A 144,179-nucleotide genomic window follows, 5' to 3' on the forward strand; every position below is an offset into this window, starting at 1 on the left:
GTCTTTAAAGTCAAAAACTCACTGATGACTGTATCTTTAATAAATGAAATGACCAAAACTAGTGAAGTCAGATGTAACTCAATCAACTCCTAAACTCAATATTGCCAACATGTTTTTCTACTTAAAAAGCAAACAAAAAGGAAAGCCTCGTAATTTAGCAATTACTATGTTTCTGGGTTTTTGCTCTCAAATGCCACAGAAAGATATGTGATGAAAGGAAGCAAAGCGCCTAGTCTCAGCAGTCTTCTTAAAAACCTTAAGTTTGCCTTCACAATATAAATATAGATATTTAGATCCCCATCCAATGGATTTCTTCACTTATGTGAGCAGGAATGTTCTCAAAATCTTAGTCTTTACTCTTGCTTCATACTACAGCTGTTTGATTGAACTACCACTACCAGTAAAATCCCTCAGTATTGGCTAGATTAAATCACTAGATAAGAATTCATTACAATCTCTTCCAAGAAACCAAGATAATCTTAACACAGATTTTAGTGGCTAATATGTTACAGTACTTATGGATACTTTGTTTTCTATGGCAAGTATGTTGAAAATTCATCACTAATAAGTGAATTTCATAACACACACAGAAATAAATAAATCTATTACAATTTAAGAACATCCATAAATTGTCCTCACTATTCCCAATGATTTTTTTTTTTTTTTTTTTTTTTTTTTTGCGGTACGCGGGCCTCTCACTGTTGTGGCCTCTCCCGTTTGCTGAGCACAGGCTCCGGACGCGCAGGCTCAGCGGCCACGGCTCACGGGCCCAGCCGCTCCGTGGCATGTGGGATCTTCCCGGACCGGGGCACGAACCCGCGTCCCCTGCACCGGCAGGCGGACTCTCAACCACTGCGCCACCAGGGAAGCCCTTCCCAATGATTTAAATATAAAATGTAATTATACAAAATCAAAATTCCTTGCCCAGTTTAACCCTGTATACCAAACAGTATAAGTGCTGAAAATGAGAAAAATTTTAATAAATCTCACATTAAGAACCTTGGATACCACTTTGCATTAGTGATGGCAGAAAAAGGTAAGGAGAAAATATTTCCAGAGATTTTTAAAGGAAGAATGAATGTAAGAGAAAATTCCTTTGGACTCTATACTTTTTTAAGAATTCTGTACCTTTTAATACTTCAACATGATGCCAAGAAAAGAATTTACTGAATAAAAGTAGCCAGGAAGGGAATCAAACATTTGTAAGATAAATTTATTATTTTTCTGACCAAAGTGCAATTTTTAAATCTTCTTAAACAACTACGAAAAAAAGTATTCAAGAAAATAAAATACAAATGGGAAATTTAACCATTAGATTTCTTCTGCTTTGTACTAACCCTATGCTTAGTCTAGAAAACAAAAAAAGCTTTGAAGTTTTACTAAAACACTAACCAAATCATTTTACCATAAATCTACTAAGTACATGCATTTCAAGGTTCCACTACTAGGAATTTTGTTAAGATCAGTTTAATCATTAATAACATTATATAATAGAGCAAAAGGAACACATGTCATTAGATGTGATCCTTGCCCCTTACCCTCAGATTTATGTCAGAATAAAACTGACAATTCCACCAGGCTCTGAAACCCCAGTGCCCCCATCCCAACCCCTGGAAGCAAAGACTATGCCCTGCAAACAACTCTGTACAAACTGTAGTAAAACAAAGCTTAAGTTTTCTTACTTTTCTATAGGAAATGGTCAGCTATTTGATAAATACTAAAATACTTCTAGGAATTCATTTCATGACTTTGTTTACCAAACACACTGTCCAAGAACTCACTACACAAAAAGTTCCTTAGAATTTGGTCCATAGATTCACTTAACAGGTTGGAAATTTAAATCCTGCAAGAGAAAGAAGACGTGGGGACTCCCTAATCCAAACATGTTGTAATTACTTAAGGGATATACGCACATACTAAAAAGTTTTGCTCACAGGAGGCACAAACTATAAAAGGGATATTCTTTTTGAATAAAAACAAAGAACTAGCTAACACCCTTCTTTGTTTTGTGAGCACCATAGCTAAGATGAAGTTAGACTCGAATTCACTGTCTACTCCTGTGACCAAAAAAAAAAAGATGAAGATAAAAAATTTAATTTGTCTTACTACATACTTTCCAGCCATTAATTGAGATGTAATTATGAAAGATTAAAATTGCCTTAAAAAGGGGTTGTGATAGCAGCTATCAAAGCAATATTCAAGCCTGATTTCAAGGATGCTTTCAGGTTTAGAGTTAGCCTTCTTTGTCAAAAATCTTCACAACTTCATCAAAAACCTGTAAAGGAAAAGGATAATAATAATAATTTAAAAGGCAAATATTGTTAAAACACCATATGGCTAAGTTCCTGTTAAAAGTCAATTTTACATGAATTTTCAAAATGGATTATTAAAAAAAACACATTATAATTTCTTAGTTTCATCTATTTTACTTTAGACAGTAGTACAATACCGTAAATAATTATGAACGTGTTGCTTCAATATAAAACTATGAACATGTTGCTTCAATTTTACTAGTGCTTTTAGGACAAAACAAACTTCTTGATAGGCTACCAATATTATAAAAAGTAAAAGTAAACTGAAGTGGCTTGTCTTCCTAGTTCTGATTCTAAAACACTAAGTCTTCTGTATTACCTCACCTCTACAGGAAGGGACCGTGGATAAAAAACCAAAAATGACTACATGATAAAAAAAGGTCCAGGGGAAGATGATTCAGGGAATCAGGGAAAGATTAGGTGAATTTAAGAGACACTAGTAGCGGCTGGGCACTGAGAGTCCACAAACCACAGTACAGAGACCCAAGATTCATGAAGGAAGAGGCAACCCAAGCATTGGGTCGTGGAAACCCTGTACCTCTGGAGCTACATGCTCTGTGATGGAAGAGATGAAAGAAACCGGGGGCTCTTCAGCTAGATGATTTGCTATTCATGTTACAGATTTTTAAAAAATGATCATGGTCCAAATCACAGTTCTGAAAATGCCAATTTTCCAGTGCTTGAGAAAAGAGGTTTGGAATTAATACACCACCCACTTTTTACAAAGAACAAGTCTGACATTGTAAAACCCATTTTAGACTCTATTCAAAAAGAAGTACACCTGAAACTAACACAATATTGTAAATTGATAAAATATACATACTTTAATTTAAAAAAAGAAGAAAAAGCCTAGCTTTTCATTCAGTCTCCAGTGTTTTGAAAAGCAAACTAATCTGTCATGGTATTTCTTTTTCTCCTGCATATTGCTCCCCTCCCTGCCCCAAATCACATTGTTACTTTACTATTAGGCAGCCTAGGGATACTCACTTCATCAACAGATTTAGAAGCATCTATTTTCTTGACTTTCCCCATTTCTTCATATAAGTCAATAATTGGCTTTGTTGACTGAAGATAGGTTTGAATTCTGCAACAGAAGCAAATATTGCGAAGTTCTAAGCATACTTCTCTCCCCTGTTTAGGACAGATCGGGGGACAATACAGAATAAAACCCAGTTGGCTCCCTCCCTTATCAGCTTTTTAGACAAGCCATTCCACATATTTAAGCATGACATTTTCTTTTTCTGGTCCAAAATGGGGCACGTGTTTAATCTGTTACTCAAGTTCCAAACTGAGACGTGGTGGCAATGTGTAAAAACTGCAAAGTACCTCTTTTCCAAGCTCTCTCTGTTGTCATCACTTCTACCACTACTCTTTCCCCTCTCAAGACATCGTTCAATACAGATCTAAAAAGAGAAATATATAATAAGTTATTTTTAAAAAGATATGAATTTGCCAGTCTTTTAAACCTGAAAAGAGAAGAAAGTTCGAAGAGATTACCAACAAAACCCTGCATTAAACCCAATGTGTTTAATTCATTAATCAACATGCAAAGTTGAAACATGTGGTTCAATTTATATAAACTAGGTTAAATAAGTACAGAGCATAATAAGAATTCATTCATGACTCAGTTTTTCCTGTGTATTTTTTTTCAAACCGCAATAAAGAGATGATCTCTATGTGTATGGTTCCATCTATTATTAACTTATTAGGTATGAATTACATGCGTCAAACTTTGTTCCATTTTTGCTTACTTTTTGATAATTCCATAAATATCCAAATATTTAAGAGTTAACATATTTGCATTTGAATAAAGCATCCCTTGTTAATCGTGAATAAACATTCCTTAGTTATAAAGCTGTGGTAACATTCTAAAATTAACTCTGAAGAATAAGTGAAAACATATTTTTGGGGGTTGGAAAAAGAGAGTTACATTTTAAAACAACTCAAAGGCTGCAGCAAGTCTCTCCACCACAGGCACATTTGCAATTCAACCTAAGAATAGTCAACTTCCTTCAAGGCAGTACTGCTGATTCTTATTCTTTCAGGCCGTTGGCATTAATTTAATAAAGTTTATATTACAGCTGTCATACAGAGTCAGGCCTTTTAATTAAATGATTCCGGGAAAAAAAAAAAAGATACCGAGAAATTCATTTAGTTATTCAAAAGTATGTCTGGGTATGTTATTAGAAGTACCAGAAAGAAAAAGACTGCTTTCCTGCTTTTTTTCATTTCACTCTTAGAAGACAAATCAGGCTATCATACATGTTTCTTTAAAGTAGAAAGTTTTCCCAACTTCCCAGAAATGTGTGTTTCTTTTCCAGTAAACGACATCCTAAGGCAAGATACTCTCTGATAATAGTGCCTACTCAAGAAGTAACAATGCAGCTTCATTACCTAACATGGTATGAGTCAATTCTTAACGCAAAACACAAATTCTTGTTATTTTGAAAATAAAGCAAGTTTTAGGCCCACAATATTGCTGATGCCAAATAGCTTAAGACAGTGCTGTTCTGTGCATCCAACTTACCAATTCAAAAAATACTGCTGTCAACATAAAATGTAAATATAAGTGAAACAAATCACTTTCTTTTTCTCTAATAGTTGACCATCAGCTGTTTAAAGCCCATATAGGCAGATAAAGATTTTCATTACCTCATTGTTACAGTCAAAAAACAAAACGAAAGATACATCAGCCTTCCCATCCATGGTCTTGTTCCAACCTTGAAGGTTGTCTTGATTTCTTGGAAACCCATCAATCAAGAATTTATTCTTCTGAGCATTGGCCGCCATCGTCTGATCCATTTCCTAATGAAAAAGGGAAGATTTAAGTTCAACACTACATTAATGCAATTTCTTAAGCAGAGTGGTAGCTATATGGGTGTGTTTTATTATTATTCTTTAAATCATAAGCATGGAGGGTGCATAGGAAAAAAAAGACTTAAAGGAAATAACATGTTTGCCTCAAACTGGTAGAGTTATGGTTATGTATCCCCCATTTTATACACACACACAATTTTTTTCTGTAGTTTTAAAATTTTCTACAGTTAAGCATATATTATTTTCACGAAGTTATAAACAGCAAAAAGAGAAAAATAAGCATTAACCAGTATCTTTGCTCCAGTCAATAGACTCCCTTATCTTGCCTTCCCTTTCCTCGTCCCAGGTCATTTTGCTATGGTAGGAAGTATGCTGCTTCTATAGGTACTCAGATTCTCTGCAATAATTCAAGTCCAACTGCAAAAAGCTTTGGATATATAAAGAGATTGCTAGCATTAATTATTAGTGTAGGAGTCAATACTCTTTTTTTTTTTTAAACTGAAGCTAATTTAAACCTAAATGCCACTGGCCACACCAAAACACAGGTAGCAAAGGAAACAATACATTCAGAAAGACAGCAAGAATTGCACATTTCACCATCCTCTTCCAAAGTCTGAATTTAGGTAGAATGTGGAAATATGTGACTGGGAGATGCAGATCTCGAATCTCCAAATCCTTACCGCTATCAATCACCATGAGGTAAGCACAGATGCATGCCTTCAACAAACTCCAGAGGAGCCTCTACTCTAAAGCAAACCGACATCCAGTTCCCTCAGTGCTCAAACTTTCCTGGTTCCTCAAGAAGAACAATGGTTGTCAGGACCCCTAATTCCTTTATCTGAGGGTTGGCTTTAACCCAGCATCTAGCTTCTCCAATATCCACAAAATTTCAGAATGCTTTTGGACTCCTGCTATAGCATTTCTATCACAATTATGGTAGTAGAAGATATCTGAAGGGGTACATCAATATTCTACTCACTCCACATACACTCATTCAAGGCCTACCATCAGGGAACATGAAGAGCAAGGTCACGGCCCCTGGCGGGCTCACGGTCCAGTGCGTAACAAATATGTGTAAGTAAACGTGCTAAGTTCTATACTGAGGTATGCAAGGATGCTGTGATAAAACGAAGAAGCAAGCACAAACTACCTGGGAAACTGCCAGGAAGAGCTTTACCAAAGAGGTGGCAGAGGAGCTGAATTCTGAATAATGAAATGGCAGGCAGACAGGGATCAAGGTACTCCAGATGGTGTCAGCTGGATGTTAAAGGCTCAGAAATGAAGAAGCATAACAGCTTTGATGAATCTGAAATAAGCTGGTAGAGGTGAACCTTAGGATGCGTGTAGAGAGTGGAAGGAGAAATGACTAGAAAGTAGGTAGGGCCAAAATTAATGAAGAACTTGTTATACCACACTAAGGATTTGGTTTTTATTCTGCAAGCAATACAGGATCACTGAGAAATTTTAAGTAGTAGAAGAACATGCTCCCATCACCTTTAGAAAAAAAAATCACTGACTGTACCATGAAGGATGGATTAGAAGGGGACAAAGATGGATTAAAGGCAAAAGACTAATGATAAGGCTCTAGTGATGGTCCAAATAAGAAAAAAAGAGGATCTTGGGACTTCCCTGGTGGTGCAGTGGTTAAGGATCCACCTGCCAATGCAGGGGACACGGGTTCGATCCCCAGTCCAGGAAGATCTCACATACCGCGGAGCAACTAAGCCCATGCACCGCAACTACTGAGCCTGCGAGCCACAACTACTGAAGCCTGCATGCCTAGAGCCCGTGCTCCACAACAAGGGCACGGGCTTGCAATGGGAAGCCCACACACCACAACGAAGAGCAGCCCCTGCTCACCGCAACTAGAGAAAGCCCGCACACAGCAACGAGGAGTCAACGCAGCCAAAATATAAATAAGTAAAAAATGAAAAATATATTTCAGTGATTGATCTTCCAACATAATGTCTGCATTCTTCCCAATATTATTTTTTTAAAAAAAGACAAAAAGAGGGTCTGAACTAAGATGATAGTACTAATAGAGGAGAAAAAAACTATCAATAAATAGAAGAGGATAAAGAGAAAGGTAATTGAAAAGATCTTCTCACTGAGTGGATTTGGGAAATTGAGGAAGAGGTGGAAAATATAGGATAGCTCCCAGATTTCTGGCTTGGGCAGCTCGGTAGATGGTAGAACCATTAACCAGGATAGGAAATAAAGGGTGATCACATTTTAGATGATACAGTCAGACTCGGACATGTTGATTTTGAGATACTTGTGAGACATTCAGATGGATGCCTAATAGTTAGTTAGAAATATAGGTCTGGGGAATTCCCTGGCAGTCCAGTGGTTAGGACTCTGTGCTTTCACTGCTGGTGGTGCAGGTTCGATCCTTGGTCAGGGAACCAAGATCCTCCAAGAGGCGGAGTGCAGCCAAAAAAAGAAAGAAGAAATATAGGTCTGGAGTTCAGAAAAAGAGATTTGTGCTAGAGTTATAGATAGATTCTGGGATCATTAGCACAGTGTAAACCTTGGACATGGCTAACATCCAGCAAGAAATGTATAAAATAAGAGGAGGACCAAGGATGAAACCCCGAGAAGCATCATGGTTTAAGAAACTTGCAGAAGAAGAGTTATCAAAGGAGATTTAAGAAACAGCAGTCACTGAAGGAGGAAGAGAATCAAGAGAAATGGTGTTACAGAGAACAAAGGAGGAACGAGTTTCAAAAAGACAGGAAGTTAAAGGCTACAAGAAAAAGGACTGAAAATATCCCCTAGATTTGACAGAGATCACTGGTAACATCAGCAAGAATAGTTTCAATGAAGATGGAAATAGAGTCTTAGTGCAAGGAGCTGAAGAGTAGAAAATGAAAAAGTAAAAAATGTAGACTATTCTTTCACAATTAAGCATAAAAGTGGAGAAAGGGCATTAAATCCAGAGAACAAGGAGAGAGGATTTAGTTACTCTGAATGGAAGCATTCCAATCTCTGAAACAAGAGTTAAGAATGTGTGTGAATGAGCCACTCTTCAAGTTTCTCTGGTTCCAATCAGAAGCTCATGTATCTCTTTTCCATTGGGCTTCAACTATTTCTTGCTGTGCCCACTCTTCCATTTCTCCTTCACGTTTCTTGTATGTGAAAATATCTATTAATGACTATAATCTTGAGAATCTATAGTGGAGAGTTATCATGTAAATGCAAGGTATCTGTTTTTAGATGGGACCTATTTTAGTTTGATAGCTGTTAGTCTCAGCATTTCACATTGAAGATGGTGATGCATGCACCAGAAAAGGAAACATCAAGACTGAGAGAATGGCAACAATGGGAGGGTCATGGGAGGGAGAGAGGGAGGGAAAGAAAGAGGGAGGGAGTGACAAAGTCTGGAAGAAAACGGAAATGGGAAAGGAGGAAAAAGAAATAGAAATGGAAGGAGGATGGATTGTCTGCACGCTGGGAAGGGTCAAGTGTACACATATGAATGTTCAGTTGTATGATCCTAGACCAAGGTAGAGAATGTTTCCTACTGTCCAATTTCTTCCCAGGTGAAAGTGGAATTTCCAGTTCTGCCATTCTCAAACACCATGACCACCCTCCACAATCAAGAAATTCAATACTCTGATTTTTTTCATTACTCAAAGGGAAGGCAGATTTCATTTCTCAGTTCCTTGGTGGTTTTAACTGGTTGGCATTCACACTCCTTACCCTCCTCAACAAACTGATGGTTATCTCAACTGGCACAATCTTTCCATCTTTAATGTACTTTTCAATGAGTTCACCATACTGTGAATCTGGGTTCTTCCTTTCATCACGAAGAAGCTCTCCTGCAGAAAGGTGTGTGTAGCCATATTTCTGAAAGAACAAACACATAGGAAAAAGATCAAAATACATTCAACCCAGGGTTAGGACTACTGTTTGTTTCCCTTCATGGTAACTTTTATATTCTAATTTTTCTATAATAAACAAGCTCTGCTTATATAATAAATAAATAATAAAGAAAAATTGAAGAGAGATTTCATACAATCCAGTTTGCTTAAAAAATATCCTTAATCTATGTAGCGTATGGTAGCTATAATGTTCACAAATCATGCAATCAACCCGGAACTTATTTAACCATTCAAGGCATTAACAGCTCATCATATTCCTTCACAAACACAAAGTTTAAATGTTATTAATAATGTTCAAAGAAATGTCTAACAAAAATCTACATAATTCAAGGCAAAACCCCCCAAAATCTTACCACAGTTGGCTGTACCCACCTTCTATAAGATCCTCCCTTCCTTAAACTCAACACATCTAAATTGAACTCATCAGCACTTACACAAACCCCATTCTTCTGTTTTGTTCCCTTTCTCAGTAAACAGTACAAGTCCTACCCCTCCATGAAATTAGCTTTCCTGACCACTCTGGAGAGTGGACACATAATCAAATAGTGTCTTAGAATATCACTGTCTCTCCATCTAAACCAGCATCTTCTTTACAACTCTCAAAAGTCCATTTCCCACCTCTCTAGTTGTGACTAGAGAGGTCTCATCTGTAAAATGGGAATATAGATACCTATTTTATAATTCAGTGGTGATGATTAAATGAGATAATGTATTTATATAAAATGCCTACCAAAGAGCCTGACAGGCAGCAGGAGATAAAAGCCATCAATTACCTCCTTGCCATCATGAAGATACTTATCTTAAATAACCTGGAAGCATTTTTATATTATATATACACACCATTTTTGTATTATTACATACATGCGTGTGTGTGCATGTGTGCATATATATGTATTCACTTTAAAGGTTTTGGGGTTTTTTAAAAAATAAATTTATTTATTTATTTTTGGCTGTGTTGAGTCTTCATGGCTGTGCGTGGGCTTTCTCTAGTTGTGACGAGTGGGGGCTACTCTTTGTTGCAGTGTGTGGGCTTCTCACTGCAGTGGCTTCTCTCTGCTGCAGAGCACGGGCCCCAGAGTGCACAGGCTTAAGTAGTTGTGGCACGCAGGCTCAGTAGTTGTGGCTCATGGGCTCTAGAGCACAGGCTCAGCAGTTGCGGTGCATGGGCTTAGTTGCTCCGCAGCATGTGGGATCTTCCCGGATCAGGGCTCGAACTCGTGTCCCCTGCGTTGGCAGGCGGATTCTTGACCACTGTGCCACCAGGGAAGTCCGGCTTTAAAGGTTTTGACAGAGAGACCAATCAAAGGACTTAAGTGAGATAAAAGATATGAATACACTGTGAAAGGTCAGGAGTATAGTAGTATTACAATTGTGATAGTCATTATTAAGGATTTACAAATGATGTATTAGGTCAGGGTATAGGATAATAGTTGAACTAAGTCACATAAGATGCTATAGTGTTATTCTGTCATTTCCCCGTGGTTGGAATGAGAAAACAATACAGATCTAAGAGACAATTATGAATACTGAAAAGCTTCTTCCTCCACATGAACTAGCATGTTCCCTTTTATTAAATCAAAAGAACTATAAAATCTATTTTCATAATAATAATTTCCATAATAATAAAATAGATTATTTTTACTCTCAAATATCAGAATACTGAGATCTATATTCAATGTTCAATTACAGCAATCATCTAGTCCCAAATTTTTAAGATTCCCTAAATGGGTTTTTATCTCATTCATAGTAAGTGTACCATAAATATTTGATAACTTAAATTTTATCTTTAATTTCAATGTTAAAATTTGAGGCAGCCCACACTCCCACCCCTCCTTCCAGAATAGAATGTTTCAATTGCACATTTTACAAAACTTAACTCTCTCAATTACTGAGGCTACAGTGAGTTTTCTCTCTCTCTCTTTTTTTTTTTTTTAAGATTGCAGAAGCCATTCTTTACTCCTTTTCTATCTCTAAAAATTGCTGGCTAAACTTGTTCTTGTTTATTACTAAAGTGAGCCAACAATAAGGTAGTCAGCAAAGAAAAACAAACTAAATAGTTTATTTGCTGACTAAAATTGGATATAAAGTTTGAGGAGAATAAACAAAAACCATAATATCACTCATGTCTCTCTTAGGCATACAATAGCTCCTTGCATGAAAAGAAATGATCAAAAGTGTATTTAGTTGTTGTAACAGGCTTTTAAAAACACTCCCATCATTTACAGAAAATGGAAATAAATACAAAAGTACTTAATTATTTAAATTGTTATTTTAAAATTATTTTCACACCACACCATTTTTAAATGCCTACTTTTATCACCAAGTATAAATTTTTGAAAGACGGGTATGGATATGGAAAAGACTTTATAAAAAACGAGATGTGACCTACTTTCCCATTTACTATGTACAATTTTCAGAAAGCATTTTGCAACGGCTGTCCACAAAATTTTACAGCAGCTTCATTTTCCACTGCTTACTCTGGCTCCTGCTTGGAAGTCTATGCTTGCTGGATGCTCTCATCTGGTCTAGAGATTATAGCATATGGTAATATTGAATAAATGCAGAGACAAACAGTGCTAAACAATGGCAAACGCTCAGGGAAACACCAACAATACAGATTGCTCTGTACAGACTGCCTTGGCTGTATGAACAACATATACATTTAGAAACCCAGCTAGTAATTTAGAAATTAGTACACACACTGTTTGTTTCCTGACGTTGAAGAGCTCAAATCTGCAAGCTTACATTACATTACAATGGGTTTTGGCATATCACTTTTTTAAAAGAGAGACTAGTTGTAAATTGTAGAAGTGTACAAATGATATGTTTTTTAAAAATTACACAGAAAACAACCTTATCTGCAAATCCAAGGAGATAAGGAATTTAAATAAATATAATCATGTCAAATCTATATATGTCTCTATTTCTCATCCACATTCCATTTTTTGAAATCCTCTATTTACCAGTTACTTTTTTATACTATATTTTTCTTAAGGATTTTGCTGAAGCTTTCCACTTACCACAGAGTTTCTACAACAAAAAAGCAACTATCACTTACACACTAGTTATTATGGTATTTAATTATAGCTAGACTTTAAAGAGCATGTTTTCAAAGCATTCTGCTGTCATTAAATAGTCACTGATGCCAATTTTGAGGAAAGCAAGAATGGATATTTCCCAGGCTTAACCCAAACTTTTTCACATTCTCTGAAATTTCCTAGCAATTAAAATCTAGTGGGTCACTAATTACAGTCTTAAGACCAACATTTAAACCACAGCAAATTATAAACACTATAAACTATAATAGCTACAATTACAAGCCACTATTCAGCTAAAAATAGTAGTTTTCTAGTGACAAATGTATAAATTCAATTCATTTAGAGTAAACGTCTAAATTTTTTTACTTTCATTTTCTCCTTTAAGAAGCTGAAAAACAACTCAATAACTTCTGTGAATTAGACACTAAGATTTGGAGGGAGGAGAAATGCACCATACTCTCAACAAGTACAGAACAGCACTCTGTTACTACAACTAAGCAAATGTTGACAATTTTACGGTATCAAATCTCAAATCATCTTGATAACTTCTCTCCCTTCTTAGCAATTCTCTTTCTTCCTTTCTAAATTTAGGTAATGTCGTTCTATGTGAATAAAAACAACAACAAAAAGAATCAAAACAATAGCAAAAAAAAGAGTTCAAGGTACAAATGATGCGTAAATGGCAAGTCCTTGGGGGCAGAGGAGAACCACATGCCAGGCACCTCCTCCTGTGAGTAGGGCAATTAGAAAGTGCCATTGGACTGCTACTGAGCCTTGAGCTACATAGAGGGAACACAGCAGAGATAGCAGAAACAAATATATTTTTAAAGCAACTGAATTAAAACTATTGGTCCTTTAAATAGCTGACACATCTATGAAGCATCTAAGACTAAGTTACTTTGCATTCCCTGTAAGATGAGTGAACCTTAAAAATCTAGTTCTGATTATGTACTGTGAACAAGGCACCTTCAGCATAACACCTGGAAATGCTATCCGGAGCCATCCAGACTCACCAGTTTGGCACTGTTGCAAACAATGTCTTTAGAGCTTACAGCATCCCAGCAACACTTCATGTAAGGCTATCATTTATTTCAAAAGGCATTTCCAACAGAACTTTTTCTGATTACTTTGAGATGTCTGATAAGCACTTTCCAGTAACATTACCTGCCAGTCTTGGAGAACTTACTTTTGACTCTAAGAACTGCTGTACAGTGCCCAGATGCTTAAAATTGGTGAACTGTTTAGGGTTCCTTCCAGTTTTACCCACAGAGGGTTAGAAAAAGGATTTTTCTTATAATCACCATTTTACAGAGGTTAGAAAGAAAGAAAGAAAGAAAGGGAGGAAGGGAAGGAGGGAGGAATGAGAGTGGATAGAGAGAGAGAAAGGGAAGGGGTAGGGAAAAGAGGAAGGAAGGAGGAAAGGAGGCATAGGAAGGAAAGAAGACAGTGGGAGAAAGGTTAAATAGAATATCTGACTTAAATTGCTAGCTGATTTCCAATCTCATTTTTAGTCCGCCCTCATTGTATTTCCAAATGTGTACATCACGTTTGACCATGCCTATTTAATCACAATTCTACATATTAACTATAAACTATGAAAGTTATAAACCAAGCTAAATCTTTTCCTAGGCAAAATCTTTAGCAGACAGACTCCAAATTAACATGAAGCATATTTCTTTCTCTAATTAAAGAGTGATAGTTTAAAAGCTTATATCCTGCAAAGGAGAAAAGAGAAGGGATATAATCCATTCAACTGCAGACAATTACAGCACTATTTTATTTTCCTCAATGTTTTGCTCTTCACGTAAGAAAACCTTAATTCAGGCAATACATGGAACTTATTTTAAATCCATAAATATTTATTAAGTCTCTATAAAGTGCCAGGCAATGTGCTAATTTGGGGAAATAAATAGGTTATATTCACAAAGGATGAAATAATGACTTACATATTTACAGTGACTTGAGCCCTACTATTAATTAATAAAGTCAATTTTTCATATTTGCATTAACTTTTCCTAAGGAATTCAGTCTTTACCAGCACTGTCTGCTTGGGGAAGAGGTGATTCTTCAGAGGCAATGACAAGAAGGTAGAACAATAAATAAAACTTAAAGAAAGGGTGATTTAGAAGCCATGAAATAGACTGTTTTCTCATTTGTGTAAGGCCTCAATATCCCTCTGACATTTTGCAGAAGACTTCTCAGAATATTGAGGATTTTGGCATCTGTTCTACATACCAAATGGACCCTATAGCAACTGTGAATTGGAATTTTCACACTCCAATTTCATTCCAGTTGGTCATTTCCAGTATTTTTACTTCTTTTAATTCATCTCAGCCATTCTGAATCAATGCACATTCCCTATAACAGAAAGGGATGGAAAATAGTCAAAGATGAAGATGAGGCCCAGAAGCCTCCAGGGATTCCAGGAGCTCAATAATTTGAAAATTTCCAACATTAATGGATAGGTACAGAGGTCTTGTTAATCTTAAGAAACACTCATCTCATCTTGTTAATTAAATAATCAGTTCTTTTTTTTTTTTTTTTTTTTTTTTGCGGTATGCGGGCCTCTCTCACTGTTGTGGCCTCTCCCACTGTGGAGCACAGGCTCTGGACGCGCAGGCTCAGCGGCCATGGCTCACGGGCCCAGGCGCTCCGTGGCATGTGGGATCTTCCCGGACCGGGGCACGAACCCATGTCCCCTGCATTGGCAGGCGGACTCTCAACCACTGCGCCACCAGGGAAGCCCTAAATAATCAATTCTTATAGTCACTGCAGAGCCTACAAGCAACACACTCATATCACTACAACACAAACGCTGTTGCAGGTGGTCTAAGAGCCTAGAATTCACAGTTAATTCAATTCCTGTGAGAACACTCAGAGGATATACATCAAACCACTCAAATGCATCTCTAGCCTCTATTCACTTTATGAAAGAGAGGTTTCTTAAACACTAAGCAGTACAGTACCAACTGTACTTATTTTTTTTAAAAAAGGTAAGTAACATTAAAATGAGAATATCATTTACCCAGGGAATACCAAAAGTAAGAAAGTCACCCTAAGAAATATAACTACTTGGGAATACAATTTGTAAAGAGCCTCACTACAAAATAACCACAACATTTTAACAGCTTGGGTTCTCTTTAAGAACTAGAATTTATTTGGATTTACCAATCAACACTTGAGAAAAATGTGCAAAGGATACCAAACACTGAATTCAGTAATATATGCAAACATAAAATTTGAGCACTTGCAACATTATTAAACAAATGGAGAAATGCATTTAGAGAAACACAGAGGCTTCAGCAAGGATCAGAAGAACATAAGAACCGTGCATGAAGTCACATACTCAGAACACTGAACTAATAATGTGAGATAAGGGTTTTTGTTTGTTTTTTTTTTGCGGTACACGGGCCTCTCACTGTTGTGGCCTCTCCCGTTGCGGAGCACAGGCTCCGGATGCGCAAGCTCAGCAGCCATGGCTCATGGGCCCAGCCGCTACGCGGCATGTGGGATTTTCCCAGACCAGGGCACAAACCCGTGTCCCCTGCATCGGCAGGCGGACTCTCAACCACTGCGCCACCAGGGAAGCCCGAGATAAGGTTTTATAACTAAACTCTGTCACAATCCAGTGTGACTCTAGGAAATTTATTTAACCTTTTTTAGACTTCAGTTTCTTCATCTGTAAAACAGAAATCATATCTATACTACATTACACTATCAGCCACAGCCAAATATCATTATTAGCTGTTAAAACTAGGAGTGTGAAGAACATACTCCTAAAAACACGGTCTACGCTGCTAGATTCAAGACCTACTATGAGAGCACTCAGACGGGTCAGGGAGGAGTTAGACTAACTCATATAGGCTATTCCTGGAGCAAAGTCCAAGATAATCAGTGGCTAAACTACTAATTACATAGCAATAAAGGAGTGAAGTCAAAGAATAACTATAGAACAAGGAAAATATGATACATGAAAATGCAATTCACTATGAAAATACCCTCAAACACACAGGCTCCAAAAACTGGCATCACAGATGTATTTGAGTACATTAAAAATCTTATGAGAACAAGAATGCTTACTATCTTCTTATAAACAAACAGATCAACAGCCTTCCAACCAATTAGCAATGGCTAATTAGAAAATATACATTTTAAAAGATCCTATTCGAGTCAATTGTACCTCAATTTAAAAAATCCTATACAAAACAGTACTAAAAACTTAAATTTAGGGATAAATCTAAAACTAGTATATAAGAATTATAAGAAGAAACTAGAAACACTTAAAATCAGTATCATAAAAAGAAGGCATTCTATGTTCCTGGATAGAAACATTCGATACTGTAAATATTTAAATTTTCCACAAATTAATCTATAAATTGATGGCATCCGCAATCAAACTTCACCTGGGATTATTTATTTTTTAATGAAACTTGATGAGTTGATTCTCAAGTTTATCAGGAAGGGTAAATGTGAGAGAATGACCAAATTCAAAAATAATATTAACAACTACAAATGGGAACGTGTCCTACCAGGTGGCATAAAATATCATAAAGCTACAGTAATTAAAACAGCATGATACTGGTATAAAAATAGACAAACGGAAAAATGAAATTCAACAGAGTCCATAAACAGACCCAAGTATAAATGGGAATTCAATAAGTGACAGAGTCATCATCTAAAAATCAATGGGGAAAAGATGAACTATTTAATAAATGATACTATGCAACTGGCTACCCATCTGAAAAAAAATTAGACTCTTGCATCATATCATATGCAAAACTAAATTCCAGGTAAATTAGAGTTCTAAAACAATACAATATAAGCAAAAAACAAAACAACCCTAGGATAGTACCAGGGGAAGATAATCTTGAGATAGAGAAAGACACTCCAAAACAAGAACCAAAACAGCTAAGATTTATGTTTGACCATGTGAACAATAAAAACTTATCACAGATATAACCAAATGACAAGCAATAGCTTGGGAGAAAATATTTTCACCATACAAAGGTGATAGGGTAATATACGTTGTATACAAAGAGATCCTACTAACAAAGAAAATAGCTCAATACAAAAATGGGCAAAGAAAAAACAATTCAGAGAAAACAACAGATGCTCCACCTTACTGGTAATCATGAAAATGCAAATTAAAGCAATGTGATTTCATTTTTCACCCATCAGATTGGTTAAAATAAAGACATATCTGGCTATGGCAAGGGTGGGGGTGGGGAAGAACCAGCATCCTGACAGTTCGTGGGAGTGTAAATTGGTTCAGCCTTTTTAGAGGGCAATTTGGCAGAGTCTAACAAAATTTAAGTTTGCATACCCTTTGGCTCAGTAATTCCATTTCTAGGAGCTGTGCTACTGAAATAGTTGCACATGTGCACAAAGACATATGTAATGAATGTTTATGTCAGCATCATCTGTAAACAGAAAATCTAAATGTCCACAAATATATGAATAGTTAAATAGATTATTGTATATATTATGAATGGAGTTGAGCTATCTGCATGTTCTGATATGGAAAGCTATCCAAGATACACTGTTAAGCAAAAAAATAACAATAGACAACGTTTGTGTGCGTGCATTTTTATCTGTGTATAAATACATCATAAGAGGACCAGAAAGCCACACACAAAAACGTTGGTAGGTGATTACATAAGGAGAGTAGGCTGGGACTTCCCTGGCGGCGCAGTGGTTACGAATCCGCCTGCCAATGCAGGGGACACGGGTTCCATCCCTGGTCCGGGAAGATCCCACATGCAGCAGAGCAACTAAGCCCGTGCGCCACTACAGAGCTTGTGCTGTAGAGCTCGCGATCTACAACTACTGAGCCTGTGTGCCACAACTCCTGAAACCCATGCGCCTAGAGCCCATGCTCCACAACAAGAGAAGCCACTGCAATGAGAAGCCTGCGCACCGCAACGAAGAGTAGCCCCTGCTCACCGCAACTAGAGAAAGCCCGTGCGCAGCAATGAAGACCCAAAGCAACCAAAAAAAAAAAAGAGTAGGCTAAGGTTAAGGAGAACTTTCACCTTACGTACTTCTGAATTGTTTCAATCTCAATGTACATGTATATAAACTTACTAAAATTTTAATTTAAAAAAAGCATATATTCTATCCACACATCTCTAAATGGCAAATATCACAAAGACTGGTTTTTTTTTTATTTTAATTTAATTTATTTATTTTTTATATAGCATCACAAAGTAAGATTGTTGATTTAAGTGTTTTATTAATATCAAATCCTAAGAGAACAGCAAAATGAACTGCCTCACATTAGGAATAAAAATCCCTACATAAAAAACATTGTCTAAGGGCTTCCCTGATGGCGCAGTGGTTAAGAAGCTGCCTGCCAATGCAGGGGACACGGGTTCGAGCCCTGGTCCAGGAAGATCCCACATGCCGCGGAGCCCGTGTGCCACAATTACGGAGCCTGCGCTCTAGAGCCCGTGAGCCACAACTACTGAGCCTGCGATCCACAACTACTGAAGCCTGCGTGCCTAGAACCCGTGCTCTGCAACAAGAGAAGCCACCGCAATGAGAAACCTGCACACCACAACAAAGAGTAGCCCCCACTCACTGCAACTAGAGGAAGCCTGCGCACAGCAACGAAGACCCAACACAGCCATAAATAAATAAATAAATAAATAAAAGAATATATTCCATCAATAATGTGTGTAATGGAATGCTGTAAAAAAAAACATTATCTAAGTTCAAGAAAAAAGAAAAACAGTACCTGTACAATCACAAACTTATTTAAAATTTAAAACTAAATCACTGTAGAGAATAGCAGCAAAAATCAAGTCAAATGTTTAGATAAAAATTTCTCTGGAAAGTGATCCATTCCTTAAACAAAGGAGAAACAAAAGTATAATATAGCAACACTGAAACACACTGCATGGGCATGAAGTCAAGAGTTATAGAAAGAGACAGAAAGCAGTCCAGTTTTATAGCCTAAAAACAGATGGAAATTTAGAGACATACTCAGTTGAGAGGATCCAAAAGGCGCAGCAGCAAAAGTTTAAAAGGAAACATATTTCAGTGAAGCCTTACTCTAGACACTAGAGTTCAAAATTATAAGCAAGATGTTCTGGAAATGACACCTCCATGACAGACAATGTACCCACACTACTTCTAGTCTCCAGAATGACCCCTTGGAGCACTTTCAGAACTTTATTGTGCCAACCACTCTCAACTGACTTTTTTTTAAAAAGAGAAAATTAATCTAGCTTAGACAACAAAGAATCATCTTCATTTTTAGTCCATCAACCTGTGCTAATAGGACAAAGTGTGAGGAAAATCAATATTTGGCTTTAAAAAATAGTATATGTTTCCAAACTTTTTTGGTGTAAAATTTACCTTCATGATTACATTTTTCTCAATCTAAAATTAAAGTCAGTCTAAGAATATACATTTTTGATGGTATAGCCGCCATATCCTAGCCCAGCCTGGGATTCAATGTTGACCATAGACAACTGTACCCATTTATATAATGTAGAACAGGATATAAGGGATTACTGGTTCTTGATTAGAATCTAACTTCTTCACACAAAGGAAATGTCCTAAAAAGTGGTAAGCTTATGGGAAATATTTATGGAAAGCTTTCTTTCCTGCCACGACTACACAACAGGAAGAATGCTGAAAACCATTTTGCAAAATGGACAACCTCTCCCACCTCTCTAGCCTGACTTAACTTGGACCCAATTATGCCCTGGAATCAGTCAAGGAAGTATCAAGAATCTGTTGCTCCCACTCTTCCTTTCCATCTACCACTATCTCCTCTCTCGTCCACCCTCAACTCTCAGTCCCAGGCACAATACACTTACCAGTTATACCTCTTTTACAGTTCTGGCCTCACTTTATCAATCTTTTAATCTCTGCACCACAGGCAATAGAAAGCATACTGTATGTTCTAAAGTGCAAGATATGAGACCTCATCAAAATTTAAAACCTCTGTGCTTCCAAGGACACTACCAAGAAAATGAAAAGACAAGCCACAAGATGGGAGAAAATATTTACAAATCATGTTTCTGGATAAGGGACTTGTACCAAAAATATATTTTTAAAACTTTACAACTTAGCAATAAAAAGATAAATAACCCAATTTTAAAAATTGCAAAAGACAATTTTTTAAATGCAATATTCTGGGGGGAAAAAAAAAGGACAAAGGATTCAAACAGACATTTCTCCAAAGAAGATATTCAGATGGCCAGTATGGGAAAGTTCCTCATTAGTCATCAGGGAAATGCAAATCAAAACCATAATGAGATGCCAGTGCACCCTTCAGGATGGTTATTTAAAAAAAAAAAGGACACGTGAGACAAGAAAGATGCTCACAGCATTAGTCATTAAGGAAACGCAAATCAAAACCACAATGCGATACCACTGCACACCTAGTAGGGTGGTTATAATCAAACAAACAAACATAAAATGATAAGTGTTGGTGAGGATAAAGAAACCACATATCACAGGCAGAAATGTAAAATGGTACAGCTGCTGTGGAAAACAGTTTGGCAGCTCCTCAACAAGTCAGAATTATTATATGATCCAGCAATCTCACTCCCAGCTCTATACCCAAAAGACTCAAACAGATCCTTGTATGCCAGTGTTCATTGCAGCATTACTCACAATAGCGGAAAGGTGGAAGCAGCCCTTATCCAACAACAGGTGAATGGATAAACAAAATGTAATAAATACATACAATGAAACATTATTCAGCCATAAAAAGGAATGAAGTTTTGATACATGCTAACATGGATGAACCCTGAAAACATTATGCTAAGTGAAATAAGCCATTAAAAAAAAAGGACAAATGTATGATTCCACTTACATGAAGTACCTAAAATAGGCAATTCAGAGGCAAAAAGTAGATTAGAGGTTACTAAGAGCTGGGGGAAGGGAAGAATGGGAAATTATTGCCTAATAGAGTTTTTGTTTGGGGTGATGAAAACGTTTTAGAAATCGTGGTGATGGTCGCACAACACTGTAAATGCAATTAATGCCACTGAACTGTACACTTAAAGTGGTTAAAATGGTAAATTTCATGATATATTTTACCAAAATTAAAAAAATTAATAACGTAATATACCAAAAACACTGAATTCTATGCTTTTTAAATTTTATTTCTTTTTAATAATTTTATTTATTAATTTTTGGCTGTGTTGGGTCTTCATTGTTGAGTGCGGGCTTCCTGTAGTGTGGCAAGTGGGGGCTACTCTTCATTGCAGTGCGTGGGCTTCTCACGCACTGGTGGCTTCTCCTGTTGCGGAGCATGGGCTCTAGGCACGTGGGCTTCAGTAGTTGTGGCACACGGGTCTCAGTAGTTGTGGCTCACGGGCTCTAGAGCTCGGGCTCAGTAGCTGTGGTGCACAGGCTTAGTTGCTCTGCAGCATGTAGGATCTTCCGAGATCAGGGCTCGAGCCCGTGTCCCCTGCATTGGCAGGCAGATTCCTAACCACTGTGCCACCAGCGAAGTCCTGAATTCTACACTTTAAATGGATGAGTTGTATGGTATATAAATTATATCTCCAAGTATTTTTAAAAAAACACAGAATACAACTTCTGAAAAGTCAGAAACAAAATTTCCAAAACAAGGAATCAATTAATTAAATATGTAATCTACAGAGTACAATATCATATAGATTATGTAGTAAAAGTACATTAATTAACATGGTGATATGTTTGTGATATTATAAGTAAAAATCAGGTTTCCAGAGTATGAGCCTACTAAAAAAAAAAAAAAATCTCTGGAAAAATATGTCCCAAAATATTGATTAATGGTGGTTTTCTCTGGATGGTAAGATTACTGGTAATTTTTACACCCTTCTTTTTACTCATCTGTATTTTCTAATTTTTCTATAATGTATGTGTACTACTTATATAATTAAAAAGTAACCAAAAGTGGGACCTCCCTGGTGGTGCAGTGGTTAAGACTCTGCACTCCCAATGCAGGGGCCCAGGTTTAATCCCTGGTCAGGGAACTGGATCCTACATGCATGTCGCAACCAAGAGTTCACATGCCACAACTAAGGAGCCCATGCAGGGGGCCCAGGTTCAATCCCTGGTCAGGGAACTGGATCCTACATGCATGTCGCAACCAAGAGTTCACACGCCACAACTAAGGAGCCCATGAGCTGCACTAAGACCCAGTGCAACCAAATAAATTAAATAAATATTTTTTTTTAAAAGTAACCAAAAGTAAAAGTATGCATATTTTTAATAACAGGACAGTTAAGGTGCATATTCAGGCTTAACTTATGAAACTTATCCAGTCATTAGGTCATTAGCTCCATCTGGCAACTAGTAACCTATTTTGAACATAAAGAGCATGTATACTATAAACTTTTCCTTAAATCCACTTGCCCTTTCTAGGGTTTTAAAATCTAAGTTAACTCCAAACATTTTCTCTAAGTAGAAAGACCTTTCATGTTTGATAGACTCTAAAATACCATCCTGGGTTTTTAAAAATCTGTAAACTGATTAGTGTGGGTAATCATTTCCTTATGCTGTAGTAAACAATGGGAATACAATGCTCCCCAAAACTACTTTAATCTAAATTACTCTTTGATCTCTTCACTGTAGATCTTTTCTAAAATAATGCTAGCCTTTACAAATTTACTGAGTGCCATGTACTGTGCTGAACACTGTAGAAGCATTATGCTGTTTCATCTTTATAACAATCTAGTGAAATTGTCATTATTATCATCAGTTTACAAATGAAGATAACAGAATCAGAAAAGTTAAGCAACATAGCCACAGGTGTTAGACTGAGATGTGAACCAACAACTGACTTCAAAGTCTACATTGTTTCTACTACTATGCTATATTGTAAGAAAGTTGGCTCCAATGTCCTATTTCTTAAATATTTTTAATTAAAAAAAATTCACACACAATTGTTCTACTTCAAAAAACTACTCCTTTTCCTGCCTTTACACTTTCTTTGTTATCACTCTGAAGTTCTATGTAAACATGAAATACAGTGGGAATTTATTAAATACAATTCCTTGGTGCTCCCATTCATACAGCATAGAATGGCAAAGAAGATACACATATTCATAATGATTGGATTAACATGCCTCTTGAATGTGACTACACAGGATTACAACACTATCTAACAATGAAGTCTCAGTATACAGAACTGTTGTAGGGCTGGCAAGACCACCTATTTCCATACCTCTCATTTTATGAAAGGGGAAACTGAGATAAGCTGACTTGCTAGTTAGCAGACAGGAAACTGGCACTCAGGTCTCCTGACTCTCAGTGACGATTATTCCACAGTGGGCCTCTGAGGTAATTCCTAGGTGACAGACATGGAAATACAGAGTCTTGCCATCAAGCTACTATGGCCTTCGCATGACAGAATCTGCTGGTGGAAATTGAAAAGGAGACTCCAAGTTCATGGACTTTATCATTTTGTTGTATCCTAGCATGGAGAGAGGATCAGGAACTTTATCCACACACAGAGCCAGGCATATCTGACCCACCATTCAGCCAGATTCTGACCATCCTTCGTTTGCTTCGTTCTTGCCTTTCTCCACTTGTGACACCATTTCCATTTCCACTTGCCTCACCCAACAATCATTAAATAAGTAGCAAATAAAAATTTCCAGTTTAAAAACCTAAATTAACCATCAAGTCAATTCCCAATTACATAATATCAATAAAACATCTTCTGGACTGTCTCTTTACTCCCAGTAGACACCAAGAGAACAGAAATTCATGTTATTATCTACCTAATTATACTTAAAGTCTTATACGTTAAACACATAGAACTTTTCAGTGGCAAACATCAATGACTAATGTATCATGGAAATTCCAAACACAAAGTGAGCAAAGAAGCAGTCTTTTGTAGAGCCCCAAACTAAGCATATTCAATTGATTGTTGGTATAGAATATACCCTAATGATAAATGGAACCAACTTACCGGTCTTCTGGAGATAACTGATGGAAACCAAGCATGGAACATGTGGTTTTTTGGGGATCCAGTTCCTCAAAGTGAAAGTTTCTAAGAATGGTACGTAATAACTGGGGCTTCTTCCTTTACCAAAGTGCTGTTTGGTTAGCTTTGTTCACCAGCAGCAGGAAACTGTCAGCTAACAGTATGTTCAGTCACACCTGTTCTCTATTAAGTTCTAAATGCTCTTATCACATGTTCAGTCTATAAAAATGTCCTTAATTTAACTGAAATGTTAGAATAAATACATTCTCATATGCCAACTGGGCTAAAAGTACTAGCTTTAAGGTTAGCAAGAGTCAGTGTGATCAAGCTAACATGACACAAAGAGTAAGATGGTTATCCCGTCTCCACCTTTTCTCTCTTATCTAGTCTGAAAGTCCCACTACTAGAGTGGTTTCTCTGAAATGCTCTCAATTTCAATTCAGAAGAACAACCATGAAAATACTGTACTCCTATGTGACTTTCGGAGGTTTCACGTGACTACAGTCCTCTCCTATTAGCATCTTAACTAGGTGTTTAATCGATTACCATCACTAAAACTTTAATCCAAAGGATGTAAATCAAGTAGATTTCAATGGGAGTAAGGATAAGGGGAAGAACTGACATTGAAGAGGTGTTCTGAGCTAGGGCAGACCTAGGTAGAGGTGTCTAATTTTGATGGGGGTGGAAAATATACATTCATTCAGAGAAACTCCTCCCAGGACTTCCCTGGTGGTGCAGTGGTTAAGAATTCCCCTGCCAATGCAGGGGACACGGGTTCGAGCCCTGGTCCAGTAAGATCCCACATGCCACGGAGCAACTAAGCCCGTGCGCCACAACTACTGAGCCTGCACTCTAGAGCCTGCGAGCCACAACTACTGAGCCTGTGTGCCACAACTACTGAAGCCTGTGAGCCTAGAGCCCGTGCTCCGCAACAAGAGAAACCACCGAAATGAGAAGCCCACATAACACAATGAAGAGCAGCTCCTGCTTGCCGCAACTGGAGAAAGCCTTCATGCCGAAGACCCAACAGAGCCATAAATAAATAAATAAATAAAACTTACTAAAAAAAAGAGAGGAACCCCTCCCAGCACAGCACACTCATGTAGTTGGATACATATACATAATCTCTAATATTTGTATATTTATTAATATATAATTTTATTATTATTATTTTTTAATGTATGACTGAGCTGGCCAAAAATTAAAGGAGTAACTCAAATTCAGATAAATCAAGAAAGCACAAATCCAGAAGAGCGAGAGAGTGCTGGAGCTATGGCTGCCCTGGGGACTTTCCCCATCCCCAAATCACAGATGGCTAGAGCCCAGGATTTAATCAGCCACAGAGAGGGGAAAGGAGACAAAGACTGAGACCTAAATAGGATTGGAGGTCAGATCAATGAGCTCCACATAAAGTCAGGACCTCTCAAGGATGATACCCTAGGTGCTTGAACTAGGAAAAAAGAACCTACCATGTAAAGAGTACAGCAAAATTTCCTAACCACAAGCCCATACTGATTAAAGAACCTTCTGAAGGATATACTTCAAGAAAGAAAATGATCTCAGAAGGAAGATCTGAGGTGCAAAAATAAATGGTTAGTAAAGAAAATGGTATGTATGTAAGTTATTCTAAACAAACATTTGTTATAAAACATTAACAGGTCATTTGCGGGGATTAAAAAAAAAGTCAATATAGAATTAAAATCCTAAAAAAAAGAATAGGACAGAAAATAGAGTTGTGTCCTAAGGTATTTGTATTGTTTGGGGGAGAGTAAAAATATTAATATTAGACTTAAGTTAAATAATATGTGTGCTTAAAATTTCTAGGGTAACCACTAAAAACAGATTGTACAGCTTCCAAAGTACAAAGGAATAAATCAGGAAGGAAAAAATTCTTAAGCAAGTCAAAAGGGCAGGCAAAACTAACACAGAAAAAGTACGATGATGATGATGATAATAAAAATAATAGTTAACATTTATATAGGAATTATCACATGCCAGGCACTGCTCTAAGTACTTTACATACATTAGCTCATTTAGTCCTCACAACACCCCTCTGAGTTAGATACTATATATTATTGTTCCCATTTTACAGATGAGGAAATTGAGGCATAGAGAAACTAAACCTTTGCTAAGATCTCACACATAGTAGGTGTTACGGTAAGATTCAAACCCAGACAGTCTAACTCCGGAGTCTGAACTCTACATACTGCCTAGTAGACAATACACTGGTATGACACTTTGACATTTGTTCATATCCTTGCAAATCAATTTTTCTTCAGTCTATTGACTAAGAATGACCGCCGAAGTGTAGCTACTGACGCTGCTCAAGATATTTCTTTCATTGACTATTTATAGATAAGCACAGAATAGGCAAGGAGAGAGATGCTAACATATATGAAGTGGCAAACACAAAGTAGGCACTGTGCCAGACATTTTATTACATGGATTCTCTTGGCTAGTCCTCATAATCACCCTGTAAAGTAGATTAATATCCCAAATTTTCAGGGGAGAAAACCAAAGAGCCAAAAATTTAAATAACTCACTAAATGGCAGAAATCCAGGTATGACTGGCTTCAAAATCTACTTACCAAATGTTTATTCAGCATCAATTTATGCCAGACATTGTACTAGACACTGAAGATATAAGAGTAAATTTAGAAATCTAAGGTTCTCATCCTTATGGAGCTTATGGTGTAATGAGGGAGACAATCCAATAACCATGAAATTAAACGTGAACTACAAACATAAATGTTATAAAGGACAACAGAATTAAAAACTGAAAGGACAAAAGAATAACAAACTGACAGATGTTTTGAACTGCTTTGAGATCACATAATAGAGAAATCTGACCTAGTCTAAAAATGTGAGGGCCAGTTTCACTGAGGAAATCATTTTTAGCTCATGGTTCCCAAACTGAATGCCAAAGTACCCTGGAGCACTGCAGCGAATTCACAAGAGTGCCCTGGGTTTACATTTTTAAGGGAAACAGAGCAACACTGTTAGATATCATGTGAACTATCAGCTATTAGATACCATGTGAACTATCAGCTCAGGGTAGTTCACAATTTCAACTTTAGATCATGCACATTCTTTTCGAAGACACATCTTTGTGATGCTGACTTTTTGGTGGGCAGTTGCTGTGATAAAAATAAGTACCACGTGAAAATTAATGTGGAAAATAAAATGAGTATGGAAGCGTCTAACCTGATTCCAAGGTATGAGAAACTGGGCAGTGCCAACAGGCATTTACATCCAATTAGAAGTGATTGTGGTTACATAAGAATGAAATAAAGTTGCTACTTCTTCTCTTAATGTATATGTACTGTTTCTTCAAACAGCTACTAAGTTGTTAGAAAATACTTATTAAGTATTGTTTGGATCCAGTTACTCAATAAATACAACTGTTAGATACTTATTTTGGACTAAGGTGTTTGTGAAAATAAATACTGACACACTAAGGGGACCATGAACTGAGAATGTTTGGGAATCTCTGAATTAAGCTAAGATCTTAAGGATAAGTAGGCACCTCAAACACCATGCAGTAGAATGAACAGGAGCAAAAGACAGGGTCCCCATCCTTGAAGACATTACAATCTAGTTAGGGAGGCAAATCTAAAAGATAAACAGTTTTGTTTTGTTTTGGCCACGTTGCACAGCTTGAGGGATCTCAGTTCCCTGACCAGGGATTGAACCCAGGCCATGGCAGTGAAAGCCCAGAATCCTAACCACTAGGCCACCAGGGAACTCCTGATAAACAATTTTAAAACAATTTAATGTTAAACTTTAATATTTGCAAAAATCTTTCATATCTTTTCTCATGAAATTCTATTAAGTATGTGTCTTATCTCTACTCTAAATTGAGAACCTCTAGAAGGCAGTATCCCCCAACACAGAGCAAATAGTTTGCACTTAGGAAGTGTTTTCTGGGTCAATCTCACTTGCGTCCATTTACTCTCCTTAGCCTTTTCTCAGAATTGAAACCTCCAACTACCCTATGCAAGGGTAACTCTGCTTTAAGTGTTCTCCACTCCCCCACATCTCCTGGCTGCTTCTTTCCTACTGTCCTTCTAAATTCAGCTCATACATATCACTGCCCCCGAGGAAGCCTTCCCTGACCCACTGAGCTGTAACTTAAATGTCCCTTATCTAAATGGTCTGTGTGTATATTTCTGTCATAGGACTTATCACTCTGTCCTGTCACAGTCACTGTTTAACTTCTATATCTCACAGCTCACTGTAAACTTTTGACAGTAGGGTCTGTGTCTTATTCACCTTAGCAACTATCACAGTGCCTAGCTCTCAAAGAATGTTTTCTGAATAAATGACAAGTAAAGGGAAATTTTTTTTTAAGTCTAATTATGCCGTTCACCTTAATGGACTTCTTGGAAAAAATGAGTAATTTACTCAGAAAAACTTTGAAGAGGAGATTAACAGATTTGAAAAAATTAAAATGATTGATAATCATCCAGTGCTAATAAAAAAAAAGCATACAACTGATGATAGAAATGTAAGTATAATGTTTTTGAAAAGTAATCAAACAATTATCAATTAAAATTAAAAATGCACTTATCTTCTGACTTAGCAATCCCACTTTTAGGAATTTTGCTTGCAAAAATAAAAGCATCCATATGCAATATTATATTTACAAGGAAATTTACTGAAGCACTGTTTGCAATAGCAGAATAATTTCCTGAAATCTACCCTGAGTGTCCATCAATGGGGGGAATGGTACAACTATGCTATGGTAACATCCATATTATGGACTATTCTGCAGCTACTAATAAAAATAAGTTAAGTCTATGTGTAGAGGCCTGAGAGGGCCATGATACATTCAGTAAAAAAAAACAGAATAGTCCCATTTGGAGGTTAAAAAGGTAACTATATGCACTTTTATTTGTAAAAATATTGAGAAAGAGTTAATACCAGACAGTAAATACTGGTGACCTCAGGGTTAGAGGTCACCAACAAATATGTATTACTACTGTAACTTAAAATGGAAAGAAAAAAATGAAGTTTTCAAAAGTAAGAACAGTAAATAATCTGAACATATTCTCCCCTCCTCCAAATTCTTAACAACAACAACAACAAAAATCCCACATTACCATTACCTTAATGAAAGGGTGGTGCTTCAGGAGAGTCGAGGATTCTGTGGACTCTCTTTTACAGATAATTTAAACTTTCCTTTAAAAAAAACAAAAAAGCCCAAAAAACCTATCTCTTACTCCAGCCCATCCCACCAAAAGGAGAAAGGCCTGTTCTGAAGCAAGCTTAATGTCCAGTGGATCTTCCTATCTCGTTTCTTTAATGAGTGGTAGTCTGCTTTAGGGATTTGTAACCAGGAGCTTAAAAGTTTTAGAATGCTCATCAGATTTTTACAACTATACCATTTATTCACTGAGAGTAAACTGAAGTGTTACATGAGAAATCAGAGTAAGACAGAGGTTTCATTCAAATGCTTCTGGTCCTGAAATTGGGAGTACTAACTGCTCCTTGGGCGCCCCCTGGAGACCGAATTTTAAATTTTTTTACATCTTTAGGACAAACTGGTGTGCTATATATTCATTCAAAGAATACTTATTAAGCACCTATATGTCAGGCACAATGTTCAACACTAGAGACAAAAAGATAAATAAAATCAAATTTCTGTTTTCTACATACTTAAAGTCAGTATCACCCAAAACTTTCTAAGCATAGCAGGTAGGGTACAATGTCTAAGTTATCCATACAGGTCCTGGAGGAAGTTAAAACACAAGATGATAAAAATGCTTCTGGGGTGCTACCGAAAGCAATTTGGCATGGATATAAACTTTAGCATAATTGTTCATTTAAGGAGAATGTTCACCATCTTTAAAAGAGAGTAGGTTTAAATATCCCAGCTAACACATGCAAAACTGTGGTTGTTATTTTCAGACAAGTTTAGGTTATGGCACTATAATTTTTCTTGGGCCAAAACAATACAAATAAAGCTTAATTAAAAAAATTCAAAAATGACACAGTATCTTCCATCATGATTTTTTAGTCACAAGTTATTCCACAATAATAACTCCACTCTGAGCACTTGACTCCTGATTGCACTGCTTTAGAAAATGGCTAATTTTCAAAAACAAATTTGAGTGTGAGAAGACAGACTTAAAAATTAGTTAGAAAATAAAACAAAACTGAAAAAGATCAGTTCAACTAAATGGGCAAAATTCAATCTCAAAGCCTCCCTCAAACCTTTCCTTTCCAGTTCACAACACTTTCAGAAGATGCTGCATCAGATTTGCCTTTTCTTCCTCAAGGTCTGGGAGAGCAAGTAGTACAGGTAGAATTCACAGCAGGAAAAAAAAAAAAAAACAAGCAACAGCTTCCCTGTGGTGACACCCTCAACCATAACTGCAATGTCCCAGGATATTAGAGGGCCAGATATTCTCAGGTTCTGTAGCAAGGGTCCAAAGATGTACTTCTGGTGGCCTGAGTTGGAAATTAATGTAATCTTCCCAAAGAAACAATTCTGTTTCAGCCACATTTCAGGTACCCTGTTAGCTAAATTAGTAATGGCATGATAGTTGGGGAATTTAACCTTGATTTATATAACTTTTCCCCTACAGAAAAAAATTAGCTCCAAAAATTACAATCGTTTGGGATTCAGCTTACATTTGCCCGTATAATAAAACACTGAGTAAAAATGCAAGAGACTCACAAAAGAAACAAAACAAAAAATCCTCTGACTTAACTGACCATAGACATTCCATTGTTTAATCCACTAGAAGACAGCAACTGCTGAATTATAAGCTATTTGGAATTGTAAGAAAACAGTTGAATTTAAGCTCATATAAGTGTTGAAATCTTAAAGAATAAGATAATACATTATAGAACATATCTCATCATGGAAACCTTATAATTCTTAATTAACAGGTTTAAAATATTACCCACCATTATCAAACAGAGTAAAGAATAAATACTAATTACAGAATGTGGAGATTATTTTTAACCCATTGGAGTAATATGGGTATTATCAGTTTGGGTGTGAACACTTAAAAGTCACATTATGATTCAAAAACAAAATATTTAAATACATTCCAATACATCAGTCATAAACCAATTTTTTTTTTTTTTTTGCAGTACACGGGCCTCTCACTGTTGCAGCCTCTCCCATTGCGGAGCACAGGCTCCGGACGCGCAGGCCCAGCAGCCACGGCTCACGGGCCCAGCCGCTCTGCGGCATGTGGGATCCTCCCGGACTGGGGCACGAACCCGTGTCCCCTGCATCGGCAGGCAGACCCCCAACCACTGCACCACCAGGGAAGCCCCATAAACCAATTTTTAAAAAGTAAAACTACAGTGCACTTCAAAGTAAAAACAACCAACCTCATAAATTAAGAACAGGAACTCTAAAACAGAGGAAAAAATTATTTGCATCCATGCATGCCAGATATTTTACCTCATTTCATATTCATAAATACCATACCAGACAGGTGTTATTTCTTCCTTCTCACAGAGGAACCCAAGGTAAAACAACAACTTCTCTGGGACTAAAGAGATAGTAAATGGAACAGTTAGGGTTTGAACCCATATCTGTTTGACTCTAGTAAAGTCTTTTCCCCCTCAGAATGGGAGAAAATATTAGTGACCAACAACAGATTCATCTCCAAAATATACAAACAGCTCCTGCAGCTCAATATTAAAAAAACAAACAACCCAATCAAAAAATGGGCGGATGATCTAAATAGACATTTCTCCGAAGAAGACATACAGATGGCTAAAAAGCATCATTACATCATTGCTAATTATTAGAAAAAATGCAAAATAAAACTACAGTGAGGTATCACCTCACACACATCAGAATGGCCATCATCAAAAAATCCACAAACAGGGCTTCCCTAGTGGCGCAGTGGTTGAGAGTCCGCCTGCCACGGGTTCGTGCCCCGGTCCGGGAAGATCCCACATGCCGCGGAGCAGCTGGGCCCGTGAGCCATGGCCGCTGAGCCTGCGCGTCCAGAGCCTGTGCTCTGCAACGGGAGAGGCCACAACAGTGAGAGGCCCGCGTACCACAAAAAAAAAATCCACAAACGATAAAGGCTGGAGAAGGTATGGAGAAAAGGGAACCCTCCCACACTGTTGGTGGGAATGTAAATTGGTATAGCAACTATGGAGAACAGTATGAAGGTTCCTTAAAAAACTAAAAACAGAGCTACCATGTGAGCTAGCAATCCCACTCCCGGGCATGTATCTAGAGATAACCATGATTCAAAAAGATACATGCACCCCAATGTTCACTGCAGTGCTATTTACAATAGCCAGGACATGGGAGCAACCTAAATGTCCTTGACAGAAGAATGGATAAAGAAGATGTGGTTTATATATACAACGGAATATTACTCAGCCATAACAAAGAACGAAATAATGCCATTTGTGGCAACATGGATGGACCCAGAGATTGTCATCATGAGTAAAGAAAGTCAGACAGAGAAAGACAAGTATCATATATCTCTTACATGTGGAATCTATAAAATGGTACAAATGGACTTATCTGTAAAACAGAAACAGAGTCACAGATGTAGAAAACAAGCTTATGGTTACGGGGTGGGGGGGGGGGGAAGGGAGGGGGAGGGATAAATTGGGATATTGGGATTGACATTTACACACTACTGTGTATAGAACAGATAACTAATAGGGACCTACTGTATAGTACAAGGAACTTTACTCAATACTCTGTGATGGCCTATATGGGAAAAGAATCTAAAATAGAGTGGATATATGTACATGTATAACTTATTCACTTTGCTGTACACCTGAAACTGATACAACATTGGAAATCAACTATACTTCAATAAAAATAAAAAACAAAAATAAAGTCTTTTCTCCTTCCCCTACTATGCTATTTACATGTAAGAGGTTTCATATATACAACAAAAACCTGAAACCATCCAATTGTCATGTCTTTTAAAAGTGAAAAGAACGAACAAAAATAAGGAGAAAAATATTTATGTATCTTTTGGTTGAATTAGCTCCACTTATAGTCTTACAAATGATCAACAATTATAAATACAGCTGTAAAACACATAATGAAGATTTTACCATCCAACTTTTTCTGGATGCTCTTTAGAGAATAAAATATAGGACAGGAGTGGGTGAGGAGTAAAATCCCAAAGCTAATAAAAGCCATATCCTGGAAAAGAGGAGGAAACTATTTTAGAAGTTCTGGGTCAAAACTTTTGCTGGTCACCGAGTTTCACAAGGATTCTTTGGTGTTTTACAGCACTACTGGTCTGCTCTTCTGTTTCTAGATATCTTCTGTTTTCCTTCTCTCCCAAACATTCCCCAGATTCTCCAATAAGCCTTTCACCCACACTGCAGCTAACCACGTATCTGTTCGAAAATTGTTAACGGAATTGAAGCATTAACCTTACCACGCTTTGGGGGAAAAAAAAAGTAACACCATTTTAGACTTGGGAGGCATTTCATACTGAGTTTAAATCTGTGTGCACAGCCTCTACTGTTCTAGTGGGGGCAACCGAGACTCGGAGAGAGGAAGTGACTTGGCCATCAACTCAGGGTAAGTTGGCAGCCGGGCCAGAGGTTGAAGTTTGATCTCATACTCCACGGCTTTTTCCAACCACACCAACCCGGGCTGAGCCTCAGGGCTGGTACTGACTTGGACGGGTTCAGAACACCTAAGGTAACGCCCTGTCGCCCGGGTCTCCTTTCTAGGATAAAGACTAATTAGTAGACGGTTCAGAGTTTAGAGGGCCTGCAGGAATGGGCGTGGTGGAAAAACCGGTCTCCCCTTCAGGCAGCGGTGAGCTCACCCAGCCTCTAACCCAAATCGACGCTGCTGCCGCCTCCGGCCGCCCCACAACCAGCGACACACTGACCTCTGCGCGCTGGGGGCCCCGGAAGCGGACCCTCCCGGGATACCCCTCCCAGCCCACTCTCGAGACAAACTTGGTCCCCAAAATGTAAGGAAAGAGGGGCGCAGGAACAAAGCAATCCCAAACGGTCCCCCTCCTTTCTGGGTCCCCCCGAGGCGGGCGGACGTGGACTACCAGTTCCGACATGCCGCGCGCCGGCGGACCGCCGAACCACCGCCACGCCGACGGTGCGCCGGTCGTCGGGAACCGTAGTCCGCGGCTCCGGGGCGGTGGGGGGTGGGTGGGGTGGGGCGCGTGGGGGAGGCGCGGACAGACGCGCGCTGCGGGACTGGCCGGCCCGGCGTCCGGTCAAGCACAGGGAGCCGCCGGCTGCCCGGGCCTCACCTCGACGATGCGGGCGCACTGGGTCCCCTTGCCGGCGCCGGGACCGCCGAGGACGAACACGACCTGCGGCCTCATGAGGCGGTGCGGGCAGAGGAAAAGCGGCCGGCCGGTCAGCAGCGGGAAGCTAAGGCCTAAGACGTACAGCAGCCGGCAGCCGCAGCGGCGAAGCATGCACCGTGGCCGGTAGGACGCTGATGCAGCTGACAGCGGCCGGGCAGGCGTTGGAGCGGGAGCGGGGCACGGAAAAGGGGGCGGGCCGAGCCGGCGCCAGCCGCGGTCCAGCCGCCGTGGCTGCCGAGGCGTCCGCGCCGCGGCCGGAAGGGGCGGGCTTCCGCTGCTCTCTCGTTAGCCGCGCCCCTACGTCCCCCACGCGAGGCCGCGCTCGCGTCCTCCCCGCCCCTCTGCTGGCTCATTGATTCTTTCGGTCCGCGGGTCTTTTATCCTGAGCCTCCTGGTGTCGGGCCTGTGCTGGCGTAAGGGATGTGACCCACGGGAGAGCAAAGCCCATTGTCGCTGCTCGCAAGTTTAAATTCCAGGGGCCAGGCAGCCGACCTGAACAAGTCAACACACGAATAAATAAATGCAAATAGCAATATCGGCTTTGAAGGAACCAAAAGGAGGAATAACAAGAGATGAATGTAATTTGGGTAAGGTAGTCAGACCTCTGAAGAGGTGACATAGAAGCCAAGGCATAAGGATAGCAAAGAGCAAAACTAGGCAAAGACTGGGATAGAGTGTCCCACAAAAAGAGAAAAGGCGAGTGCAAAAAGCCTAAAACTTTCAACTGTTAGAGCAATTGAAAGGCCAGTGAGATCAGAGTTGTGTGAAACGAAGGAGGGAATGAAAGGTGGGAGAGTTTGGCCGACGGCAGATCAGTCAGGCCCTTTGGTTAAGGAAAGCAGTTTGGATTATATTCTAATTGCAACGGGAAGCCCTTTTAACTATAACTCCATTTCCCTGCCCCTTGCATTAGGGAAAAACCTTGAGAACAAAAGGAGTCCAAGGAATGAGTCTTAGTGAACAGACCTTTAAAAGTTGGAGAGAGAAGGAGGAACCTGAGAAGGCAGAGCCAGAAAGGTTAAGAGGAAAACCAGGAGAATGTGGTGTTCCAGCAAAGAGAGTGTTTGGGGTGGGATTGTGGTGGTGTAGTAGTGAACACTTAAAAACAAATGAGTACAGATAAATTGGATTTGGCAGCAGGGAAACTTATGAACTCTACAGTTCTGCCCAAAGCAAATCATACACTGTATCTAATTTGAATCCCGATTGAAAAAGGAGTGGATAGGAGATGAGTAAATGAAAACAATACTGAGAATAAGGGTCAAGGCAAAGTTCATTTAGGATGGGAGATAGGGGCCATGCTGTCTAATATGGTAGCCCCCATTTAAAAATGCAAAAAACATTGTTAGTTTGTAAGTCTATACCAAAACAGGTGCCCACAGGCTATAGTTGCTGCCCCCTGGCCTAGCAGAATGCCTGGTGTTAGAAGTCCAATCCAAGCTTAGAGGAACGCTCCAAATCCTCCACCTACCAGGGAGGAGGACCTAGGACATGTCAGCTGAAAGTAAGAATGACTGGTCATGTTATAAAGAGGTAGTAGGAGTACAAAAAAAAGGCCATATTGAAGCAAATATGCCTCTTTTCCATTGTGCATGTTCTCTTAAGTGACTTTTCTGTATCTTATGGCATAATTGCCAGATTTGAAAGATGTTAAGGGGATGGGGGTCTGTGGAAAAGGACCTAGGAAGCTATTCTTTGGCTTTTAGTGAAAGCCTTGTGCCCTTTACACATGCGTTAGGAGAGAAACAAAAAGATAGTATTTCTGGCTCCCATGATAGAATCCACCAGTACTAATGATTCCACATATGAGTCTGGGTTCAAAACTTCATTGTATACTTAGAGCAATATGTAGTGACTTTTCTCTCTTTGACTCCCTGGAGAACTTGACTACAGTAGGCTAAGTTCTTAGTATCCTCCACCTTGCCCATCTCCTGCCAACCATGCTAGGCAACTGAGGAAAATACTAAAGAAGAAAGATATAAAAAAAAGTGAAACCTAGATATCCACATCCACCAAGGGTTTTCCAGGAAGTTATTTCCAGGAAGAACAAGACTAGGCCAAAAGGACAGTTTATTATTTGTTGGCTCTTTGGGCCTATTCTGGTTATCTGTTCTTACACAGCAAACCTTAGTGGATTACAACAACAAGAAATGCTTGGCGTGGGAACACCACCCCCCGCCCAAACGTCACACACATTTGGTGACCAGAAGTGTTCGGTTTGAGTAGTGCTGTCGGTAGAGAGAGGAGACACATGGGCGTGTCTTTCCAAGACACTTGTTTACCACACCAGGCAGTCCCATGGAGCCAAGCCAAGGAGGCTAGGATCCGTAAACGACACGGTGCTACTCTGATGCTCGAACATTTAACCCCTCTGCTTGTCTAGAGTGAAAGGTCTAACTCTTAGCGCCTTGGTCCTCATTTGTCCCCAAAGAATTCATTTTGCCTTAGGCTTATATCAGTGCTTCTACTCCTTGGAGGTGGCAGAGAAGCAATGAGTTCCACCTAGATGCAAACAATCAGACCCTCAATAAGAAAATGTCTCAATAAGAATATATTGAGTAAATGGCTGTCACCTGTAAATGGTAGAGGGCCATTTCCTACCTAAATCCATAGATTGAATCCATAGATTACATAAATTTGATTGATATCTATTGAATATCCACTATGTGCCAAGGATTTCACTTATATTCCTTAGTTTTTGGATGATATTCAAACTTTTAAATAATCAGTACAATCAGAATATTTATAGAGATTTCTGGGGCGGGGATTTGCTGTGCCAGGCATCAGTCCTCTAATTGTGGGGTCTTAAGGAGGTCCTAGGTGTCCCAGGAGAGGGGAAGAGGGCATTCAAAGTTCTCAGGAGAGAAGCTATATCTAACTCACATGGAAATAATTCACTTTTAACCACCAACACAATCTCACCAGTTGTCTGTTGGCTAAACATCAAGCCTTGCCTTATAAAATGCTCGTAATGCTATGAAGTTAGTACTGTCATTTTGCAGATTGAAAAAGAGAACCAGGAAGTGGAAGTACTTTGTTCAAGGCCACAGAGGCAGTAGATAGCAAAGTCAAACTCAAACGTAGCGTGTATAGCTTCAAAATATGCGTTCTTTCTATACATTACTGACGCTTTATGAGATAAAAAGTTCCATACTCACAAAATCCCTTCAAAGTAAGTTCTGTTACAGATGAGAAGACTGATCTCAGAAAGATGTATAACAAGAGCTATCCTCAAAACCCACTCCTACCCATATGAGTTTATTTATCAAGTACGTTAGGTCTTCGGGGCATATATTCAGTGTATGCATACTGTTCCCAGAGTATAGCTATGTTCCTAGTGAACTCTTGAGGGTCTTGAGAAGTAGGGCCTTGTCACCATTTATGTCCTGTTTATCATAATTGTCCTTTAGATATCTGTTCCCATACTTGCATTTTCCCACTCTTGACCACACCTGTTTGCTGGTATGTGCTGTTCATTTTTCAGGATTCAGCTCAGATTTTACTTCTTCCGGGAAGCTCTCTCTAAATTCCCAAGACTGGGTTAGGTGCCCCTCTTTTGTTTCTACACCCACTACCACCACCACCACACTTACTCCGTTCCTTGTTTACTTCTGGCCTAACACTGTGGCGTATTGTGTATCTCCCTACTAGATTTAGAGCTCCTTGAAGGAAGAGACTATGTCTGATTACTCTTTGTACAACATAACAATGTCTTACTGTTACAACGTGATTTGCTCTCTTAAGGGAACTCCAAGGTTCTTGGAAGATTCAGAATATATAACTTGGTTGCTGCCACTCAAGGTCTATCTACAATGGTCTTTGGCAACTACTTCCCTGTAATTCCAGAAATACCTTTCTTGAGTGTACCTAGGAACTGGTTTCTAGGATCAGTCTGGGTGATGGAGCAAAGATAGGGCAGGTGGGTGGCACAGGTGGGTGGGTGGCAGGCCATATGCTTTGCATTCAGGACTTCACAGCCATCTGTTATATTGTGATCTATTTCCTGGAAGGATGCTTAGCCCATTACACAGCCTGATGTTTAATGGAGGTTCTAAAATGAAGATTCACGTTATTCAGATTTGCACGGTTATTGCTGTAATGCTTTATCAAAGGAGCTTTTATCAAAGATTCTGAGAGCATTGGTTAAAAGAAACATGGTCTTTTAAAAGCTGATGTGCCAAATCTGGCAACAGACAATATGCCTACCCTCCTGGGAGTGACTGTCGGCTAAGCTCAGTCCATACTGCAGAATGGCAGCCTGACCAGTGAAGGGAGATTGTCTTTGGCAGGTCTTACAGTGTTTTTGCCTGTTAACTTTGCAAGCCTAGGTAGTTTGGTTATGCCTACAGTGTCTTTGTCTGCAAAATCAGTATGATGGTAAAAAAAATCAGTGTGGCCAATACTTACAGAGAATTTACCGATGTGTGTTATTTGCTCATGCTAGTCTTTATTCCAAACAATCCAAGCTCTAAAAAATAAGTAAAATAAGTCACATGACTTGACACATAAATTATTATTATTACCTCTCCCAAGAGGTTTGAGTCTCAAGGAATTGTGCATAAATTAACAGATTAACAGTCCCCCTTAAAAATATGATGTTGCTTAAAAGCAACGCTGTAGTTGTTTTGAAAAAGCAGCAGTCCAGCTTAGCTCAGAAGTGTAAATACAGAAAGGGAAAGTTGGGTGTTTGGAGAAATTTAGTAAATAAGGGCAGAACCGGTAACTGATTCCAACTTCCCTGTTCCTGGTGAAAACAATAGCTCTTTAATTCCCACGACTAGCCTATTAGCAGGCACATCAGGGTTTATAACACTGAACATTTACCAGGTCTTATCATAAAGAGCATGTCACGTGGTCAGGGACTGAAAGGGAATAAGGAAAAATGAAAACAATTGATATGTTAGAATGTAGAATTTTGGATTAATTTTTCTCTTTACATTTTTTTCTTTGTAGCATTGTTTATGCGACAAATTCATACATTTTTTTAAAAGTATGACATACTGAGAGGCCCGTGTACCGCAAAAAAAAACCAAAGTATGACATACTGGAAATGGTTCTCTGTGAAACAAATTAAAGTGCTTAGAAATTTGAAAAATAATACCGGTAGCTTTTCTCTGTAGGGGCCAATAGCCATAGCAATTCCATGGTGTCCTGAAATAACATAAATATATATAAGCAAGGATCAAAGAATAGCACAGTATATATTCAGTCTATTTAAACTGGCCTGTAATCTAACAATAATTCATATTTGCTTTGGATAATTACCTCTTATTACCCCCCCATAAAATTGTGCCTTCCTTGTTCTTTGCTTGTCATGTCCTTCCAATTCCCCATGCCATCTAGCACAAAGCTTAATGTGTAGTAGATCCTTGGTAGAAAATCTGTAGATTTTATTTCACTAAGCTTATTCTCTAATTTAACAAATCAATTCCCTTAATCTCTATGTACGTACAGCAATGTGTTGCTCATTTATTAACACTGGCAGTTGTCAGTATACCTGGACTAATAATATATGGGCAGCCTTTTAATTAACTTTCACACTTATTATGAATTAACTCTTTTATGATAATATACAATATACAAATGAGGAAAATCAATCTTAGAGAGTTTAAATGGCAGAATTGGGGCCAGATGCCCAAAGCCAGTGCTTGTTACATCATACCATATTTCAAAAAAAAATTTTCAATACCTAAGGAATAAGCCCTTTGGACTCCTCCACGTTGTCCTAAATATGAGGCTGAGTCATTCCAATCCAAAAATGAAGTCAGTAATTACTTTTCATTCAATTCAAAAAATATCTACTCTATCCATAGCATTTAATGTATATCCTGCTTAGAAGTCCAGTGGTAATAAAATGTTTAATTGAAGTCTTTTTGAGTTATTATTAAGCAAAAAAGAAGGCATTTATCTTATTTTATTGCTGTTGTTCAAAAAATTATCATATACTTCAACTCTCCTTTTGCCCCCTCCTTTCTTTTTTTTTAAACAGAGTTTATTTTTAAGAACAGTTTTACACTAACAGGAAAATTGAGAATATAGTAGAGTCTCCTCATACCACCCCCCCACCGCCACCCAGTTTCCCCTATTATTAACATCTTATATTTAGTATGGTACATTGTTACAATTAACTGTCCAATATTGGTCACTATTATTAAGATCCATAGTTTATTTACATTTTCTTAGTTTTTAACCCAGTCTTATTTTTCTGTTCCATGATAGCCCATTACATTTAGTTATCTCTTTAGGCTCCTCTTAGCTAGTTTCTCAGACTCTCCTTGTTTTGATAACCTTTACAGTTTTGAGAAGTACAGTTCAGATACTTAATAGGTTTCCCCACTGTTGGAATTTGTCTGATGTTTTTCTCAGGATAAGTCTGGATTTATAGATTATTGGAAGGAAGACCACAGAGGTAAAGTGCCATTTTCATCACAGCATATCAAGTATACATACTATTGGCCTTGATCACCTGGCTGAAATACTGATGGTCAGGTTTCTCCACTGTAACTCTTTTCCCCACTCCTTTACATACTGTACACCTTGGAAAGCTGTCAATATGCCCAGCCTACACCTAAGGAGTAGAGAGTTGTGTGTTATGCTTGCCCCTTCCTTTTTGTCTAATTCATATCGTCTTACATTTCTCTTTCAGATATTTTAAAGTAGTTCTTTTTTTTTTTAATTAATTAATTAATTAATTTATTTATTTTTGGCTGTGTTGGGTCTTCGTTTCTGTGCCAGGGCTTTCTCTAGTTGTGGCAAGCGGAGGCCACTCTTCATCGCGGTGCACGGGCCTCTCACTATCGTGGCCTCTCTTGTTGCGGAGCACAGGCTCCAGACGTGCAGGCTCAGTAGTTGTGGCTCACGGGCCTAGTTGCTCCGTGGCATGTGGGATCTTCCCAGACCAGGGCTCGAACCCGTGTCCCCTGCATTGGCAGGCGGACTCTCAACCACTGCGCCACCAGGGAAGCCCTAAAGTAGTTCTTAAAAGAAAACATAAATCATGAGGGGCCCACACAAAGTTTTTTTCTTTTACATCTTAAATTCACTCTGTAATCAAATTCTGTTGAGTTTACCTTCAAAATATACACAGAATCCAGCAACCTCTCACCACCTCCATTGCGGTTCAAGCCATCAATCTCTCCCTTACATTATTGCAGCAACCTTCTAACTGGTCTCCTTGCTTCTGCCTTTGCTCCCTACAGTTTATTCTCTATGTGGCAACCATAGTAATGCTTTTAAAACCTAAAATCAGATCTTGTCATTCTCCTATTTAAAATCTTCCATTGGCTTCCAGTCTAACTGAAGAGTGCAGGTAAGTCCTTATAATGCCTTATTTGATCTACCAACACCTCCTCCCTCTTCAGCTGCTGATATTCTTCTAACCCACTTTGCTCAGCACATACTGGCCTCCTGCTCTTCCTTGAAGATGCCAGGAAACTCTCACCCCAGGGCCTTTGCACTTAATGTAAAGCATGGCAGCCATCTAAGTGTGCCACCTGTATCTCTCTCTAGAAAGAATTTGACAATTAGCTGCGCAGAGTACACTTAGCTGACAGCCTCTTGTTATGGTCTTCTGGATCTGCCTTAATTTTGTGCTTGCTCTTTTTGGGAAGCTCCAGGCAATGACTGAGCACAGCAAGGGTTCTAGTCATTTCTGCCTAATGTGGGACTCCTCCAATGGGCAATATTTGCTCCAGAGTTCCCCACTGGGTCAGCCAACTTTGTCAGACGTGCATCACTGGCTAAGGCTCTTCCTGTTCTCACACCAGAGCTGAAGAACTCACCAGCATTTCTCTTAAAATGTGTGCCCTAGATTCTAGGAATTTTTCCAGGAAAGCAGAGAATGACACTCTATGGAGCATGTATTTCTTGGCTCATTTGATACATTTTTCAGGATGGTGTTTTCACTCTGTCAAAAGGGTGGATGCATATTCAGAACAAGACAGCCTACAAATGCAGCGCAGACTTCAAGACACTCCCACATTGCTCAAGAAACTAACAAAAGTCTAGAGAAACGTAAGTGACATTTGACATTTCGAATCTGGACTCTGCAATAACTAGCTGTGTGATCACTTGTTGAATAGGGATAGTAATACCTACGTTGACTGTTGGGACAGTCAAATACGATAATGGAGAAGGCTCAGTTACCAACGATACTTGTGGAGATAACTATAAATCATCACACTAATACTAATACCATATGCTATATATATAATACCAATACTATATATAATACCAATATCATACATCATACATAATACCAGTTTTCGTTGTGGAGATAAGTATAAATGGCTTATAAATTTGTCACGTTCTTTTCTGCTCAAACAGGAAGGAACTAAAATTTTTTTATGTTATTAAGAGGAAAGGACGATTCTTAGGAAAGAAACTGGAAGAAATCTAACTTCCCCTCTCTTTTTGTCCAATCAAGGGATTTGGTACGCTTCTAGTCGCCGAGCGAGGACCAGGGCAACGAGCACTTCCGGTTTCCTCTGCCATCCTCTCATCCGCCAGGCTGGGCTTTTCACTGCGCGTGCGCAAAGTCCGCCCCACCCCGGAACTTAACGGTTGACGAAATTGAAGTGTTTAAATCCTCCGGAATCTAATCCTGGATGGCGGGTGGCGCCCTCCTTTCTCCACGGAAGCTTGGGATTGGTCGGTATGGGACCAGTGCGGGGCGCTGATTGGCTGGAGCGCCAGGGTGTCGCGGCGACCGTGCGTGACACCTTCGGCACCGCCCTTGCTCCCTGACGGGTTGGGCTTCTGACCAGTCAACAGGCGCGGCGCGGACTTCGGTTTCGCGAGTTTCTGTTTGCCGCCCTGGTTCCCGCGACCTCAACGTCCCAGAGGCGGGGCGGAGTCGGCGGAGGCGCTCCTTGGGGCCGACCTCTGTTCCGGCCCAACAAACAAACCTCGACTCGGCGGAGGTTGAGGTGAGTGGGGATATGTGCTTCGGTTCCCCTGAGGAGCGGCAGCAGGACGGGAGGAAGGAGGGTGGGCAACACTCAGGGCCCAGTGGTGGGTTCAGGCCTCCAGGAGCCTGGACTAATGAAGTGAAGGGAAGCTAGTAGGAGAAACAAATTAAGCGGACCATGAATTCCTTGGGAATCGTTTGTACGTAGGTGTGTGAACGTGGTTTGGAATCGATAACGTGCCGTTTAAAGTTTTTACTGTGAAAATTTCTTGACTAAAGCCCTGTGTGCTCGGACAGCTACATAGTAGGGAATCAGTTAACGTTTGAAGTTCGTGGTCTACTGGAAGTAATGTATAAACAACAAAGCGTGAAAATGCTGTGTATGTGAACACAGGCGGTAGTAACACCACCATGGTGCCTAGGAAATGGTTTCACAGAGGAGTTGACATTCGGATTGGATTGTGAAGGATGCTGGGGGTTTACCAGAGCTTTCCAAGTAAAGGGGACAGCCTGCATGCAGAGATACTCGGGAACTGCAAGTAGTTCACTTTGATTGTGTTGTTGGAGGAGTGAATAGGGGTTAAGTTTGGAATAATAGGATGGGGCCAGATTTTGAAGGTCCTTTATTCTGTACATAAAGAAGAGCCATCAACTCTTCAAGCAGAATAACTTGATCAGATTTATATAGAAATAACCCTTCTAGCAGCACTGTGGGGACATTTCAGTAAATCTGGTGAGAGCTGATGAAGTCAGGAACTCAGGTAGCAGAGATGGAAAGACAGAATTTACATCGGGGAAGAGGGAGGAAGGAAGAGGTAAGGATGACTTGATGCTTTCTGTTATCCAGGGAGAATATGTTTTGCTAGGTATATGTGTTATGTTTCACTAGCTTTAATTGCTTGTGTGTTACTGTCAGAATAAACTGTCTCGTGTGTTTTTTTTATAATGAGAAGTAGGTCAACATTATCTTTTTACCCTAATGCATAAAGGAAGAGCAGACAAATATGGAGTTTTAAGACTCTTGTTTAATGAAGAAAAACGGCACTTTATTACTTCCTAGAGTTACGACTATCAATCTGAATATTGTTATCCATGACAACCAAGTAGCATAGAAGGACTTTAGAGTTTAAAACATGCATTGCCTGGAAGCTGTGTGACGTCCAGATGCCTCTAAGAGGGACTTTTTATCAACCTTACAAGGGCACTTTCAATAGGATTTTGTTCTTGTAAATATTTCCAACTTCTGACTTTAACTAAAAAATTCTTCTAAATGACTTCTGCACCAGCATGAATAACTCTCTCCTTCCTTATCTTGCTTTAAACAATTCATTTTTGCTAGAATTGAAGTAGAATGTACAGGGCCTAAAGATTAACTCTAAGATTTAATAAAAAGACATAGCAAATAATGAACTGTAAAGAAAGGACTTTGAGGTTTGTATTTTGCTTAGATAATATCTAGATTTAGATATCCAGTGGGCAATTAGAAATATGGGCTTGAAACTCAAAAGAGAGGCAGAAGCCAAAAGTTTGGTATATACAGATAGGTGTGGAAACAATTGAGAGTGGATGAGATTACCCAGAGAAGGTATGTGGAGCCAAAGAAACACCACTGACTTGGCACTGATACAAGTTAGTTTGTGGATATGCAGCATTTGCCTCCCATCTCCACAAGATTGAAGATTCATTGACTTTATTATAGACCTAATAAACATCTGGCCCAAATTGTTCCTATTTGCTTCTTTGTGGTTTTCTGAATATTATGAGGCTTTTGGTCAAAATCTCATGCCCAAACTACGACTGCCCTACCCAGCTCACTAAATTCATACAAGGATCTTGGGGCAGAATCTGTACTTTCTTTAATGAATAGATATATTGGTGGGTTTTGCTGCCTAGAATAAATACTAACATTAATTATACTGAATACTGTAAAGTATGAAAATGATCAGAATCCACAGGCACTTTATCTTATTAATTATGGTTGAAGACACTTCACTTAAGTAACCTAACTTTGTCTGTTATTTTCTTAATATGTGGTTAAATCGTGTTTCCTTTTGTTTTTCGTTTTTGTCACTCATTAGTAATATTCTTTTTACTTCTTTAGGATCCTGAGCATGTGAAATTGAGTAAATCATTCACCAACTATCATGGAGCCTACGTATCCTCTCACAGGGACCCAGATGAATACCAGGTATAGAAATATTTTTACAAAATGTTTTCTTTCACAGCTGCTCATATAACTTGGGTTGGAATAGAAGGGAAAAAATAATCTTTAGAACCAGGAAAATCTGGGTCCATATCCCAGCTCTACCTCTTATTAGGTGGATGACCGTGTTCAAGTTATTTAACTTCTCTAAGCCTCAGTTTCCTCATCTGTAAATTGGGGACAGTAATCTCTAACAGAAGATAATTGTGAAGGGTTAAATAAGATTACTAAACTAAAGGATCTGGGACATAGTAGGCATTCAGTAAATATTAGTCTTATTTCCTCCTTCCCTTATTTTAGTTTCACAGAGGGTCTTTTTATTCATGAAATAGTACCTGAACTTTTGAGGCTAAAGATCACATACATATTTATTTACATCCTAGACAAATGGGCAAGTGGTTGAGTTCCTTCTTCTAAACCCTAATTCCTTGATGGGAAAAATTTCACATTGGATGTATCAAGTTTCCTACATGTCCCTAAGCCTTTGCCCACTCAAGTGGTATAGGAAGGAGGAGCTTGCCAGCTGTCTCCTGATTTTCTCAGTTTGTCATTACTGTGAGGACCAGGCAAATTGGCTTGTGTTATTTAGCTCTTTGGATCATTTATTGTTCTTTTCTCCCCCAGAGAAGAACAATTAATGCTGACGTGTGAATTTTTTTCTTCTAAACTAGAATTGCATCCATGAGTTACCTTTATTTTCTGTATTATTTTTCTTTGTGCCAGATGTTCTTGATGAAGACAATGGGAAGCATGACCCAAAGAGGCTATCATATTCCTTTTACTTAATTTTGGCCCTTCTGTTCTGTCCTGTTGCTACCTCTTATTCTTTGAAAATTTGTCAACCTCTGTTCTTCTCTTTAATTTTATTATTGGGTCAAATCCATTCCTTACATTCTAGAGAAGTTAATATACTCGTGTGATTTAAACTGATTATTCCTGGTATATTCAACTCTAGTTTTTTAATTCATTTATTGAACTCTGGTTTTCAGTAATCTGTGGGCTTTAGGGCAGCAGTTTTGAATTATTTTTGGTTACAGACCCCTTTGAATATCTGATAGCCATGAATCTCATTCCCTATAAGGAAAAATACTTTTATACATACATGCAACATTTTGCACCCAATTTCAGGGCATTTGTGTCTCTCTTGCCTCTGAAGTCTACCTGTATACCTTAGATTAAGAAAAAAGACTAATAATGGCATTTATTGAAATCTTGCTCTTGTGCTAAGCACTTTGCATACATTATTTTTATTTAATCCTCACAACAAACCCATGAGGAGTAGGTACTATTATTATCCCCCTCTTTTTTTTTTTAAATGAGGAAACTAGCATAGAGAGATGAACTAACCCAAAGTTATATAGTTGGTAAATGGTATAGCCAATATTTAAACCTGAAGTGATTTCTATTCTGTACTGCAAGGAAGTAAACCTGAAGTAGTGTAGGTTGGGCTTTAAAGGTACAATGGACTACTTAGAGCAGAAAGAAATAGCTAACATTGAGCACTTAAAATAAGCCAGGAATTTTTCTAAGCATTTTACATTAATTGACTCATATTCAGTATAACTCTACCAGGAGATACTGATGTTATTCTTTTTAACAGCTGAGGAAACTGAGGCACGGAGACATTAAATAACTTGATCAAGGTCACACAGCCAGCAAATTTTGAAGCCAGGTTTCAGACCTAAGCAGCTGATTTCCAGGCTTTGCTTTTAACCCTTATATCATACTGCCTCTCACCAATTGGTAAATAATAAATATATTAGATATAGAGGTATAGATAACTTGACAGTTGGTCACTTACTACCTTTGTGACCTTGAACAAATTTCTTAATTTCAGACTGCCCTCATTTCAAAAAAGAGAGATTAAAAATCCTTATAGATATTATGAGCTCAAATCAGACAAAGATTTGAAAGCAAATAGCTAAGAATGTGGTGGATAAAGCACTACATCATTCAGTTTCTACTAGTATAAGCTTTGAAATCAGCCACACTTAGATTCAAATTCCAGCTCTGCTACTTAATTGCTGTATCAAGTTATAAAAGCTACAGTTTGTTATCTATAAAGTGGACAATAAAGTGTTTCTGGAACAGTTTTAGTGAGAAATATTGTATATGTAAAGTGGCCAGTAGGATGCCTGGTACATAGTAGGTGATCAGTAAATGGGCTAATATATGTATATTTTTTACTGCAATTGACTTCTTTTTTTTAAAAAAAATTTTTTATTTATTTATTTGGCTGTGCTGGGTCTTAGTTGCGGCACGCGGGATCCTCCGCTGCAGTGCATGGACTTCTCTCTAGTTGTGGCCCGAGTGCTCATTAGTTGAGGGCACGGGAGCTTAGTTGCCCCGAGGCATGGGGGATCTTAGTTCCCCAACCCAGAGATCGAACCTGCATCCCCTGCATCAGAAGGTGGATTCTTAACCGCTGGACCATTAGGAAAGGCCCTGGGGCTAATATTTTAGTTGAGAAGTTTTATCAGATGAAACATGAAAGTAAGATCTAGAACAAGATATTCTTAGTGCATGATATGATAAATATTTTTTCAGTTCAACTATTTCATAATCTACTACCATGCAAATGCACTTTTGTAGGTAGCTCACTGTCAGAGATTTCTTGCTTTAATTACATGTGATTAAGAACTCTGTGATGATGATATCCTATATGATTTAACATTGAAATCTTGCTTTACATTGCTTGCGTGATTTTTGTGGAGATTTATTAATGATGTCCTTTTGATGCTTCACTAATTAAATTTATGTGTGGGACTTCCCTGTCCATCCAGTGATTGAGACTCCACGCTTACACTGCAGGGGGCACAGGTTCGATCCCTGGTGCCTGATGCCACGTGGCACTGCCAAAAAAAACCCCAAAAAACACAGAACAATAACATAAAAAACTCATGTGATAGGGCCCAAGATACCAAATTTGAAAACCCTGAAAAGTTTTTGTGCTTTTCATGATTTTTTAAGTGTTATCTAGAAATCAGTTCAGAAGGATGGATATTAATTTTAAATTTAAATGTAAATACATGGTTTATATTCATTTTTCAGTTATTTAAAGAAGATTATATAGAATTGATATTCCCAGTTCTTTTTAAAAAGACTCACGTGTATATAAATATATATATGGATAGGATAAAAAGGACAGGAAGTCATACCTAAATTTTGAGTGCTTATTCTCTTGATAGCAGAGTTACAAGTGATTTTTCTTTCCTTTTTACTTTTTAAAAATATTTTTCAGTTCTAAAAGTAATCTGAAAACCCTATCATTTACAGTTAAACTGTTTCTTGTAAAATTTCTACTGTTTTTCATTGTGGTTTGATTTAAAAAAAAATTTTTTTTAAGGTTTTCTTCAAGCAGGATGATGCCTTTCTATTTTCCTCCATCAAAATGTGCACTTTGGAACCCAATGCCAATTGGAGATTATATCTACTTACGTCTCAATTACCACAGGTATAAAACGTTTCTCTTTCCAAATCAAACCAGGTTAAACAGGAGTCAAAAGAATATGTAAGGCAATGATTACAGTGACCCAATTTTTTTTTTAAACTTTTCTATTCAGGAGCTCCCCTCATACAAAGTATTCTTTCTGCTGCTTCTTAAATCTGTTCCTTGTGCTTTTAAGAAGTAATCTTAATTTCACAGTTAAAATATTCTGCAAATCTAAAGTTCTAAGTATTATAGGAAATCAAAAGAGACAAAATATAATAAAAACTGAGTTTTTCGTCATGTTTCCACATGGTATCTTTGAAGAACACTGAGAAGATTGATTTTGAGTTGAATAGACCATATTAGAAGGAACATAAAATATTTTGGTTATGGCCAGGATTGTGAAAGAAAGACATAGAAGCTTAGTCTTCAAGTAATAGAAAATAGAGATCCACTGAGATTTTATATTTAAGAAAGTTACTTGCTAAAAGCAGAGTTCTAAGAAGGATGGATCATAGTGGGGAGACCCTAGAGTCAGCCTAATGCAAGATGGTTTTCTGTAATCCAAGGAACGTAGATTTATTCTGTAGTGGTTTAAGGTGGTGTAACTGGAGTCAGACTTCCTGGAGGGTCAAATCCTGATTTTACCCTTTCTTATTTAAGTGACCTCAGTAAAGTAGCCAAGGATCAGTTTCCTTATTTATAAAATGGGGATATGACACTTGTTTCATAGTACTTTTGTAAGGATTAAATGAGACAGGCTGTAAAGCAGCAGTTGGCACAGTACCTGGACATAGGAGGTAGTCAATAAATGCTAGCTCTTATAAGGGTTTAGAGCAGTGTAGCAGTGTTGAGACCAAGAGGAAAGAATGAAACAAGGTGTTTTGAAGAAATGTGTAGCATTTGATGATCAACTGAATAGAGGAACTAAAGGAAAATTACAAGTCAAAAAGTATTTAAGGGCCTCCCTCATGGTGCAGTGGTTAAGAATCCGCCTACCAATGCAGGGGACACAGGTTCAAGCCCTGGTACAGGAAGATCCCACATGCCACGGAGCAACTATGCCCATGCGCCACAACTACTGAGCCTGCGCTCTAGAGCCTGCGAGCCACAACTACTGAGACTTCTTGCCACAACTACTGAGCCTGCATGCCTAGAGGCCGTGCTCCACAACAAGAGAAGCCACCGCAACGAGAAGCCCGTGCTCCTCAACGAAGAGTAGCCCCTACTCACCACAGCTAGAGGCAAGCCCGCATGCAGCAACGAGGACCCAATACAGCCAAAAATAAATTTAAAAAAAAAAAAAAGTATTTAAGTTCTCAGAGAAGGGTGGTATCATTGACAAAAACAGAGAGTGTCTTGTGGAAGTTTAAATATTTGTCAGACTTGTTCATTTTCTACATGTCTGTTAACCTATATTTTCTATTGCCATCTTTCTCTACTTCATTTTGAGTAATTTCTTTTGCTCTTCAGCTCTTCTAATTTTCTCTTTAGCTGTGCTTAGTTGCCATCTAATCTGTTCATTTAGGTTTTTTTTTTTTTCCTGGGGTAGTTTAGAACATATACCTTAATTTGATTTTTAAAAAATATTTGGTTGGGTTTATTTTTATTTTTGGGTGTGTTGGGTCTTCGTTTCTGTGTGAGGGCTTTATCTCCTTGCGGCGAGCGGGGGCCACTCTTCATCGCGGTGCGTGGGCCTCTCACTGTCACGGCATCTCTTGTTGTGGAGCACAGGCTCCAGACGCGCAGGCTCAGTAGTTGTGGCTCACGGGCCCAGCTGCTCCGTGGCATGTGGGATCTTCCCAGACCAGGGCTTGAACCTGTGTCCCCTGCATTGGCAGGCAGATTCTCAACCACTGCGCCATCAGGGAAGCCCTCATTTAGGTTTTTAAATGTGGGAGTATGCTATATATGTGAAAGATTATTTATAATATATACACACAGTTTATAGAATAATAAATTTGTCTTGTCTTTTTTCATAGTATCTTGTTCCTTACTCATATTCTAGAGTCCTTTTTATATTTCTTTAAACATGTGAATTGTATTTATATTCTGTATTCAGTAATGCTAGTATCTGAAGTCCGTAGATCATATGTAAACAAATGGATGTGACTATTTCAATCAAACTTTGTTTACAAAAACAGGAGGGCTCATAGGTTCTTGATCCTAAAATTCATAAAATTAAGAATTTTATGAATGCCTGGAGAACAACTATAACTTCAGTGTCTGCTTATTGCAATTCTGCTTTCCAGGTAGCCCTCCTTACCTGCTGCCTTTGACCCTAGGATTTCCCAACAGTGATCTTTCTGTACATTTTAAAAGATGTGTATTATATCTTAGGCAACATTTCATGGCAGGAAGGTTTTTTAGGCTGTCAGATCCACCACATTCGTAAAAGACATTTGTTATTTTTCAGAAATCCAAAGCTTGTGGTAACTGAAAAGACCATCCGACTTGCTTGTCGTCATGCTAAGCAGAATAAAGAAAACTTGCCATGCTTTTTACTTGGTTCTCTCACAGTAGATGAAGGTAATATACTTTGAAAAATTATTTTTATGAGTATAATAGATTTTATGTTTACTGTTTCAGTCAATTACTGTAATGTACTTTGGCTAATTTTCTTTACTGTATACCAACGTTATGAAGATGAGTAAAAGTTGACACTACTCATCATAGACTTTACAGTTTGGTCAGGTGGATAAATATATATGTAAGTCATTTTTTTTTAATGAAAGTTTAATGTACTCTTAGTATGAACAAAATACTTTCCTGTAATCTAGGCTTGCTTGGTTAATTTCACATTTCATAATTGGCGTGCCATATAATAACTGCTATTTTTGTTCTTCAGATGAAGAAAGTGTGACATTGACAATAGATCGTTTTGATCCTGGTCGAGAGGTACCTGAATGCTTAGAAAGAACCCCTACTGCTTCTCTTCCTGGGGACTTTGTGATCCCATGCACAATTCATACTCAAGGACTTTGTTCAAGAGAAATAATAGTGCACAATGCAGATGACTTCAATTCAGCTTTTAAGGTGAGATTTGTTGATATGTGATTATTTCTTATCCAACACAAGAATCAAACTATGTGTACTGTGTTATATTTTAATAAACCCATATTTAATAGGTATTCATTTAATTTCTGACTAAATGATGTTGACCTAAAATGCAATTAGATATGGTTTCTGAGGACAGAAATCCTAGGTAGGTAATATGGGTAGCATTCCAGAAGAGGAAGCAACATGACCAAGATAGCAAAGTGCAACATGTACTCAGGGTAACATTGAGGGTGGAGAGTTTTGCTGGATTTGTGGGCAGTCAGACTTGAGTATTAGTTTGTTTAGATCATAGAGAGCCTTGTCTGCCAGGCTACGGAATTTGAACTTTATCTAATGGGCCATGTTTTTCATTGAAAATTTCTGAAAAGAGGAAATACTGTTAAATCAGGGATGGTTAATGTGATAGGGAGGGCTGACTGAAGTCAGAATAGGTAGGCCATTGCAGTAGTCAGGTGTGTATTAGAGGGGGGTGTATTAGCCTATAGCAGAGTGGTGGCAGTGAGACCAGAAAGGGCACAGTCTGCATGAGCAACTACAGAGGAAGAACTAACTTGACAATTTGGAGTAATAGAAAAGAATCGGAGAGGAATGGACCTTAGATTCTCTGAGACTGAGTCAAAGTTAATTTATGTCCATTTTTACCCACGTAATAAATATTTATTGAAAGCGACATTCTCCAGTAAGAGTTTAAAATGCTGCTGGGACATATAGGTTGGAAATATATGATGGAGCTTGGTATATAAATCTTTTTTGCTTTAACATAATTATTCATATAACCTTTTGGTCACATGGAAGAAATAAGAGAATTGAAATGTTGCAAATCAGAAATTGTTTAATTTTATTAATATAAGATATATGAAACAAAACCTTCAGAGATAAGGACAAATTTCAAAGCTTTAAAATAATTGTATAATATTGATTCCTCAGGCTCTGCAGCATCATGTGTGTAGCAAAGATTCCTTGGATTGTGGTAAACTGCTTTCCCTAAGAGCTCATATCACTTCCAGGGAGAGTTTGGACACTGTGGATTTTGACTTGGATTGGGCAGCAGTAACTCTAGCAAATACCTTTAAATGCACACCTGTGAAGCCCATCCCCATTATTCCAACAGCTCTGGCAAGAAACTTGGGCAGTAATCTGAATATTTCTCAAGTTCAAGGTACCTATAAATATGGGTAAGTAAAAGACCTATTCATCCAAAATTTTAAATATTTGTCACATTAGTATATTTTCATGTTATTCACATAATGTGAAATAATTGTTTGGTCAGTTTACATGCCTGAGATCTGTGGCAGCTAGATAAACAACCAAGGAAGGTGAAAAAATTGTTAATTTTTGCTGAATATAGTTTTCTGATAATGAGCCTAATGGAGGCTGGAGAATTATTTATAATATGCAGAGGTTTTAAAATAATTAATTTATTTATTTATTGGCTGTGTTGGGTCTTCATTGCTGTGCACGGGCTTTCTCTAGTTGCGGTGAGCGGGGGCTACTCTTCGTTGCGGTACGCGGGCTTCTCATTGTCGTGGCTTCTCGTTGCGGAGCACGGGCTCCAGGCACACAGCCTTCAGTATTTGTGGCACGTGGGCTCAGTAGTTGTGGCTTGCAGGCTCTAGAGCTCAGGCTCAGTAGTGTGGTGCACGGGCTTAGTTGCTCCGCGGCATGTGGGATCTTCCTGGGCCAAAGCTCGAACCCGTGTCCCTTGCATTGGCGGGCAGATTCTCAACCACTGCACCACCAGGGAAGTCCTATAATATGCAGTTTTAATTGTGAATAATGAGCACTGCAGATAAAGGAGATTATTAAATTATAATGTATGATACTCTTGCTTACCAAATTGTCAACCACTTGAGGGTGGAGTTTCCTCACATAGCTGAAGCAGCATCCTCTCTAGCTTCCTATTAACACTCTTAGTTTCTTAGGAAATGTAAGCCAAATTGCTTGCTTTCTGATCCTCAGCAGGGCTGCTTCCCTGAATCCTCATCCACTTTCTTTATCCATTGTCTACTGAGCTACATCAGACAATGTAAGCACCAACTGCTTTAAAGTCTAAGCAGTTCACTTCTGGCTTCCTTTCCCACTGACTCCACCCTAGTTCCTGTTAGGTCTCTAGAGCTCGAAATGTTTGGCAAAGTAAACTCAACTTCAAGTCTTGTCTACCAAATATGCCTCTTCAAAAGAGGATAAGAAAAAGGATTTTCTTTTCAGAGTGTCCCTGGAACAGCAAGAAAGTTCCCACATGCTGATCAGAGCACCTTTCTGGTTGGGGTGGCACAAAAGAAAAAGCGTTGCTATATTCCAAAATCATGGAATGGTCAAAGGTGATAGTGATTAAAAAGTGTTTGAATTAAATTGAACATTTAATTCTCTTGGAGTAATAAAATACTTCTCAATTGGTACATAGAAATTTGTGTTAAAATTAACCAAAAAATTAATTTATTTTCCTTAGTACCTGAGTCCATCTAGTGAAGCATGAATTTACCTTTCTTTGAATTATTCCTTTGTGACCCCTTGGCATGCCAGTAGTAACCCAGGATGTTCAGTATTCTACCTAATCACCTATTCCTCTTGCCCCTTTCTACCTAGAATTATTTAATTTATGACGTTTGCCTTTTTCTTTGACCACATTCACTTGTTTACCCTAATATTTATTAGGATCCATTGTGGAATAGTATTGTTTTATACACTGGCATTAAATATATAAAAAAACCGTACTTACTGTCCACTAAGTATATTATCATGTAAACACAATGTGGATAAACGTAATAGGGTTTTATATATAGTGCAGGGAAAGCAGGAAGGTGTGTCCAAATTGCCTGGGAAAATCATGGAAAGCCTAAGCTGGTTTATCAGGTTGTCAAGGCAGAAGAGCTCTCAAAGCAGGTGTAAGGGTCATTGTTGATACATAAATCTCGTGCCAACTCAGGCTTAATCATATTGTCACATGGCTTGATAAATTCATCATCTTTGTGTTTTAGGGTTATTATAGCAATAAAATGTATCCTCAGTGATACTATTAAGACTTTATATCACAAATGGCATTGTTTTTACTTTTGTGTTTTAAAGCCATAACAGTAAACTCTTGACAGTTGTACTGTACTTATCAAATTCTTAAAACTTATTGTCAGTAATAAGTATATTATATTAACAAAGTATAAATGTAGTATAATGTCCTTTTAGGGAAAAGTGAGCTTTGGGGTTCTATCATGATGGTTGCAAAATTCTTTGATAGCGGTTGGAGGAATATAGTACATGGAAGATTGAATATCCCTCACCTAATTCAACCTCCTTCAGTGAGAAGTCACATCTGTTGCAATCTTGTCAAGTCACCTGCATGCTTGAATACTTCCAGCAACAGGAAATTCATTTCTCCCAGGGAAACCTATTTGGTTCTGCACTTGTTAGCCTTGATTTTAATACTTTTGATTTAAAAAAGTTGATACTTTTTAGAGCAAACTTTTTCAAAAGGTATGTAATCTTCAGTGACCATTTTAATACATAGAAATTTTAAGATATTAAATCTCTTCCATGTCATCCTCATAATTAGTAGAATATTTTTCTACACTTTGAACTGTTTTCTTTGTGTGCATGTGTATGTAAAAGAAATTATTCATTTGAATCCTCTCCTCTGCCTAAAATATACTTCTTCAGCACTCAGATTATCTCTTTTAGGTAAAAGTGCATATTTCCAATTGTTTTTACATGAATGTCTTCTGTTTAGATATCTTACCATGGATGAGACACGCAAATTGTTACTTTTGCTGGAAACTGATCCCAAGATTTATTCTCTCCCATTAGTGGGAATGTAAGTATTGCATTACTTACGAAAACCTTTTCAGCCATGTATGTATTCAAATGTATATTATAAGCATGTGAATCATTTGTACTATGAATATGTATTAATACTTGGATCACCTTATAAAACCATAAATGCTAATGATGCTTAAGCTTTCTTATTTTAACAGCTGAATCAGTTAAAATAAGATTTTTGTCCAATCTTAGGAAGAATTCCAGTATATAAAACAAAACTGAATTCTTCTGGTTGAAGTTGAAGCCTTAGAGCCCTGTTTCTTTAACCTTATTCACTACCCCTGTCCTTAAGGCATCTTGAAGAACTCAGGACTCAGGATAACACTGTTTAAAATTCACTGCCAGGCAATTTTGCAGAAATTCTCTTTAGTGTTTATGGAGATCTCTTTTCGAGTTGGTGGTTAATGACATTTAGATAGATTATTCAGTCAGAAATTTATACTAATTCAGTATTTAATGAGTGCTTACCCTATAAATAGTATTATGTTTCATACTGTGTTGGGATTTAAAGCTCCTCAAGGAATTAATAATTAAAGGTGAGGCGATAAAATATTCAAATATTCCCACATAGAAAGATAAATAATAAGAAAGTGTATGATTTACTATGAAATAAACAATTTAGACAGTGAGCACTATTACTGTTTGCAAGAGAGATGATAGGGGACATTTTCTTAGAGAAGGCAAACTTGAGCTGGACCTTTAAGTGTATAGATAATAGAAGAGAGGACTGACTGGGAAGGGAACCCATATGTGGGAATGGTATATGCAGACAAAAAATGAGAGTACAGAAATGTTCTGTGGACCACGAAATCTCCTTACAGTCTTTTTGCTCTGGTCCTGGTAGTGGCTGTGTGTTATTGCTGCTAAGTGAATATCTATTAAGAGTTTTCTGAGACTTCCCTGGCGGTCCAGTGAGTAAGACCCCGTGCTCCCAATGCAGGGGACGGGGTTCAATCCCTGGTCGGGAAGCTAGATTCTGCATGCATGCCACAACTAAGAGTTTGCATGCTGCAACTAAGAGCCAGTGCAGCCAAAATAAATAAATAAATACTTAAGAAAATAATAAAAAAAAAAATTTTTTTTAAAGCGTTTTCCGTTTTTCAGCCTACCTGTATAATTATAGACTTAAATCCTCTCAATAACTCTATGGTTTTAGGCTGCTAACTTCTTTCTCCCCTAATTCAGCCTATTCTTTCTAGTGCAGGCTAATTGATTCTAATTGATTTCTGCTTTCACCTCTATTGTTAACCATTTTCTTTCCCACAGTTTTACCATCATTTCAGTGGAAGAGGACAGAAAGTAGTGCTCTGTCTCTGAATCTGTCTATGGTTATATGTATATCTATAGTCTCCCTCTTAATTATCAGCATGGTTTAATGTTCATAGATTTCTTATTTATGAGCCCTTTTATCTGTTCCTGATGAATGCCAAGAATTTCTGCCACATTACCTTGAGAAGAGCATAATCTAAAGGATGTTAAGTACTAATTTGTAAAATGACTATAGTTTTTAATTTCTATTTTTTGTTTTAGCTGGCTGTCTGGAATTATACATATCTATAGTCCTCAGGTGTGGGCTTGCTGCTTGCGATATATGTTCAGTTCTTCTATTCAAGAAAGGTAAGTGATATTTTTTTCTGTAGGGTTTTATTTTGATCTTCACCTCCATTCATGTTTTACTGGTGTTATTTAAAGTTCATGCAATGCCTTAACCTTTTATAATACTTAGAAACCAGAAGAACAGGCACACTAAGGAAGTCAAACATTATATTAAATGGGAATAAAACCAGACAAAAAAGGGTGACATTGTGCTATACTTGGAAATGTGAAGGAATTCACTTGCCTAATGACAGTACTGTAACACAAAAGACATACTTTTTATGAGTGGAAAAAAACCCCTAGGGATCATCTACTCTAGCATCCTATTTTATAAAAAAGATTAATTTTCATGGAAGTGACTGAAAATGAGTTTGAATTTGTTTCAAGTGTTTTATTGTTACCCTGTGCTGCTGATAGTACCTTAAGAAACACTTGGGATGAAGTTTAATGTTCTTGGAACTAAAGCACAAGCATTGGAACTAATAGGGAAACTTTATTTCTAACCTCAACTCCTCATTTAATTTTGTTATTTTGTACATGTTGCCATTATTTGCCTCTTACTTTCTTCATCTATTAAATGAAAATTCCAGAATCTGTTTCTGTCTGCTTTGGTGGCTATAATACACTTTTTAAAAAAAACTTTAATGAAAAGGCAGTATAAGTACATGGCACTAAATCAGATATATATAAAGATACATAATAAAAATGTCTCTTCCACCGCATTTCCCCAGATCCTATCCCCAGAGACAATCACTGTTAAAGGAGTATCTTGTGCTTCCTTCTTGAAATACCAATGCATAGACAAATAACACCCTTCCCTGGTCTGTAAAAGTTAAATCACAAATGGGATCAAACCGTTCTACCTTTTCTCTGTTGCTTTTTTCTTTATATCATTATACCTTGGAAATCATTACTAAATCTTGGCACATACAGATTTAATACACATATTTTACAACTGAATAGTAAATAATATATACTATATTTTAAAAACTACTCCTTTTGCTTGCGGACAACTTTGTGTATACATCTTTGTGTGTATATACTAGTATATTTGTGGAATAAATTCCTAAAAGTGGTTTTTCTGGGTCAAATAGTATATCACTTTAAATTTTGTAGATATTGCCAATTTGTGCTTCAAAGACTATCAGTTTATAATCTTTCCAACAGTGTTTGAGAGTGCCTGTTTTCTCCATCCCCTCACTAACACTGTGGAACAAGTATTTGTTGAGCACCTACTATGTACCAAGCACTATTCATGATATTGGCAATAAACAGTAAACAAAATAAAGACCCTGCAGAGATAGGCAGTAAACAGAAAAAATAAGTAAAATAAATAGTATTTTACAAGGTGATGAGTGCTGTGGAGAAATAAGCAGGGGAGGTGGATGTTGTGTCTCTGGTAGTGGCAGGTAGGGTTGCAGTTTTAAATAGGGCAGTCAGGCAGACAAAGACTTGAGATGGGGGAGTAAGCCATGTGGCTGTCTGGGGCAGTATCACAGGGTGATGGGTACAAAGCTGTGGGTGAAAGATCACCTTGCATCTTCAAGGAACAGCAAGGATGTAGCATGGCTGGAGAGGAGTGAGGGAAGGGAAAAACAACAAGACCTCAGAGAAGTAACTGGAAGGCCATTATTAGACTTTTTTTTTTTTTTTTTAAATTTTTGGCTGCGTTGGGTCTTTATTGGGGCGTGGGCTTCCTCTAGTTGCGGGGAGCCGGGGCTACTCTTCATTGTGGTGCGCAGCTTCTCATTGCAGTGGCTTCTCTTATTGCAGAGCACGGGCTCTAGGTGCGCAGGCTTCAGTAGTTGTGGCGTGTGAGCTCAGTAGTTGTGGCTCGCAGGCTGTAGAGTGCAGGCTTAGTAATTGTGGCGCACAGGCTTAGTTGCTCCATGGCATGTGGGATCTCCCTGGACCAGGAATCGAACCCTTGCCCCCTGCACTGGCAGGCGAATCCTTAACCCCTGCGCCACCAGGGATGCCCCCATTATTAGACTTTTGATCTTTGCAAATCTGACGTTTTATAATCTCATCTTCTGGGAACCTCCTAATCATGTCTCTTGCCATTATTCTGTTGGGTTGTGTATCTTTTTCACATTGCTTTGTAAGAGCTCTCTTTTTCTTTTTCACTCTCTGTATATATACATTTATATAATATGTAAAGTATATATTTCTTAAAATATATGTTATATGCTGCAAAGATTTTATATATGTGTATATAAATATGTTATAAAAATGTGCGTGTGTACATACATATATGTATTGGTATTGGTATAGATATGTGGCAAAAATTTATTTCCCCCAGATTGTCATTTCATTTCACTTTGGTTAATATTTTTTCCCAGACTTTTTTTTTCTTTTAATTATATGTTCAATACATTCTAAGCCAATATCCCATTGTGTTTGTGTGAATACATGTGTATTAATTAATTTATTTATTTTTGCTGTGTTGGGTCTTCATTTCTGTGCGAGTGCTTTCTCTAGTTGTGGCAAGCGGCAGCCACTCTTCATCGTGGTGCGCGGGCCTCTCACTATTGCGGCCTCTCCCATTGCGGAGCACAGGCTCCAGACGTGCAGGCTCAGTAGTTGTGGCTCACGGGCCCAGTCGCTCCGCGGCATGTGGGACCTTCCCAGACCAGGGCTCGAACCCGTGTTCCCTGCATTAGCAGGCAGACTCTCAACTGCTGCGCCACCAGGGAAGCCCCCAGACTTTTTTTAAAGTCCGATTTATCCATCTTTTTTTTTCTATTTTGCTTAGAAAGGATTTTTATTGAAAGGAAAATCTCTTGTTTTTTCTCCAGAAGCTACAGTTCTACTTTTTACATTTTATTTTAATTATATAATATAGTTAGTTTATTTGCAATAAAAGAGAAATTAAATATTCATTTTAACGTATTAGTAATATTAAGTTTTATTATCAGTGACGGGTCTTGCTTTAATTATTTATTGATAGTAAATGCTTGGTGAAGTTAGTTTTGAAGCTCTCTCTGTCAAAATGAAGCGTTAGGGAATTTCTTTGATACCTGGACTCTTTAATTACTGCCGGCCTTTAACCAGGGAGGTATCAGCACTGCTTGGCATAGCTTAGGTTAGTACTTTACAGCATTCTGATCAGTGGTCTTGTCTGACCCTAGAGAGAGGAATTGAGCAGAATAGGCATTCTGCCTCCTAAACCCTCACTGCTTTGTTTTGTTAATAGTGTAATATATCCCCAAATTATCTTTCATTCAACATTTTACAAAGTAGAGACAACTACTAAAAGGTTTTTTTTTTTTTTTGGGTTCACGGGCCTCTCACTGTTGTGGCCTCTCCCGTTGCGGAGCACAGGCTCCGGACGCGCAGGCTCAGCGGCCATGGCTCACGGGCCTAGCCGCTCCGCGGCATGTGGGATCTTTCCAGACCGGGGCACGAACCCGTGTCCCCTGCATCGGCAGGCGGACTCTCAACCACTGCGCCACCAGGGAAGCCCTAAAAGCATTTTTAAATAGTGGGTTTTGGTGTGTATTTTAAGGACTCTTGATTACTTTACAGATATTTGTTGAGTCATGTAGTGAATAATAAAATGAATGTTCATTTTATCAGTGTTTATAGTAGTGAACTATTGTGAATAATTTAAATATCCACTTTTAGAAGTCTGGGTGAATCAATAATAGCACATCTATAAATTGTAATACTGGATAGTCACTAAAAAAGAATAGGGAGGTCTAAGGTATAATATAGAACAGTGACATGGAAAGAAATCCAAGATTGTCAAATAATAAATAGAAAATGCAATTAAGGAAACAATCCCATTTACCATTGCAACAAAAAGAATAAAATACCTAAGAATAAACCTACCTAAAGAGGTAAAAAACCTGTACTCAGAAAACTGTAAGATGCTGATGAAAGAAATCAAAGTTGAAACAGATGGAGAGATGTATACCATGTTCTTGGACTGGAAGAATCAATATTGTGAAGATGGCTATACTACCCACAGCAATCTACAGATTCAGTACAATCCCTATCAAATTACCAATGGCATTTTTCACAGAATTAGAACAAAAAATTGTACAGTTGGTATGGAAACAAAAGACCCCAAATAGCCAAGGCAATCTTGAGAAAGAAAAACAGCTGGAGAAATCAGGCTCCCTGACTTCAGACTATACATCAAAGCTACAGTAATCAAGACAGAATGGTACTGGCACAAAAACAGAAATATAGATCAATGGAACAGGATAGAAAGCCCAGAGATAAACCCATGCACCTGTGGTCACCTAATCTGTGGCAAAGAAGGCAAGAATATATAATGGAGAAAAGACAGTCTTTTCAGTAAGTTGTGCTGGGAAAACTGGACAGCTACATGTAAAGGAATGAAATTAGAACACTTCCTAACACCATATACAAAAACAAACTCAAAATGGATTAAAGACCTAAGTGTAAGGACGGACACTATTAAACTGTTAGAGGAAAAAACATAAGCAGAACACTCCTTGACATAAATCACAGCAAGATCTTTTTTGACCTACCTGCTAGAGTGATAAAAATAAAAACAAAAATAAATGGGACCTAATGAAACTTTAAAGCTTTTGCACAGCAAAGGAAACCATAAACAATACGAAAAGACAACCCTCAGAATGGGAGAAAATATTTGCAAATGAAGCAACTGACAAGGGATTAATCTCCAAAATATACAAACAGCTCATGCAGCTCAATAACAAAAAAACCCCAAACAATCAGAAAATGGGCAGAAGACCTAAATAGACATCTCTCCAAAGAAGACATACAGATGGCCAAGAGGCACATGAAAAGATGCTCAACATCACTAATTATTAGAGAAATGCAAATCACAACTACCATGAGGTATCACCTCACACCAGTCAGAATGGCCATCATCAAAAAATCTACAACAATAAATGCTGGAGACGGTGTGGAGAAAAGCGAACCCTCCTACACTATTGGTGGGAATGTAAATTGGTAGAGCCACTATGGAGAACAGTATGGAGGTTCCTTAAAAAACTAAAAATAGAACTACCATATGACCCAGCAATCCCATTCCTGGGCATATACCTGAAGAAAGTCATAATTCAAAAAGATACATACACCCCAGTGTTCATTGCAGCAGTATTTACAATAGCCAGGACGTGGAAGCAACCTAAATATCCATCGACAGATGAATGGATAAAGAAGATGTGGTACATATATACAATGGACTATTACTCAGCCATAAAAAGGAACGAAATAGTGCCATTTGCAGAGACGTGGATGGACCTGGAAACTGTCATACAGAGTGAAGTAAGTCAGAAAGAGAAAAACAAATATTGTATAATATCGCTTATATGTGGAATCTAGAAAAATGGTACAGATGAACTTTTTTGCAAAGCAGAAATAGAGACACAGTTGTAGAGAACAAACTTAAAGATACCGAGGGGGGAAGGAGAGGATGGGATGAATTGGGAGATTGGAATCAACATGTATACACTACTATGTATAAAATAGATAACTAATGAGAACCTACTGTAGAGCACAGGGAATTCTACTCAGTGCTTTGTGGTGACCTAAATGGGTAGGAAATCTAAAAAAGGGATATATGTATACGTATAACTGATTCACTCTGCTGTACAGCAGAAACTAACACAACATTGTAAAGCAACTATACTCCAATAAAAAATAATTTAAAAAAAAACTATATCACAGACCTATTGAATATGTGGTTTAGAAATACACTAGTAATCATGTTGTGTGCTTTTAATTAAATGTTATTTCTCTTTTCCCTCAAAAAAAAAAGGAACAAATGCAAATAGTGTGTATAGTATCTTGTTTTTGTTAAATTGTATAAAATGTTTGCGTATGCCTAGGGGAAAATTCTGGAAGTAAATACTGTAAACTGGAGAGTGGAATGGGATGTTTTCATTTTCTATTTTATACATTCCTGTTTTTGTTTAAAGTATTTACAAGGAATATGTATTCTGTAATAAATGTATTTTAAAAATTAAAAATTAGTAACATTAAAAAGTAAGCATAGGGAATTCCCTGGTGGTCCAGTGGTTAGGCTCCACGCTTCCATTAAAGGGAGCATGGGTTCGATCCCTGGTCAGGGAAAAGTAAGCATAAATTTGCCCCTCAGTTTTCTTCCAAAAATTGGACTGTTTAGTTAGTCTATTAACTAGATTGAGGGACTCACATAGAATTCTTTGAGTGTATTCTTGTTATTCTCAGTAAATTTTAATTAAATGGCATTTTTTTATCCAGGGTTTTTTCAGAATCTGGAAATTTCATTATAGTTCTCTATTCTGTGACACATAAGGATCCTGAGTTTTATGAATGCCTCCCTTGTGATGGCAGGTTACCTGACCTTCGATTCCAGCTACTAACTAGTAAGGAAACATTACATCTTTTCAAAGTAAGTGATTTGATTTCCTAGCACACTTATGACTATTCAGGGTTGTACTCAAATTATTAGGCTTTATTTATAATCAGTCTTACTAAATATTAACTTTATTCATTTATGGTTAATTTTGTTTTGTAAATTTTAGGCCATATCTCCAGAACCAAATTCTAATGCAGGATCAAACGTTATCTACAGAGTAACTTTCCCATGTTTTCCTAAAACCTTTGAAGACTATATCAAGAATTTAATGTATATGTTGTATCATTTTATGATACTGAGAGTTAATTTGTGATCTTAGTGTTTTCTTTGTCCTGATTGTTAATTTTTAAATGTATGGGTATAACAAATGGTTTCTCATACTTAAAAGTCAGTGTCTATAATATATAACCCTAGGAATCAGAATAGATTAATATGACTGGCAAAAATATTCGTTTGGGTTTTTCTGTAAGATCTTATGGAAAAACCTGAAAGAACTTTTTGGCCAACCCAATACATTTAGGTGATGGTCGCAGAAAAAGTAGATCTTTGAAACCGTAAATGTCATTATGTAAAAATATTCTAAGGCCAAAAATGAACAATAATTCTGCTTGTTTTTTTTACAAAAATATTGACTATCCCGGGCTTCCCTGTTGGCTCATTGGTTAAGAATCTACTTGCCAATGCAGGGGACATGGGTTCAAGCCCTGGTCCCAGAAGATCGCACATGCTGTGGAGCAACTAAGCCCGTGTGCCACAACTACTGAGCCTGTGCTCTAGACACCGTGAGCCACAACTACTGAGCCCACGTGACGCGGCTACTGAAGCCCACGTGCCTAGAGCCCATGCTCCACAACAAGAGAAGCCACCGCAATGAGAAGCCCGTGCACTGCAACAAAGAGTAGCCCCCACTCGCTGCAACTAGCGAAAGACCACGCACAGCAACGAAGACCCAACGCAGCCAAAAATAAATAAAATTTAAAAAAAATTTTACTAGCCCTAAATAACCATGTGTTACCACTCAGATCTTATTTTGTGCCTTTAATTTCATTTATAGGTTGTATTGATTCATGAATCAAGTTTTTGTATTTTAATTATAAACATAATCATCTTAAATGAGGTCTGTTTCCATTTTAGAGACATATCTCACATATATATCACTCATTTTATTCTTCAGATTGTATGCTCAGTTTAAAGTTACTATTTTAACTGAATCCCTGGTTATTGAGTAAGTTACATAGTAAAGATAATTAGGTTTTTACTTTCATTTATGTAGTAGGGAGACGGATAGTTTTTTTAAAAGGTTGCATAAAAATAGAACCATATGATTCAGCAATTCCACTTCTGGGTATTTATCCAAAGGAAACAAGAACACTAATTCAAAAAGATATGTGTACCACCATGTTAATTGCAGCATTATTTACAATAGCCAAGATATTAAAGCAACCTAAGTGTCCATGGATGGGTGAATGGATAAAGAAAATGTAATTTATCTTATATTATATTACATTATATCATATTATATTAATATAATGAGAAAATATTCAGCTGTAAAAAAAGGAAGGAAATCCTGCCATTTGTGACAACATAGATGGACCTCCAGGGCATTGTGCTAAGTGAAATAAATAAAACAGAGAAAGGCAAATACCATATGTCACTTATATGTGCAGTATTTAAACAACAACAAAAAAAATTTCATTGAACTCACAGACACAGAGAACAGATTGGTGGTTTGCAAGAGGTTGGGGGGGGGGGTTTGAGGGTGGCCAAAATGGCCAAAGGTGGTCAAAAGGTACAAACTTCCAGTTATAAAGTAAATAAGTAATGGGGATATAATATACAGCATGGTGAGTATAGTTAATAATGCTATATTGTATTTTGAAAGTTCTTTTTTTTTTAAATTTATTTATTTTATTTACTTTTTGGATGCGTTGGGTATTCGTTGCTGTGCGTAGGCTCTCTAGTTGTGGCGAGCAGGGGCCACCCCTCGTTGCGGTGTGCAGGCCTCTCATTGTGGTGGCCTCTGCCGTTGCAGAGCTCAGGCTCCCAGTGCACGGGCTCCAGCAGTTGTGGCACAGGGGCCAAGAAGCTGTGGCTCGTGGGCTTCAGAGCACAGGCTCAGTAGCTGTGGCGCATGAGCCCAGTTGCTCTGCGGCATGTGGGATACCCCCGGGACCACGGGTCGAACCCGTGTCCCCTGCATTGGCAGATGGATTCCCAACTACTGTGCCACCAGGGAAGTCCTTGAAAGTTCTTATAAGAAAATATTTATCATTCTGCATGGTGATGGATGGTTAACTAGATTTATTGTAGTGTGTGTTTCACAGTATATTCAAATATTGAATCATTATGTTGTTCACCTGAAAGTATTATGTCATATGTCAATTATATCTCAGTTGAAAGAATTATTTTTTTTAAAAGATTATAGTTTCAGAAATCAGAAGTCGCCTTCCCCCCAGTGTTTCAGAGCTACTTGTCATCTAAATAGAATTCTCTGGTGTTTATGTAAGTCACATCTCAAAGTATGACGTACTTTATTTCAGAATGTTGAACCTTCTGACAAAAACCCAGTCTATTTTGAACTGAGTGCTGAAGGCCAGAATGCAGAAAGAGAGTTTTTTAACAAAGTTTCCAAGAATCTTTCAATTAAGAGGTAAAAGATATTTTATTGTCATGTGTACTTTTTAAATTAATTTTATTAGTTTTTTGGTGAGTAATTAAAGTAACTCCCTAAATATTTCTGAGGAAACTATTTGTAAATCTTTTACCATAGGTATCCTTGCTTTAAATGCATTCCTTCATACTCAGAAGTTGGATGATCATTTTAATGAAGTGACAACTCTAATATGGTTCTCATTTGAGTTGATTTATTACATAGGGGAACAAAAGTATTTGTCGAGACATTATCTTGTTTAAGAAGAAGCATCCTGTTTTTGTTTAGTTTGCCTTCTCTTCTTCCCTTCCTTGTAGTATTAAACCTAGGCCTATCAGATAAACTACTATAAAAAATAACTCCTCTACCTAAAAAAGAAAACTTTTAAAGCAAATGCACTTGGAGAATATTAAATAATGGTTGTGAATTTTTGGGTCCATATATACCTTTTATGGTAAAGTAGATATTTCCTTTGTATTAGGGTTCTCCAGAGAAACAGAAGCGACAGGATATATATACATAGAGAGATTTGTGTTAAGGAATTGATTTGTGCAGTTGGGGAGGCTTGTCGGGGCCAAAATCTGCAGTGTAGGCTGGCAGCCTGAGAAAAGTTGCAGTTAGAGTCCAAAGGTGGTCAGCTGGCAGAATTCCCTCCTCTTGGGGAGGTCAGTCTTTGTTCTATTAAGGCATTCAGCTGATTGGATGAGACCCACCCACATTATGGAGGATTATATGCTTTACTCAGTCTACCGATTTAAATGTTAATCTCATCTTAAAAACACCTTCACAGAAACATCTAGAATAATGTATGACCAAAAATCTGGCTACTGTGGCCTAGCCAAGTTGACACATAAAATTAACCCTTCATATCCCTATTCTAGCTTTCTCATTTATTTTACTATGTGCCTGATAATGTGCTAAGAGCTGGGGTTATAGCGGTATTAAAAACAGATGCAGACACGATCCCTTTCCTCATGGAATTTATAGTTCAGTAATAGAGTGTTGAATTCTCTGTATTATTTGAGAGGTTCATTAATTTAAGTTAATATTTGCCAAGTATTTAATAACCTCATTTAAAAGTTACTTTGGAATGCTGGTTTATTCTTTGATTCTGTAGCTCAGAAACTTGTTATTTTTAACTTGCACTTACAACTGATTTGTCCTTTTCTCAACTTTTTGATTATAACCTTAACCTATCTTTGGGCCTCTTTAATACTATCTGTTTAGTATCTTGTATGAGAAACAAGCAGGTATAAGGTTCATTATAGATTATTGCAATTATTGCGAAAATAGCTTCACCTTTTTTTTTTTTTTGGCCGTGCCGCCTGGCACGCAAGATCTTAATTCCCCGAACAGCGATCAGACCCGTGCCCCCTGCATTGGGAGCACTGAGTCTTAACCACTGGACCACCAGGGAAGTTCCTAGCTTGACCTTTTTTTTTTTTTTTGCGATACACAGGCCTCTCACTGTTGTGGCCTCTCCCGTTGCGGAGCACAGGCTCCGGACGCGCAGGCTCAGTGGCCATGGCTCACGGGCCCAGCCGCTCCGCGGCATGTGGGATCCTCCCGGACCAGGGCACGAACCCGTGTCCCCCGCATTGGCAGGCGGACTCTCAACCACTGCGCCAGCAGGGAAGCCCCTTGAACTTTTTTAAATAGCATTCATTCATCTGTCCTTAACACTTGATTCTGTAGGTGGAAGTTAACTATGATACAGTTTTAAAATAAGTGCCAGATATGCCAACTATTTATAGAGGCTACATAACATAATAGTTGTGAGTTCAGGTTATGGTATAAGACATATATGTGTTCAAGTCTTGGTTGTAAACATCACTATCCCATCTGTAAAATGGGAATTATGACTATATCCATATTGGTTTCCTATTGCTGTTCTAACAAAGTACCACAAACTTAAGTGACTTCAAACAATACAAAGTTATTATCTTCTAGTTCTGGGGGTCAGGAGTCCAAAATGGATCTTTGGGGCTAAAATCAAAGTGATGGTAGGGCTGCATTCCTTTTGGAAGCTTTAGTGGTGAATCCATATTCCCTTTTCCAGCTTCTAGAGGCCACCTGCATTCCTTGTCTTACTCCATCTTCAAAGCTAGCAGCATAGCATCTTCAAATCTCTCTCTGACTTCTTCTATCCTCCTCATATCTCCATCTCTGCCTGACCATCTTGCCTCCATCTTATAAGGACCATTGTGATTACATTGAGCCTCCACATCTCAAGATACTTAATCATATCTGCAAACTCCCTTTTTCCTTTTACACTAACATATTCACAGGTTCTGGGGATTAGAAAGATGTCTGAGGTATACGCTATCTTTGGGCATTTTAAGTTGTTCTTTTTTTTTTTTTTTTAAGAAGATGTTGAGGAGTTTATTTATTTATTTATTTTTGCTGTGTTGGGTCTTCGTTTCTCTGCGAGGGCTTTCTCTAGTTGCGGCAAGTGGGGGCCACTCTTCATCGCGGTGCGTGGGCCTCTCACTATCGCAGCCTCTCTTGTTGCGGAGCACAGGCTCCAGACTCAGTAGTTGTGGCTCACGGGCCTAGTTGCTCTGCGGCATGTGGAATCCTCCCAGACCAGGGCTCGAACCCGTGTCCCCTGCATTAGCAGGCAGATTCTCAACCACTGCGCCACCAGGGAAGCCCTTAAGTTATTCTTGAAGCGGGTTAGATCAGCAGAAAACTATATTCTTACAGACTTGCAGGACCACCTTCATTGTCTTAAGGTTTAAGGTTTTATTCAAGATTTTATTGAGTGTTTATGGAAGAAAAAGCCAAATTAAGGGGGCACTTGGAATTTCTTTAACATTGTTGAAAAACCGTGTCTATTTTCTTTTTTTATTTATTAATTAATTTATTAATTTACTTATTTATGTTTGGCTGCATTGAGTCTTCATTGCTGCGCATGGGCTTTCTCTAGTTGCAGCGAGCGGGGGTTGCTCTTCATTGCGGTGGCTTCTGTTGTGGCCAAGCACAGGCTCTAGGTCCACAGGCTTCAGTAGTTGTAGCACATGGACTCAGTAGTTGTGGCTCTTGGGCTCTAGAGCGCAGGCTTAGTAGTTGTGGTGCACAGGCGTAGTTGCTCCGCGGCATGTGGGATCTTCTGGGACCAGGGCTCGAACCTGTGTCCCCTGCATTGGCAGGTGGATTCTTAACCACTGCACCACCAGGGAAGTCCGGCCGTGTCTATTTTCAACTCTGACCAAAGCTTTGATAAGGATCAGTTATTTTTACTCTTTTTTTTTTTTTTTTTTTTTTGCGGTACACGGGCCTCTCACTGTTGTGACCACTCCCTTTGCGGAGCACAGCCTCCGGACACGCAGGTTCAGCGGCCATGGCTCCCGGACCCAGCCGCTCCACGGCATGTGGGATCTTCCCGGACCGGGGCACGAACCCGTGTCCCCTGCATCAGCAGGCGGACTCTCAACCACTGCGTCACCAGAGAAGCCCCAAGGATCACTTATTTTTAGATTTTAATTTTAATAAAATATTTATCTTACCTAGATAACTGGTATTAAAATTATACAACATTAAGTTTTTTCTTTTTGTCTTGGGTGCTAAAAAAGCTCAGAAATGAATATTTTTTGTTTTTTGTGTTTTTTTGGCTGTGCCACACAGCATGTGGGATCTTAGTTCCCTGACCAGGGATTGAACCTGCACCCCTTATAGTGAAAGCACAGTCTTAACCACTGGATGGCCAGGGAAGTCCCTCAGAAATGGATTTTATTGCTCAGCGTTGGGAAATTTTATATGTGTGTATCTATGTGTATATTTGTATATGTTTATCATAAGTAAGTATGTAGCAAATATTAATTCCTTGCCACAAACTCAGGTGTACCAAAAATGTAACTTTTTTTGTTTTTATTCTTTTCTCTTTTTTGGTGCAGCATGTGGGATCTTAGTTCCCCAACCAGGGATCGAGCCCGATTCCCCAGCATTGGAAGTGCAGAGTCTTAACCAGTCGACCACCAGAGAAGTCCCCTACTTTTTTTCTTTTTAAAAGTAATTGAGGGAATTCCCTGGTGGTCCAGTGGTTAGGACAGCGTGCTTTCACTGCTGGGGCCTGGGTTTGATCCCTGGTTGGAGAACTAAGATCCCACAAGCCGCGCGGTGCCACAGCCAAAAAAAAAAGTAATTGAAATTAATTTCTATTTTGAGCCCCTATTCATTTTGCTTAGTTATAGAAGCCAAATTTCAGTTAATTCAAGGTCTGTTTATTCTGTTTCTTCTGAGATTATATGTAATTTAGAGGGGACTAATGCTCTGCCACTACTGGTGATGTGGGGTGACATGATTATCATCCATCCACACCACTCAGCCATCTGCTGAGGTGTTTTCTTTCTTTCTTTCTTTCTTTTTCTTTCTTTCTTTCTTTCTTTGGTTGCACCAGGTCTTAGTTGCAGCAGGCAGACTCCTTAGTTCTGGCTTGCGGGCTCTATAGTTGCCGCTTGCTGGCTCCTTAGTTGAGGCATATATGTGGGATCTAGTTCCCTGACCAGGGATCGAACCCAGGCCCCCTGCATTGGGAGTGTGGAGTCTTACCACTGCGCCACCAGGGAAGTCCCTGAGGTGTTTTCATTTGCATCTGGTTTTTGGCAGTTGGTTTGTGCAGGATCCTGCTGCGACCTCCTTACCCTATTCAGGTCACTGGCTCTCTGGGTCATGCCCATGCTGCACTGAGGCATATGGAATATCATTCTGTATTCTCCATGTCCTTCTTGGGTGTGGGAGGAGAGCTTTGTGAGATTGTTTCATTGCAGCACCTTGGCACAGAAAGAACTCTGTGTTTGCCTCTACAGACTATCAGGGTTTGGGACTAAGGTCTATTCTGCTGTCAAATCTTCCATATCTACTTGGGGGTTTCTGTTGTTCTCCTGCTAAGGAGACAGGACCCTTTCTTAGGAGTTCCATTGATGTCTAAGCTCTCTTAGCGTCCTTCTGGCTTTTCTTTTGTCTTCCTTACCTCATCTACTGAGATTTTATTTAGTTTAGGATGGAAAAAAACTGGATGTGTATAGTCTTTCAAATTTTAGTCTTAAACTCTAATTTCAGCTTTTGAAACTCAGTACCAGCACTTAAAATTTTTCTATGTTCTACTGGGACATGGCACCTGTGACACAATAACTTCAACTGACTAAATGGAAGGAGGTATTTCAATTAATGTCTCAGAGTTTTTTACCATCACAGATATAAGTACATAGAAAATGTAATTCCTTACTTGATTTTTCTTTCTAACACAGTGTTTAATGCAGTATGTTTAATACAGTGAGTATACATTTCTCTTATCAGATAATAAATTTTTGATGGCAAGCTCTGTATCTTATTAATTTCTATACTCCCCTAAGTGATTAATCAGAAAATGCTCAGTAACTATTGCTTTATTATGACATTAAGATTATCTGGGTTATGGATGCAACTAGAGATAATCATACTAAGTGAAGTAAGTCAGAAAGAGAAAGACAAATACCGTATGATGCCACTTATATGTGGAATCTAAAATATGACGCAAATGAACCTATCTGTGAAACAGAAACAAAATCAGGGACGTAGAGAACAGACTTCTTGTTGCCAAGGGGGAGGGGGGCGGGAGAAGTTTGGGTTAGGAGTTTGGGATTATCAGTGCAAACTGGTATATATAGAATGGATAAACAACAAGATCCTACTGTGTATAGCACAGGGAAATACATTCAGTATCCTGTGATAAACTATAATGGAAAAGAATATGGAAAAGAATGTATGTGTGCCCGCACGTGCGTGTGTGTGTGTGTGTGTGTGTGTGTATATAGATAGATAGATAGATAGATAACTGAGTCACTTTGATGTACAGCAGTAATTAACAACATTGTAATTCAACTATACTTCAATTAAAAATAAATTAAAAAAAAAGAATAACTGGGTTAAACTTGCCATGATCAGGAGAAGAGGGTAGATTATTAAGCATGAGTCTGACTGGCTCAGCTTTCCTGATCATCTGGCACTGGCCTGAAAAAATAAAATAATTTTTGGTTGTCAGATACTAAATTAAATGATCCAGATACTATTGTGGCTTATTAAAGGACTTTATTGAGCTTCAGAAAGAAAGAACAAATGAAAACTAAATTACTGAAGATTTATATTTTCTCCCCTCTGTTCTTTAGGTCTTCTCAAAAGTTACCTCCAGGGAAAATGCCAATAAGTGATCATGACTCTGGTGTTGAAGATGAAGATGTTTCTCCAAGACCAATTCCTAGTCCTCATCCAGTGAGTCAGAAGGTATCACTGATCTTAGAACTCACCTTTGTGATTAGAAACCTAAAAGTCTCTTCATGTTAAAGCACTCAATAATATTACCTAAAACTTCCTTAAGTTCATTCTAAGATATCTATAGCTATCTATATGTATATGGCTTTGACTATATATAAAGAGGTATATATATATTCCTCACAGGTACATATAATTATTATATGTAATAATATATATGAATATGTACACATATTGTAATAAGTATATATAATTATTATTCCCAGAGAAAACTGAGGAACAGATTGGTTAAGTTACCTGCCTAGGATTATATAACTATTAAGTAGTAAAGCTGGAATTCAGGAAGTTTGGGATTTGGTAAACCTAGTGATTTAGGAGGTTTAGTTTCAGAATCTGGTGCTTTTAACCCATATAGACACAACATTCTGTACATTAACCAGAGCTCAACATCGTTTCTTATTACCATATTCTGAGAAAACATTCTATTTCCTTTTGGAGATTGCTAATAACCTGCCATAATTTTTTTATTGAGGCCAACTAGTGGGTTATTTTAGAATTGTTGTGTCTTAATTACTTATTAGAAGAAAAAGGAATGAGAAAGGCTTTTTAAAATTAATATTAAATTATAACCAAATTCGCCACAGCTAGTATTTTGTTTATTCTTTTTGGCTCTCTTCCAACTCTTTTAGTTGCTATCAGTAAAAAGAATAGCAGTGAATAATTTCACTTAGTAGAATATTCTGAATACTTATTGGAAGACCCTTATTTAAGATGCAGAAACATTATTCTTTACTAGATGTGTTGAAGCATCAGGTCTGATAATTTTTTTTTCAGAGAGGGTAAAAAGAGGTCTGTTATAACATAGTTTCCCATATTGTGTTCTGTGATCTAAGCAACATTAATCAGTGTTCCAGTGAAAGGAGTTTCATTGTTAAATAAGTTTGTGAGGGCAAGGACCTTATTTATTTTGTTCACAGTTGCATTTCTAGTACTAGCACATAGATGCCCAGAAAATATTTGTTAACTGTCTAAATAAAGAATAAACACTTTTTAATAAATAACTGGATGTAATTTGGAAAATACTAATCAAAGGAAAATGAAGCATATATCATTATCCTAAAAGGTACTTTTTCCTCTTTAATTTCTTTCCCACTTACAGGTTTCTAAGATCCAGCCATCAGTTCCTGAACTTTCACTTGTATTGGATGGCAACTTCATAGAATCAAACCCTGTGCCTAACCCATTGGAAATGGTGAATAATGAAAATCCTCCTTTGTTGATTAACCATTCTGAACACTTTGAGCCATTGCAACCGCAGCTTTATGATGAGAAACACAGCCCAGAAGTTGAAGCTGGAGAGCCTTCCGTGAGAGGGCTACCAAATCAATTAAACCAGGACACTGCTCCTTTGAGACACTGCAAAGTAAGACGGCCATCTACCTGTAAGAAAGGGAACAACCCCCATATCAGGAGCAGTGTTACACCATCTTCTTTTAATGGACCGTCTCCTGAGGCATCTGAAAAGCTTCAAACAGTTTCTGCTGGAAATGTACACAAAGAAGAGTATCCTGTAAGATCCTCCACATTTAATTCCAGGCAGTCTTCCTTTGCCCCACAGTCCCACCCACACAATTTTGTTTTTTCACCCCATAATTCAGGAAGACCAATGGAATTTCAGATACCTACTCCCCCACCACCATCTTACTATTCCACAAATGTTTGCAATTGTTTTCAGCATCATGGCTGTATTCAATATAGTCCAATAAATTCTTGGCAAGGAATGAATACAGTAGGATCCACTCAAGACCTCCAGTCTGAAGCCCTTCAAAAACATTCATTATTTCATCCAAGTGGATGTCCAGCTCAGTATAATGCATTCTGTTCCTCAAGTAGTCCTGTAGCCTTGAGACCTCAGGGAAACATGGGGGGTTGTTCTTCCCACAGCAATGTAGAACCATCGCCTGTGGCAAGACTACCTCCACACGTGGACTCATGTAACCCATGGCCTTGTGCAGTATGCGTGCACACCCCCAAGACTGGGTCAGATAATGGAATGATGGGACTATCTCCGGATGCGTATAGGTTCGTCACAGAGCAAGACAGACAGCTGCGACTACTTCAGGCACAGGTTTGCTAGCTTTCTTCTGTTAAATTCTTGGTATTAATAGGGTTTTGAAAAAATAACTGGCAACTCTTCAGTAATTATAGTTTATGGAGTAGAATTGTAGAATGTCAGAACTAGAAGAGACCTTGGAAACTGAATTCTAGTCCCTGTTTTACAGGTAAGTAAAATGAGGATTAGAGAGAAAAAATAATTTACCCAATGACACATTGCTAGTTAGGAGTAGAACTAGGCCTAGAAAGCAAGTCCTCTCTTCTCTGTCTTGTGCATATCCTAACCTACAACATAATTGTATTTTTCTTTCACTTTTTGCCTCTAATGAGAAGTCTGTATAATTTACTAAACTCTATATACAACTAAATATAAAGCCTGCACAGTAGGTTCTGATACTCTGTAGTTTGTCACCTCTATAGTGTGTAAACTAACCTTTAGCCAGTGTACCCTTACAGAGTACATGTAGTGCCGCCTCTGTGTATCTATACTAGGCTTGTTCTACTCATTTTATTCTGAAATGCTTCCTTTCTTCAGGCCTTTATGACAAAGTTCTTAGTCTTTTCATTATATCCTTGCACAGTTTAGTCTTTATTGTATTGTGTCTTTTTCTTTCTTTGCTAACTGACACCCTTCTTCCACATACCTACCGCAAACCCCCCACTCCTTCCTTTCCCCGTGGTACCAATGGAAACAACCTGAAGTAGATACTTTCATAGTTTTTTCCATGACCCTATAACTATACTAATATATGTAAAATGGACATATATACATGTGTGATTTTTTTTTTAAAAGTCTTTTATAAAATTGGGGTCATAGTGTTCGCATTTTGCAAAAACAAGATAATGACATTTTTCAAATTCTGCTTTAAAATGCTTTAGATAAGACACCCAAGAAAAATTCAGCTTTGCTGTTTTTTTGAACCCAGGTATATCCTCTGAAATTGTAAAATGTAACAAAAGATTATAAACATTTGGCAGAATTTTTAATGTGGCTAAATATTTCACATTGAAAAGAAATTTTTCTTTCTTTCTGGTCTTTTTTTTTTTGCGGTATGCGGGCCTCTCACTGTTGTGGCCTCTCCCGTTGCGGAGCACAGGCTCTCGACGCGCAGGCTCAGCGGCCATGGCTCACGGGCCCAGCCGCTCCGCGGCATGTGGGATCTTCCCGGACCGGGGCACGAACCCACGTCCCCTGCATCGGCAGGCGGACTCTCAACCACTGCGCCACCAGGGAAGCCCTTGATCTTGTTTTTTGAAAAAAGATAATAGCGGCTAAAAAGGTCTTCTAAGCTATTTAGAAATCTTAGTACTTGGGATTTATATACTTAAAATGTAAATTATAGACTACTGGCTCTGGTGTAGATTATGAGTCATACTTGGAGAACACAAAAGATGATGTAGAAAATGCTTCTATGATAAATTCACATAGTATTTTGCTAACATATTTTTTAAAACTTTTTTAAGGTAACATCTTATTTAACTTTTTTTTTAAACTTTTTTTTTTTAAGATGTTTTTGATGTGGACAATTTTTAAAGTCTTTATTGAATTTCTTACAGTATTGCTTCTGTTTTATGTTTTGGTTTTTTGGCCACGAGGCATGTGGAATCTTAGCTCCCCGACCAGGGATCAAACCTGCACCCCCTACATTGGAAGGCAAAGTCTTCTTAACCACTGGACTGCCAGGGAAGTCCCTATTTAAATTTTTTGAGAGTATCATAACATTTTCTATATACGTTTCTATAGAACTGTCTTATTCTGCATAGGGTTCCCTTGTTATGTACAAGAAATCGTCTAATTGGTCTCTTATCAATTATTTCAGCAGTTTGAAGTTTCTGCTTTTGTAAACAGTGCAGCAGTGAACACCCTTATACTTGTATCTTCTGTATATATGCATGTACCACTGTGGCATAGATCTCTAGAAGTAAAATTTTGAAGTCAAAGGGAACACACATTTAAATGTTCAAAGGTACCCAAACTTGCTCCTCTTCTAATATTCAAAGTCTTATTTTGGTGTAGTGGTTAAAGAGAGTGGACTCCTTGGGTTCTAATCCAATTTTGGTGTGACGTAAGTTATACAATCTTGGGCAAGTTACTTTATGTGTCTGACTTAAGTTTTCTCATCCACAAAAGAGGAATATACATAAGTGTATGGAGTTCTAAGGGCTGAATGAGTTACTAGGTAGGGGCCAAGAATAGTGCCTGGCATATAGTGCTCAGTAAATGTTAACTATTATTATTATTTTCATTATCGTTACTATCTCAGTTAATGACATCACTTCTCATCGTGCTGCTCAGGCCAAAATCCTATGCATAAAAACCAAGGCTTTTACTTTTCTAGCTGTATCTTGAACTTAACTATTCTTTACCATCTTTCCTGCTACCACCCTAATTCAAACCATCATTTTCTCTTCTCCGTACATGCTGCTTCCAGTACTGTTCCCTCATGTTTTCCTGCAGTTGGAAACATGAGAGCCATCTTTTTAAAAGCCCAAGTCAGATCATAGGGATCCTGCTTAAAACACAATGGTTTTCCATTGCAATTAAAATAAAATCAAAATTTCTTACCTTGACCCTCAAAATCCTTTGGGTTCATCTTCTGTCTCCCTCTCCTCGCTCATCTCTTGCCACTGTCTTCCATGTTGACTACACTTCAGCTGCAGTGGTATGCTTTTTGTTCTTCAAAAACACAAACATCTTTCCACTTTATGTGCTTAAGCTTCTAGTCCCCTTTGCCTGAAACATTCTTCTAATTCTACTAATGGCTAGCTCTTTCTCATCATTCAGTCAGGCCTTAATTACATGTTTTAGTTTTTTGTCTCTAGGGAGCTCTAGGCAGGGAGCTTCATCACTGTATTCTTTAGCACCTTGAATAATACTTCACTTAAAACAGTTGTTCAGGGCTTCCCTGGTGGCGCAGTGGTTGAGAGTCCACCTGCCGATGCAGGGGACACGGGTTCATGCCCCGGTCCGGGAAGATCCCACATGCCGCGGAGCGGCTAGGCCCGTGAGCAATGGCCGCTGAGCCTGCATAACCAGAGCCTGTGCTCCGCAATGGGAGAGGCCACAACAGTGAGAGGCCCGCGTACTGCAAAAAAAAAAAAAAAAAAAAACAATTGTTTAATACATATTTTGTAACTTGAATGAGTGAAAAAGGCCACCAGAAAGGCTATACCAATTTAATACTTGAAAATTTTTCCCATGTCTCTAATACTGGACATATCTACTCTTAAATTGTTATCAGTCTTTATTAATAGAAATGTTTGATTTGCATTGTATTATTATGAGTGATCATTTTATTGTTTATTGGCCATTTGTATTTTCTTTCTATAAAGTCTCTGCTATTTACCCATTTTTCTATTAAGTTCTTTTCTAATCAATTTATAAGAGCTTATTGTATATTAAGGAAATTGGTTCTTTATCATCTGTATGTGGTATTTCTTACAGTTTGTCTTAAGTGTTTTGTGTTTTAATCATTTGTACAGAATATTCCAGCTTAGACATAATTAGATTTATCAGTCATTTTCTTTTTGGGTTTTGTATTATGTTTAGAAGAGCCTCTTCCCTTTAAGATCATAAAAAATTTAGTCTTCATTACCACCACGCCCCCAGGATTATATTTGTTGCTTTATTTTGGTATATGAGATAAAAGATTTTTTTATTTTTAATCCTTAGATGACTGACTCCATATATTTACTGAATAATATATCTTTTTGTTAGTGATTTAGAAATGCATTTTTTATTGTATAATTAAAGTATCATGTGTTTGTATCTGTTTCTGTACTGTGTTCCCCATTGATCTGCCTGTCTATTCCAGCACTATTACCATTCAGTTTAATCTCTATAGCTTTATAATAAATCTCTTATCGAGTACTTCCTAGGCAGTCTTTCTAAACCTCACTTTTCTCAGCTGTAAATTGAGGGCAGTGATTGGTATTATATGTAGATTTGATGGTTAAATGAATTTATATGTATATGTATATATATTCACACACACACACACCTGTCAGTCTAGATAAAGTGCTTACTGTAGGATGAGGCTATAGTAAACACTCAACAAATTACAGTTATTTTGTTTATCTCTTAGTCCTCACAACAACCTTAGTTTTAGGTAATGTTGAAGCTCATAGTAGCTAAATAGCTTTTCCAAACGGTAGCAGAGTAGGATTTAAACTTATATCCTCATGACACTAAAGCCCATGCTCCAAACCACTATACGTACATATGCCACTTTGTATTATTAATGCAGGTCGTATTTCTATTGATCTCAACAATTATTGATAATACTTATTTTCCTATATTAATAAAGTTAATCTACTAAAGTTAATGAGTTGAACACAACAGTATAACTTACAGGGAAATAGAAAATTACAGTGTTTAAAAAGGGAGGCTTTTCCACTCCTAGGTGTATATCCAGGGGAAATGAAAAAATATGTTCACACAAAAACTTGTATACACATGTTCATAGCAACATTATTTATAATAGCCAAGGATGAAATAATCCAAAGTCTATCAACTGATGAATAGATGAACACAGTGTGACATTATCTATACAATGGAATATTTCAGTCATCAAAAGGAATGAAGTACTGATAGGTACTACAGCACAGATGAACTTAGAAAACGTTATGCTAAGTGAAAGAAGCAAGATGTAAGGCCACATATTGTTTGGTTTCATTTATATCAAATGTCCAGAATAGGCAAATCTACAGAGACAGAAAGTAGATTAGTTGCTGCCAAAGGCTAGGTTCTGGGGCCATGGAGAGTGACAGCTAATGGGTACAGAGATTTTTCGGGGGTTGATGAAAATATTGTAGAGTTAGATGGTGGTGATGGATGCAGACTTTGTGAATATCCTAAAAACCATGGAATTGTATACTTCAAAGGGATAAGTTTTATTGTATGTGAATCACATCTCAATTTTAAAAGGAGGAGGGGAAGCTTTTGGTGTTTGAACTTCAGCTTTGCTACTTGTTAGTTGTGTGATCTGGGCAAGTAACTATTTTTAGTGCCTCAAGTTTTTTTCTGTGTAAAGTGTGCTTAATAGTAGTACATTCTTCATGGAGTCATTGTAAAAATCATACATAAGAGCTCTTATTGTAGTGTCTTGTAAACAGGAAGCACTCAGTGTTAGAGACTGTTATTAATATTTCCAGTTTCAGCATGACCAAATGCGGGCAATTCTGGTTAGCTTTTATAAGATGAATTTTGTGTAAAAAATTGTTCAAATTTGGTATATGGAGTTAGAGTATGCCTCCTATCTTACTTTTGGTTTGTAAGTGAAATAGGAATAAAATGTTTGAAGTGTTAACATTAAGGCTTTTCTATGTGAGTGTCAATTTATGAATGCTAATCTAAACACCTGTATGTTTTTATTTTTAAATTTATAGATAGCCCACTTAAGTTCTTAATAACTAATGACAATGATTTTCGACATTGATTAAGTTTTATGGTATGATGTAGTTGAAATGTGAGAAAATATAGTTAAAAGTCAGTTATTTATAACGGGGGCACTTTGTAATTCATTTTTAAACTCTTATGCCAGTTTGGTTGATTACTTCACTGTCAGTGTAAAGTATGTTTTTAATTGATACAGATTCAGCGTTTGTTGGAAGCACAGTCTCTGCAGCCCTGTTCCCCTAAGACAACCACTGTTGAAGACACAGTGCAAGCTGCCAGACAAATGGAGTTGGTTTCCATGGAAGCACAATCTCCCCCTGCTTTGCACATGAGAAAAAGTGTAAGCATTGCTGTAAGCACAGGTAATTTCATTTTTTAAATTTGTACATGGTACACATAATGTCAAAACCAAGGTGATGAGAGTATAACTTAAGTCTTTGTGTAATTTTACTCTTTCTGAAAACTATACCTGAAAACAGATTGGAAACCATATAACATAATATATTGTTTGTTTTTGCTGCTTTCTCAAGATGAACCCCCAGTTCTAATGAGAGAAGTCATCTGTGGTTTGAGGGATCAGGGAAGGTTTCATCTATGCAGTGTTATTGATTCTGGGCTTTGAAGAGAATGTAGAATCTTGGTGGAATTGAGAGATGGCAGAACAGATGGTAGAGAAAATAGGGCTCAGTGGGGAAACACAGGGTTCTGAGTTGTCTGGTACTCTACACATTACTGTGTCATGGAGAGGCTTTACTGCATATTTCACAAAGCCATGTCTACTTCATTTGGTAAGCAAAATAGAAGGCCTTTTTTTTAAAAAATTTATTTTTGGCTGTGTTGGGTCTTTGTTGCAGCACGCGGGCTTTCTCTAGCTTCGGCGAGTGGGGGCTACTCTTCATTGCGGTGTGCAGGCTTCTCGTTGCGGTGGTTTCTCTTGTTGTGGAGCACGGGCTCTAGGCGCGCGAGCTTCAGTAGTTGTGGCACGCAGGATCAGTAGTTGTGGCGCACAGGCTTAGTTGCTCCGCAGCATGTGGGATCTTCCCGGACCAAGGCTTAAACCCGTGTCCCCTACATTGGCAGGTGGATTCTTAACCACTGCGCCACCAGGGAAGTCCTGACATTTGATTTTTAAATACTCGCCTGATATTATGTATGTCTGATACATCTCTAATATAGCATCATAAATATTGTATTTAAGAATCAAAATCAGAGAGCCTAGGGATTTGCATTTTATATATTTTCTCCTGTTTTTCAGAACAGCAGTTTTCAAAACACATATACACCCCAAATCATATTTAGAACCTTGATAGGTAAAACACATCATTTGAGAGCCACACCTCTTGAAGAGGTAGGGCCCAGAATGTCCTCTTTCCCTTTGTACCCCAGTTTTCTCTCTTTTCACCTTTCACTTACCTCTTCATGGCATTTCTGAGAAAATATAATCTGAAAACAGTTCTGGGTAATTGTGTTAAACTAATATAGCTAGTGTTACTTAACAAAGGTTTGTCAGAGAATTATTTTTATAAGTGAATGTTTGTTTCAGTATCTGTTAAATCATCTAACGTCTAGGTGCCAGCTTGTTTTGGAATGCGGCAGGTGATGATCAAGAGCCTGAATCTCAGCTGAGACAAGATGATACCAAGATTTCCAGTGAGGACATGAATTTTTCTGTCGATATTAATAATGAAGTCACAAGTACTCCTGGTAGTGCATCTTCATTAAAAGCTGTTGATATTCCCAGTTTTGAAGAGAGCAACATTGCTGTGGAAGAATTTAATCAGCAACTTTCTATATCCAAGTAAGATCTCTTTGATTCAGTATTCATCTTACCTCTTTTTTTCTTTTTAAATTCTAATATTCTTCTGGTACTCTAACTCAGAAACTGTTTGTTTTCTAAAAGTATTTTCATTGGTGTCTTTCCTAATGTGATTCCTATGTAACAGACAATTCTTTTCTCTTTTTTTTGAATTTTCTTTTTTGGCCGCATTGCGTGGCATGCGGGATCTTAGTTCCCTGACCAGGGATTGAACCTGTGCCCCCTTCAGTGGAATCGAGGAGTCCTAACCACTGGACCATCAGGGAATTCCCTGTAACAGATAATTCTGAGCCTTCTAGAACCATTCCCAGATGTCGCTCACTGGATGTGTAAAACAGTCTGGCTGAATCAGAACATTTGAAGAAAATTTCAAAAATATGTATGCTCAGGCCTCACTGTAGAGATTCTGATAACACTAGATCCCAGTTGGAGCTGGGGTCCTGAATTTTGTAAATTTTTAAAGATTTACCATATTGCAATTATATATGTATAGCTAAGTCTTTATTTCTGAGAGATACAACCTGTTACCTGAGATATACTTCAGAATAAGCTGGTGGGGATGAAATGGCTAGGGGTATAGTTGAAGTAAGGTAGACTGAGTAGGTAATTTTAAAAAGTGATGGTACATAATGATTTGTTAAACTATTCCCTCTTGTGTCTGAAATTTTTCATTATGAAATTTTCATTAAAAAAAGATAAGGATTGTGAAGTAATTTAGATCCTTAGCAAATTTGGAAATAAATTCAACAAATATTCTTTGAGTTTCTGGTATGTGCTGCCACAGAACTAGGCCCTAGAGATTGAGCAGTAGGTCAGACAAAGCTCCTGACATCATGGAATTTCCATGAGTTGTAGAGACAAACAGTAACCACATCGGCAGGAAATCATATAATTTCATATAATGACAACTGCCTGAAGAAAATAAACCAGGGTGACTAAGTGGAGTGTAACTGGGATAGTGGCATGGGAGTGAGGAGGCATTATTAAGTAGGGTGGTGAAAGAAGCCTTCCCTGAGGGGGTAACATTTGAGCAGTGGCTTGAATGATGAGAAGAAGCCAACCATGACAATATCTGGCAAAGAGTGTTCCAGGTGGAGGAAATGGCAAGTGTAGACCCTGAGGTGTGCCTGAGCTTGAGAGTTCCAGAAACAAGCAGGAAAGCCATTGTGGCTGAACTTAGTGACTGAGAGAGCACAGGAAATATGGTCAGAGATAACAGGCAGGAACCAAATTATGTAGGGCTTTGTAGGTTGTAAAAAGGAGTTCTGAATTTATTTTGTGTTCATTAGAACCAGGGAGGATTTTAAATGATGGGCTGGTATGATCTGATTTTCTTTTTTTAAAGGCCATTCTAGCTGTTTTGTGGCAAGTGAACTGATGAGGATTAAGAGTGGAAGTAGGGAGACTCGTTAATAGACTAAAGACCAAGTGAGGTGAAGGTGCCTCGGAATTGACTGTGGTGGAAGGGATCAGGTGTAGAATAAATGTTAAAGGTAGTGCAATAATGTAAGTTAAAACACTACAGGGTAATATATCACATGAAACAGTTTTAAAAGAGGTGAATTCAGTGGTGGGGGTGGCATGGGGCAGGCCGTTGATTACTTTTTAAAATTATAAGCCTTTTGATAATATTTGACATTTTAAATTATTCTGGTTACAATAATGATTAAAACAATAAATACACCCCTCCAGAAAACTAGAAATATTTATCTGCTTTGCTCAGTAGAGTATATGTCTTAACCTTACAATTCAATTAAGTACTCATAGTATGTACCACAAGTGTATTAAAAAGATCTGTATATGTGTCTCCCCGACTAGACTGAATTCCTACAGGATAGGGATCTTACTCATTTCTATATCTTTAGGACTTGACCCAGTGTCTGGTTCCCCATGTTAGCTCCTTCATAAACGTTCAGTGATAGGAAGAGCAATTTGGGGTGAGCCCCAAAATAAGTCCACATTTTATTTGGAATAATTATAGAAACTGAGAACAAAGAGGCATGAACTGTGGTTATCCTTATTTATTCTCCCTAACTTCTGTAAACTGTAGACTATCAGGAATTAGGAGGTTTTACCCCTGAAATAGTTTTTAAGTCAGAACTTTAAAAAGTCTCCAATCCAGGGACTTCCCTGACAGTCCACTTGTTAAGACTTTGCCTTCCAATATAGGGAGTGTGGGTTTGATCCCTGGTTGGGGAGCTAAGAGCCCACATGCCTCTTGGACAAAAAAACAAAACATAAAACAGGAGCAATGTTGTAACAAATTCAACAAAGACTTTAAAAATGATCCACATCAAAAAAAAAAAAAAAATCTCCAAGCCATTTTGGTTTTTAACTTCAGAAACAGATCTGAGTTCATTGATAGAATGCAGTTAATTGCTTTTTCAGGGCAATTAACTAACTCTGTTGATTCCAACATATAACAGATGTAAATCTGATTTTTGTTCAGCTTAATATATGACTTGGATTAAATAGTATCTCCAGTGTGGTATATGGTGGTTTGGGTGCTTCTTTAGGAGATTCTTCCCAAACATCTGGTCTGATTCATGCTGTGGTTCCCAGTGCTAAGTATTCATACGTGGCACCTGGCCACCTGGGTTCCCTGCCCTCTTTGGATGTCTTGCTGAATCAGTCTAATGTTAAAGCAGTTTGTGAAAGATAAATTTTTTGGCTTGCAGCATATATGATAATTGGTTGCTTTTTCCCAGGGGAGAGTGGTAGATGATATTTCTTTTGACACAAGCTTGCTTTTTTTTTTTAAGAAGTCGTGCTTTGGACATACCTACTAATACTTGCCATATTAGAATCATCTTTAAACAATTTTTTTTAATTTGAAATCTTTAATGTTTTGGTTCTTGTCTTCTTTTTTAGCTTTTATTTTTGTTTGGTAGGTTAGACACCAAGACACATATTTTTAAATTCTTGAAAATGCAATATAGTAGCGTGATTAAGAGCATGGTGCCGAACTGCCTGGATTTGAATCACAGCAGTGTGACCGTGGGCAGGCCTCATAATGTCTAGATGACTCTGTTTTCCTGTCTATAAATGGAGACGGTGAAAGTAGTACCTATCAGCATTGTAAAGATTAGATGAGTTGATGTATTTAAAACACATAGAATAGTACCAGAATTAGTACCTAATTATTGTCATCATTTAGCTAAAGGTAGAATCAGGCAAACTCAGTAACTGACATGGACTCTCCTTATAAAGTGCTTTTGCAAATGTTTGCATGATAAAAATCCTGCTCAGTACAAGTACTTTCCCAAAAAGCCATAAAATCTCTAAAGGCTGGATTTCTGCTTCTACATTTGAGTTTTGGTATTTTCACTAAAGTGAAATTAGTTAACATGGTTGAAGATAAAGGTTCAATGTGATATTTAGGAAGCAAGGGGATAGCAGCAGGAGATGAAGAGAACTAGCAGTTATGGAGCACCCACTATGTTTATCTGGTACTATGCTAGGTACTTTGTATCTCCTTTAATCCTGTCTCATGTTTTTCAACTCAGGGAGGTGGATATCATTTTTTGCATTTGATGAATGAGGAAACTGAGGCCCAGAGAGATTAAGAAATTTGCCCCAGACACAATGAACAAACTATATTATAAATGAGAATATATGTGACCTAAGAGATAAAAGGAAGTGCTAATGGGGGTTGAAAGAAGCAAGAGGACATACCCAGTTAAGGTTTTAGAATATCATAGAGGAAGCAAAGTTTTAAAATGTCCCTCAAGCAGTAGATAGGATTTTGATGAGAGTGTGCTAATTTAAAGGCATTAGAACAGTAAGTCTTGGCTCAGTGGCGCTTGAAAATACAGGTAAATTTGGGCCCTTCACCAATTCAGAATCTCTGAAGGGAGAAGTCCAAACAGTTGTATTTTTTAAAACTTTACAAGTGATATTGATTTGTAGCCAAGATTGAGAACTGTTCTGTTGTAGACAAAATTTATGGGCAGAATTCAGAGTACTGTTAGTAATCCAGTTTGTTCAGAATATAAAATAAAACAGGCATTGAAAGAGATTGGCTGAAAAGCCAAGTTGACTACCAAATTTCAGAGAGCTTTGACTGACAGTATAAGGAATTGTGTTTGTTTTAATAAACCTTTTAAGGTTTTTGCTTGTTTTTTTGTTGTTGTTGTAAAACAAAATAACATAGAATTTACCATCTTAACCATTTATATACAGCCAATCAAGATGAAATGCTTATCTAGTACCACTAAGAGCTGACGGTACAAACCAGAATGCTGCCGAGTCTTACCCCGTTCTCCCAAAGTTACTGCACTTCAAATATACACTAAAGATACCTTGATAACTAACACTTACTTTATATATGTATGTCCTTTCAAGCAGCTCTTCTCCACTTGTGGAAAAAGAACCTGATGTGCCTGTATTCTTTCCAAATCCTCTGCTGGCGGAGAGTGTAAGCATGTGCTTCCAAAGTGGACCAACAGAGGGTGCCACTAATAGCTCTGTAACATCAGGGGATCCCAAAACTGAGCAAGTAATGCAACCCTTGCCTCATCAACCATCTGATAACCAGAAACTATTCCAGGATGTGTTGGTAAGAAAATGTAAAGCATTTCATCTTTTGTGAGATGGTTATTTAGTCTAGGATATGTGAGTTAAGCCTTTCCTATCCTTAAACTGATTGGGACCTTGATATAAAAAGTTTTTCCCCAAATTAATGATATGTCACTTATTTCTTTTAGCTTTTCATAAATTATGATAACCTAAATTCAGTAACTCATTGTAAGCATGCCAGTCATCAGATACTTAGATAGCCAGGGAAAAAATGTCTTATTTTAAAAATATGTTGACATTATGCCAAATTCAAACTAAAGTTAGTACCAGAAAAATAAGCGAGAGTTTGCAGGAAACTTGAAAATTGGAAAGTAGTAGAATATTTATGATAATATTTACTGACTTTAGTTCAGATAAGCAGATTTTTATTGAATATTTAGCTTAGTATAAGAAAATGAACTAAGTGGATAATATACAGATGAATATGACCGTCTCTGCCTTTGAAAACCTATGGGAAATAGCCCATGGATACCAGTAACAAATAACTATAGGACAGGCTGAGAAGTGCTGTAAGCAAAGGCAATACACAATAAAAAGGGGTAATTCTGGTTGGAGGAAATAGTCATCTTGGAAAAGCTAGAATGTAAACTGGGACTTGAAGGTCGAATGACCGTGGCTGTCGCTTACCAATTGTAGACTTTGGAACATTTGATTTCTCCATTTATAATTGAAGGCTAATTAAACATATGTCATAGGGCCTTAAGTATTCATGAGTTAACACATATTTGTTATTTGCCTGCTAGGTCCTAGACTGGTGCTAGCAGCCGTGTGCTCAAGGGAATGAAATATGATTTAATGTCAGGAAGGCAGAGATAGGATCACAGGTCATTCTCATTCAAAGCGAGAAAAGAACGGAGTCAAATTCTCAAAGTAACATAAAGATCAAACTTATAACTCTGAAACATTATCATTTTTCAAATGAAGGCATGATTTTAAACTTTTGTTTATAAAGAATTTACTATAAATCCTTAAAAATACTTGAAATATTACTCAAATGATTTTAAATCTTTTGGTTTTAAAATGAACAAATTCTGAACAAACATTCTAAGTTTTCTGTAGGATCTGATGAAATCATTCATTCATTAAGATGGGCTTCTTTTATAAAAACTCCATAAAACTTGGCAAATGTATTTGATATTTTGTAGAATTTAGCAGGATAATATTTTGCTCTTCTCTGGCATTACTTACCACTATTATTTGCATTTTTGTTTCCTAAGACTGTTAATAGTGATTTTTCAAATATGTCCTTTTTCTTTTTTCATCAGGGTCAAGGGAACCACCTATTGAATAACTCCCACAAGGAAACTGAGCAGCCATCCACCAAAGCAGTAATTATCAGTCACGAATGCACCAGAATGCAGAATGTTTACCATACTAAAAAAAAAAACCATGATTCAGAACCGGTGGACAAAGATTGTGTTCTTAATGCAACCCTTAAGCAACTAAGAAGCCTTGGAGTAAAAATTGATTCTCCTACTAAAATGAAGAAAAATGTACATAAAGTGGATCATGCCAGGTAACTTTAAAATTTGTTTTAAAAGATAAAGAAAAATTTAAATGTATTGCAGCTGTCTCATGAAAAAAGGTATAAGCTTGCCACTCAATTCAATTGGCTTATCCTTTTTTCAGGGTCTACTATATGATGAATATAAGAGATTGTTTCTACCCTTTAGATTTTTCTAGTAGAGGAGCAGGTTATATACCTAAGTAACTTGAGGGATATTGGCCAACAATATGCTCTGGGAGTCTTATAGAAAGAGAAATGAGCTTTTGCTCATTTTTGATGTCTGGAAAAGTTTTCCTGGAGGTGATGGAGTCTGCGCCAGCTACTGGATGTACAGTTAATGCAGTTATGCCATCTAAAAGGCAAAAACATTCCTTTTTGTGCGACTCCCCTGGTGGCACAGTGGTTAAGAATCCGCCTGCCAATGCAGGGGACACGGCTTCGAGCCCTGGACCGGGAAGATCCCACATGCCGTGGAGCAGCTAAACCCGTGCACCACAACTACTGAGCCTGCGCTCTAGAGCCCACGAGCCACAACTACTGAGCCTGTGTGCTACAACTACTGAAGCCTGCACGCCTAGAGCCCATGCTCTGCAACAAGAGAAGCCACTGCAATGAGAAGCCCACATACCACAACGAAGAGTAGCCCCCTCTCGCCGCAACTAGAGAGAAAGCCTGCACGTAGCAACGAAGACCCAACGCAGCCCAAAGTAAATAAATTTTAAAACAAGATTATTTCCTTTAAAAAAAAATTCCTTTTTGTAGAAATGTGTTTTGAAGAATATAGTTATATGAACCTTACTTATTTCTCACCAGTTCCAACTGGCCATGTTCTTCTGTTTAGATTCCTCTTCATCAAAGATCACCTCAACACATACTTGTTTTAAAGAGGATAAAATCTTGAAATTATGTTATTAAGGCTAGTGTGCTTTCTATTAATTATTTTTGATGTCATTTTCTAGTTACAAAAATAATACAATTTCATGATTTAAAAAAATATCAAATAACATGCAAGAATATCAGATAGAATGCAAAAGCCCCCACGTCCCAGACTCCTCAGTCTGACTCCTCCTAGATTATTTCTCTTAACTGTTTCTTTGGTATTCTTCTAGAAATGCTCTAGGCATGTTCAAGTATGTTTCTGTGTGATAAGTGTTGCAATTTGGGGTTTTTGCTTAACGTTATATCTTAGGTACTTTTCTTTATAGGTATATGCAGTTCTTTCTCATGCATTTAAACAGCTGGATAATATTCTGTTGTGCCCATGTACTATAATATAGTGAACCCAAGTTCTCTATTAATGGACTTTTAGGCTGAATCTCTTATTTCTTATCTCAAACAATGCTAAGTGAACATCATTCTACATATACTTGTACAAGTGTCTTTGTAGGATAAATTCCTGGAAATAGGCAGGATCAAAGGATATGTGCATCTGAAGTTTTGGTAGATGTTGCCATTGCCGACCAAAATAGTTTTACTAGTTTATATGCCTACCACCAGTGTAGGAATGAGTCTAGCATTTTTGAAGGTTTTATTTCAATACTCTTGGGATAGAGGCTATATACATCTGTTAAAATGCATAAATCACCCTGCTATCTGTGTGGAGCCCTTACGTTTTGGTATGGCTGCCTGTAGGGAATAGTTTTTTTGTTTGTTTGTTTGTTTGTTTGTTTTTGCCGTACACGGGCCTCTCACTGTCATGGCCTCTCCCGTTGCGGAGCACAGGCTCCGGACGCGCAGGCTCAGCGGACATGGCTCACAGGCCCAGCCGCTCCGCGGCATGTGGGATCTTCCCGGACCGGGGCACGAACCCGTGTCCCCTGCATCGGCAGACGGACTCTCAACCACTGCGCCACCAGGGAAGCCCGGGAATAGTTTCTAAGTAATGTATTTCTTCATAGTGGCCACCCTGTTTTAATCTCTTAAGTATGAAACATTGAAATGAATAAATTTTCAGTATATAATGAACTTGATTCTGTTTTTAAATGCCTATAATGAAATGGAAAGTAACGCCTTTTTGATGTATCAGTGTGGAGTAGTCACATTCTTCTCTTTATTTAAATGACAGTTTATATTATAAATTTATGCTATAAAAATAATACATGCTCGGGGTTGGAATTTTACAAAGTGAAGAAAATGTCATCTGAACTAATAACACCCAAAGAAAATTAGGAAACATAGTTGCTGTTTTACTATATATATAATTTTGTTTATTTTTCTTTACTTACCATTACAAAATAGACATTTTCATTTAATATTGTGGGCTGTTCCCATTTTTAAAATTCAATTACCTATATGAGTTGAAAAATCCATAGATATACATTCATAGATAGGATTTTAGTTTCATGTAAGATGATTTTCTCAAGGAAGTAAAAGCTGATGTGAAAAAAATTATTTTCAGTTCAAAACAATATATTAAATTAATCATTTCCATAGAGGGGTAAACTGGCTAAAATTTTACAATGATATAGCTATATCTTCACATGAAAACTTTTTTTAAAAAGCTTTATTTTATGTTATAAATTGTGTAAAATATTGTAGAGCTTTGGAAATAGAGTTTGTTTTGTTTCCATTGTCAAAGTAATATGTTTATTTTGGAAACCTTGGAAAATTTAGAAAAGTAGACAAGGAAAACTCATATTCAGGGGAATTCCCTAGTGGTCCAGTGGTTAATACTATGTGCTTTCCCTACTGAGGACCTGGGTTCGATCCCTGGTCGGGGAACTAAGATCCCACAAGCCGCGAGGCCAAAAAAAACAAAACAAAACATATTCATACCAACTAACTTCATTTACTATTAAAAATTTTGCTTTTGTATTTCCTTTTATTTTTCTAAAATAATTTTAACAGCAACCATTTATTGAGTGCTCATAATGTATGAGGAACTGTGCTGAAGTTTTATGCAACATTATTTCAGTTAATCCTTGCAATAATCTGTGTGATAGATACTATTATTATACATGTGTTATAGATGAGGAAATTAAGTACCAATTTACTCAAGACCCCACACCTGTAATTTTAAACCTACTCTTCTAACTCCAAAGTCCATAGTTTTTTTGTTTTGTTTTGTTTTTTTACTATTTTGCTCTATGCTTATTGCTTGTTTAAGTTTTTGGGGGGGTCTTAACGGTGGTGTATATTTTGCTGCTTTGTGTTTTGACCATACTGTATATACCCTCCCAAAAAAATGTTTTTGGTTTTACACTGGAAAATAATCACGTTTTCAAAGTTGTTGTAACGTCTTCTAAGCATCATCTTTAGTGGGGAACTAATAAACCAGTAAGTAGGGCATAGTATTTGTTTACTTAACCCTTCCCCTCTTGTCAGAACTGAGTCAGATTTTTTTCAATGTCTACTATTTTAAATATTGCTATGATAAACATCCTTTTGCCAAGATTGCATTTTTTAGGTTTAGGATTATTTCCTTAGACTAGAGTCTCAGAAGTAGAAAGACTAAGTCAAATGGTAGGAAAATTTTAAGGCTGTCACTACATTGCTTTCTGAAAGAGTAAGATTTTTACCTTCCTACCAGCTATATGTGTTAGTAGTTCACCAATACTTTTACTCATTTTACTTCAATAAATATACAATGAGCTGCTACTGTGAGCCAGCTATGAGAAATATCATGGTATACAAGATAACCTAGGAAAGACATCTTTCCCCTCATAGATCTTATAGTTCAGTGGAGAAGATGCACAAATAAATAGTCAATTATAAAATACTCTGATACCTGCTATGAAAAGGAAGGATATAGTATATCATGGAAGCACATAGGAGAGGTACCTAGCATATTTTCATACTGTATTATAATTACCCTATATTAAAATTGACCATTTTAAAGATCTGTGCTAAATTAGACCAAAAATTCTTAAATTATCTTTAATTTATATTTTATGCATTATTAATGGATTCTCTATGTTATTGTGATTAAAAATGAAACTGCACTGAAACTATTTCTCTAACACATATAAGTCATATTTTGTTGTCAGTAGTCTTAGGCTGAGAGGAGATTCCAAGCATAAGACTATCTAAAGCCTACCTAATTAATTCACGTTGTTTCACAGTTTGTCTTGAACTTAGTTCTTTTAGTATAATCTCCTACCACTCTCTACCAAATTCCAGTTTACCCCTCTTTGGCATTTGCAAAGTTCCTTGCTGTTAGTTTTACCTGGGATGCTCTTTTTTATCTTTCTGCTTGCCAGAATCCTTATCCTTCAAAGCTGAACTCAGACGTCACCTCCTTTGTCAATGTTTCTGGGACCCCTCACCAGAATATTGATGTTTTGTACTCTCAGAGTACCTTGTTTCTAATAAATTATATAGCATGTTCTTGTGATAGCCTTTCCAGCAAGATTGTGAGTTTTATCTATCTGTGAATCCTCATTGCTTCTACCACATTTGGTGGGTCTTCATGGATTGATAAAGGAAGGAAATCCAAACTACTCGGGTCATCACTGAGGTTTACAATGAATGCCTTATTTTTATAAGTACCTCTGTAATACTTATTGTCAGTATTTATGGCCTTGTGTTGTTATCTTTTAACAGATATTGGTATAATATAGTTGGTGTGCTGAAAGTTCATAAGGCAGTTGTTTAGAATTTAAGACACATTTTTCCTATAGAAATAGTGTATAAATTGTAGTTTGGTATTCCAGAAAAGTAATCTTTGTAATCCTTGTAATGCCTGTTGTTGTCCTAGTTCTATAAACCAGCTACCTTTGTCATTGTACCTATGTGAAAACTTATTTCACGTTCCAGTTCTGGACTGCAGGAGCATATCTTCTAGCCAGAAGAGTAGCTGAGACAGGGGAAGGAAGATTTCCTTTCTGTTTTCCTGTTCCGTAACACTGCAGATTAAGAAGGTCCAAAAACAGGAAAACAATGAAAGAAGGTCCCAGACATACCTAGAAATTGTAGGGAAGATGGAGGACTGGCAGCAGCCTCTACAGGCATATTCCCAATTGGAGTGACCTTTTGAATTCAAAACAGATCCTTAGCAGTCTCTCTAGTTATTTCCTTGCTCTCTACTTGAAAATGGTATGTTTCCTCTAGTTGAAAACCCTATGTAGGATAAGTAGGAGGTAACTAATTGGGATTCAAACAGGACAGTAGTCAGGGTTGGTTTTCATCTTTAAGTAAGCTGGAATCGTTCCCTTAATTGTTGGCATGTGACTCTCATATTTAAACATAAATGGACTCTCATCATCCTTTTGTGACTGTATATCTAATGAGATTCTAATATAGTATATCTGTGATCAAGGCTTTTAGGATTTGATCAGTGGAATGGCCTACTTTTGCTTTTCATCTTAATTACACTAGTGTTTATATGCATTTGTCCTGAGTATTATTGATTTGTTTTGTTTTCAAAGTAATGGTGTTTCCTCCAGACCCCAAATCGAAACTAGCTAGCTGTGTTGGACAATGAAACTTGAAGAACCTTTTGAACTGGTATTGATTGTTTTCATGGATTTATATAGATCTTTTAACCATTCTATAAAAGATCTATTATTACTCAGCCATAAAAAAAGAATGAAATAATGCCATTTGTAGCAACATGGATGGACTTAGAGGTTATCATATTAAGTGAAGTATGACAGAGAAAAACAAACATCGTATGATATCACCTATATGTGGAATCTAAAAAAAATGACAGAAATGAACTTACTTATAAAACAGAAATAGACTCACAGACATAGAAAATAAACTTATGGTTACCAAAGGGGATGGGGGGAGGAGATAAATTAGGAGTTTGGGATTAACGTATGCATATTACTGCATATAAAATAGATAAACAACAAGGATCTACTGTACAGCTCAGGGAACTATATTCAATATCTTATGATAACCTATAATGGAAAAGACTCTGAAAAAGAATATATATATAAATAACTGAATCACTTTGCTGTACACCTGAAACTAACACAACATTGTAAATTAGCTATACTTCAATTTTTAAAAATGGTTTAAAAGAAAAGATCTAATTCAAATTAGATCTACTTTTTCTTAATATTTAACATTTTGAATTAGAAGTTTTTATTTGCCTTCATATTGTTTACATTAATATTATCTATAGATATATTTTTAATATGTACAAGTCTGATTTAATATGCAAATTGCTTATAATTTTGAGGAAATAGGCAAAGAAAGTAGAAAAATGACTTTATATTCAGAAGATATTAGCACTATGAATATATCATAAAAGAATAATATCTAGATAGATTGGTACTATCTCTTCCATCTTATTAAGACAGTCTCCAAAGCAGTAAATACCAAGAAGGTTGAGGAAGAATTCCAAGGTAGTTATAAAGAACAGCATTATTAAGCACATTCTTCCATTGTTTGGTAATGACATCACTGGTTTTAGGGGATATTGATGGTTGAAAATAGTTTCTTCAGAATTTCAGGTACTTGTGAGAATAAAAATACCTGATAGTTATTTGGGTTTTGTGAGGGTAGGGATGCAGGCAGTGGCTGGCATGTATAGAACAGCTGAATTTCTTCGTTGGATGGTATGGAAAGTCATAGCATATTGTTTGACTGGAATATAATAATAATATACTATATTGTAATATTATATATATAATATAATAGTACACAGAGGACTCTGATTTTTAGGGAATAGAAAAACTCTGATAGCAAAATACAAATTGCTGAATACAGTGTAGTGAAACAGTGGTTATAGAGTCCCAGAGAGTAAGGCAGACCTGGGCTCAGCTTGCCAGTTACTAGCTGTTCAACTTAGGGAAATTAGTTAAAATCTCTATTCCTTAGTTTTCTCAACTGTAAAATAAAGATAATAATACCTATTCATTCAGTAAATATTTATTGAATGCCTACCCTGTGCCAGGCACTGTTCCAGGCACCAAGGATACTGCAGTGGTGGGGGAAAGAGACAAAAAATCCCTTGCCCTCATGGATTTTCATGAGGGAGCTAGACTATAAATAAGAACTGTGAGTTAAATATATAGGTAGCCATAAGTGCCGAGGAGAAAACAGAAAAGTAGGGGAAGAGAAATGTGAATTGTTGTAATGGAGAATAAGTTTGAAATACATGATAGGGACAACCTCCCAGAGAAAGGTTTCTGCAAGGATTAAATAAGGCACTGAATGTTTAGCAGAGTGCCTAGCACATAATAAGGCATCAATAAAAATTAGCAGCTATTATTGTATATGTGATATACAGGAAAAGGCAAGTCAGTTGATTACTGTTAATGAGATACACCAGCCAAAGTGAGTGAGGATTATATCTAACAAAAGAAAATTGGTGTATACACACACACACGCACACATGTCCATATCCAGAGAGTGGTTGATATTTTTCATTCATTACAATGGAATCTCTTCAACTATGAACAATGTAACATTCTGAGCTACTCACCAAATCTTGTTATATTATCAGATGTGTTTTCTGTTTGATTTTATTTATTTTTATTTTACCAGTATTAAAAAGCTTTACATTTTGGGGTCTTATATTTGGTCTTAAAACCATAACTGATATAAATTTAGGAAAATTAATTTGTGTTCCACTTTCAGTCTTTGCATCATGGATTACCTTCTAGGTTATCATAGTTACCCCTTGAATGTATCTGGATCATCAAGACTTAGATGTCTGAGCTTTCAGATAAAAAGCACCATCAAGCTTAAAGCTGAAGACTTACTGTTACCTTCATAGAATGGAACATATTTACAATTACACTGTTTAGTACTCAAAATAAGATAAATGATGGCCTGCTCTGTTCTGTCTTTCAGTGTGTTGGCATGCATCAGCCCTGAAGCAGTGATCTCTGGATTAAACTGCATGTCATTTGCTAATGTTGGCATGAGTGGCTTAAGCCCCAACGGTGTGGATTTGAGCATGGAGGCAAATGCTATAGCTCTGAAATATTTAAATGAAAATCAGCTGTCACAACTGTCTCTCACTCGATCAAACCAAAATAACTGTGACTCATCTTTTAGTCTTCTACATATTAATACAGACAGAAACACAGTGGGCCTTAGTTTAATTTCACCAAACAACATGTCATTTGCAACCAAAAAATACATGAAGAGATATGGACTGATTCAAAGCAGTGACAATAGTGAAGATGAAGAGGAGCCTCCAAACAATACAGATACCAAGAGTGAACATTTAGTGAATCAAAACCTTACATGCATAGCTGAACAACTTGATTGTCAGAAAGAGCCTTCTAGGAATGCTTGGGAGATAACTACTTGTAACTGTGACTCCATGGGCACCCACACAGATATGCCAGTATTGAGAAATATTACAAATGAAGTTGTTCAGCCAAAAGCAACACCACAGTTGAATGAAAACCCAGATTTCTTATTAAAGAACCTTAAATCAAGTCCTGCAGTGAAACTCCGAACTGGAAAAGCAGAGTTCACCCAACATCCTGAGAAAGAAAATGTCAGGGACACTCCGATTTTTCCTGAAAGTTTGAAACCTTCTGACACTTTAAAGCAAATGAATAGTATGAATTCAGTAGGCACCTTCTTAGATGTGAAGCGTCTCAGACAGTTGCCAAAATTATTTTAAACTTTTAATTCCCCCGCCCTCCTGATATGAGGATGGGATGTCTCCTGAAGATACTTATGGAAGCCAGAGCCTTTTGATAGTTTTGGAATTCCTAGTCATTCTAGGGATCACTCTTTCTTGGTAGCAGCTGATGGCAAAGAGCTGAACAAGTGACCTGATTGTCTATGAGATGGCTGGCTATTAGGAGGGCTAAATGCCCTTTGTTCAAATAGTGGTGTTCAGCATCACTGGATTTTTTTTTTTTTTTAACAAATCCTAAGATCAGTTATTTCAACAAATTTAGATAAGCAGATGCTATCCAACTATGAATCTGAATTGCTCTTTTATACTGTACATTTTGAAAAGTAAGTCTGTTTTCCTAGCATTTTGCATCTACCCAGTATCACCAAAAGAATATAAAGTTATCATGACCCTGAGTAAATTAGCTAAATCAACCCTTATTGAATTTAAGGGGAAAGTTTTATTTTTAAAAGTAACTTAAGATCTTTTATACAAGGAGTATAGATGTTGTCTTAAGATGCATATTTGTTAAATACTGTGGAAGTAAAACTTTTGCACTCTTGTGGGTTGATGTTAATGTAACATTTTCAACATACAGCACTAGCGATCACATAATAAAATTATTGAGTATGAGTGTGTTTTATAAACTTTGTGAGTTTTTCAGATGTTTTAATATTTTTTAATGGAACTTAATAAAAATGTCTAGATTGACTACTTTCCTTTGTCCTCTGCTGTAGCATATCCTTCTCCACTTTTAAAAAAAAAACTTTTTAGACTCCCCAAAAATTACAAAAATGATACAGAGAGTTCAGGTGTACCCTTTATCCAGCAACCCCCAATGATAATATCTTATATAACCATAGTAAATGATCAAAACCAAGCAATTGACATTGGGTACAATATTAGTAACTAAACCACAGACTTTTCAGGTTTCACAAGTTGCTGCACTCATTTATTTACTTTTTGGTGTATAACTATGAAAATTTATCACTTATAGATTTGCATAACCACCACCACAATCAGCAGACAGAACTGTCCCATCATCACAAAGAAACTCCCTAGTTCTACTCTTTTAAAATACAGCCTCCCTCCAACACTAACTCCTGACAACCAATGATCTGTTCTCTATCACTGAAGTTTTGTCATTTTGAGAATGCTAATATAAATGGAATCATAGTATGTAATTTCTTGAAATTGGTTTTCACTCAGCATAATATCCTTGAGATCCATCCAGCTTGTTTAGTGCATCAGTAGTTGCTTCCTTTCCTCACCTTCTTAAGAAATAAGTTTTAAATTGTTATTTCTGAACGTAAATGAAAAAGTCCTCATTCACTTGAGAGAGAAAGCTCTTCTGCTGAAGTTAAATTAAGACGTCGTTGCCTTATATCAAAATTTGATATGTAAACTGGAGAGAAATGGACTTTGGGTCTCTAACTACCCAGCTGGGGCCTTCTAAGGTAATAATCTGATGAAACAATTTATACTTAGCCAGCCAAAGTATGGCAACATGATGCTCTCTGCTGTTCCCCACTGGAGCCAGGCACCAGTTAGTGTACACTTCCCTGTTACATTGCCCTTTCAGGTTAAAATCAAGATATAGAAATGTCACTGATGGTGATTCTCTGTGTTTACCTTTGTTCCCATTGGCAATGTCTGGGGCTTCGGTTATTTTAATAAATATTTTAAAAATCCACTTATAGGTTTCATTGGAGTAAATTTTTAAGTAATGGAATTGTCATCGCCACTTCAAGTGTGTTCTGTTTCACTTTAGCCCTCAGTGTTTCACCCAAGAAGTGGGTGTAAGTACAATTTATATTGCATATTATTTAAAAAACTGAGAGAATGCTGATGCACTGACAGCCTCATTAACTATACCATTATCTCTGGGAATCCTGTAATTTTCACACCAAACAAGAAGCTCTCTATCTGAGCAATAAAAACTGAACTCAAGGCTTTTTAGGCTTTTTTTTTTTAGCAATAAAAACTGAACCCAAGGCTTTTAATTCCATCACTACTGTTAGCACATCTAATTCAAGGCCTCTGATAAGACACTTAAGCAGTTTTGGAGACTGAATTTAGACTGTAGATTAATTCAATAAAACATGTCTCCTACTAACATCCAGAGAAGAGGGACCATCACTGAAGCCTCTCTAGAAGTTCTCTAAGAAGAGAACTCACTCTGGAAGTTATCTGACAAATTAGCTATCTACAATAGCTTTTCGGCATCTTTGGAAACAGCATTAATACGGGAAAAGTTGGATGAAAAGACTTTGGAGATGATTGCCTCTCAAGTGACGTTTGTCTGAATTTCTTTCTTTCATCCAGTCCCACAGAATACTGTTTATAGATATGTGGGCGCTACGTCAAATGGAATAAGGAAATGATGGAGCTTCTATTACCTGGGAAAGAAACCTGTTAGTCTAGGTCCTGGCCAGTCGGCACCTCCACACCCTTCATCAAATGTCCCTTCACTCAACCTCTGAGCCCCTTGATGGTTAATTACTCTATGCTCACTTGTCCTCTGCCTTTCCCTGCCTGTGCTAAATAAGCTCCAGAGAAGTGGATGTAGACATGTTAGACATAAGTCTTGCCTTTGCCAGCTGTAAAGGCTCTAGGGGAAACAGATACACACTGGAAACAGTGGCACAACAGTATGAGACAGTGTATGATGAAAAGCCAAAACGAGTGATTCGGACTATGAAGAGCCACAACAGTGTAATCACGATAGCTTCCATCTTTTAAGACTTAACTACATGCTCACAGGGCGCTGTGCAGAGCACTTCACATGCCTACGAGACACAGATCTTGAGCTGAATGAATGATTTTGAATACTACAGTCAGTGCTATTTCAGGTATGTGCTGTCCCCCAAGCTGCCGGCCTTATTTTCTGCCAAGAAGTCCCCCTGCCCTTTAGCCAAGACCAGAAACTACTGGTTTTTTAGTCAACAGTCCTAAAGAAGGGAACCCCAGCTCTGTTAATATTAAAGAGTTCACATCAATGATTTTACATCGTGGTAACCTCTACTGAGTACTGTAACGGCTCCAGGAAATTAGAGGAGCAAAAGAGTTTTCTGTGCCCTTGTTTTCTAGACATTTCTCTTTTTTTTTTTTAAGATTAATATATTTATTTATTGGCTGCGTTGGGTCTTCGTTGCTGTGAGCAGGCTTTCTCTAGTTGCGGTGAGCCGGGGCTACTCTTCGTTGTGGTGTGTGGGCTTCTCATTGTGGTGGCTTCTCGTGGAGTACAGGTTCTAGGCGCACAGGCTTCAGTAGTTCTGGCATGCGGGCTTCAGTAGTTGTGGCTCGCGGGCTCTAGAGCGCAGGCTTAGTAGTTGTGGTGCACGGGCTTAGTTGCTCCGTGGCATGTGAGATCTTCCCGGACCAGGGCTCGTACCTGTGTCCCCTGCATTGGCAGGTGGATTCTTAACCACTGTGCCACTAGGGAAGCCCCTAGACATTACTCTTGAGGGCAGAACCTTTCCTAGCTCCTAGATTAACAGAGACCTTTATGCCTGCAAAATAAATTTAATGGTAATGTCTTAGATTTGCAGACGGCTTCACACTCTTCAAACCGCTTTCCCACACATTTCCTCATACGATCCTCACAACAAAAACCCAACTGAAGTATGTACGGCAGACATCATCAACCTCTTTCTACAGATGATGAGACAGACACAAATAAGGTATAAGTGGGCCAAGGTCACACACTTATAGTTAACAACCTAGCCCTTCATAGCATCCAGCCCAGCAGTAGCCATTCCCTCCATTCTTCCTCTCCCCACCGGCACCTTTTATACCCCTAGTCATTCAGCAGGTGTCTAATGTTGATTCTGCTGGGCTCTGGGCTGGGAGGCTGAGCATACCGTGATGAACAAGACAACTTGTCCTGTAGGATCTCGATCTAATGGGGGAGACACATGCAAACATTAGCAATACAGTGAGGTCAGGGCTTATAATAAAACTATATGACGTGAGGATATATTAAGAGGACGGTTATTTTGCGAATGCTCCAGGTTTTTCCAAAATCTTACAGGAGCAATATGGAAGAGAAGGGGAAGATGTGATATTTCTGACAGAGGGAACAGCTTGTTGGAAAGCATGGAGATCTGAATAGGTATAGCATTGGAGGAGGGGGTTTGGGGCAGGAAACCAAAGATAGGAAGGGAAAAAAGACACATCTAGAACACTGAGTTAGGAGTCAGCAACATTTGGGTTCCACTTGTCCCTGTGCTCAAAATTCCATAACGTTGGGCAAGTCACCTCATATCACTAGGTTTATTTCCCAGTTTTTTAGGTGAAGGGGTTAGCCATGTAGCTCTAACATTCTGTGATTGTATGAAATGTTAACACAGAAATAGGCTGTGAGGAGTGATTTATAAGTCCAGAGGAGGGAAAGGCTTCTGCAAGACATAGCATTGGAATTGGGCATTGAAGCATTTTGAAGGATTTCCACAGTCATCGATGAGGAAAAGATTTCCTTACTTTTAATAATACCTAATTATTTAACACTTTAAAAAGAAAAGGAATTCCGTTTTCACCACCAAAATGTTGAGTAATAATATCTGTTCAAAGAGGTACCAACATCTCTTTCTCCAGCTCTGAATTAATACATTCCCTGACTTTAAGGAGCTCAAACTCCAGTGTGGAAGAAAACATCAAACCCACAGAAAGGGGCTTAAGGGTTTGCAGGCCTGGGTGATGTTCCCTATCTCCTCTCCGCTCCCCAAACGGGAACTGTTTGGATCACAGAAAACATCCTCACAGGAAATCCTGCTTTCCCACCTCCTGGTAAGAGGCTGAACTCCAGGAAAAGGATGGATTTGGGGAGAGCCCTGTGTCCTGCCTCTTCACGGGAGGTCTGGGACCAGGAGGACAAGAGGAACTAATTAAAAACACAATGGAAAAGGCGATGTCAGGTATTCAGAGCTGCAGTGCCCTCAGAAATCACTTGGTCCTCACTGTACAAATGAGGACATCAGGGCCCCAAGAAAAGGGACTTGCTCAAATTCACACAGCTCAGTAAGCACAGAGCTCAGGCTGGAACTCAGGATTCCAGCCTCTCAGAGCATGCTGTCATATGCCATGGTATTTGAGTCAGTAAATCAGGTACCAAGCATCAAACCTAGCCTTGCCTCCCCCGCCCCCCATTTGCCTTTCTACCATAAAGGAACGAAAAGGCTCTGTGTGCACGCGGGCACGTACACACACACACACACACATACACACACACACACACACACACACACACACACACACACACACACTCCAATTGCTCCCTTTGCCTCCACACTGTCCATGGGCTCAAAGCTCAGGTTAGATGCTTCCCCGCTCCACGACTCCTCCCCACCCTGCAGGAAACCTTCCCAGAATCTTCTTGTGAGAGTGATTTTTTTCCTCTCTTGACTTCTCATTACCCTCTCTCTGGTCCTCTTTTTGTCCTCTTCCAGATGATTACAGCCAGCTTGTGTGTTGGTTGTGAGTATCCAAGCTGGGAGCTTCTTGAGGGCAGGGACCCTGTATGATCGCCTTGTCCAATGAAGAGTCACAGGGACAAGGTCTGTTGAATGTCCCCACTATGCCTGGGACCTTGTGCTAGACCCTTGGGAGCAACACCAAGAAAGAGAAGGTTTCTGGTAGACACCTGCCACTGTAAAGATGCATCTATGCGTGCATGGACATAGGTGCAGAATCCCACTCATCGAACACTTATCTTAGTCCTACTCAGTCTCGTTAGACCTCACCCAGTCCTGCGAGGTAACAGCAGCAAATGTGCAGTTTCTCATGCAGTCACAGAGGTACTCACGACCACAGAAAACTGGAACAAAAGCAGACGAAAAGACCTGCAGCGAGAGGCAAGATCCTGCTTGAGGGCTGTGGTAGGAGCATGTGATGGGGGAAAGGAACACAAGATTATTCTTAGAGATCTTTCTGAAGATCAGAAACTGCCTGTTGCAGAGTCAGTACAGTTTGCTTACTGCCTTGCGGATCCTTCAGGTCACAGAGGAAAGCACAATTACATTTGTTCTCTCATCTAATCACCATAACAACCCAGTGACTTAAGAACAATAGTTAACATTTACTGACTACATCTGCTATGTACTAAGCCCCCTACATTGTTAGCTTACTTATTTCTCACAACAACAATATGAGGTAGATACTCTTATTATCCCCCATTTTAGGGAGTAGGAAACAGGAACGGGGGGTTACGTAATTTTCCCCAAGGTCACACAGCCAATGTGAAGAACCAGGTTTCAAACCCCAGCAATCTCGCTCCGGAGCCCTCGCTCTTCACTCGAGCCTTCTATGGGGACTATCCCTGAGAGGAAATGGACCCTCAGTGATAAAGTGCTGTGCCCAAGGGGCACACGGTGGAAGCCAGGATTTGAATATAGGCCTGTCTGGCTTCTCTTCTCCTTTTTCTCCTCCTCCCTCAGAGCAGAGGGTTGAGGGAAGCATGTGTGTCCATTCCCTAAAGATCCTGTTCCTACCTTGATAAGGTGATACCAGGTCATACATGCTGGCTTCACCACAGCTGAGTCAATCCTGGTGAGTAACTTGCTCCAAACGCCCAGAATCACCCCCACGGGGTGCGCTGTGACTCTCGCCTCCTTCCCCTCCCCCACCCCCAGCACGGAGAGTACCACCGAGCCAGGGAGAGTCCAGCGCCCCACCCCCATTAAGGCCTGCATTCCCTGGGCCACCCAGGAAGGGGCTGCGACTCACAGCCTGTGTAATCGCAGAACCATTTCTCTCTCCTACAAGGGCCAGACAGGACGCACTTGCACGTTCTCTGGGGCTGTTTTCTAGAAGCCGGAGGGCTGACCAGTTCTGTTTCCTCTAAGTTCATGGCCCAGGTTCCTGCTGGGTGGTGTCGCTCTCCCTCAATTTCTTTCTCCAGTCCTGTCTCTGTCGCTCTTATTTCTTCAAAATACATTTGTGGTGCTCCTGCTCTGTCTCTGTGATAGGCTGGGACGTGGACAAACCAGACACGGTCCCTGTCTCCGAGGCCCCCATTGGGGTACACAGAAACCCGTCGCGTGTGGTTGGCACCACAATGGAGGGAGGTTTAAGGGCCACAGGAGAAGGAGCTGGAGGCAGGAACTCCTACTCTGCTGGAAGTCCCAGGCCAACCAGAGTCCCTGGCTCCCTCTGTCTTCCTCCAGGAAATTCACCTGGTGTTCACCCTTGTCCCTGCCTCCTCCTGCCTCCCCTGTGCAGCAGGGCCCCAGCGCACGGTCCTGGGAAAACAAGACAGTGTTGGGACTAATCCAGGAGAAGCAAGGTACCCAACTGTGTGCTGCCAAAGGCCCTAGATCATGGACATGATTTCATTCGACTCCTCTCCGTTCTCTTAAAGGTGAGCCTTGGCTCCTTGAGGGCAGCCCAGCTGGGCTCTGCATCCTCTCCCATCCCCCGCAGCCAGCACGGGGTCCAGAACTACCGCTCCAAAAGTGTTTGCTTAAAATGGACAAACGGGCAGGGGCTGTGCCCACTGTGCAGATGAGGAAACTGAATTCCAGACAGGACAGGAGATTGCTCCCCCACCACGGCTTTTAGTAACAGAATGAGAAGGAGCCCAGGTTTCTTACCCTAGGGCAGGGCATGCTGTCTAAGAAAGGGGAGCATGTCTTATTTGTCTCTGTCACCCAGGCACCTAAGATGTTGTCTGACACGAACTAGGTGCTTAGCAAATGTGGAATAAAATGAACAAATGGAGCTGGGTGGCATGCGATGTGGAGAGCCCTGGCCCCCCATTCTCGCTGCATCTACCACGGAGTCCCTGCGGATCACTTGAGCCACAGTCACACTGAGCTGCTTGCTGTCCCCATCTGTGCCCTTCACTTCCCACCACTGGGCCTTTGTACTTGCTATTACTCTTCCCTGTCATCTGCCCCTGCTCCTCACAGTGCAAGACAGATGACACCAGTTCTGTAAAGTCTGGTCTTATCCTTCCTGGCAGAATAAACATACACACACACACACACACACACACACACACACACACACACACAGAGTCTCTCCTGGGTTCCCAGCACACTTTGCACACTCCGCCCTAGTAGCATACTGATTAAGCTGCACTATAATTCTTTGCTTGTGTGTGTGTCTCCTCCATCTTAGGATCCCTAGGTCTAAATACAGAGCTGGTGCAAAGTAGAGGCTCCTCATAAAAAATAAGAGCTTCTGTGTATCAGATGGTGCTAGGCTCTGTGCTAAGTTCTTTCTATATGTCTCATAAGCTTTCCCACAATCCTGTGAATCATGTGTTATTTTTACCCCCGCTTCAGAGATGAGGAAACCGAGTCACAGAAAAGTGATGTAACTTGCATAGGGACACCACCTACTGAGTAGCCAAGGAGGAACTCTAGCCTAGGTTGGCCTAACAATCAGTAACATATGCTTAACCACACCATTAGGCTCTGCCCTGTGGGAGGGTTCCGGGCTGGATACACAGGACCCAGGCCATGTGGACAAGAGGGCTCCTGCTGCAGTGTTTTCCTGGTGACTCAGAGCTGGTGACAGAGTCCAGTAGGCCCGTGTGTGTCTTTAAATGGTGACTTTATAAACTCTCCCCTTCCCTTTCCACCTTCCTTTCCATCACCCACCCCCTCACCCTGGCCCAGAACAACTGACAGACCAGCTTATAACTCTCTATCTGGTCTGACTTGTTAGAAATATGACAAGGGAACCGAGATGTCTGTTGGTACAGGTACCTGTGGGGGAACTGGAGTTCTCAGTGAGAGTCGGAGCAGAGACCGAAAAAAGAGGAAGGAGGCAAAGATGAGAAGTAAATTAAGACAGAGACAGAGAGTGAGGACCAGAGGCAGGATAAAGAGCAGACCCAGGGAGAGAAACAGAGACAGACAGAGAGTGCAAGCTTGAGATAGAGGTGGCAGAGATGAGAGGCAGAGTGAAAGAAATGATAAGAGATAAAAGGGAGAGAGGGATCCTGTGGTTCCCTCACCCCATTACATTCCCTATTACAGATGGGGAAACTGAGGGTCAGAGGGAATGACACTACTTCCTGGCAGATGTCTCTGTCACTTTTCTAAACACCATTCATTTAGTTCCTCTCGTGTCCCCAGATACGTACGACTGCCTCCTGTGCTGGCCCTGAGCAGCACGAGTTGGACTGTAGTGGAGGGTTCAGGGGGGTGCTCATCAGGAGAGAAAGAGGTAAGAGGAAATATCCACGCAGGATTGACCAGGGAAGGCTCCCTGGACAAGATACGATTGAAACTGGGCCACAAAAAAAGGTTTATAAATGACTTATTTGAGGCATGATTTATGTACAATAAAACACATCCTGTTTGAGTGTACAGTTTGTTGAGTTTTGACATGCATACACTCATATAATCACCACCACAATCAAGATATAGAATATGTTCATTACCCAGAAAGTTCCCTTGTGCAATTTGCTGTCATCTTCCCTCTCCCACCACCCCGATCTGAGCTCTGTCATATTATAGATTAGCTTTGCCTTTTCCAGAGTTCCCTATAGGTGGAATCAGACACTAACACGCTCTTTTGTGTCTGGCCTCGTTCACCGAGCATAATGTTTTTGAGATTCCATATGCTTGCCTGTATCGTAGTTTGGTTCTTTTTTTATTGCTGTGTGGTATTCTGTTGCATGAATGTACCACAGTTTATCCATTCACCTGTTGCTGGGCATTTGGATTGTTTCCAGGTTTTAGCTATTATGCATAAGGCTGCTATGAACATTTATGTACAAGGGGTCCTGTGGATGTATGTTTTTCGATTCTCCCACGTCAGTGTATGTTTATAAACTGCATGTTTATAAGGAACTGCTAAAGACCCACTGAAGTGGTTGAGTCATTTCTGCACTCCCTTCAACAACGTATGAGACTTCCAGTTGCTCCACATCCTCACCAGGACTTGGGATTGTCAGCCTTTTAAATTTTAACCATTTTAGCGAATGTATCATGGTATCTCATTGTAGTTTTAATTTGCATTTCCCAAATGCAAGTTTGCACATCTTCCCATGACATTTTGGCTATTTGTTTATCTTCTTTAGGGTCACAAGGGATTTAAACCAGGACGTACCACAAGATTTTTAAGTAGTTCTCCCAATGTAGCAAATATTTCCTTATAGCCAGCAGGAATGGAAAGGTCACTGGGTCCGAGCTGACATGGGTGCGACTGGCTGAATCACCTTGGGTAAGTTGTTTCCTCACCTCTTAAGTTGGGGTCACATTAGCAGCCCAGCAGGGTTATTGTGGAGGATGAAGTAACCAACAGAGGCAGAGCGAGGAGCAATGCAGGCACACACAGCAGGTAGTCACCCTCATTGATCCCACCCACAAGTATTTACATTACACAAGGACCAGGGCCCCATCTGGGTGACCAGTAACAACTATTTGCTGGCCAGAGGGCTGGTGGCTGCACACATGTTCTTCTGTCCTTTTCTGACAGTTCTGGGAGCAAAATCATTTATGGCAGAGCTGTGTGGGGTTCTCGCCTTGTGAGGACAGACCCACTTAGGTACTATCGGCTCTATAAGTCTGGGGAGCAGCTCTGGACTTCTGGATGCTCCTGTACGAAGCATGGGTTAGGGAAAGGGAAATGGCTTCAAAACATTGGGAAGCACAGTGCTTTCTAAATACATTCAATTCTTTTACATTGGTCTTTGCGACACGAGGGTTGTAAACCAGAGCAGTGGCTCTCACAGTTTTGTGCTCATCAGAAATCACCTGGTTGTCCTGTTGGAACACAGATTTCTGGGCCTCACTCCCAGAATTTCTGATTTAGCAGGCTTGGGGTGAGGCCCGAGAATTTGCTTTTCTACCAAGTTCCCAGGTGATGGTGATGGTTCCCTTTGAGAACAACTGAATTAGAGTGAAGTCCTTTCCATCCCTGAGCATTGTGATGGCAGCGCTGGGTTTGGCAGCACAGAGATGACTCTCCTCACATCTCAAGCTTGGAATTCTGGGCTCAGATGTGCTTACTGAGGAGGCGAGGTTCTTCCAGGGCAAGGAATGGAGACAGTGGTCATATGGAGGTAGAAGGGGGAAACAATGACATCTCAAATCAGAGTTTTTACTGTTAAAAATAATCCTAAGAACAGTATGATGTATAGACAATTATCAACTCTCTTCTACAGATGAGGAAAGTGAAACTCAGAGATTAAGTAACTTTCCTGGAAACATCGGGCAAGTTGGGGAGCAGGGTGGGAACTCAGGACTGCCTGACTATTGTACTCATTCTGCTGCCCTAGGTGGGCAATCTGACTCCACCACCTACCAGCTGGGTGTTCTCTGCAAGTTGCTCAACTTCTCTGTGCCTCAACTGGCTACCTACAATAATGGAGGTAACGGTAGTCCCTAGTCACTGGGTTGTGGTGAGGATTAACTGAAATTAATATTTATGAGGTGTTTAGGACAGCACCTGGCACATAGTACCACCATATACGTGTACTGCAAACAAACCTGGATGACCACAACGGTGCGCACACACTGCATCCCTCCAGGGGACTAGCTCTGGGGAGAAAGCTCAGAGATTGCCTAGGACGCAGAGACAGGGTAGGCAGAAAACACTTGAAAAAAATTTAAAGCCTCGAATCTGGGGGAGAATCCGGCCTTTGGTGGGGGTAGGGGACAGGTCGGAGAGTGGCGACGACGCCCTCAGGCCCAAAGTCCCAGAGCCGGGCTAGGCTGTTCTCTCCAGGCTGCTCCCTCCAGGACCAGACTCCGGACGCACAAGTCTGGGTCCCCACGTCCCCTCCCCCTCGACATCCCCAGCCCAGGAGCTCCGGGTTTCCTGCCCGTCCGAGGCCCCTGCTTGGGGCAGGCGGAGGAGGGGTGGCATTTCCTGGCGGGGCCGTGGGCAGCGTCACTCGCTCCCGGACACTCGGACAGCGCGCTGATCGACAGGCACCAGACGCTATTTCGGGCGGCTCTCGGCTCAACGCGCAGTTTCCGTTTTTCCATCGACCGTCGGAAACGGGGAAAGGGGGGAGGGTGTAGACGTCACAAGCCCCCAACCCCAGGCAGGGAGTTGGGGGACAGGTCAGGATGGCTGCCAGACTGTCAGAATCTGGAGCTTCGAGAATAGAGGGGGATGGGGAACATCCCCTCCCCTCGCGTCTCTCTCTCCCCCCGCTCGGCAGGGCTGACAAAAGCCTTGCCTGTCCAACAGCCTGTAGGTGCCTCGAAGGCACCTAAACTCAAGAAATTTAAAACCAAATGCAGAATCCCTCTCCGTTTCTCTTGGCTTCCAAGCCCCCATCACCTGGAATAACACTCCCATCTAGGCAAATACAGCCAGAAACCCAGAGGGTTCCTGGATTTCTCCTTCCCCCTCATCCCTCAAACCCAATTCTTATAAACCCGATTTTGTAGCCTAAATACATGTCATCTGCATCTGCCTCTTGCCATCTCTCCTGGCGACACCCTAGTCCATGCTCCCCCACATACCCCTTCTCCACCGTGCAGCCAAAGAGCTTTCTAGAAATGCAAAGCTGATCTTTTATAGGACATTACGCACCCCCTCTAACCTAATGAACAAAATGGTGCCCCCCCCCAAATTCTTTGAATTGTCCACAGCCTTGCTCCAGCCAGTACTGGACTCTTCTCTATGCCTTTCATGAACCTCAAGCCCTTCGGTTCCAGCCCTTGGCTTACCTGGAAGGTTCCCAATGCTCACTCCTCTACCTACCCTCAGAACCCACTCTCCGATCTCAGTCCAGGCATCAGTTTTCAGAAAAGCATTCCCTGGATGGGCTCTCCTTTTTTGGAGGGGCTCAAAGATGTGAAATGACTGGCCCAGTGGTGCCACAGCCCAAGGGTGGCAGCGCTGGGCTTTGAATTCAGAATTATATTTAGTGATGCAACCAAGCAAAGACAACAGGGACCAGGGGAGGGAGAGATGAAAACCAACCCCTGTTGCAGAGAGGCTTCAAGAAGGATGGAGCAGAAAGACTGAGTCTTGAAGGATGGTTGTGAGAGGAGAGGGTGCGGTAAAGCAGAAGCTGACACGTAATGGAGGGTGAGTTGAATTTGATAGCAGTGGGTGATGTGTGGCTAGAGCCGCGGGGAGAGAGTATGAGATGGGGCTGAGCAAACCACCGAGGTCGGTCCCCTGAGTCCCTGCTGAGCAGTTGGTGTGGCTGGGCCAGGGGAGGCCTTGTGGCAAGTCCAGGAATTAGACTCTTTTCCTCAGGAAAAGGGTAGCCCTTTTCCCATGGGATTCTGTAAAAGTTACCTGTATCCACATGGCATCCTGACTTCCGCCAGAGAGCATGACAGGAACAGAGGGAACAGGCTGCACTGGATTAACTGTATCTTCACGGAGAGTTGCCTGATGGCCAAGGAGGGGCCAGACTCAGACTGCAGCCACAGTCTGGGCTCAGTCCTCCACTGGCACTCAGTCTGTGAATTCTCAGGCGCCAAAAGGAGCTCAAAACCAGAGATGCTAGAAGGACAAAGCAGCCTGGCATGTTGGGTAGAGTTGTGGACTGGGAACTGGATAATTGAGTTTGGGTCTTGGCTTTTCCTCTCGGTCACTGTAAGCTTTGGTCAAGTCACATCTCCTCATGACCTAATTTCCTTCCCTATAAGGATAGACCAGAACTCCTGTGTGCAAGTGCACATGATGTCATGCTGGGCTCCAGGCTGGTAAGTTTCCACAGATTATTGCCCTCACCACCTTTTAAAGATCATCTTATATAATCCTCGTAACAGCTCTCTGAGGTGAAACTGAGGTTTGGAACTAAGTGACTTCTATTTATTTATTTTTGGCTGCGTTGGGTCTTTGTTGCTGCGCGGGGGCTTTCTCTAGTTGTGGCGAGCAGCACGGGCTTCTCCTTGCGGTGGCCTGTCTTGTTGCGGAGCATGGGCTCTAGGCACGTGGGCTTCAGTAGTCCTGGCTCGCCGGCTCTAGAGCACAGGCTCAGTAGTTGTGGCGTACGGGCTTAGTTGCTCCGTGGCATGTGGGATCTTCCCAGACCAGGGATCGAACCCATGTCCTCTGCATTGGCAGGCGGATTCTTAACCACTGTGCCACCAGGGAAGTCCCTAAGTGACTTTGGGACTCCACCCTAAAAGAATGAACCCAGATACCCTCCATGGGCTGAGCCCATTGCCTACCCCTCACTGAACCCAGATTTCTAGGACACAGTACAGATCTCAGCTCGTGCTGCGAGTTGAGCCCAGATCCCTCCTCCAAGCCTAGGCTCTAGCTGGGCTCCAGAGGACTCTGGTGCCAGATTTCCGTCAAACCCAGGTTCTACCACTCACTAGATACGTGACACTGGGGAAGTTTCTTTCACTCTGCCTCAGTTTCCTCATCTGTAAACTGAATAATTGCACCAACCTCTTAGGACTGTTTATGAGAACTAAATGAGTTAATATTTGTACCCTGCTCAGAAGACTGCTTCAGTATCGAGATTAAAATGTTAAATTATGAGGGGAGGGATGTTTCCCAGCTCTGGGCTCAGCCTGAAACTCGGTATAATGGATATTTTAAACTCTTCGTTGACACCAGTTCTGCCTCCATAGAGCCTCTTGGGTGTGACCTCAGTCCCAACATTCAGGCAAGCAGGCTCCATTTTAGAACAGAAAAGAGCCAGGGTTGAAGCGGGTGAGAGTCGGGGGGAACTGGGGAGCTTTCTGGGATAAGAGGAACTGCCCATTGAAATCCGAGTATCCAGGACACTGGTATGAATGAATGTCAGGGAAGGAAGGGTTGGATGTGATCATTTTGGTGTTGTGGTCTTGCTGGGGTGCGAGTCGTTGGAGAAATGTGTCTGGAAGGCCGAGGGACTGAGGTTGTGGGGAGCCCGGGTTCCCGAGAGGCCTCGGGATCAGTAATGAGGCTGGACCCGGCGGGTCCTAGACAGAGCGCCCGCCCAACTCTCTCCGTGGCGCATTACGGAGATGGTCCCAGAGCCGCGCAACCAGTCCCCACTCCCTCCGGTGAAATTGCCAAATTAAAATGAATCATTTGGCCCGTAATGGCCGAGGCGCTTATCGGGGGCGAGCGGACCCGCGGCAGTGCCTTATCTCCGCGGCACACACGGCCCCCGCGCGCCTCGGCCCATGCTAACGAGGCCTAGAACGTGAGCGGGATTAGAGCGCGGCGGTGGAGGAGCCGGGCGCGCCGCGGCGCGGAAGCGGGGGACTGGAGGGGGGGTGGATGGGGGAGGGCTCGGCACTAAGGACCAGGCCTCAAAATGGCCACACGCGTACCCCCTTAGCGGCAAAACGTGAGCATTCTGGCCTTTTTCTAGGGGCAGGCAACCTGCAACCTCCCACGGAATCCCCATCCAGTTCCTCCCTCTTTTGCCCGCTCGCAGAAGAGGTTTCGCTCCTTTTCCCTCGGTTTCTTTCGATGGGGGGCATTTTCCACCGACGCCCTTGAGCTCGCCGCCGCCGCCCCTCCCGCCTCGGAGACTCTCTTCCTTCCTTCCCCTTTTCCTTACGCAATATACAGAAATGCGCGAGGCGGTGGTTGGTTTTCATTTCTCCTTAGTGGTTGTGTGCATGCGGTGGGATTGTGAGAGGGAGTGTGTGAGCTGTGGGCAGTGTTGACTTCTTCTGAGTGTGGTCTTCTAGGCGATAGGTTGTGTGTCCAAGTGTGATGGTGTTTGCCCTCTTTAGGGTGTAGATTTGAGTTATCCGAGGCCCTTCTGCGTTTTCATCGTTGTATATAATTACGCTCGTTTGCCTTCTCGACATGTGTGCGGGGTTGCTTGGCCTTTGCGATTGTGTTTGTATGGTCTCGTTGTGTCGGGCGTGTGTGAGCCTGACTGCGTTGGGTTGTGCGTCCCTGAGCGATTGCGTTTGATCGATTTCGTTGTGTCGTGCTGGACAATGTGTGGGCCTGACCGAGTCGGCTTGTGGGGCAGTGTTGCGTTGTGCTTACTTCGCTTCCCTTCTATGGAGCTGGACCGCGTGTGGCCCTGTCCGCACCGGGGTGTGTGCCTGTGTGCTGGTGTCCTTTGGAAGTGCGTTTGTAAATCGCTGGGGGGTGGAGGGGAGGGCGAGCGAGCGAGAGATGGATGCGCGAGTTGAGGAGGCGGCATGGGGGCGGGGAGAGGGATTTCACGTTTTATTCCAAATTATGATGTATTCGGAAGCCAGCGTTGGCTTGGATGAGCAGCCCTGCTCTGTCCAGAGGCCACTCTGTGCCTCGGTGTTGGAGGGGTTGTTAGTGAGTGGGAGGCTCTTCCAGGCTGGAAGCTGAGCAGCGCTCGCGGAGGCCAGCGCCTTCAGGCCGGTAGCCGCCGGCTTCGGTTCTCGCCGCATTCAGGCTTCGTCCATTTCTGGTCAGTTTCGCGGGTACGGCCGCCGGGGTCTGCGGGAGAGGCCCGGAAAAGACAATGGGCGCATTCTCCAGGCCTCGCGCCTCGGGTGGGGACCTTCGGGATCATCTCCAAGGAACATTTTTCTACCCCCTCCCCGGGTGAGCGACATTCCCGCGTGGGTCAGGTACCCGTCACATCGATGACCGGGACCGGGCTTCCTGGAGGGACGGGGTCAGTGCTGCCCTAGCTCCGAAAGAAAGGATTTTGTTTTGCCAGTTACTGTGGTTGCTAATGTCATCATCATCACCACCACCACTACTACCACCACCACCATCATCATCATCATCATCGTATTTTAATTAAAATAATCGTCCAGGAGCGAAGCGGCTTGTCCCTTTTAGCTTCTTCGGGGCGATAACAAAGCAGCGCGGGTTTCCTCCCACCAGCGCTGATCTTTAAACTGCTGGGTTTGTGGTAGGGAGAGAAAATGGAGAGAGGGACGAACACAGAGACTCCGTCCTAAAGCAGAAATTAAACCCGACCTCAGACACCGGGCGTGACTGGATTCCTTCTTGTTCCCACACCTCCCCCCTCATTTGGATTAGAAGAGGAGAAAGAAAATCTCCCGCATTGGACTGAAACCGCAGGGAATAATTATTACTGTATTTCCACTAAAGCCGGGGCAAAAAGGAGGTGGCCTTAGCAATTAATCCAAGACTTCGATGTGTGACCATAAACTGGACAATTTAGGCAAAACAAATTAAACAAACCTTCCGGAGGGAGGGAAAAAAAGGTGAACTAAATTTCACTACCGCTACACCCTGGGAAGCAGTACTGGATTTATTTTTACCCTCCGTCCTTTCCTTGTTTATTGCTGAAAAGAATTACTAAAATTCTCCCCTTCTCTGACGATCTGAATGCCGATAAATCGAAAATCTTGTGTAGGGATTGTTGAGGGAAAGGCGAGGGCCTTTCCTTTCTTTCTTTTTCCCTTTCTTTTCTTTTCCTTTCTTTCTTTTCCTCCTCTCCCTCTTCTTCCCCGCCCCCCTTAATCTGTAGGAAGAAAAAAAGGGACTGGGTTACATCAGATATCCCCCCACCCACCCCTTTCTCTGGGATCTGCGCCGTTCAGACTGTATCCCTTCGGGAAAGTAGCCTTTGGAATTGGGTTCTGGTTTCGCTTTGGGTTGGAGGTGGGCAGGTGAGAGTCATGGAGAGAATGGGGTCCTCAGAGGTTCTGTCCCACCGACCAGGGTCTGAAGATCGGATTCCCCTTTTCGGACACACATCCCCCTACCCACCCATGCCAGGCTGCGGACGACTCCGCGCTGTGGCCACAGCTCCGGCCTGACTTCGGTTCCCGAGCCAACGGCGTAGACGAGTCTGCTTAGAAAACAAATGGCCACACTGAACCAGACATCCCGGTTGGAGGGTCCGATAATGTTCCGGGCAGTCTGCGGCTGGGTTGTTGTTGTTGGACTAGATAGTTATTCCTGATTGGTCAGGTGTAGGGTTCTTTTTTATGGGGGTGCGGGGGAGGCTTCAAACACCTGCAGGTTGGGGGCGGAAAGCTGCTGGCGATTCCCGGGGCCGGTTGGCGAGGACATGAGGTAATTCCCAGCCATTGACCCCCATTTCTCTCTCTCCCTCCCTCTCGCCCTCCCTCTTTCTCTCCACCCCCATCTTTCCTGGAAACTCGCTTTGGGCGCGGCAGACCGCCCAGGACCACACCGCGGCCTAACTGCCGGTCTCTCAGTGAGAGAGGGGGAAAGCAAAGACCCCTTCCACAACCTGGACCTCGGCTCCTGCCCCTCTCCCGCCGGAGGAGGAGTGGAGATCCTATTCAGAGGGGCCGCTCTCTCTAAATATGCCCCAGGTGAGTTTTTGGGGGAATAGTACTGGTGGAAACAGTCACCAGGAAGGCCTTGGGATCTGGCCTGAGGTGGGGAAAGCTTGGGACAGAGGACAGACCAGTTTCAGATTGGGGAGGAGGAGGGGAGGACGAACCCAGAGTTGGGAATCCGGGATCTGACTCTGCCACTGACTGTGGCCTCTGTGCCACTGTGGCTTCCAGCAGGGCCGTTTCCTGGCCCTGGGTGAAAACAGCTAGTTGGGCTTAGTCCCCCCTCACCCAAGGTCCCCCTCTGTCCTGGTTCCGTGGACGTTTCACCGGGCTCATAACTTTGGGGCGGCTATATCCGGATAGCGCAGGCTGTGTGCTCCCGGGGCTCTGGCAGGAAGAAGGCCGCAGCCATCCTGGCTAACGCAGTCCCAACTCGGGTGGGCCCAGGCTGGGGCCTAAGGCCTAGGGTGGGGCTGCGTTCAAACACCGCTCCACTCCAGTAGCAGCGGGAAAGTGGTTCTGTTCACGGGCGATTTGGGTTTGCGTGCAGGCTTGGGGCTCCCCCAGTGGGTCATGCGGGTGTGGATGCAGTATCAGGGACCAGAGGCTGTGTTTAAGGCGGCGGCTCTAGCCGGGGCATGGCGGAGGCTGTTTTCACATAAGAAATTTTCCTTGCTGGGAATTGGAAGCTGCCGGAGACCAGGTGCCTGTCCCCCAGGAGCTCTCGGGTTCCCCTGTCGTGTTCAGACACACATGGAAGTTATGTGGCTGGCTGGCAGCAGGAGATGAGCCGGTGTAGGGGGCTTTGAGCTGGGTCTTGGTTGCACAAAGAGGAGTTGTAATGGTCCAATAGTCTAGTGCTGTTCGGTTCGAAATCTGAAACCTTCTCACCCCCTTCTTCATTTTCCCTAATAAAAATAAATAAACATCACTCCGGCTTTCCTTTTAATAATCTTAACCAAAGCCAAGTGATGGGATTTAGTCACCGACCACCGAAAGTGCTTGTGAGTTCTCTGGCAGCTTCCTCGAGAGCCTGGCCCTCTGGCCTGGGTGATCCTGGTTGCAGATGAACCGGCAGGGTTTTCCTGAGGTCCTGGGAGGGGCGGGGAGAGGTTGACCACAGACCCCTGGGGACCAATCATAGGTTTGGCGGGGGGGCTCAGAGATATAGATATTTATAGGCGTCTGGAGAGGGCACCCCTTGCCCCTCTGGGATCTGCTCCTACTCAGAGTCTCGGAATTAATCAGAAGGTACAAATGTGTCATATGGAGAGCTTGAGCTCATTCTGGCAATTGCTGAGTGAACGGTTTGTCACTCGGTTAGGAGCTGGGACTTAAGCACGTGTCACTGGGTGCACAACGGTGCCTGGGGACAGTAAGGTAGGGAGCCAGCTCCTTGGGGCTTGTACGCTTTGCCAGAGGACGGTATATTTCTAATGCATTTCACTGTTGCAGGGGAGCCAGGAAGTCTCCAGTGGTATACCTCTGGTGCGTTTCTAGTGGCCGCGGTGTCTTGACGGTCGGTCCCATTCTGTGGATACAGACAGACCTATTGTTTCCACCATGAACATAAACTCGTTTCCAATGAAGTGTTGCAGACCTACTGCCTTTGCAGCCAGGGTGCACCAGGTCTGGGGGAATTTTGTCATTTTGGGGCACTGCCCATGGGGCTGGCAGAGCTAGGGCAGGAGCTTAATCTGAATGGTGATTCTCCATCAGCTGTGTGTCCAGTGGCCATTGAGCTGAGCTCCTGAGGAGGTTTCAGAAGGTCGGGTCTCTCTTCTGGGGTGGGAGGATGGTTCCCAGGCCGACTCCAGTCCAGAGTGGTGCAGTGGCAGAGTGGCTGCCAGGAATGATCAGATGGACTCTGCTTGGTGCTGAGTTGGATTTTTGTGTATTTGTTTTCTGCTATAAAATACGCCAATTATATAATTCCAACAGCAGAAATCTTATTTTGAACATCTTATGAAGCCTGTTGAGTTGATTATATTTTTATTGTTTTATTAAAACTCACAAGCATTTCCCCACTCTGGACCCAGAGTCTCATAGTTTTTCTGTTTTCATCCTTGCGGGGGTGGGGTGTGTGTGTGTGGTGGGTTTTGGAAGAACTGGAGGGAGCGGTAGTGGGGAGTGGAGCCTCTGCCTGCGGTCACCCAGGAGTATGGTTGAGGAGGAGAGGACTGTCCTTTGCTGGAGGGGGGCGGGCAGGATATATGAGAGGGTGTATATGGGAGGATAACAAAGACAGAGCGAGACTGGAGTTCGAGTCCTGCTCTGTGGCAAACAGGCGAGTGTGACCTTGGGCAAGGTAGTCTCCTTGCTGGCCCAGTCTCCCAGTCTATAATAATGTTTACTTGAGCATTTGCACAGTGCTTTTAAATGCATATATGAGGTACACCTCCCATTTCCCAGAGGACAACACCGAGGTAGGAGAGGGGGATGGGGGAGTGCTGGACGAGTTCAGCAGCCATCATGACACCCCTTCGCCCCACACTCCTGGATGGGAGCCCAGACCCCAGTGGCCTCAGGAGCACCCTTTGAACGTCGGGGCTTCACACTTCCTCAGGCAGGCTTCCCTTCTAGACCCCACCTCACTTTTGAGTTCAGCTGAGCAGAAGCGGGTATATATAGTGTGCGGGGAGGTATGGCCGGGATCATCTTCTTCCCTTCCTTATGTCCCGTCTCCAGTCCCGGGAGGAGTAAAAGTAAAGGGCCACTGGGGTTTCTGGCGGCTACACAGAATACAGGTGGATTTGCGGAGTGTAGACGGACGCCGTCCCCGCAGGGGTGAATATGTGTTGAAAGGGAGAGCTGGCTCCTCCGGATAATTCTCTGCCAGCTCTGATCCCTCTTGCACACACACCCCCACCAGGTTTCTGGGTGTATGTGTGTGGCGGTAGGCTGGGGGCAGGTATTGCTGAAAGGCAAGGGAGGTTCGAAAAGCACCCCACCTCCGCGCGACAGGTTCCCCGCCAAAACCAAAAGGGGGGCGGGAAGAACACGGTCGGGGATTTGTTCCCTCCTCTTCCCTTGCGGCCTGAGAAGGGGCACGGGGTGATATTTCTTTCTCGCCTCTTTCTACATTTCCTTCCTCCTTCCCCCCCACCCTCTGTTTTTCTTTCGCTGGCTGTATTCCTTTTCTTCCAATGTCTTTGTCGTCCTTCTCCACCTCTGTCCTTTTGGCCCTCAGTCTCTGTCTCCCGGGCACCCTCTTCTCTTCTCCCGAACCAGAGGCCCCCTTTCCCTCCTGCCCCAGCACTGCGGGCGGGTGTGTGTCCACGTGGCGCTAAGTTTGTCCGCCTCTTCTCACGTTTCGGTGCGTGAGTTTCTCTCTGCCTTTTACCCCCTCCCGCACCCCCCGCTCCGATCCCACCCCACGTGGATGGGCTGGGGGCGGTGGTCAGAGCGGGTGTCCGCTTGTCTGTCTGCCCGCAGGATGACGGAGCGGCCGCCGAGCGAGGCGGCACGCAGTGACCCCCCGCTAGACGGACGGGACGCGGCCGAGGCCCGCATGGCCCCCCCGCACCTGGTCCTGCTGAACGGCGTCGCCAAGGAGACGAGCCGCGCGGCCCCGGCGGAGCCCCCGGTCATCGAGCTGGGCGCGCGCGGCGGCGGCCCGGGGGGCGGCCCCGCCGGTGGGGGCGGCGCCGCGCGAGACTTAAAGGGCCGCGACGCGGCGGCTGCCGAAGCGCGCCATCGGGTACCCACCACCGAGCTGTGCAGACCTCCTGGGCCCGCGCCCGCCTCGGCCCCCGCAGAGCTGCCCGGCGACGGCCGCATGGTGCAGTTGAGCCCGCCCGCGCTGGCGGCCCCGGCCGCCCCCGGCCGCGCGCTGCTCTACAGCCTCAGCCAGCCGCTGGCTTCTCTCGGCAGGTCAGGGCCGGCGGGAGGGGCGGGTGGGCAGGAGGCTTGGGCGCCGGGGCTCCTCTTCCGCACGTCGGGAGCCGGCTGCCCTCCTCCCGGCGGGGCAGTGTGAATGAGCGCGCTAGGAGAGGGGGAGAGGGGGACGTTTCACACCCGGGGTTGGAAAAGTCTTGGCTGGAGTCCCCGTGCAAGTGAGGAACGAGCCCTCTGCTAGTGTGTGTGTGTATGTGTGCGCACGCGGGGGGCGGTGTGCAGGTGTCTTGTTAACGTGGCGTGCTGCGAGCTTGGAAGCCGAAGAGGGGGAGTACCGGCATGCGGCTGGCTGTGAGCAGAAGCGCGGGGCGCTGCCTGGTGGTGGTGGGGGGGCGTGGGGTGGACAGGAGGAGTCTGAGTGTGAGTACCAGGAAGGAATGTGTCTGAATGCGCTCCGCTGTGAAATTCTTCTGGAAGCTGCAGCCCTCGGTGGACAGGTAAGAGATGTGCTTGCAAGAGGTCTCCCTCCTCTGAAACTCCCTGCCAGGGCCTGCCTGGGGAATAGATCCCTCCCTCCTCTCCTGAGCTCCTCTGCCCCTAGCTGCGATCTCTGGCCAGGACCTGTGCTCCCTTTGGTGTGAGGGTATCCATTTCCCTGCTGGGGCCACTGAGGTGGTGGAGAGCAGGAGACACGGTTGGGGTGGGGACAGGAAGATGAGGCAGGGAGAGACAGTGGGGGGCAGTCGGTGAGTCTGTGGGACACTGGAGGAAGAAGCTACGGAGAGTCGAGTGGGTAATGGGGGGGCATGTCAGTGGGGCTGAGTCAGGGTTTCCTGTCTGTTGTCTGTCCTTGGGCCCCATGGGGCTGGAGTGAAGGTGGGGTGAAGTTGGGGGTAAGGAACAGGGTGCCCTTATGTGGTGCAGGAATTGCACACTGCCAGGTGTGAAGGCCGTGTCTGCCTGTGTGAGCACCTGTTTGGGAGTGGAGGTGCCTATGGCTTGTGCGCTTGTATGTGGGGGGTGTATGTTCATTTTTGTGTTTGCTCCCTGTGTTCACCATTAATTCTGTGTATGTGTGTTTGTGTGTGTCTGAGTGTGTGTGTGTGTGTAGGGGTGTGTGGCCACCCTCCCCTTGTTTGTCTCACCACAGAGAGAGTCTGGGGGTGTTGTGTGTGTGTGTGTGTGTGTGTGTGTGTGTTTCATGCTTCTTCTATCCCCAGTTCCGATGTGAAGGGACCAGGGTTGCCCTTGTTTTTTGGGGCGGGGGCTCAAGAACATGTGGGGAGGATCTGTATGGAGCCCCTCTCTCCCCTCCACCCACATGTGATCTTGTGATCTGCCTGCTCCCTCCCACAGTGGGTTCTTTGGGGAGCCAGATGCCTTCCCTATGTTTGCCACCAACAACCGAGTGAAGAGGAGACCCTCCCCTTATGAGATGGAGATTACTGATGGTGAGTCAACCCCCCCCCCCCGCTCCACTTGTGTACTCACTCCCTCAAGGTGTTAGAACCCTGAAGGAGGAATCATCGGGGACTACTCCCTAGGTGTCTCACATAGATGGGCAGTTCTCTTGGAGCCAAGAGAAGCTGTTGAAGTCCTCGCCCTATTGACCTGGGACTAGGGGAGGTCATGGGTGGGGCTGGGGGTTTACCACGGTCCTGGGAAGAGAGTGCATGGGAGTGAGGACACACTGTGGCACTTAGCCCAAACCTCCACGGTCAATTGTAGTCCCCACTCTAGCTCCATTCCTACAGTGGGTAAGGATCCCCCGGGAGGGCAGAAACACACAGTGTTTCTAAGCACCAACCTCCAGGGATTCTCTGTATCTCCTCCCAAGTCCTCTTTGGAATCTGAAGTCTTCTCCCTGCCTGGAATTGCACCTTTAAGGGTCTTGTCCCAGGTCCCTGCAGAGTGGGGCCCTCTTGTCCCCTTTTCCACACTCTGAGCTGAGACTCGGAGTTCCCTTCCTGACATCATAGATTCTACCCTGCTCCCTCCCTCCCCCCGACCCCAAAGGCCTCAGCATTTTTAATGTGAACTACCCGAGTAGTCTTTGGCCCCGAACTTGGGGGAAGGAGTTGGATGAGTGGGAAATTTGGAGGACCCCCTCCCTCTTCCCAAGGTTGACTAGATGTAGTAGATGGGGCCCAGCACCAGGGGGCAGGAGAGCAGGCTCTTCAGAGCCGAGGGACTTCCTGGAGCTCCTGGTGCACACCGGAGGCCTTGAAGCCAGACTGGGATTTCTGCAAGTTGCTGGTGGGAGGGATGTATGTTGAGCTGGGGCTTCTGGAGGGGATCCCTCTGTGGTGTTCTGGAGAGGAGGCAAGCTAGCGTCTGGACAAGGAACAGATCTCAAAAGACCCAGCCAGCCTGGGGCACAGGGGTGTAGGGCCGGGAGGGAAGGGTGTTGGAGTGTCAGTGCTGCTAGGTTAGAGACAGGAGGTGGGTGTACCAAACAGGAAGTAGGCAAGACCAGCCCTGAAGTTCCCCAGGGAAGAGGCATTTTCTACAAAGGTCAGAGACGACAGAAATCAGGCACAGAGGAAGGGGCAAGGGGTGAGGGTTTGGGGGGAGTGCAGGAGTGTAGAGAGGAGATTACCCATGAATGATGCCAATATTTACCAAGCACCTACTCTGTGCCCTGCCAGCGTGAGACAGAGGACATGGAGGGAGGTACAGACTCAGGAAAGAGGAAGGTGTGGAGAGGTGGGTGGTTCTCTGGAAAGGACCAGAGAGGAATAGACAGAAATGGAAGTGAAGGGAAGGGTGGAGGGGTGCAGGATATGCCCACAGGATTTTGAAATCAGAGATTTAAATGAAAAGAGTCCATAAAAGTGGGGCTAACACAAGGTCTAAAGCCAGGACTCGACGTGCATTCCTGTTGCTGAACTTTTCTGGGCCTCCGTTTTCTCATTTGTAACGTAGGGAGAATAATAGCTTCCTCACAGGTTGTTGAAGGAGCACAGTGGGGTAAAGTGCTTTTAGGGCCTGGCTTGGGGTAGGCACGGCTTCTGGAGTCTGTGTAGCTCTAGTTGTGACAGCGGCCATAATGCCTCTCTCCCCACCTAGGAGCTCCCTCAAGATCAGCCAGCTTCAGCCACAGAGCAGTGGTCCTCCTGGTGGCACAGCTGAGGGACTCCCCTCTGTCTGTCCTGGAGGCCGGAGAACAGCAAGTTATTTCCTCTGAGGCACCCAGGGTAGGACTGCCCAGCAGGCGTGCTGTGTTTTTCCCAGCCTGGGTCTGGCCTTTGGCAAAGAGTCAGCTGGGCTGGGGCCTGCTGGGGTTTGGAAAGATAGCTTCTGAGGCACTGTGGGCAGAGGATGAGTGATTCTCCCTGGGGGAAACATGGTGTGTGTGTGTCTGTGTGTGTGTAAGACTGGTGTGTGTATGTGTAAGAGATGATTAAGCGGGAAGTGTCGGCGCGGATGAGCTGGGTTGCAGAGGCAAGGTCTGCCTCCGTTCTGGCCGCCGTCTCCATAGCTGTGAAATGAGCAATGGGTCTTAGGTGATGTCTTCTCTCCTACCCAGCTTTCCACGTTCTGAGATCCGGTTCCAGGGTCATCAGAAGAGGGCAAGCAACCATCCCAGTACTGGCAGTTCCTTCAGTGCTCAGAGCTTCCTGAGGACTGCCAGGAGCTGGCTCTGTGCCTCAGGGTTGCGGAAGGAAGCAGCCACCTCAGCCCAGGAGCCTGGGAGCACTAGCGGGGCGCTCCTCTGCCTTTGCTGGCTTTGGGAATCCCAGGTCACGCTTGGACATTTAGTGCAGTGCTTTGTATACCATAGGTGCTGGATACATGCACACTGGTGTCTGCCCCTGCTCTGCAAGTCTTAGTACATGAGCGCTAGTGAATACTGTTCTAGTCTGTGATCAGTGCACTGTAGACACGGGGAGACGGAGGCAGCCCTCAGACGCCTGCCTAGAGCCTCAGGCCATGCCTGTGCATGGCTGTCTCTCCACTCCTCTCCTGGGGAAGAGAGCCTGCAGTGTAAGTCATTTCCCCACCACTCTGCTCTCTCCTCCATTCCGTACCTGCCAGCATGATCAGTTGGTCAGCAAATATTTATTGAGCTCCTGCCTACTCTGTGCTTCCATCACCCTTAGAATAAAATCCCTACATCTTACCACAGGGCCCTATGGGATCTGGACTCAGGCTCCTCTGATCTTACCCACACTAATCTCTCCGGGCTGGCTTCAGCCATTTCCCAGCTCAGGGCATGTGCACATGCCCTTCCAACTTCCCTTCCTGTGTCTGGCTGGCTCTTCTTCGGCCTTAAGTTCTTCCCTTATAGATGTCACCTCCTCCAAAAGGCTGTCCCCAACCACCTCAGGTAAACATGGCCGCTCCTTTCCATCTTTCGTTTACATTCAGCTTCCCGTTTGTTTGTTATTTGTTTGCCGATTGTTCATCATCTGTCATCCCCATTAACATGTAAGCTCCACGAGGGCAGGGACTCTGTGCACCTTTATTCCTTAATGCCGAGCACAGTGCCGGTTGTCAGGAAATAACTGATGAATGGATAATAATAGCTAACATTTATTGAATGTTTCGTCAGAGCCAGGTATTATCTTAAGTACTTTACCTGTATTAGTTGTTAGATTCACAAGACAATCTTATGACTTGAGTTACTAGTGTTATCTCCATGGTACAGGTGATGATGCTAAGACACAGAGAGTTCAGGTAACTTGCCCAGAGTTACTATCTAGGGAGTAACAGTCAGGAATTGAACCTGGAACGTCTGGCTCCAGAGTTTAATCTTTCTAACTAGTGCCATATGGCCTCTTAGCACAAGTGAATGAATGAATAATATATGGTTCCTGTCCTCAAATGTCTCACAGCTCAGAGAGGGGGACAAACATGGAAACATAAGTGATGATCAAGAGTGATGGAGATTACAGGATTATAGGGCCATGGTGGTTGGTTAGATCTGTCTGGAGGGATGAGGGAAGTTCTCAGAGAGGAGGAAACAGATAAACAGGGTTTTGAAGGACAAGTAAAGAGTTTTCTGAGTAAAAGGAAAGAGGGCATTCTAGGTTTCCCAAGTTTCCAGGTGGATGGCTTCTCCGCTTCCCCACAGGAGAAGACGCCCGGGGGGATCCCCGACCCACTGTCCTAACCCTTGTCCTCCTACCTCCAGGTCCCCACACCAAAGTCGTGCGGCGCATCTTCACCAACAGCCGGGAGCGATGGCGGCAGCAGAATGTGAACGGGGCCTTCGCTGAGCTCCGCAAGCTGATCCCCACGCATCCCCCAGACAAGAAGCTCAGCAAGAATGAGATCCTCCGCCTGGCCATGAAGTACATCAACTTCCTGGCCAAGCTGCTCAATGACCAGGAGGAGGAGGGCAGCCAGCGGGCCAAACCTGGCAAGGACCCTGCGGTGGGGGCTGGTGGAGGGGGTGGTGGCGGAGGGGGCGCTGCACCTCCAGATGACCTCCTGCAGGACGTGCTGTCCCCGAACTCCAGCTGTGGCAGCTCCCTGGACGGGGCAGCCAGCCCGGACAGCTACACGGAAGAGCCGGCACCCAAGCACACGGCCCGCAGCCTCCATCCTGCCATGCTGCCCGCCGCGGATGGAGCCGGCCCTCGGTGATGGGTCTGGGGCCACCCAGGACCAGCCAGGAGGGTGCCCTCAGGCCACGGGCACCATGGGCTTTAGGGCAGGTGGGGTGAGGATTGGGCAGCTCTGAAGCAGGGCATGGACTTTTGATGAGCTTTCCTTGATGTCTGAGCTGTGGGAAGTCCCAGCTGCCTCTGGGGCTGGCTTTCCTGTTTCCTGCCTCAGTAGGAGAACAGAAACATGGAGCAAAGTGGTAGGTACTTTTTATGAAGATGGCACGGTCTTCCCCCTTTTCCATACCCCTAAGACTTCTCAAGTGAGAGGCTGGAGCGGCGTTGCTTCCGGCCTGGCGCACGGGAGCCCTGTCTTCGCTGAGACCTGGGGTTGTCAGCTCTCTCCTGTGTCCGGCAGCCTCTGCCTCGCCTTGAGCCCCTCCCAAGCTCGCTGGGGTGGCTTTTGTGGCCACACTGTCCAAATACACAGGTACCCAATAGCTGCCCGTTTCTTGAGCCCCATCTTCACCCAGGCCCCTGTTGGTCCGTCCAGCTGCAGAGAGTCACAAGCCTCGAGGTGCCTTCTTCAGGGCCTGGCTGAAGAAGACGGCCAGTGGACAGCCTGCTCTCGACTAGCTGGGCCAGAGGGTCAGAAACCCAGAAGCCCTTACTCCTTGCCCTGGGGATCGAAGCTCTGCTCTCTCCCCACTGAGACTTGCCTTCCTCATCCTTGTGGCTGTGGGGACTGAGTCTGCGGCTGTGAGCGTGCCCTGTGAGCTTTGTTCGAAGGCAGACAAAGGAGAAATGATGAGAGTGAAATTGAGCAAGAGCTATTTGGGGCACGTGGGCTTCAAATCGTGGTGGTGCCTCAGAGCTACCTGCCTGCGTCCTCAGCGACACGTCGCTGTTCACGCAGGGAGCAGATGCCAGTGTGCTGATCGGTGTGTGTTGATGCTGAGAGTAGACGTGCGGCCCCATCTCGCGTTCTCCTAGCTCCTCAGAGGGGCCTCCCTGCTGCAGGATGTCTGTTTGCTGATGGTCTGGTCTGTGTCCTGAAACTGAATCGACAACAAACTCTGTCCTATGAATTCTTGGCATTTGGGATTTTGCTTAACTTCAGGTATTTGTGGGATCTCTAGGTCTTGATATGACCCAGGATCTAGCCCCACTTCTAGGGCCTGGGGAGCCCAGTGAGAGACCAGGCCCTGGCGGAGACCCAAACACATTGACGTTCACTTAGCAGAACCTTCGGCATTCCTGAGCGCACAAATTTTGGTCATCCAGGGTGTGTATGGGAGGCTGGCGTGACGCAGTAGGAGTACTCCCCCCCAGAAGCTGTACATGACATTTTTGTAAATCAAATCCTTATCTTCACCTTTTAAAGAAATACTGCCACGAGTCCCTTGGTAAAGTGGAGAATCCTTTTGTAGAGTGGACTGCTGCCCCCTCATTGATCTCCCGTGTCAATCCAGATGGTGGGACATGGTTTTCTTAAGGCGACGCCTGCCTGTGACCCACCTCCCAAGTCCCTGGAACAAACTGCACACAAGTCCTACATACCTGTCATTGTGCCCTCAAGTCACCCCAGCCGGCTCTGACCAGGCGCTGCCTTTGAGGTCAGAGGGAAAACAATGCCCTGACTTTGCCCTGTCCATAGCAATGTGGAAGAACCACCGCTGCGGCTGTCGGGAAAGGCCCTCACACCTTATGGGCTCCAGCCTGGTGGCTCGCCTTCACCATGGCAGGACCTTGGGGACAGCCGCATGCCCATGGGGAATGATCCCTGCTCTCCTCCCCTTCCTTTTAAGTTGTGAGAGGAGAGGTCCAGTTTGTGGGGGTGGGAGCAACATGGTTAACCCTTGTAGCACTCTCTCTGTCCCATTTCAGGGCCCCCCCCCATCATATTTTGATGAACATTAGGATTCGTTCCTTTCTGATACTTGGAAGCTCCTGTGAAAAATCCCATCTGTCTAAAGATGGAGCACCTGTTCTAGGTCCTAAGGCTGTGTTTGCTTCCGGTGGGTTAATTTGACCTGGGAGTGAAAAGTGGCCACGGTGAGCATAGGTGGATGGGTTTTAGGAGATGGATCACACATTCGTTGAGGAACTCCAGCTACTGGCTTCCTCTTCTCTCAGACTTGCAGTGTGACCTGGAAAAGTTCTCTCTCTGAAAGTCAATTTCTCATAAATACGCTAGCTTGGCCTGTCTCCTAGGGCTGTGGTGTGGACTGAATGGAATCGTGAAAGTAGAAGCATTTTGAGATCGTACGGAACTCTGTCCCCCTCACTATCATTCCTGCAGTGGGGTTTCCCACCCTGAGTCCGGGACCGAGGCAGTGGGCCAGTCTGCCTGTCTGCATAGCATTTGGGTAATTTAGGTTCTAAACCACTTTATCCTGAGTTATCTAGGTTATCCTTATCTCTCCAGATTGACCTCATTTCAGTCTCATTCCAAAGCAAGGCACAGGAGGGAGACTAGAAAAGAGAGATGGGAACAGAGGCAGAATATGTGAAAAGTACTACAGCTACCCGAGACAGGCCTGGGTAGGGGTGGGCAAAGCTTTGTGTCTTTGTTAAGTACTAGAAAAGATCCATAATTTTCACTTTCCTTTCCAGCACCTCCCCCCACCATACTCTTCTCCTTCCTCTGCCTCCTCTTCACCCATGAACATTCTCCATCCAAGAATAATATCTGTACAAAAAGGAAAAAATGTAAAAAAACATGAGGAGGACAAAGATGACTGTTAATGACTGGAGGGAATCATGTCTTTTAAGACAAATTCGTATTCTTTTATTTGTAGTGGCAAACGACAAGATGGTACAACCTTTATCCTTTTCCGAAAGCAAAACAAAGGGCACAGCATCGGTAGTCAGCCGACAACTGTCTCGGCCTTTGGGGGTGGTCGTGTCGTACTTGTGATGTCAATGGTACGTGGCCCCCGCCGAAGGCTTGCCCCCCAGCCCATGTACATAGCGCATCGTTCCTGCGGGCGGGCCCAGCACTTTCCGTCAATGTTGTACTGTACGTGATGCATTGCGTTGGTCTCTGCATTTTTCTGCAGAAGAGGAGTAACCGCTCCAGGTACCTTGACCTTTGTACAGCCCAGAGGCCAACACTGTGGGCGTGTGACTCTAGCGACAAAACCCATGTGGTGATGGTGTGTGTATATATATAAGGATATATTGGGAAGATTTCTAAATAAAAGTTTTACAAAGGGGCCTAGACTCTGTGCTTGCGTGTTGCACCCCTAGGATGGGACATTAAAGGAAAGGCGTGGCACGAACCTGTCTCCCCTGAAATGGGTTCTCCCGGGGTGGGCTCCCACCTTCTACCCTGAGGCTCCCCCCTTAGGGTTTCTGTTCTTTTCCCTCTGCCAGGCCTCAGGGAGGGGGGCCTCTTCTCAGTGCTGTGCACGCACGCTTTGGGCACGGGGCCTCGGGCTGGAGAGTCTTCTCTGCCTGTCGGGTTCAGCTCCGTGGCTGGGGCGGTGGCTTTTATCATAGGTTCAGGGCAGATTAAGTTCTGCCCCAGAGAATGGTCCCAGGCTCCCCAGTGACTCAGTGGAGGCTGCTCTTGAGGATTGGGGGTGCGGGTCTTACGTGGGGCTCAGCGACAGGGGCTGAGGCTTTGGGAGCAGTGAGTGGAGGCTCAGGCAGAGAGCCGCCGTTCAGAGGCAGGGACTGTGGACGCCGGTGAGGCCTCTGCGTGCAGACTGTTGGATCTTCGGGAACCTCGGTAGGTCAGGTAGGCACTTCCAACGAAGTACCAATCCTTCTTTCTTTGGTTCATTTAGCAAATATTTATTGAGCCCCTATTGGGCCAGGTATTGTTCTAGGTTACTAGGATCTAGCAGTGAAGAAAACCAAGATCCCTGTTTCTGTGTCGCTTAAATTCTAGGAGGGAGACGGTAACCCACAGACACACACAGCCATATGAATATGTTGACTGTATAGTAGGTTAGAAGGTGGTTAGTATTAAGGGAAGAAGATGGGTGGGAGGCTGGGTCATTACTGCAAAGATGCCCTCCGCCTAAAACCGTGGTCCTGGGCTGGTCAGGGGCAGACGGACAGCTCTGCCCCTTTGGGCTGGTAGAGGACCTTGGGCTGCTTTGGTTGATGGATAGGAAGGTGGGGTATGTATTTTCTTGGGTTGGGCCCCCCTAGCCTGGTTCTCGTACTGGATCCGGGTTGGGGTGAGGTGGGTATAATGAAGATCAGGAGGCTGGTGATCTGGTCTGCCCATAGCAGCCTTACCTCCCCATGCTGCCCACTCCCCTTTCCCCAGCTTGCAAAACAACTAAGTGTTCCCCAGCAACCAGCTCTCCCCCTCTGGCTGTGTGACCAGACTGCTGGGGACGGGCCCTGGTGCTGGGCACAGTGTCCAGCAGTAGAGGTTCAGCCATCATGACTGTAAGGACAGGAGTCAGTCAAGATCACCCAGGCACCCTCTCTATCGTCCAGAGGAGGAAATGAGGCCCAGAGAGGGTACGGACTTCACCAAGGTTACACAGGATTTGAATTCAGGTCTGATCCAGAGCCAGTGCTCAGGGCCCCTCAGGAGAGGAAGAAGAAATGGCCAACAGGTAGTTAGTGCTCTTAGAGCAGGTGGGCCTGTGCTAGGCTGGGGGCAGATAGCAGCTCGGTGTGTCCAGCAATCTGCCCAGGACCATGAGCAATCAGTGTGGGCGCTGGAGAGCTTGCCGATACCTACAGGCTCGGCTGGAGGACAGGCTCGCGGGCAGTGAGGACAGTTGATGTGGTATCAGCTCAGGGAGGGAGAGGCCAGGACAGGAATGGGACTGAGCAGGAAAGGCAGCAGGGCCACAGAAAGAGCCTGGCCTTTGGGGTTAAGTTCCAGGGCTGCCGCTTCTTGTGCCTGCTGTGTGACTTTAGGTAAATCACTTAATCTCTCTTAGTCTCAGTTTCCTCATCTGTTAAATGACGTTATTAACACGTATCTTACAGGACTGTCATGGGACTTCAATAATATATGTAAGTGCTTGTGTCTTGTAGAAAGAACCATTACTCTCGCTGGAAATGGGTTTGGGATAAGGCTGTATTTGGAATGGCAGAAGAGAGAAAGAGGACAGAGGGGAAGTGGGAACATTAATCATTCACAGCAGCAGGAATTCCTCTGGACCTGCCCCATGCTGGGCAATGCTGGGGAGCCAGCAAGGGACCTTCCTTGTCCCTGTCCTCAGGGGGCTTGCAGGCTGGGTGGAAGTGAGACGTAGGGGAAGAGATCCAGAGCAGGACAACCCTGGAGGCAAGTGCTGTGAGAGAGAGGCCCAGTGGGTGTGGGAGACCTGGCTCTGGCAGTGGAGGCCCAGAGCAAATGTTTGCTGAATTGAAGGAGCCTGGGAGAAGGCTGGGGAAGGCTTCCTAGAGACGATGTCATTTCCATTCTTCCGGGTGCCTTTGCAGGTTCGCACAGCCTGTCCCGAGCCCCAGCATCTTCTCTCAATGGCAGGGGCTAGCTGCTCCAGGGATGCTGGTCCTCCGTCCTGGAGGCCCTGCTCTGGTCCAAGCCACCTGGGGCAGGGCTGGGCTGCTGGAGCTATCCATGCCCACCAGGACATTCCCTCTGGCTCCTCCTTTCTCTCCCCACTCACTTGGTCCGAGCCCTGCCTCCCTCCCCAGCTCCTGGCCTTCTCTGTCCACACAATAACAGGATGTGATCCGTTCGAAGAGAGGAAGTGGGGAGGACGGGCAGTGCTGATAGCGAGGTTCTGACTCTCCGCTCTCCGTGCCTCCCCTCCCCTCCCCTTTGGACCAGCCCCTGAGGCCGCCTCCTGTCCAAGGCCCTGCCTGCCTGGGCCTCTCTCCGCGTTGGGAGGGATGAGTTTGGGGTCTTCAGGCTTGACTCAGGCCTGTGTAAGCCCACGGAGAGATACACACTGGCCCTCTGCACGGCCTGCCTCCTGGCTCTGGCTTTGCTGGCCTGTCTGAGACGCTGAGACTCAGGGAGCCTGGCCTGACAAGCTCGGGACTCCAGGGTGTTTTCTGGAGTTGCCAGAGCCTGTGGGTGGGCAGGTGGTTCCCTCAGGCTTCACCCACCGCCTGTTTCCACGTGGGCCTGATCCAAGGCAGCGGGGCGATAGGGTCAACCAAGAGGTCCTCCTCAAGCACTGACTCTGCTCTGCCTTGCACAGAGTGTGGGATAGGCCGCCCTAGGGGGAAACTGAGGCTCCGAGAAGCAAAGGGAATGTCTGAACTCAGCATGAACTAGGAGCTAAGCTGGAGCTAGAACCCAGCTGTCCTGACCCGCAACCTGGAGCTGCCTCAGCACCTTAGGCCAGTGCGGTCCGACAGAACTCCGTGGTGATGAGCACGTTCTATCTGCCCTGTCCAGTATGGAAGCCTCTCGACCAGAGCGTGCAGCTCTCCGGCACTTGAAATGTGGCTAGTGCATAACTGAATTTTGAAGTTTGTTTAATTTGAATTAACCTTAATGTAGACCTGTTAAACTACCATCCCCTCAGGGAAGAGCCGGTTTTGGTAGAGCGAGGCCAAGGGTCCCCTGGCCCCAGACCTGGGGAGCTTGGGAAGAAGATGTTGGTCACCAAGGTTAGCCTCACCTGTGCTCAGTGTCTGCAGTTTATACTGAAGAGCTGTGCTTTCAGCTCTGCCATCTCACTGACTCCTCCCAAGAACCCGGTGTGAGGGGACAGTCACTCCCATTTCCCAGATGAGGAAAGTCCAAGGTCAGAGAGGTTAAGCGACTTGGCCAAGGTCGAGTGGCTGAGAGAGAAGCCCAGCTGGGATTCTGATCCGGGCTGTTTGGGGAACGTGTTCCCTCACCCCAATGCAGATGAGCCCCTGAATACTGCCAGGATTACTGAGAGGGGCACCACCCAGTCCCTGGCTGTTAGTGTAAGCCTACTCAGAGGAGCCATCAGAGGAGGACTGCCCCCCATACATTGTTGGGGGGAGGTTTTGTTATATGTTATTTTGTGAGTCCCTGTTATGGGGGAGACACAATCTCTCCTGACTCAGTCTCAGTTCTGCAGATGGTGATCTGAAGATAACACCCCCTCCCCCAATTGGCCCCCACCCCCTTCTTATCCCATAACTGCCACCACCCCCTGCCCCCTGCAAGACCCTTACGTTTCTGAGACCCAGTGGAGTTACGGGACCAGGGTAGAAAACCCTTTCCCACCCCATGCCTGGTGACAGCCCAGCCAGCTGAGACCCGGGAGCCCAGGGTCCTCAGCCCTCCCCAGCTCACCCCCAGCAGCCTGGGACCTGTGGTGCTCCCGGGTCCCAGGCTCTGTGGGATCTCGGCGGGGGGCGGGGGGCGGGGGCCAGGCCTTCTGCCCTCTGGCCGTTCCCACACCGGCAGCCCCAGTTCCTTCTCTCAGCGCTCCGCCCCTTCTCCATCAGTCCCCCGCGAGCTGCCGCCTTCAATGGGCTATCAGGCTTCCTCATCACTCTCACGCCCCTTCCCCACTACCCCTGAATAGGTGGGATCCAGACAGACACTGGCACTCCCAGCCCCAAGCCCCCAGGCAATCTCTCCCAGGACCTCCTGGGACCTCGCAGCTATGATGCCTGCTACCTGCCTTCCATGCTCAAGACTCTAGGTCCTGAGGCTGCAATTCGGTTGTTAAGCAATGACGCATTCTAGAGCAGCGGTCCAAACAAGGGGCGACATGCTGTGATGACCCTGAACTGAGCTAAGATTCGACTCCATGAGTCTAATGACAGGTAGACGTTGATGTCTCTACGATCCTCAGGTCCCATCGCCCTAGGAGCTGTCATTCAGGGATCACACGCTTACTGGACTCCCTTTGGCTTTTTGGCGGCCGCAGCAGGTTCCGTGGGGCAATGCAAGGAGAGGCTTATGGGGTGGGCAGAGCCGGGTGGGGATTGCCTGGCTTGGTTATATTTTGAGGAGGGGGGCCAGGGTTGGCCACAGGCCCCTTCAGGGTTCACATCTGCTCGGTTGGGGCTCGGCCAAAGCTGGGCTGCCGGTCCAGTTGCCCGGCTGCGGCTAAGCGGGGAGCCTGGCTGGCAGGCTTTCTGTCTGATGCTAATGAAGGCAGTGGCAGGCGAGGAGGGGGAGGTACCGCTTTTGTCTTGCACTTGTCCATGCTGGGGTCCTCAGAGAGAGACAAGGGACCCTCCTCACACACAAGTGGCCGTGATTAGCCTGCTGCCACTCACTTTGATGGCTCCCCGTGCTCTGGGGGTGTGGACAGAGTTTCGGGGAGGGAAGGAGGAGCAAGTATGGTCCTGTGCCCGCCCCCCGCTGTGTTTTCCAGAGAGTATCCTAAAAAATAGGCTAGTTTAAGAGCTGAGCGAAAAATGTGGCCCCATTCTCTCTCCTCCAAACTCTCTTAAGGGCCTGTTGAGCTCCCCAAGTGTTCCACATCCATCCTTACTTTCCCTCATCTAAGCCTTTGTATAAACCCGAGATGCCCTCTCTGTAGACTCCCACCACCAGTAACACTTCTGTGTGTTAAACTTTATCTGAGGCTGCATCTGCTGGTCCACCTCCCGCCCCGCCCCGGACCGGGGTCTCTCCTATTTCTGAACTCACAGAGACCCTTGAACCAGATCTGGGTGCTGCCTGCCATCTGCCCATGTTTGAATCCAGGCCTCATCTCCCTGTTTGTCTGTGAGCTGGTCATTGCTGGGACAGTGTGTCACTGGTGCCTCCGTCAGGCCCAGTGTGTGTGTGGGGTACACAGGTGCTCAGTAAATGTTTACTGAGTTATTTCATCAGATCCTTGGGGTGAGTGGGCACAAATGGATCATTACCGTCATTTTATTGTGGGCATTTTCAAATATACATGAAAATAGAGAGGATCATATAATAAATGACAGGAATCCATCACCAACTTCAACAATTGTCCACATGGGTAATCTTCTCTCATTTATACCTTCATCCCTCCCCACACTCCCTGTCCTTGAAAAGGATTATTATGAATCAAATCCCAGACATCATGTTATTTCATCTGTAAATTCAGTTAAAATCTCTATTAGTTGATTAAATTAATATCTACTGAACATCCATTCTGTCTGGTTGTGTGCTACGCCATTCTGGTAAATTCCTATTCATCTTTCAAAGCCCAACTCAAATGTCACCTCTTCTTGGAAGTCTTCCCTGATTCTTCCTTTTCCCAGGGGTGTTTAATGGCTCCTTCTTTGGGGTTCTAATTGTATACCTTCTTCACAGAACTCATTGCTTTTTAGTATTGTTTGGCTTTGTTTTGTTTATGTGAGGAGGCATTGTAATGTATACTTAAGAGCTTTAGAATCAAATAGATGTGGATTCAAGTTCTGGATCCATTTACTTAACGAGTTTAACTTCTCCGAACCTCAGTGTTCTTGTCAGTAAAATGCAGATATAGCACTCCCCTCATACTGTTGTGAGGATTAGATGAGCAATGCATCTGAGGCGCCTGGTACAGAGCCTGGCCCACAGTAAGCATTCCTTCCAGAAGTGGCAGCATCACTGATGGGACATGCCTCTCTGTCACCATGGACTGAGCTGGATGGCAGGACCCAGGTGCTTCCTGTGTGTGTCCTGGCACCTGAACGGCCCCTGTAGAAGAGTATGGTGGGGGAAGCCTCCAGTTAGCCATACAGACTGGGCTCTTCCACAGAACTCTAGTGGCCCTGCCTGGCCAGGGATGGCAAAGAAAGGCTCTGGGTTAACTTTTGGGCTACTTAAGGGCATCAGTAAAAATTTGGAAAAGTAACTTGATTTTGCCTTTTTAATGCACATTTTATTTTATTTTTAAACTACAAGATCTCTCGCCATTGCCCCCTACCCTCCACCCCAAACAAACATTCCTTGTTATAGAAAATCTGGAAGGAACAGGAAGAAAGGGACTTCCCTGGTGGTGCAGTGGTTAAACTGCAAGCTCCCAATGCAGGGGGCCTGGGTTTGATCCCTGGTCAGGGAACTAGATCCCACATGCATGCCGCAACTAAGAGTTTTCATGCCACAACTAAGGAGCCCTCCTGCCACAAATAAGACCCGGTGCAACCAAATTAAATAAATTTAAAAAAATATTAAAAAAAAAAACCAAACAAACACAAACTCAGCCCAGGTCACCAATGAATGTTTTCATGTATTTCCTCCCTTAAACCACATCCCCCCCCCAAAAAAAACCCCATGTTTTTCTTTTCCCAACTGTGAAATTGCAATTGCATTTGTTTAACTTTTGCGTGCAGCCTTTGAAAGTTATTTTCATATTGAAGGTCAAAGTCTGACCTTTCATAAAAGCTCCAAGCGTGAAGTGGCCCGATGGTTTGGGTGTGGTTCCTTCTAGACCGAGTTAGAGGTGGTGAATATGTGGCCAGCAGAACGTACCCCTCTCCACCCTGCTGGTGCTTCCGTTCTGAAAAAGGAGCGGCTTGGGACAGGGCAGTACAGCTCAAACACTTGACGCCTTGTTCAGATCTGGGAGCTCCTAACATTGATCAAGTATCTAAAGCTACAAGGTATTCAGATGCATTACCCTCCAACCAATCTGGTGCAGCACTGCTGGGAGACGAAGGCTCAGAGAAACGAAGAGACTTGTTCAGATCACACAACTACAGGTGGGTGATAGCCTTGACCCTCAGCTCACACCTCTTGGTCCCCAGGGACTAGGCATTGAGTCTATTCATCCCTCCCCTGCCCCTTGCTGTGCTCTACCTCCCCCCTGCAAGCTCACAGCTCCTGCTTGCACACCTCTAGTGATGGGGAGCTGAGCACCTTTCAGAGTCATCTCTGCTATCACTAGACAGCTCTGTTAGACAAGCCTTCCTCTCGCTGAACCAAACCCAGCCTCTGTGTGACTCCTCTCATCACCCCCAGCTCGGCGCTCAGAGGGCACAGAGCACAGTTTCGCTCTGATCTGGAGACAGAACCCTCTGAGGCGGCTCCTTTTCATGCTGAAAGCTCAGCTTCTCCAAATATTTCATAGACCAATGGCAAAATTAGTAACAAGGGAAGAAAACAGTTTCAGTTAGGATGACATAAAATCAGTTCCATGACTCCAAAGGCCCTGAAATGTGAGGCATGCCTGATGCTTGTAGATCATAAGGAAATAAAGGCCGTATGTGCGGCTTATCTTCCCTTCAGTTCAGATGGAGACCCACGCTCCACCCATTTAAGTAGGGCATTTCTTTCTTTTTTTAAAATTAATTAATTAATTAGTTTGTTTAATAGATCTTTATTGGAGTATAATTGCTTCACAATACCGTTTTAGTTTCTGTTGCACAACAAAGCGAATCAGCCATGTGCATACACACGTCCCCATATTAATTAGGGCATTTCTTAAGGCTGGGGCCCAGCCTGATGTCTCATCCTTCCCTATCATGGCCATATCATCTCTGCCTAAGGCCTCAGCCACCACTCATGCGCTGCTAAATTCTAAACCTCTAATTCCAGCTCAGATCTCTCTCAGGAACGCCAGACCGACACCCCTAGCTGCATCCTGAGATGTCCCCCAGGCCCTGCGAACTCAGCCTGTCTGCACTAGAAGCCCGGATATGTTTCATTGCTCATTGCTTGTCCTATCCACTAACATGTGGGTTCCCCCAGGGCAGGGCTGCGTAGCTGTAGTGCCTGGAACAGTGCTTGGCACAGAGCAGACACTTTGAGTGTTTTGTTAAATGAAGGAATACATGCTCTCTCCTCACTCCTAAACTGCTGCTCTTCCAGTATTCTCTGGTTTAAAAACCAGCACCAACATCCAAGCATTGTCCAAGGTGGGGACACGGGTGCCGCCTTGACTCTTCTCTTTGGAGGCCCTTCCTCCCTGCATCCATACGGTCACCGCAGCCTGCCAGTTGTACCCCTTCAATTGATCTTTGATCCTCCCACTTTTCTCCACGCACTGCTCTAAGCCTTGCCACACCATCTCTCTCTTGGATTCCCACCCCCGTACTCTCCTACCCCCATACACAGCCTGCTTACAGCTTCCTGCCTTATCTAACCCATTCTTCAAGCTGTGGTTGGAGAGATCTTGCTGAAATGCAAGACTGCCTATAACCCCATAATGGCTCAGTATCCTCTGTAAGGTAGAGACCAAACCTCTTAACAGGTCCTGCAAGGCCCTCAAGACCCCTTTCCCAACCACCCTCTGCTCTCCGGCCAAGCCCATCCCCCATCAGTTCCTCCTGCTGGGGTTCCTTCCCATAGGCTTTTATCCAGCCTGGAAGGGCTCCTCCCTACCACTGCTCAAGCCCAGCACTTCAGATCTTCTCTCGCTGGGACCCAGGGGAGCCTTACATCACTGCCCCACATCTCCCAAATGTACATCTCCAGCCTGGACCTTGCCTCTTAACTCCAGATGCACGTGCCCGTCTCCAAACCAAACTCACAAATCCTGCCCCTTCTGAGCAAGAATGGCCGGTGTTCCTGAACCTTCCCCATCGCAGCCCAGTGCGCTGAGCAGACTCAAAACCTTGATACCATCCTCTTTCCCTCACATTCCAAGTCATGTCGCTTTACCCTCAAAAGACGCCTAGATTCAGATCGCGTTATCCCCAGCTCATGGCTGCCCTTGACCTAAGCCACTGGAACCTCTTGCCTGGAGTGTTCAGTAGCCTCCTAACCGGCCTCCCTGCTTCTGGTCCTCTTGCTCCCGTGGCCTTTTCTCAACACAGCAGCCAGATCACGTCTTCTGTGCTCAGAGTCCTCGAAGAGCTTCTCGTCTCAGTCTGACTAAAAGCTGAAGTCCTTCTGGCGCCCACAGGGCCCAGAGGAGCGGCCTCTTGCAACCTTTCAACCCTCCTCTCCTGCCCTGTCCTTGCACTCACTTCCCTCAGCCACAAGGACACCTCCCTCCGTACTCCTTCCCAGGGCCTTTGTACGTGCTATTTGCTCTCCTTGCCTGCAATCCTCTCCCCTCTGACAGCCGAATACCTTGCTTCCCCACTTTCAGCTCTCCTCAAATGTCACCTCTGGAGGAGCCTTCCCTGAAGTGTCTGTGTAAAGCAGCACACCCTCCCTGCCAGGACCCCATCTTCCTGATCCCATCTGGCCTTTCCCCTACTGCCATGTGACCTATTTTATCTGTTTATTTGTTTGCTTCCTGGCTAACCTCTCTAGAATATAAGCTCTGTGAGGGCAGGGACTTTGTTTTGTTCACGGCTGTATCCCTGGCATCTCGAAGAGTGCCTGGTCCACAGAAGGCATTCAGTAAACATTTGCAGAATGAACGAAGAAGTGAATTTTAGACTTAATACTACCTTTTCTTGATTTCGTAAACTAGAGGGCATACCCATTTATATACTCTTCGCGCCCTTCCATCTCCTGTGAAATATTAGGTGCGACGGTAATTAGATAATAGCATAATGGAAGCTCTACCTTGTTCACTACTGTGTCTCCAGTCCCATGGGAGACAGTACACGTGTGCTGAGTGAATGGATGAAAGCAGTCGATTGCTGTTTGGGAAACTGACCAACAAGTAGGTGCTTCACAGTGGGACTGGGCTGGACATAGGAATGCTTGGGCTTTAGCCCTATCTTGCCTACTATTGATAACTTACAGTGTGACCTCCAGTTAGTGACTATCTCTTTCTGGGTCACAATTTCCCCAGCTGAAAAATGAGGGGCAAGACCACGCTACTCAGGAGGAGCCTTTAGGCCAGGAGAGACCGTGATTCTAGAAACCACACCCACCATGTGGTTCCACTGCTGACCTACAGCCTGGGGCAGGGGAGCAGGGCCGTGCTGGAACCACTGGGCAAAAATTTGGTCTCGGGACCTCTGCTGGCAGGCTGGGCTCTTGGCCCAGGGCCAGCCCTTTAGTTTCTTGGCCCAGTGAGTGGGCAGCAGGAGGTGACTGAGCTTCCCCCACTGGGGGGTCCTGGCCCTAAATCTCACCAGCCCAGTGGGGTCGCCTAGGACCCAGGAGTCCAGCCAGTACATTCCTTTCTGCTTTCTGCTCCTTCCAGCCCCCCGGGGCACTGGGGCCCTCTGTGGGCAATCTGACTGTAGCCCCCAGCTCTGAGCCCCAGAAAGCCTCTGTCCAGGAAGTGACAATCTTTCTTCAGGTCTGACCTTGAGATCGTGTGGCTTTGCTTTGAGCAGACCTGCCCCAGGCTCCCTGTGTCAGGACTTCCTAACTCTTTGTGCCATGGAAACCTTGGGCAGTCTATGGACCCCTTCTCAGAGTAATGCTTTTATTTAGTTAGTTTTGAATAGATTTTATTTAGTTAGTTTTGAGATTTTATTTATTTATTTATTTATTTATTTATTTATTTATTTTTGGCTGCGTTGGGTCTTCGTTGCTGTGCACGAGCTTTCTCTAGTTGCGGTGAGCGGAGGTTACACTTCGTTGTGGTGCACGGGCTTCTCATTGCAATGGCTTCTCTTGTGGAGCATGGGCTCTAGGTGCGTGGGCTTCAGTAGTTGTGGCATGTGGGCTTCAATAGTTGTGGCTCGCAGGCTCTAGAGCGCAGGCTCAGTAGTTGTGATGCACGGGCTTAGTTGCTCTGCGGCATGTGGGATCTTCCTGGATCAGGGCTCGAACCCGTGTCCCCTGCATTGGCAGGCGGATTCTTTTTCTTTTAATAAATTTATTTATTTAATTTTGGTTGCGTTGGGTCTTTGTTGCTGTACGCGGGCTTTCACTAGCTGTGGCGAGCAGGGGACACTCCTTGTTGCGGTGCGTGGGCCTCTCACTATGGTGGCCTCTCTTGTTGTGCAGCACGGGCTCCAAGCATGTGGGCTCAGTAGTTGTGGCACTCAGGCTCAGTACTTGTGGTGCACGAGCCTAGCTGCTCCGTGGCATGTGGGATCCTCCCAGACCAGGGCTCGAACCTGTATCCCCAGCATTGGCAGGCGGAGTCTTAACCACTGTGCCACCACGGAAGTCCCTGGCAGGTGGATTCTTAACCACTGAGCCACCAGGGAAGCCCAGTAATGTTCTTAAATGCATAAAATAAAATGCATGGCATTGCAAGGAAACCAATTACATTGAAATACAGTTATTAAAATATTAAAAATACAAGTTTGCAATATAGTAACTATATGTATTTTATGATAAGAACTAGTGGAAGTCTAGTCCCAATGACTGTTATATTTCCATAGTGATGAGCAGAAATAATCCATCCAGATATCTGCAACAATTGCATGGTGACAGGAAAAGGTCACAGAGGGACTGTGGTTTAATGCCTTCATTCCTAATGGCAGAATATGGTGAATTTCACTTAGAGGTTAGTGAGATACAGATGTAATGTTTTTCCCATGCAAGTTCGTGAACCGAGTACTGCCCATGGGCTCTTGTGGAGGGAGTGCTAAGTGAAGTGAGCTGGGGGAACCAAATGCTGAGTCTGAGAGGAGAGAGACTCACCCCTAACCAGCCCACTTCCTCAGAACCTGATTAAAATACAAAAATCTACCATAGTCTTTTAACAGAGTCACAGAATCACAGGCTTCCAGAGACGGAAGGGCCAGAACCCCTTCTGTAGTTGCCCCCACTGGGGGACCTGGTTCCCAACCCTGGCTGGTGCACCTCTAGGGATGGGAACTCATGCTCATCCCGGGCTGGCCAGGTCCAGCTTCTCTGCACAGCCGTGACCCTGTCTCCTCTCACCCAGAGATGAAGCAGATCCCTGCTCTGTGCCCACAGCTAGAGGACAGAGAAAGATAAGATCCTGACTAGAGCTAAAATACCTTACTCATTCAACAGTCATTCTCTGAGCTGCTCTCCGCGAGGCCAGAGGTAGGCGCTGGATATACTGAGACTTACATTTGTTGCGTGTGTGCTCAGTACTAGTGTGCTGGGGCTGAAACGGACACGATGCCTTCTCTCCAGGGAGACAGAGACTAAATGAGTAAACACACACATCAACATGTCATTGCAATTTGTGATAACGGCTGTGAAGAGATGAACAGGGGACTCACAGAAGGAGTGACTTCAGATGGGGGAGAAGGAAGATCAAAGAAATCCCTTTGGAGAAAGTGACACCGAATGCAAGACTTGGAGGAGTGGTTAGAATCCTCCAGGCAAACAGAGGGGAAGAGCAATTGTGGAGGAGGCCCTGATGCAGGAGAGAGCTTGGCTGCTGTTAGGAAGTGACAAGGGCCCTGGGGCCAGATGAAGCTTGAGAGGAGGGTAAGGGCAGGTGGTGGAGTCTTCAAGCCGATGCTAAGAAGACTGCGTATAATCTGAAGAGTAACTGGCAGCCCTGAAGGGGTTTAAGTAGGATCTGTTTGAATAAATAAAACAAGGTCTCCAGGAGCTCTCGGGCTTGCAGCAAAGACATTAGCAAGATGAAATATAAGAATGAATTAAAAAACATTTTACTTCTGTGCTCTAAGCCCCAACGAGAACGTGCCTCCGTGCTTTTCCTCAGGCTGAGCTCTCTGCCTGGATGCCTTCCCCCTAGCTGTCTCTCTGCTAGTTCCAACAATTCAGCTAAACTTTTCCTAGCATCAGCCCCGCCAGGACGCCATCCCTAACGATTTAGCTGTAGTGCTTCCCTAGAGCATAGCCCTGAGCATGCCAGGTGCGCTGTTCACAGCATCACTGACTGTTTAATTGTCAGCGTCCACCCTCCCTTCCTTCAAACTACCCCTGGAAGGGGTCGGAAGTGGGGCGCTGGAGAGAGGAAGTTGCAGAACCTTCAGCGGCAAACTGGCTCCCCTCCATCCCCTCCCCAACTAGTCTGGGATCGGGGCTAGACTCTGCCACCTGCTGGCAACAAGTGGAATGGCAGGCTGGATGGGGCGCGGAGAAAGGGGACCCCTAGAAGCAGTGAGGCCCACTTTGGCTTTTCTGAAGGGTAATCACACAAGACCTAGCTGTGTGGAGGGCATAAGGGGGCCTGATGGCACGGAGTGGCAGAGCTGGGCTGGGAACAGGAGGGAGGAACTGAGCGTTGATGGAACAGTGGCTCAGCGATGAGGACACGGGGTCCAGCCCCGTGGGGCGGCTGAGGCCTGAGTCCAGATCTTGGACCCAAGCCAGACCAGCAGGGGCTCCAACCTGTTACCATGGGGACCCAGGGCTGTGTCCATATAGCTGGGGAGATGACCCCCCCTCCCCTCAGCTGGATGAGGACCCCTAGAGAGAAGGGACCAGCCTCAAAGCCAAGTGTCCACCCACACCCCCCTTTTCCGGAACAACTTGTTTTGCTCTAAAGCTTGGGACTTTGACCTGGGAGGTGTGTTTTCCTCCTCTTGGTCACCTGATGTCCTTCCTGCTCACCCCCCTCCCGCAGGGTCCCCAAGCATGGCCCAGGGAGTTCTTATCCTTCCCTGGGTTCTATAGGGAAGGGGGGTGCTTGGATGAGAGAGGCAGGCGCTGGGACTTGGGGACTGATGGGAGAGGCTGGGCTGCTCTGGGGGGGCACTGGCTGGATGGGGGTCCCTGCCTGTCATCTCTTCTTGGATCTCACCTTCCACACTTTCTGGGACACCCACTCTCTTGGAGTTTCCCCTCCTGCTACATCCTGACTCCTCTTCCTCTGAAAGACCCTATGCGTTCGACTGCGTCTGGGTCTCTCACTGCTTCCCTCCTTGCCCTGGCTCTCTCCTTGCTGCGTGCGCATGCACACACCCACACAGACACACCCCGGGGAGACCACGTGCTCCCGTGCCTCAGCTACGAACGCCATGCCGAAGGCGGCTCCCAAAACGCGCCTCTCTCCTCCAGACCTAGGGATCCCACTGCCTTCTTGTGCTTCCCTCTGGAGCATCCACAAGCACAGTACATCCGAACCTGCAGCTCGGCATCCCGCCCTACCTCCTGAAACTTGGTCTGGCCCCTTCGGAGGCACCACCAAGCCTGAAACTGGGAATGACCCTCAGCTCCCTCCGTCCCTCACTCCCCACACCCAGCTGTCAGTGTTCTAGTGACCGTGTCCCGTCCATTTAATCCTCCTAAATATGGCTCAAGCCCATCCCCTCTGCCCTGCCCTGCTGCAGCCCGCGTCTCCAGCTGTTACAGCAGCTTCCCCATGACCTCCCTTTCTCCCGTCTTTGTGCTCCCCTTTCATTCTCCACGCTGTCCAGAGGTGTTTTCTTGAATGCAAATCTGACCCTGTGACTCCCCTGCTTAGAAGAAGGCGTCAGTGGTTGTTTGTTACATTCAACCCAGTTCCCTGCATTCTAATCGGTGATTCCCTGGCTGTTCATTAACACACAGGGTGCCTACTCTGGCCAAACTTTGTGCCGTTAACACTCTGAGGACACCCAGTTGGGGTAGGACAGACAACAACTGTCTAGGTATAGGAGGCGTCACTCACCTCCAAGCCACGTTCCCCTACGTCATCTTGAGACCCCGTCATTGCATGGCTGTGTGTACCACCCATGGTAGTGGGCACACACACACACACAGGAAGCAGGGACGAGGCATGATGTCTGGGTGCTACCACTGGCAGGAGAAAGGGCTGCCCAGGAGGTCTTGTGAGCAGCCGTCTGGTGGCTTCTGGGCAGGGACGCTGTGGAGGGGCTTCCAGCTCACGCCCTGGCTTCTGGGGACCCTCCATCTCTGAGACTTTGCCCCAGTCTTCTGCCTCCTTCTTTCTTGACATCTGTGGAGCCAAACTCCAGCATCCCTGGCTTCCTGTACTCCTGGGGGAGGGGAGGGGGTGGGGAGAAAGGAAACCCAGTATGGCCCTTGGCCCCGGGGCCTCGACAGGTACTTGGGTCATTCTCAGTTCCTGAGCTGGAGGGTCTCATGGGCTCCATGGGATCTTAGGAGTTGAGGGCCCAGGGGTTCAGGGCCCCAGACTTGGACCTTCCACCTGGGGTGTCCTTCTTTCGCCCTCTAGAGCAGGGCTGTGTTCACTTACTTCTCTCCCTGTGATGGGTGGAGAGGGATCAGAAGGTGTGTGCAGAGGCCTCTGACCGAGCCCAGATCCTGTCCCAGCTTCCAGGGACAACCTCTGGGGCCAGGAGGAGGAGCTGAACTGGGTCAGGTCAGCTGGGCTGGGTGGGGAAGGCTGGGACTGGGACCCTCAGGCCCTCTGCTGTGATCCCCATGGGAGAGGCCGCATTTAGAGAGTTGCTGAGCTGGGCAGGGAGTGCAGGGACAGAAGCCAGGGCTGTGCCCCAGGACTGGGGCCCCGGGGTCTGGGTTGGCTGACTGGGGACAGGTGAGGGGAAGAACAGGAAATAGGCCAGGCTCTCGGGGAGCGGGAGCTTTGACCTTTCCCTAGCCTCCGGGATTTTCCCCGTGTCCCCGGGCCAGCCAGCAAATTAATTAATCCCACCTTCAGCCTTCCCAGAGGCCCCACCCACTGGGCTCATTCAAGGCAGGAGAAGAATGTGTCACTCTATCCCCAGAGCCCAGCCCCGCTGCCAGGAAGGGGAGCTGACGCAAGACTCCAGGAGGCCTGAGGCCTGGAGGTGAGGCCCCGATTCTCCCCACCTCTCCCAGGACCTCAGACCCATGGTCTCTAGAAGATGACCCCGAAAGCCAGCCTGAGTGGGCTGGGCTCCAGCCAGGGGAGGCCAGGCCTGGCACATTACCCTGGAAGGGAGGGCAGGTTCGCTCCACCTTCCCGCCTCCGTCCTCCCTCTCCTCCTTCCTTACTAGCACCTCTCCTCCAGGGTCAGACGGAGACCAGGCTGATCTCAGCAGACACCGACAGGCCCCAGGGCAGCTCCAGGAGCCCAGATTCCAGCGGCTGGAGAGAAGGCCTGGGAGCTGCCTGCAGCCATGTCAGCCCTCGGCCTGGTCATCCTGGGCCTGCTCACGGCAGTGCCACCCGCCAGCGGTCAGCAAGGTAGCACAGGCCTGGGCCAGCCTGGGGTGGGGATAGGGGCTGCAGTACTGGGTGCTGGGAGCCCCGGGGTGGAAGGGGTGGCCTTCTGGCCCGTCTCATCACCCTTGGCACCTACGCTTTGGAGGGGGAGCAGGGACGGGCTTAGCCAGAGGAACCTCCAAAGGAGACACAGGCTTCTGTCTGTGACTTGTTTCCCACGAGTGAGAAATGGGGGCAGCAGGGGAAATATTGGATCTAGGGTCTAGGGTCGGGGAGGGGAGTTGAGACCCACGTTCCAGGAGCAGGAATTGCCCTAGAGGTGGCTGGTTGCTGAGGACAGAGCGTCGGGGGCTATAAGGGGGGTGGGAATAGTGTGTGAGCCACTCTCAACGGCAGGATTGTTTCAGGGGTGGGCAGTGCTGTCAGGCATTTGCCCATGGCTTTGGCCTAAGTTGTTTCCGCTTCCTACCCAGAAGACAAGTGTCCCAGTGTGGCCCCCACCATGTGCCTGAGCTCTTTGTCCAGCTCTGCCTCTGTCT

General features: G+C 42.6%; 4 protein-coding genes across 5 annotated transcripts in view; 3 read left to right on the forward strand and 1 right to left on the reverse strand.

The window, feature by feature from the left end:
• Positions 1-1,195: 1,195 nt before the first annotated feature.
• Positions 1,196-34,532, reverse strand: CMPK1 (cytidine/uridine monophosphate kinase 1). Its single transcript, XM_082657292.1, has 6 exons — positions 34,228-34,532; positions 8,832-8,978; positions 4,965-5,117; positions 3,639-3,715; positions 3,300-3,396; positions 1,196-2,275 (listed from the first exon to the last, which is right to left on the reverse strand). Exons 1-6 carry the CDS (start codon positions 34,396-34,398, stop codon positions 2,234-2,236), a joined length of 687 nt encoding a protein of 228 aa, XP_082513418.1. The 5' UTR covers positions 34,399-34,532; the 3' UTR covers positions 1,196-2,233.
• Positions 34,533-43,104: 8,572 nt separating this feature from the next.
• On the forward strand, positions 43,105-97,191 carry STIL (STIL centriolar assembly protein). Its single transcript, XM_082680898.1, has 18 exons — positions 43,105-43,214; positions 45,297-45,383; positions 48,745-48,852; positions 51,245-51,357; positions 51,677-51,864; positions 52,816-52,858; positions 53,000-53,063; positions 55,610-55,693; positions 57,229-57,315; positions 63,520-63,670; positions 66,178-66,287; positions 72,434-72,548; positions 73,696-74,664; positions 80,246-80,411; positions 81,619-81,847; positions 86,210-86,423; positions 87,709-87,959; positions 95,697-97,191. Exons 2-18 carry the CDS (start codon positions 45,340-45,342, stop codon positions 96,481-96,483), a joined length of 3,723 nt encoding a protein of 1,240 aa, XP_082537024.1. The 5' UTR covers positions 43,105-43,214; positions 45,297-45,339; the 3' UTR covers positions 96,484-97,191.
• A 20,832-nt stretch (positions 97,192-118,023) lies between these two features.
• TAL1 (TAL bHLH transcription factor 1, erythroid differentiation factor) lies at positions 118,024-124,016 on the forward strand (the record flags this gene model as incomplete). The annotated part of the gene is made up of 3 exons (XM_082671085.1): positions 118,024-118,460; positions 119,781-119,875; positions 123,562-124,016. The coding sequence occupies 3 exons, from the start codon at positions 118,024-118,026 to the stop codon at positions 124,014-124,016; spliced, it is 987 nt and encodes a 328-aa protein (XP_082527211.1).
• Positions 124,017-134,472: 10,456 nt separating this feature from the next.
• The window catches only part of PDZK1IP1 (PDZK1 interacting protein 1), a 14,479-nt gene continuing 4,772 nt past the window's right edge, over positions 134,473-144,179 (forward strand). The window contains exons 1-2 of one of the 2 annotated variants that reach the window (XM_082667211.1): positions 134,473-134,530; positions 143,486-143,661. In XM_082667211.1, the coding sequence (XP_082523337.1) occupies positions 143,595-143,661 (67 nt within the window). In that variant the 5' untranslated portion in view covers positions 134,473-134,530; positions 143,486-143,594. Of the gene's footprint in view, positions 134,531-143,173; positions 143,282-143,485; positions 143,662-144,179 lie in introns of those variants that run through there. The other variant, XM_082667210.1, reaches the window with a different exon arrangement.

This window comes from Grampus griseus (genome assembly GCF_964374135.1).
Source record: "Grampus griseus genome assembly, chromosome: 1".
NCBI lineage: Eukaryota > Metazoa > Chordata > Mammalia > Artiodactyla > Delphinidae > Grampus > Grampus griseus.

Coding starts and splice junctions, on each gene's coding strand:
- STIL (XM_082680898.1), top strand. CDS start 45,340: ATGGAGCCTACGTATCCTCTCACAGGGACCCAGATGAATACCAG. Junction 66,288..72,433: donor AAGAATCTTTCAATTAAGAG/GTAAAAGATATT, acceptor TCTGTTCTTTAG/GTCTTCTCAAAAGTTACCTC. Junction 81,848..86,209: donor CAGCAACTTTCTATATCCAA/GTAAGATCTCTT, acceptor TGTCCTTTCAAG/CAGCTCTTCTCCACTTGTGG.
- CMPK1 (XM_082657292.1), bottom strand. CDS start 34,398: ATGCTTCGCCGCTGCGGCTGCCGGCTGCTGTACGTCTTAGGCCTTAGC. Junction 5,118..8,831: donor CCATCAGTTTGTTGAGGAGG/GTAAGGAGTGTG, acceptor CTTTTTCATTAG/GAAATGGATCAGACGATGGC. Junction 3,716..4,964: donor TTTTTGACTGTAACAATGAG/GTAATGAAAATC, acceptor TTCTCTTTTTAG/ATCTGTATTGAACGATGTCT.